At 52.4% G+C, this 141522-nt stretch overlaps 4 protein-coding genes across 6 annotated transcripts; 1 reads left to right on the forward strand and 3 right to left on the reverse strand.

Moving 5' to 3' along the window:
- Window positions 1-3093: 3093 nt before the first annotated feature.
- HSPA12B (heat shock protein family A (Hsp70) member 12B) lies at window positions 3094-34199 on the forward strand. Its single transcript, XM_029083393.2, is given in 17 exon segments — window positions 3094-3287; window positions 6773-6834; window positions 9285-9382; window positions 19208-19332; window positions 23291-23477; window positions 23895-23999; window positions 24150-24266; window positions 25967-26141; window positions 28707-28809; window positions 30201-30273; window positions 30275-30308; window positions 30522-30780; window positions 31456-31559; window positions 32207-32487; window positions 32490-32609; window positions 32611-32662; window positions 32665-34199. Coding segments are annotated over 16 exon segments (2070 nt in total). The 5' UTR covers window positions 3094-3287; window positions 6773-6791; the 3' UTR covers window positions 32859-34199.
- On the reverse strand, window positions 31933-83327 carry C18H20orf27 (chromosome 18 C20orf27 homolog). 3 transcript variants are annotated; one of them, XM_029083391.2, is made up of 6 exons: window positions 83152-83208; window positions 57847-57994; window positions 55647-55789; window positions 50970-51108; window positions 42177-42299; window positions 31933-35649 (listed from the first exon to the last, which is right to left on the reverse strand). In XM_029083391.2, exons 2-6 carry the CDS (start codon window positions 57863-57865, stop codon window positions 35549-35551), a joined length of 525 nt encoding a protein of 174 aa, XP_028939224.1. In that variant the 5' UTR covers window positions 57866-57994; window positions 83152-83208; the 3' UTR covers window positions 31933-35548. The 3 variants fall into 3 exon arrangements, with proteins under 3 accessions (XP_028939224.1, XP_028939223.1, XP_028939225.1); XM_029083390.2 differs by having other exon boundaries at window positions 55647-55792; XM_029083392.1 differs by lacking the exon at window positions 57847-57994 and having other exon boundaries at window positions 33502-35649; window positions 55647-55792; window positions 83152-83327.
- Window positions 83328-100137: 16810 nt separating this feature from the next.
- SPEF1 (sperm flagellar 1) lies at window positions 100138-120998 on the reverse strand. Its single transcript, XM_029083192.2, has 7 exons — window positions 120859-120998; window positions 114916-115027; window positions 109827-109983; window positions 108424-108466; window positions 108121-108190; window positions 102866-102977; window positions 100138-102481 (listed from the first exon to the last, which is right to left on the reverse strand). Exons 1-7 carry the CDS (start codon window positions 120974-120976, stop codon window positions 102374-102376), a joined length of 720 nt encoding a protein of 239 aa, XP_028939025.1. The 5' UTR covers window positions 120977-120998; the 3' UTR covers window positions 100138-102373.
- Window positions 120999-128681: 7683 nt separating this feature from the next.
- CENPB (centromere protein B) lies at window positions 128682-131521 on the reverse strand. Its single transcript, XM_001508678.5, has one exon. It carries the CDS (start codon window positions 131478-131480, stop codon window positions 129813-129815), a length of 1668 nt encoding a protein of 555 aa, XP_001508728.2. The 5' UTR covers window positions 131481-131521; the 3' UTR covers window positions 128682-129812.
- Between the last annotated feature and the right edge of the window lie 10001 nt (window positions 131522-141522).

The raw sequence follows: 141522 nt of genomic DNA on the forward strand, positions 1-141522 counted from the left end.
TGCATCAGCCGCTCAGAGGAAGTGTTAGCATCACCCTTGGCAGGGAGACGGGCCCAGGCGGAGCCACTGGACAGAGTCCCAGCAGACCTAGGATACTGGGAGTGGGGCGGCAGGGGGGTAGGGGGAAGATGGTAGGGTGGGCCCAAGAAGGAGATTGACCCCACTCTGACCTCAGCCACCTGCCAGGGCACTCAGGGAAGCTCCAGTATCACAGGCGAGCCCTCGTCCTGGGGCAAGGCTGTCAGGACAGAGTCCTGGGCCCAGTCCTTTTTTAAATGGTATTTGTTAAGCATTTATTATGTGCCAGACACTGATCCAAACTATTAGGTAGATGCAAGATAATAAGATTGGACACAGTACCTATCCCATATGGGACTAGCAGTCTTATTCCGCATTTTATAGATGAGGTAACTGAGGCACAAAGAAGTTAACTGATTTGTCCAAGGACCCACAGTAGAAAAATGGCAGAGCGTGGCTTAGAACCCAGGTCCTTCTGACTCCTGGGCCAGTGCTCTATCCACTTGGCAACTCTGCTTCTCAATTCTCTCCCTGGGGTTCAGGATAGGGATTTTGCGGGGGCTCCAGATAGGCTCCCAGAATGAAGCTGACGCAGACAGTTTAGCCCCAGCTGCTCCCACCCCAACCCCACAGCAGCTTCTCATAGGAGAAAAAGGACAGTCTCATCAGTTTCCCACTCTGAGTTGCTGGGCAAGCTCTTCTCTCGGATGGAGAGCCCACTCCTCTTAGCCATTTTCCTCAACTCCTTCCAAGTTTTACAAAATACCCAAATCTTCAAGAACCCTTCACAGATTGACTCCAGACTGATTCAGGCCCTCAAACCACTGCATTAACTATTAGACTTTGTGAATTATGGAACTGAGTTTCTGTTATCTGAGTTTTAATGGATCCATTTTGTTTGGGGTCCTTCACTTTTACTTCTGAAGCTATTCCCCTGGGTGCGTCCTGCCTCCCCCATCACACCGGCAGCCCCTACGAGTACAGAGACTGTCTTATCCCCTTGCCACTGTTCCAGTGCCCAGTATAGTGTGTGTGTGTGTGTGTTTCTGTGTATGTCTTGTCTTCCCCATTAGACTGGCAGCCCCTCAAGGGCAGGGACTGTGTCTCTCTCAGTTCTGGGAAAATCCTTCTCCTCCCAGCCTCTGTCACCCAGGCAATTGATCATACAAGAGAGGTTGGGCTTAAGTTGGTGCTCCCCCACGATGGCTCAAAGCTTCTAGGATTCGTGCTGCTTGAGGCTCTGGGGAGATGGAATCAGACTGGGTTCAGTGGCAGGTTATTGAGGTACTCCTGTGTCTGGACAAGAGGAGGACTGCTGACTTGGGGCTCCTTTACCCACATACCTTCCCCCCATGCCAGACCTCTTTAGAGGGACAGAAAGGTCTTTGAGAAGTCATGTAATCCAGCCCCCTGACTCCACCCTGGCCCCAGCCACGGACAGTGACCTCCCCTCCGCCAGAGATGTCAGCTGGCTGGGACCCTGGCCAGTTGGTCCCAGGATACAAAGGTCCAGACCACACAGCGTCACAGGTTGCTGACTCCAGCAGGCCTCTGGGATGAGGCCAGGATGGGTGTTACTGGGGCAGGGCACTACTGGGAAACATCACAAAAACACAGACACAGTGTCTGTCCTCCAATAATTTTCCCTTTAAAATTAGACACACACACACCCCACACACTCACCCTAGACCTATGGACAACCCTATATTCATCTCTACCCAAATATTCAGAATCACACACACTCACACCTGAACCTGCCACTCCCTACACTCACATGAATCCCCCCATACACCCAAACTTCGAACCTATAACTGCCTCTACTCAACTGACATCCAACTCTCCTAGCTACAGTGACAAAAACCCACAAACAAGAATATGACAATCAATTAAACTGAGGGCTTAATGTGTGCAGAGCACTGTTCTAAGTGCTTGGGAGAATACAATATAACAATATAACAGACACGATCCCTGCCCCAACACAAACACACACACAAGTACATATTCTCACACTCAACTCCTACCAGCAGGATCCCACATAGTCTGTCTCTTCCCCTACACACAGACACAAACATACACACACACACATACACTCGCAAATTGGGAAAAGCTTCTATGTGGTCCAGACCTCCCTCCTGATCTCCAAGCCTGTCACCCTGTGGTTGTGGGGGGTGGGGGGAAGAAGGGATTTGCCTCCCTAAATTGTAGAATGGGAAAGTGAAGCACCACACCAGGAAGGAAAACATAGAGTCTGAAAGGGAAATTTGAGGCTATCTATGGTACCACGGAGCGTAGCAGGGAATCCTCCAGGCCAAAAGATGTTGTGGGGGAAGAGCTGTAGGACCGAGCAGGGAGGGGAAGGGTAGGAGGAATAAAAGGAAGAGGAGGGTGGCAGGGCCGGGAGTTGTAGCTGAATGAAGAGTTGAGGGAGGAACAAGGTCGAGGTTGGAGTTAATGGGACAGTGGGACCGGTAGGGTTGGGGGACGGGGTGGGTTGGAAAATGAAAGGGGGTGTGGGTTCAGGATCGGGGCAAAGGGTGGGGCCCCTGGGGGGATCCTGATACTCTCCCATCTACCCCAAGGGCCTCACTCGCTGCCTCCCTCACCCCTCAGCCCTGGGGAAGAGAAGACTGAGGGGTCACTGAGGACCCCGATGCGGTGGGGGGACGGAGAGGGAAGGGGAGAGTGGGTTCCGTTCCCCTCCCCTCCCCCCACCGCACAACCGCACAGGGGTCTTTTCTCTTCCTCGGGGCTGAGAGGCGAGGGAGGTGCTGTGCGAGGCTGGGAGGGGAGGGAGCACCACCCACCAGGCTCCCGCGGCGGCAGGGCCCAGCCCGGGGGTTAGGTTTCACGCTCCGGAGCCCCGACGGGGCCTCCCCGTCCCGACCCGCCCCCATCCTTCATTCCCCCCACCTCCTTCATCCCTCCTCCCGCTCCTCCCCTTCGCTCCCCCTCCGTCCCACATCTGTGTCGGGCTGCAATCTGAACCAGGGGCCGGGCCGGGAACGGGGGAGGGACGAGGGACGAGGGAGGGGTGGGGGGGAGGAAATTACCGAGTAGCCCACGGACTTTATTAAGACCACCGCCCTGGCTGGGACGGCAGCGGGCGAGGAACTCCAGGTCCGGGGGCGCTGGGGGAGGGGAGCGCAGCGCGGGCTAGACTGGGCTGGACTGGGTTGGACTGGACTGGACGGGGCTGGACTTCCTCGAACCCGAAGGTGCCTGGCCGCGGGAAGTGGGCATCGCACCCGACTGGACCGAGCCAGAGTAGAGTGAGTGCTGGGGGGCAGGGGGAGGACGCGGCGGGCGAAAGGGAGGGGGCTCTCATTAATTAATTAATTAATTAATTCATTCATTCATTAATTCGTATTTATCGAGCGCTTACTATGTGCAGAACACTGTACTAAGCACTTGGACTGTACCGGCAACGGATAGAGACAATCCCTGCCCAGTGACGGGCTCAGAGGGATGGGGAGCTTGGAGAAGGGGACTGGGGAGGGGGCCGGGGGACGGATGGACCTCCTTCTCTTCCCTCGGCCGCGGGGGAGGCCGGACACCTGGGTCCTTTCGCCAGCTCCAGCAGGAGAAAGGGGCTTTAGCCGGAAAAGCGAGGAGTCCTAGGTCGGGAGAAAGGCGTTTAGAGCCTCCGGAGAAAGGGGGGCTGGGGAGGGTCTGTTCTGAGGAAAGGGGAGGGGAATGAGGGGAGAGGGAGATCTGAGGAGAGGGCACGGGGAGGTCCGGCAGGACTCTTTTGGCTAACCCCCGCCTCCTCCTCCTCTGCTGGAGGCCAGGAGGTCCCCAGGAGAGGCCCCACTCCTCCCAGGCTCCTGGGGGGGAGAGGATGTTTATGGAGCCGGGCACACCGTGTGAGTCTGTGCGGAAGGACCGAGACGGGAGAAGGCTTGCTCCCTACCCGAATAAACTCACACCACCAATGACAGATCACAAAAACTCCCTTCGCCCTACGAAGGTGTGCCCAAGTCCTGAGACGGAGCCCTCCGGATCAGGCAGGGATAGCCGGGGAAGGCATCCTTGGGGAGGGGATGTTTTCTGAGAGTTTGGTAGGGGAGGGACTCAGAGTGGAAAAGTATTCCAGGCCGGGGGGATGTCAGGGGGCAAGGCACAGACGTATCCGGAAGTGGGATGGACATTAGAACCCGGGAGATTTTCTGGAGATGGGTTTGAGAGCGGGTGGGGAAGAACATTCTTTTTTAGTCTCCGGCTGGGGAAAAAAGTGTGTAGGGTTGTGGACAAACGTTAGTTGTGGGTCAGAGGCTGGGAGGGGATGGGTGGCCCGGGGGGGGGGGGGGGGGGCAGGGGAGCTGGGGTGGGCTCTGTTGACCCACGAAATGGGTATGCAGCAGTGCCCGAGCTTCCAGCGGGCCTGGGTGGTTCCTCGTATAAGTATGTGTGTGTTTGTGTGCGCGCTTATGGGTTTGTGCCTGTGCAAATATGGGTGAGAGACTGCTGATAATAGGAGGGGGTCAGAGTCAATGGGTCGGGTGGTGAGCGCTCACTGCTCTGAAAGGGTGGGTATGGATGGGAGGAGGTGGACGTTTCGATTTGTGTGTGTTCGTGTTCTCAAAGTTAAGTAGGGTGAGGAGTGTGTGTGTGTTTTACATTAGGTAGCGTGGAGTGTGTAACCGTGTGTACTCAGTGTTAGGTAGGGTGGAGACAGTGTGTGCATTGAAGAGATCACAGATGTGTGTGTGTGTGTGTGTGCGCGCGCTTGCATGTGCGAGCTCGCATTAACTGGGTTGTGGGTGTGGAACCCAAACAGAAGCCTGTTTCTATGGTTGTATGAGGAGTTGTTTAGGAGGAAAGGATGGTGTGTGTGTGCTTGTTCTAGATGTTAGGTAAGGTGGGGAGTGTATGTGTTCCTGACATTTAGTAGGGTAGGGTTCGCATTGAAGAGATTGCAGATGGGAGAAGAAGCCGGGTAGGTGCACTTGTGTGTGTGTGTGTGTGTGTGTGTGTGTGTGTGTGTGTGTGTGTGTGTCTGTGTGTGTGTGCACGCACACGCAGGCATGGGTGTGTGAGACTACATGTGTGAGTCCATGCATCTGTGTGCGAGTGCATTATTTATGTTCTGTACTTGTGTCTGTGTGTATTTGTCAGATATGCGTGTGAGCAGACCTGTGGATGCCTGTACAGATGTGTCCCAGGTAGGTGTACCCTGAGTGTGTCTGACTGTGTTGGTTGTGGGTGTGGTGCATAGACAGAAAATTGTTTCTGATTTATAGGTGTATGAGGAGCTGTTTGGGAGGGGTGGTTGACGTGTGTATGTGGGTTTGTGTTTGTTAACAGGATAGCTGGACCGGAAACCAAGGAAACAGGGGAACCAGAGTGTCCCTCCCGAGGACAGCTCTTTCAAACCCTGTCACCATGCAGGACAGCAACTATTGAGTCCCAGAGAGAAAAAAATCTCTCCTGTTTTTCAAAATTCCCCAACTTTCCCTAGGCCCGCAACTCAGGGTCTTATAAATCCCCAAATATCAGGAACTTCAATCAATCAATCAGTGGTATTTATTGAGCACTTACCATCTGCAGAGCTCTGTATTAAGTGCTTGGGAGAGTACAAGAGAATCAGCAGAAACATTCCCTGACCATAACAAGCTTACAGTCCAGAGGGGGAGACAGCCATTAATATGAATAAATAATTCATAATATAAAATTTTAAAATATGTACATAAGTGCTGCGGGGCAAATGTCCAAAAGTCACAGATCCAAGTGCATAGATGATAAAGAGGGAAAAGAGGTCTTAATCAGGGAAGACCCTTCGGAGGAGATGTGACCTTAATAATGCTTCAAAGGCGGAGAGAGTGGTAGTCTGGTGTATATAGAGGGGGAAGGAGTTCCTGACTAGGGGGAAGACATGCGAAAGTGGTCAGCAGCAAGATGGATGAGATCGCTAACTTTTTTTTTTCTTCTTCCACCCTAACCTGAATCCCTCATGCTGCAGCTCATGCCATTTCCCCTGCTGGCTGGGGGGAGATGGAGAATGTCCCCAACCTCTGACAGTACCCTTCCTGTCCAAGGAGACTTGGGTGACCCAGACACTATGCCATTTCTTGTCCAGGAGAGAAAATCCCAGCTCTGTCCCTCTCCTCTCAGAGCTGGGCCATCTTCATTTCCTTGATCCAGGTCTGCCCTCCGACCCCTCACCCAGTTTTTCCCTCTGGAACCATGATTCAATCAGGATTGGTCACTCACAGTGTTCTGACAGCTGGATATTGTTCTCCAACTCCTCTTCCTGCCGCCTGGGCAGATAACGTGGCCATATTAGAGGATGGCTGAGTGATGGTTCTTTAGTTTTGGTTTCTCTATTGTGTGTGTGTGTGTGTGTAGGCATGAATGTGTGGGACTACGTGTGAATCTGTGCATCTGTGTGTGAGTGCACTGCTTATGTTCTGTGTTTGTGTGTACATGTCAGATGTGTTTGTGGGTAAGTCTGTAGCTGCCTGTTCAAATGTGTGCCCAGGTGTGTGTGCCTTAAGTTGAGTGTGTCTGACTGTGTGGGATCCTGTCAGTGTTGAGGTTGTGGGTGCGTCTGTTTCATTGGTAGCTCGAAAGAAAGAAGAAGGAAGAAGGGCAGGAACGCTGGGAGAGACTTGGCAGGGTCCCATCCCTGGGGGTTGGATGTAGTCCCCAGAGTCCCCAGGGGCACCCAGTGAGACCCAGCCTAGGGTTTCACTGCCAGGTGTGTCCCCCAGTCAATAATGCAGTTCTCTCTCTCTCTCTTTATCTCTCTCTCCAGGCTCTAGGGGAATGTGAAGATGTTGACAGTCCCAGAGGCCCAGATGCACAGCCTGCAAATCAGTAAGGACCCATCTCTGTGTGCCCCCGTCCTCTGCTCTTCTCCCCTTTTTCCTACCTTTGCCCCTCTCTCTCTCTCCACATTAACCAGAGGGATTGGATGGGGAACTCTGTGAAAATCTGCAGACATAGTGCGTGTGTGTGTGTGTGTGTGTGTGTGTGTGCGCGCGCATGCATGCTTATGTTTATGGGGGGTGTATTTAAATAGGGGGATGAATGTGAGAGTGTTTCTTTGTGAGTGTGTAAGGGTTACGACTCTGGGGTGTGTGTCTCTGAGTGATTTTGGAGACAGGATTCTGGAGTGGATTTGAGGGGCATGGGTGTGTCTTTTATGTTTTGGGGAAGAGGGGTGAGGGCATGATTCTTGGGTATGTATATTATTGTGAAGGAGTGTTTTTGTGAATGTATCAGTGTAGTAGAGGTGCAGGGGATTGTCCAGGGGCAGGAGCAGGTTTCAGGAACGTCCCATTCTGTGCTGTTCCATCCCCCTCTGGCTCAGTTCGGGTGTAGCTGAGGCAGGAAGCTCTCACAAAGCCTGGCTAGCGAAACCCTTCCTTCCTGACTCCTCTCCCCAGGCTCTGCCCTGCCCCTCTCTCCCGCCCCTACCCCTCTTCCCGCTTCCCTTTCTCCACACCCCCCCGACACCTCAGCCATGTCCACTCACTTCTTGCCCTGGCTCCCTCTCCTGTCCCCACAGAGGCCTCAGAACCTTCCATCTGCTAATCCTCATTGGTCCCCTCCCTGCCCTATCCCTCAGGAGACTAGCTACCCCGGACCAAGCCACTCTCCTTCTTCTCTCCCTGCCCAGGCTCAGTCCCTCCTCCAGTTCAGCCTCCTCCTCAGTCCATCAGTCAATCTGTCTATAGTATTTACTGAGTGTCCACCGGGACCTCATGGTACTCAAAGGTGTGTAAGACAGATACAGTGAAAGGTACAAGTGCGAGGAGAGGTTGCTGGAGAGCTTCAAGGGCTTTAGACCACACAGCTGAACAAACTTCTAGGGAGGATGAATGCCCCAAATCCTTCTGCCTCCCCAGTTCTCCACTGGAGAAGCCCAGTGGCCCAGAGAGGACTAACCACCTGCTCAGAATACACAGCAAGTCAGTGGAGAAGGTGGGCCAAGACTCCAAGTACCCTGCCCTTGGCCTAGGCCAGTTGGTTTCTGGGTGGCTTGGGGGGCGGCGATCAGCTGCCCCCTTGAGAAGCAGTGTTGTCTAGGAGTCAGAGGGCGTGGGCTCTGATCGTGTCTCTGCCATTTGCCTCCTGGGTGACCCTAGATAAATCACTTCACTTTTCTGTGTCTCAGTTTCTTCATCTGTAAAATGAAGATTCAATACTTGTTCTCCCTCCCCATTAACTATGAATTCCCATGGGACAGGGACTGTGTTCAACCTGATTATCTTGAATCCAACCCAGAGCTTAGCACATAGTAAACAATAAATACCATTATTAATTTTCTTATCCACAGCACCTTCCTGGCTCAGCGCATGGAACTTGTCCCCTCCCTAATTCTTCCCCCTTTAGCCCCCTCTCCTTTTCTTCCACTCTCTTCCCCCACTCTTTTTTCTTTCCTTCCTCTTGAGTCCATTAACGTGGGATAGCCCACACCTCACCGGGTCTAGGAGAGGAATGTGAGAGCAGAGCTCCCAATAAGACAGGCATCCTCCTGCCAACACCCACCCCCCAGTCTACAGCCCTCTCCTCATGGCAAGATGGACTGTCAGACTCCTCTGGTCTCTTTTGTGGCTACTTCGAGCCCTTGTCCCTGCCCCTTTCCCAACCATCACCAAAAAACCTCTGAGGCATAGCACACTTTCCTTAAAGCCAGAGACCAGAGGGGCCAATTAGTCTATGCCCTTGCCAGTGGGAGAGACAGCTCAGCAGTCTCCTAGGGAATCCTCTCACATCTCCTCTGTCCAAACATCCAACCTCTCCTATCTTGTTCTCTGGGGACTGGGGCGGGGGGGGGGGGGGGGGGGGGAATCCAGTTCTCCCCTGCAGTAGAGTCTCCCCTGACACTGTCAGCCCCCAGCTCTGTTCTTTACTGTTCCAGACCCTGCTCCATGCCACCTCAGCAGAACCCCCACTTCACTCCCCTCCAGCTGGGCTCCATCTGCCTCTGGGAGGCCAGAGAACCTGATGATGGGGGGGGGGAGGGCGGGGGACAGCCAGCCAGTCCAGGGAGGGTGTGATTGTTAAATCAGACCTTAATTGGAAACATGTGGAGGAGTCAGACACTGGGGGAGGACCAGCAGGTGGGAGAAAGCTTATTAAACTGGGCGCCTGCAAGCTGGAAGGCCAGACCCAGCCACCTCCCAAAACACGCATGCATGCACACACGTGCGCACACACACACTCACACACCACTACCTCTCTCTCCCTTTCTCTCTCCCTCTCTCTACCACTCTGAGATCTCCTTCATCTAAGGTATGTGTGTGTGTGTGTGTTCTTAGGTACCAATGGGAACAGGTCCACCACTCCCACTCCTCCAGGCTCCCCGAGGACCCAGGACAGCTGCAACATCGCTCCGCTCACCCCATCCCAATCTCCTGTGAGTATGGGTGTAAGGGGCAGGCAGGGGGCAGCAGGGGAGGAAATCTAGACCTGGGGCCAGGGCTGCCCAGAGCATACATTAGGTTGAAAGCATTGTCCACCTGGGCTATTCCTGGGTCTTGGCCTTCCCAACACCCAAACTGGTATGGCTAGAACCTGAGGGCTGAGGGGTTGGTGTGGGAGAACCGCCATTGCGATTGCAGGGGTTGGGGCTTGGAGTAGGGCTGGGTATGGGGTGGGGGATCTTGGGGCTTGGTGGGAAGGGCATCGACAGTTCTTGTCACATGGGAGGACTGGAAACCATTGATTAGAGCCATGCTCAGAGGGCAGTTCTGAGAGGACAGAGGAACATTCCCATGGTTAAATACCTCAGGAGTCCACCGAGCAGATAGCTGCTATCTTCTGCCCCTTGGACCCTAAGGTTAGCCTGAAACCTCCTTCAAGATCTGCTCGGATTCTAAAGGTGGCCTGAGACTCCCTCTTTCCCCACCCCCCGTGGATTTGCCCATACATCAGTGGTGCCCCGAGACCTCCCACAAGCAACCCGGACCCCAGGGCAGCCTGAGACCCACTTGAGGCAGTTGGTGGAGGGGGACAGGAGAGACAGTGGAAGAACCCTCAATTCGGCTAGTGAGTCGGGGAGAAGCAGCAAGTCCCTTTCCTCCTGAAGACCCTGCCCACTGTCTATCCCTGTCCTTTCTGCAGTGGGTGGACAGCTGGTTCCTGCAGGGGCCCATGACTGTGTGCTTGGGGTCCAACCCTGCCCACAAGGCCCAGTCTCTGATAAGGCACTTGTGTTGCCCAGATGGGCAATGGGAGCACTAGGGGTGGTGGGGAGGAGTCAGTGGCATCAATCCTGTCTGGTTCCCCCTCCCTTCGCCTCCAGGCAGAATCCTGCTGACAAGCCACTGGACTTGCCTGAACGAGCCCTGCTGCCCTACCAGGCTGAGCCCCGGGACTCAGCCCTACCACCAGCCCCCAGAGTTTTTCTGAAACTATCTCCCCAAGGGAAGGGATCGGTCAATAGATGGGGTGTATCAGGTCATTACTGTGTGCAGAAAGCATTAAGCACTTGGTAGGGTCCAGTAAAGTTCATCTACAATCTTTGCCCTCAAGAAGATTACAGTCTTGTGTGTGGAGAACACTGCTCTGAGAGCTTGAGAGAGTCCAGTAGAGTTAATAGTTACAGAGGGAAGGGATTGAATGAATGAAAGCAGGGCCAATCAATCAACTAGTAGTATTTATTGAGCACTTACAGCATGCAGAACACTGTACTAAGCACTTGGAAGAGTTCAGTATAACAGAGTTGAAAGACACATTCCCTGCCCACAACAAGCTTACAGTCTCAGGGGGGAGACAGACATAATTATGCCTTCTCTCAAAATCCACCCCCTCCACCTGCACATCAACCCTATTCCTTCACACCTTATCAAAACCTTGCCTACTCTCTTCTTCCCTCCCTTACAGCCATTCTTCAACTGTTTGCTCTCCAATGGCTTCTTCCCCACGACTTTCAAACATGTCCATGTTTCCCCTATCCTAAGAAAACCCGCCCTTGACCCACGCCTCCCTTCAGTTATCACCCATCTTCCTCCTACCATTCCTCTCACTAAAGGAGTTGTCTACACCTGCTATCTCCAGTTCCTCTCCTCCAATTCCCTCCTTGACCCCCTCCAATCTGGCTTCTGTCCCCTTCACTCCTCACAAACTGCCCTCTCAAGGCCACCAGTGATCTCCTTGCCAAATCCAATGGCCTCTACTCCATCCTAATCCTCCTTGACTCTCAGCTGTCTTTGACTGTTGACCAACCCCTTCCCCTGGAAACACTATTATACCTTGGCTTCACTAACACTGTCCTCTCCTTGTTCTCTTATCTCTCTGGCTGCTCATTCTCAGTCTCCTTTGCAGGCTCCACCCCCTAAGTGTGGGGGTCCCTCAAGGTTCAGTTCTGGGTCCCCTTCTAGTCTCCCTTGGAGACCTCATTTGCTCCCATGGCTTCAACTACCACTTCTACATAGATGATAACCAAATCTACATTTCCAGCCCTGATAGTCTCTCCCATTCTGCAGTCTTGCATATTGTCCTGACTTTGAGACATCTGTACTTGGATGTCCTTCCACTACCTTAAGCTTAACATGTCCAAAACAGAACTCCCAAAACTCTGTCCTCCTCCTGACTTTCCCCTCACTGTAGATGGCACCACATCCTTCCTTTCTCACAAACCCATAACCTTGGTGTTATCCTTGACTCCTCTCTCATTCAACCCATCACTAAATTTTATCGTCCCCTCCTTCATAACATCGCTAAAATCTGCCCTTTCCTCTCCATCCAAACTGCTACACCTTTATTACAATCACTCTCTCCTGTATTACTGCATCAATCTCCTTGCTGACCTCCCAGCCTCCTGTCTCTCCCCACTCCAGTCCATACTTCACTCTGCTGCCCAGATCATTTTCCTACAAAAATGTTCAGGACATTTCTCCATTACTCAAGAAACTGCAGTGGTTGCCCATCCACCTGTGCATCAAACAAAAACTCCTTACCATTGGCTTTAAAGCATTCAATCACCTTGTCCCTTCCTACCTCACCTCTCTACTCTCCTACTACAACCCAGCCTACACACTTCACTCCTCTAATGTTGACCTTCTCACTGTGCCTCAATAACATCTATCTTGCCGCTGACCTTTTGCCCTCATCCTGCCTTTGGCCTGGAAACCTTCCCTCATCAAATCTGATAAACAATTACTCTCCACCCCCTTCAAAGCCTTACTGAAGGCACATCTCCCCCAAGAGGCTTTCCCTGACTAAGCCCCCCCTTTCATCTTCTTGCACTCCCTTTTGTGTCGCCCTGACTTTCTTCCTTGGTTCATCCCCCCTCCCAGCCCCACAACACTTATGTACATATCTGTAATTTTATTTATTTATATGGTCTCACTCCCCACCTCTAGTCTGTAAGTTTGTTGTGGGCAGAGAATGTGTCTGTTTATTGTTGTATTGTACTCTCCCAAGCACTTAGTACAGTGGTCTGCACACAGAAAATGCTCAATAAATATGATTGAATGAATGAATATATAAATAAATTATGGGTATATGCATAAGGGCTGTGGGATTATGGGGGATGAATCAAGGGTGCACATCCAAGTTCTAGGGTGATGCAGAAGGGAGTGGGAAAAGAGGATATGAGGTTCTAGTCGGTCTCTGAGAGGAGATGTGCCTTCAGTAGGACTTTGAAGCCAGGGAGAGTGATAGTCTTTCTGATGTGACGAGGGAAGGTGTTCCAGGCCAGAGGCAGGATGTAGGAGAAAGGTCGGTGAGGTAGATGAAATTGAAGTATAGTAAGTAGGTTTGTTTTATGTCATTTCTTATGCGCTTACTATGTGTCAAGCGCTGTATAAGTACTGGAGGTAGATAGGTTTCTCATGTTGGGCACAGTCCCTGTCCCACATGGGGCTCAGTCTAAGTAGGAGGGAGTAGGATTTAATCACTAGCATGGCATTAGAGGAACAAAGTGTGTGGTCTGGGTATTAGTAGGAAAGCACCGAGGTAAGGTAGGAAGAACCAAGGTAACTGAGTGCTTTACAGCTAAGGAGTTTCTGTTTGATGTGGAGATGGATGGGCAACCATTGGAGGCTCTTGAGGAGTGCAGAAACGTGGCCTGAACGTTTTTGTAGAAAAATGATCTGGGCAGCAGAGTGAAGTATGGACTGAAGTGGGGAGTCAGTCAATCATATTTATTGAGCGCTTACGGGTGCAGAGCATTGTAGTAAGCACTTTGGAGAGTACAATATAACAAACACATTCCCTGCCCATAATGAGCTTACAGTCTAATATATTAATATAAGTTAATATAAATAAATTACATAAGTACTATGGAGCTGGGGAGGGGATGAACAAAGGGAGGAAGTCAGGGTGATGCAGAAGGGAGTGGGAGAAGAGGGAAGGAGGGTTTAGTTAGGGAAGACTTCTTGGAGGAGATGTGCTTTGAAATCCTAGAACGAGTCGTCTACAATCGATGCCTAGAATTCCTTAACTCCCATTCTCTCCTAGACCCCCTCCAATCTGGCTTCCGTCCCCTGCACTCTACTGAGACTGCTCTCTCTAAGGTCACCCATGACCTCCTTCTTGCCAAATCCAATGGCTCCTACTCCATTCTGATCCTCCTTGACCTCTCTGCTGCCTTTGACACTGTCGACCATCCCCTCCTCCTCCATACCTTATCTCACCTTGGCTTCACGGACTCTGTCCTCTCCTGGTTCTCCTCTTACCTCTCTGGCCGGTCATTCTCGGTCTCCTTCGCTGGAGCCTCCTCCCCCTCCCATCCTTTAACTGTTGGAGTTCCTCAAGGGTCAGTTCTTGGCCCTCTTCTGTTCTCCATTTACACTCACTCCCTCGGTGAACTCATCCGCTCTCACGGCTTTGACTACCATCTCTACGCAGATGACACGCAGATCTACATCTCCGCCCCTGTCCTCTCCCCCTCCCTTCAGGCTCGCATCTCCTCCTGCTTCCGGGACGTCTCCACCTGGATGTCGGCCCGCCACCTAAAACTCAACATGAGCGAGACTGAGCTCCTCATCTTCCCTCCCAAACCCGGTCCTCTCCCAGACTTCTCTATCACCGTGGATGGCATGACCATCCTTCCCGTCCCGCAGGCCCGCAATCTCGGTGTCATCCTTGACTCGTCCCTCTCGTTCACCCCACACATCCTATCCATTACCAAGACCTGCCGGTTTCACCTCTACAATATCGCCAAGATCCGCCCTTTCCTCTCCACCCAAACGGCTACCTTACTATTACGGGCTCTCGTTATATCCCGGCTAGACTACTGTGTCAGCCTTCTCTCTGACCTCCCTTCCTCCTCTCTCGCCCCGCTCTGGTCTATTCTTCACTCCGCTGCCCGGCTCATCTTCCTGCAGAAACGATCTGGGCATGTCACTCCCCTTCTTAAACAACTCCAGTGGTTGCCTATCAACCTCCGCTCCAAACAAAAACTCCTCACTCTAGGCTTCAAGGCTCTCCATCACCTTGCCCCTTCCTACCTCTCCTCCCTTCTCTCTTTCTACCGCCTACCCCGCACGCTCCGCTCCTCTGCCGCCCACCTCCTCACCGTCCCTCGGTCTCGCCTATCCCGCCGTCGACCCCTGGGTCACGTCCTCCCGCGGTCCTGGAACGCCCTCCCTCCTCACCTCCGCCAAACTGATTCCCTTCCCCTCTTCAAAACCCTACTTAAAAATCACCTCCTCCAAGAGGCGTTCCCAGACTGAGCTCCTCTTCCCCCTCTACTCCCTCTGCCATCCCCCCTTTACCTCTCCGCAGCTAAAGCCTCATTTTCCCCTTTTCCCTCTGCTCCTCCACCTCTCCCTTCCCATCCCCACAGCACTGTACTCGTCCGCTCAACTGTATATATTTTCGTTACCCTATTTATTTTGTTAATGAATTGTACATCGCCTTGATTCTATTGAGTTGCCATTGTTTTTACGAGATGTTCTTCCCCTTGACGCTGTTTAGTGCCATTGTTCTTGTCTGTCCGTCTCCCCCGATTAGACCGTAAGCCCGTCAAACGGCAGGGACTGTCTCTATCTGTTGCCGACTTGTTCATCCCAAGCGCTTAGTACAGTGCTCTGCACATAGTAAGCGCTCAATAAATACTATTGAATGAATGAAAAGTGGAGAGAGATGTGTTTTAAATAAAGCTTTGAAGGTGGGGAGAGTAATTGTTGGATAGGAAGCGGGAGGGCATTCCAAGGCAGAGGCAGGACATGGGAGAGAGGTCAGTGGCGAGAAAGAGGATATCTGGGTACATTGAGACAGTTAGCATTAGAGGAGCAAAGTGTGCAGGCTGGGTTGTAGTAGGGGAGTAACGAAGTGAGGTAGGAGGGGACAAGGTGATAAAGTGCTTTAAAACCAATGGTGAGGAGTTTCTGTTTGATGCAGAGGTGGATGGGTAACAACTGGAGGTTCTTGAGAGGGAAACATGGCCTGAATGTTTTTATAGAAAAATGATCTAGCTGGAAGAATGAAGTATGGACTGGAGTGGGGAGAGACAGGAGGCAGGGAGGTCAGCAAGGAGGCTGATATAGTAATCAAGGCAGTTTAGGGTAAGTGATTTTATTAAAGTGTGAATGGAGAGGAAAGGGCTGATTGTAGCAATATTGTGAAGGTCGAACCGACAGGATTTAGTGATGGATTGAACATGGGGGTTGAATGAGAGAGAGGAGTTAAGGATAACATCAAGATTATGATCTTATGAGACAAGAAGGATGGTGGTGCCATCTACAGTGCTGGGAAAGTCAGGGGGAGGACAGGGTTTGGGAGTAACAGGAGACTGGGAGGTCTCCTGTGATTGATACAGTAATCAGGGCAGGGCAGGATAAATGCTTGGATTAACATGATAGCAGTCTGGATGGAGAAGAAAGGGTGGATTTTAGTGATGCTCTGACAGGATTTAGTGACAGATTGAGTATGTGGGTTGATTGAGAGAGATGAGTCTAGGATAACATCAAGGTTACAGGCTCGTGAGACAGGGAGGATAGTGGTGTTGTCTACAATGACAGAAGAGGGTAGGGTTTAGGTGGGAATAATAATAATGGTTTTGTTAAGCACTTAGGATGTGCCAGGCACTGTTCTAAGCGCTGGGGGAGATACAAGATAATCAGGTTGGACACAGCCCCTGAACCACATAGGACCCATAGTCTTAATTCCATTTTACAGATGAGAGAATTGAGGCCCACAGAAATTAAATGACTTGCCCAAGGTCACATAGCAGACAAGTGGTGGAGCCGGGATTAGAACCCATGATATTCTCACTCCCAGGCCCATGATGTATGCACTAGGCCATGCTTCTTCTCTGGGAAGAGGAAAAGTTCTGTTTTGGGCATAATTTAATTTGAATTGTCTGTGGGCTATCCATGAAGAGATGTTCTGAAGGCAGGAGAAAGTGTGAGACTGCAGAGAAGGAGGGAGATCAAGGCTGGAGATGTAGATTTGGGAATCATCCACACTGAGATGGTAGTTGAAGACATGGGAGTGAGTGAATTCTCCAAGGGAGTGGGTGTAGATGGAGACTAGAGGAGGACCCAGAACTGAACCTTGAGGGACCCCCACAATTAGGGAGTAGAAGGCAGAGGAGGAGCCCATGAAAGAAACTGAGAATGAGCGGCCAGAGAGATAGGAGAACCAGGAGAGGAAAGTATCGGGGAAGCCAAGGTTGGATACCATTTCCAAGAGAAGGAGACGGTCAACAATGTCAAAGGCAGCTGAGAGGTCAAAGAGGATTAGGATGGAGTAGAGGTCATTGGATTTGACAAGGGTATTATTTGTGACCTTGAGAGGGCAGTTTTTGTGGAGTGAAAGGGGCAGAAGCCTGATTGGAGGGGGTCAAGGAGAGAATAGGAGGAGAGGAACTGGAGACAGTAGGTGTAGGCACCTCAACTCAAATAATTTGGAGAGAAATGGTAGGAGGTAGATAAGACGATAACTGGAGAGAGCCATGGGGTCAAGGGACTTTTTTAGGTTAGGGGAGACATGGGCATGTTGGAAAGCAGTGGGGAAAAGGCCATTGGAGAGCATAGAGTTGAGGATGGTGGTCAGGAAGGGAATAAGGGAATAATTATAATAATAATGCTTTGATAAGGTGCAAAGGACTAGAGTCAGAGGCACAGGTGGAGGGGGTGGATTTTGAAAGAAGGCAGATGATCTCCTCTTGAGATACGGAAAGATGGGAGAGTTGAAGAAGGGGCAGGACAAGAGAGGAACTGGAGAGGAAATTGGGGGAGATTTTAGGGTATTCATGCCTGATGGTTTCAATTTTTCCCTCCCAAACCCTGTCCTCTCCCTGACTTTCCTGTCACTGTGGTTGCCCAACCACCTCTGCATCAAACAAAAACTCCTTACCATTGGCTTTAAAGCATTCAATCACCTTGTCCCTTCCTACCTCACCTCTCTACTCTCCTACTACAACCTAGCCCATACACTTCACTCCTCTAATGCTGACCTTCTCACTGTGCCTCAATATCATCTATCTTGCCACTGACCTCTTGCCCTCATCCTGCCTTTGGCCTGGAAACCTTCCCTCATCAAATCTGATAGACAGTTACTCTCCACCCCCCTCAAACCCTTACTGAAGGCACATCTTTCCCGTCTCACTAGCCTGCAACCTGGGTGTCATTCTTGACTCTGCTATCCCATTCACCCCCACATATCCAATCCATCACCAAAGCCTGCCAGTCTCACCTTCACAACATCGCTAAGATCCACCCTTTCCTCTCCATCTAAAGCCGCTACCACGTTAGTACAATCACTCATCCTATCCCGACTGGATTACTGCATCAGCCTCCTTTCTGACCTCTCAACCTCCTACCTCTCCCTATTCAGTCGATACTTTACTCCACTGCCTAGATTATCATTCTACAGAAATGCTCAGGGCATGTCACCCCCATCCTCAAAAGTCTCCAGTGGTTGCCTATCAACCTCTGTATCAAGCAAAAACTCCTCATTATTGGCTTTAGAGTTCTCCATCACCTTGCCCCCTCATACCTCACCTCCCTCTCACCTTCTACAGCCCAGCCCTCACACTCTGCTCCTCTGGTGCTAACCTTCTCACTGTGCCTCGTTCTCGCCTGTCCCGATGTTGACCTCTGGCTCACGTCCTACTTCTGGACTAGAATGCCCTCCCTCCTCATATCTGCCAAACTAGCACACTTCCCCCCTTCAAAGCTTTTATGAAAGCTCACCTCCTCCAGGAGGACTTCCCAGACTAAGCCCCCCTTTTCCCTCAGGGCCCCCTCCCCTTTGCGTCACCCCAACTTGCTCCCTTTGCTCTACCCCCTCTCCCTGCCCCACAGCACTTGTGTATATTTGTACATATTTATAATTCTATTTATATTGATGCCTGTTTACTTGTTTTGATGTGTATATATCTATAATTCTAATTATTTATACTGATGCCTGTTTACTTGTTTTGGTGTTCTGTCTCCCCCCTTCTAGACTGTATGCCTGGTGTGGGCAGGGATTGTCTCTCTCTTTATTGTTGAATTGTACTTTCCAAGTGCTTAGCACAGTCTCTGTACACAATAAGTGCTCAATAAATACAATTGAATGAATGAATAAAGTAAATGGCCAGGCTATTAGGGATAAGTGATGAGGAAGGCGGGGGACAGGGAGTTGGAGGAGGGAGCTGAATGCCAGAAACAACTTAGCGAGGGCAGTGGGCACGGGAGTCAATAAGGATGGAGAAATAATTTTGCCAGGCAAAGGCGAGAACAGAGATGAAGCAGGCAAGGATGAGCTTGAGGTGGACATGGTGTGCCTAATATCTGGATTTCCACCAAAGACACTTGGTAGTTCATGCACAGGAGCAAAGGAAAAGGACTGTAGAGCTGATCCAGGACTTTGGGTTGGTGGTACAATATTGATGAAGGTATAGGGGTACAAGTGAGTTGAGTTCAGTAGAGAGAGTGGTGTTGAGGGCATCATTGTGGTCATGGGAAGGTAGTGTGGGTATGGAAACTAAATGGGGCATGATGATTTGAGAAAATTGCGTGGGGTCAAAATATCCATGGTCTCTGTGAGGGAACAGGACAGATTTGCAGGGAGTGGGTGTGTAGGAGAGAAGGCAGCTGAGGAGGTTTTGGTCGGGTAGAGGGATTTCAGAGTTGATAAAGGTAGAGATTGTATAAAATGGTACACAATAGAGTTGGTGGAAATGCTCCCTCCGGGAGGGAGTCTGCCCCTGCAATGGGGAGGGCAGCCAGTCCCAGGGTCAAGGCACTGGCTCCCTGGGGGCCTCGCTTACTTTCAGTCTCCCCCCACACTATATTTTCAGAGAAGCGAGACACGGACCCCTCAGCCATCCCCCTTCTCCGTGGTGGTGGCCATTGACTTCGGCACTACTTCTAGCGGCTATGCCTTCAGCTTCTCCAATGACCCTGAAGCCATCCACATGATGAGGTGAGTGGCAGAGGAGGAGAGGGGAGGGCTGGCATGGGAGGGCATGGAAGGAGGCCCAGGCCGGCAGTGCTGTGCCTTCTCCATTTCTGGTATGAGATGGCTCCCCAGGCTATAGCTATCCTTCCCTTAATAAGAACTGTGGTATTCATTAGGTGCTTACTAGGAGCCAAGCACTGCACTAAGCACTGAGGAAGGTGGGATGCAATCTGCCTCGCATGCCCACCTGCCCAAGGGGGAAGCCCCCAGGGTGGACACCAAAGGGTGGCACCCGTCATTTGGCCCAGCTGGCCGAGCTTGGGGCCCAAATGCCTGAGGTTGCCACTTCAGCCTCACCCATGCCGCCTCATATGGGTCCCCACTGCCACCCTGTGTCCCCTGTTGCCCCTTGGGGCACCCTCTGAAGGCACAGACACTACAGAGGACCCAGAAGAGGGGCCTCAGAGGTGGCTATGGGCTCAAGTTGTGGAGGAGTTGTTGTGAACACCCCCAAAAGAGCAGAAAGATAGATCTGGAAAACCACACCCAAGCTGCTTATTGCATCTCTCTGGACCTTCCCGAGTACTTAGTAAAGCACCTTCCATTCAGTAGGCATTCTATTAGCCCCAGGATTACTACTACTACTGGCCCCTGCTCCCTCCCACCATGCTGGCAGAGACTCTGGGAACAGTAAGTTTATCTTGTAAAAGTGTCACAGAAGCAGTCCTCTGGAGGGGAGGGGCAAATAGACAATACACAGAGTTTCCCTAGCTGCCTTTCCCAAGACCAGCCTCCGGCCTCCCCTTCCCTTTCTCCTGCTGGTTTCTTTGTCAGAAGGAAAGGGCACGCCCAAGGCCGGGGTCACACCCAAGTCAGGACTTCCTCCTGCCTAAAATCCACCCTTTCCTCTCCATCCAAACTGCTACCAAATTAATTTTATCCTGCCTGGATTACTGCTTCAGCCTCCTTGCTGATCTCCCAGCGACCTGTCTCTCTTCACTCTGCTGCCCAAATCATTTTCCTACATAATCACTGAAGACATGTTTCTCCATTCCTTGAGAAACTCCAGTGGTTGCCCATCCGCCTCTGCAGCAAACAAAAATTTATCACCATTGGCTTCAAAGCACTAAATCACCTTGCCCCCTCCTACCCTCACTTGGCTACTCTCCTACTATGACCCAGCCCACAAACTTCACTTGTCTAATGCTAACCTTCTCATTGTGCCTTGATCTCATCTATCTCGCTGCTGACCTCTCACCCACATCCTGCTTCTGGCTTAGAATGCCTTCCCTCCTCAAATCCAACAGACAATTACTTATTGAAGGTATATCCCCTCCAAGAGACCTTCCATGACTAAACCCCCCTTTCCTCTTCTCACACTCCCTTCTGCATCACCTGGACTTGCTCCCATTTCTCATCCCTCTATCACAGCACCTATGTACACCTCTTATTTATTGATTTATATTAACATCTGTCTCCCCCTCTAGACTGAAAGCTCATTGTGGGCAGGGAATGTGAATGTGTCTGTTTATTGTTGTATTGTACTCTCCTAAGGGCTTAGTACAGTGGGGAGCACCTAGTAAGTACTCAATAAATACGTTTGAATGAATGAGAAGTTCAGCCTAGGATTTGGGTAAGTTGTTTCTCTATCTGTCTCCCTCCTCTTGGGTCCAGGGCCCAGCTGACTGATCTATTTTAAGGTCCTCAAGACCCGTGGCACAGAGTCAGAGCACCTGGGTTCTAATCTCTGCTCTGCCACTTCCCTGTATGATCTTGGGTATGTCACTTCACTTCTGTGGCCCTCAGTTTCCTCATCTGTGAAATGGAGATTTAATACCTGTTCTTCCTTCTACTTAGACTGTGAGCCCCGTTTGGGTCAGGGACCCTGCCCAACCCGATTATCTTTTATCTACCCCAGCGCCCAGTACAGTACTTGGCACCTAGTAAGTGCTTAACAAATACCACAATTGTCATTGTTTATCCTCAGTGTCTACAGTACTTTGGGACAATAATCTCATTGGAGAAGCAACTTGGCATAGTGGATAGACCTTGGGCCTTGGAGTCAGAAGGTCATGGTTTCTAGTCCAACATTTGTCTACTCTGTGACCTTGGGCAAGTCACTTTACTTCTCTGGGCCTCTGTTACCTCATCTGTAAAATGAAGATTGAGACTGTGAGCCCCATGTGGGACAGGGACTGTGTCCAACCCGATTTGCCTGTATCCACCCCAGTGCTTAGTACACCGCCTGGCACTTAACAAATACCACAATTATCATCATCATTATTATTATTATTATTATTCCTCAGCCCATTTCCTCAGGGGGTGGTGAGGTTGGAGGGAGCAGAGGTACACAGAAACAGTGAGGCTCAGAGGAGGCATTTGATCACAGCACTCCTGGGATAGACGAGAACCAAAATCTTCTGCCCATCGTAAGAGGGAGAGTCTGTCAGGAAAGACTGTGTGAGCAGGGGTTCCTCAGGAGGTTCTGATGACAGTGACCTTCCTGACAGTCTCACGATTGCCCTCCTAGTTCTCCCTGTCACCCATGTGGGCCTCCTCAACACCCTCAAGATCCTTCCCATCACACTCATTCTTCCTGAGGCTCCCGGCATCTGGAGGGATGTTTTCCAGCACAAGATTATTGTTCACTCCTGGCTTTGGCCAACAATTGGATAGGAGTCTTCTGGAGACAGCTTCCTCCCCACCCCCAAACCAGCCAGCCCCCTGCCAGCCCAGTAACCTGGCTGAGTCTGGTTAACAAGGCTTCTCACAGAGGCTTTTTCCAAATAAAACCCCAAAAAACAGCTCCCTGACCCCTCCTGATCCCTGTCCAGATCCAGGAAGGCTGCAATGGAATTAGTGGCAGTCTGGCTTGTCTGCTGCCTAGTCCTGGATAAGCCTCTCCATCATCCCCACCTCTGCAAGCCTCTAGCCCCACACCCCAGCTCTTCCCCGTCTTTTCCCCTGTAAGCATCAATCTATCATCCTCACTATGTGTTACGGACCCCATGGCTTTCTGTCTCAGAACCTGCATTGAGATAAATCAGAAAGGCCTGAGGATGGAGGAGGAGGACTGTCTCTTGACTTTCTCCGCCTTTAGACGTAGCCCCCACCCCAGTTGTATATCCAGGCTCAGACAGGTTAAATGGTTTGCCTCAGATCACCCAGCACAAGTGCTCAGGTGGGATTAGAACCTAAGACTGCAACCTGGCTCCCTTCTGGCAAGCCACATGTTGTATAGGAAGCAGAAATTGGCCTTACCCACCTCACCCTCCTTCATCCCTGCCCCACCTAGACCCCCACAGCACAGGTTGGGATTGAAAGGGGCTCAGCAGAGTGCCACATCTGGTTCTGACTTTGAGTCATGTCCCTTTTGTCCCCTTTGTGCTTCAGTTTCCCCCAAAGCAAGAAGATGCAGACCATGATAGGTGTGTCTTCTTGGGGTAGGAAGAGAGAGGTGCGGAAGGGGAATAATAGTAATAATTGTGATATTTGTTCATTCAATCACATTTATTCAATCGTATTTATTGAGCACTTACTTTTGGCAGAGCACTGTACTAAGCGCTTTGTTAAGAGCTTACTATGTGTCAGGCACTATACTAAATGCTGGGGTGGATACAAGCAAATCAGGTTAGACACAGTCCCTGTCCCACATGGAGCTCACAGTCTTAATTCCTCTGTGCCTCCCCCAGCTCCTAGTACTTGTGTGTGTGGGTGTGGGGGTGTGTGTGTGTGTGGGTGTGTGTGTTCCCTGTCTGCCCCATCAGACTGGCAGCCCCTCAAGGGCAAAGACTGTCTCCTTCTTCTGTCCCTCCCACAACACCCAGTACTGGCAGCCCCTTGAGAGCCCCTGACCATGTCGCTTCCTCCCTTTATCCATCCCACAGTCTCTAGCCCAAGGATGTGCCCAAAGCAGACAGACGCTCTGCCCAGATTGGTTAGTAACCCACTTTCAGACTGACTTGGCTCCATTCCATTTCAGGAAGTGGGAAGGGGGCGACCCAGGGGTGGCTCACCAGAAGACCCCCACCAGTCTGCTGCTGACACCCGATGGCGCCTTCCACAGCTTTGGCTACACTGCCCGTGACTACTACCATGACCTGGACCCCGATGAAGCCCGGGATTGGCTCTACTTCGAGAAGTTCAAGATGAAGATCCACAGCACCAGTGTGAGAAGCCCAGCTGGGACCAGTCCTGAGACTCTGCCCCTCCCCTTCCTCCCCTCTCCTCATCCCCCGGTCATCTCAGGAGCCTTCATCTCCCTGGGCAAGCTGGGATTCTGGCTAGGGAGAAGAGTTAGAAATTTCAGCATTAAGGCAGAGCTTGGGGGTAGAGTGCTGACCTTGGAGGGAGTGGGGGTGGCATGAGGAGGTATGGGGTCTGGGCTTGAAGGGAGAGAGCAAAGATTGGAGTGAAGAGGCAAGGATAAGCGCAGAAGCCTGCAGGGAGCAGCCTCCAGTCTGACACCTCTTGACCTTTCTCTCCCTCAAAAAGGGAAAGGGGAATGAGACCACTGACTCGTAGGGACTGCCCCTCCTTCACTGTCTGCCAGGATCAGAGTCCCATTCCACTGTCTCCATCTCCAGGACCTGACCATGAAGACAGAGCTGGAAGCAGTCAATGGGAAGAAGATGCCAGCCCTGGAGGTCTTTGCCCATGCCCTCCGCTTCTTCAAGCAGCACGCCGTGCAGGTACTCCCTGACCTCTGGGGTGGGTGGACAGGACCCTAGGAGATTTTGGATCCAAAGAGTCAGGCCTCTCCCATCCCTTCAGGGACACCTGCCTGGGCAGGGGGAGAGTGGAACCCCCATCTGATGGCTTTCTCTGTCACCCCTTCCCAGGAGTTGCGGGACCAGTGCCCTGCTCTGCCCAAGAGGAATGCCATCCGCTGGGTACTCACAGTGCCTGCCATCTGGAAGCAGCCAGCCAAGCAATTCATGCGGGAGGCAGCCTACCTGGTGAGCAGAGCCATGGGGCAGGCGGGTGGAGGCCAGGGAGAGGGTCCCAAAGGGGAGCGGGAAGGGCATTCCAGGCCGGGCCAGGCCTGAGGAGTAATGTGACTCAGAGGCGGGACAGTCGTTGGACGAGGGGACAGTGAGCAGAGGCAGGGTTGGAGCCAGAGCCAAAAGTGACTTCAGATAGGAGTGGAGGGAGGAGAAAGAGTGCATGGGTCAGGGGCAGAGGGGTGGGAAGGAACTTCTTGGTGAGAGTTTCTGGGCAAGGGCTGGGGCTGGAGCTGGGCACGCAGCAGCACCACGGGCTGCACCCACCTCCACTGCACGCTTGTTGCCTATGGGGGAGCAGAGCAGGAAATCCACCAGCACAAGCAGCTCTGCTGACCTGGCCCCATCCCCGCCCTCAGCTGGGCTCAGACAGCAGCACCGAAGGCCTTTTTGCCCACACTGCTTCCCGGGAAGAGCTGGATGGAGCAGAGTGAGCATCCTGGGAATTCAGAACCAGAAATCTGGGCAAGCAAAGCACCAAGCCAGGAGCTGAGAGTTAGGGGCTTTCAGGGCTCCCCACCCATCTGGGCCAAGTCCTGCTACCTAACCTGGGGGCTGTTGACTAGGCAAGGCCTCCAGAGGTCCCCTAGGCCATCCTCCTGCTTTGGGAAGGTCCGTCTTCTACTGACGGCTCTTTGCCCTCCAAGGACAGGGTCTCCAACAGCCTCTGTTAGAGGACCTCCTGAGGGGAGGTCTCACACTTCTCATCAGGAAGTCCTTCTCTCTGTCTAGCATAATTCCCTCCTGATGCTTTTGTTTAAGCCCACTGAAGTGGGGTGGGGGGCAGAAGAGCAGGTGTCCATTGGCCATGGGGAGTTGTGGTTCCCAACCAGCATTGATTTTAGACAGGGCTCTCAGCTGAGCTGGCAGGGGCTGGACCCAGAGGGAAAGCAGAGTTGGGGGTTTGGGGGGAGGAAAAGGGGTTTTGAGAGAAGTGAGGGACAAGGTTGACAAATATGCCAATCCTATGCAAAGTATATGCAGATATGCTTGACCTTGGATTTGCACCCTTTATTCACTCCTTCCTCAGCCCCATAGCACTTATGTGCTTTTCCATTATTTACCTATTTTACTATTTGTCTCCCCCTCTAGACTGTAAGCTCCTCATGGGGAGGAAACGTGTCTACCAACTCAATTATATTGTATTCTCCCAAACGTTTAGTACAGTGCTCTGCATACAGTAAATACTCAATAAATATTATTGATTGATTGAAATAAGAGTAGCATGTCAGGGGGAGAGGGCTCCCTGTGCACTAATCTCCAGGACCGCAACTTAGTTTGGGAAGGGGGTGGAGGAAAGATCACCCTGGGGAGGAGGCAGAGTTGGGAGTGGAGCAAGAGGGGGAGCAGGAGTGAACTGAAGGAAATGGGGATGGAAGGAGGATCTCGGGGAGGGATGGGGGGAGAGAGGAGGTGGGGGAAGAGCACAGGGAGGGGAGAAGAAGAGGCAGGGAGTGCAGCCGGGGGAGGGGCAGGGGTGGAGCAGGAGGAGCAGGAACGGGGTGGGGGGAAAAGCAGGAACTGGAGAGGGGAAAGGAGGGAGGAGGGGGTAGGGAAGAAGGTTGGGGGGGGTGGGGTGGGGGACCCAGGTCTGGAGCGGAGGAAGAAGGGGGAGGACTCTGCCACTCAGTTAACCCTTCCCTTCCCTGGCCCAGGCCGGACTGGTGTCCCCCGAAGCCCCAGATGAGCTGCTCATTGCCCTGGAACCTGAGGCCGCCTCGATCTACTGCAGGAAGCTGCGGTTGCACCAACTGGTCGACCTGACCTGCCGGCCAACCACCAACAGTTGTGTGGGAGAGCGGCGCTCCATTGACTCCAGCTTCAGGCAGGGTAAGAGGCAGGTGGGCAGGTGGGGGACCCCCCATCCCCTTCTCTCTGTCTGGCCCCCTCCCCAACCTTGCCCGCTTATCCATCTCCCTGCCAGCTGGGTCCCTGCTCCTTCTCCATGTCCAGCCCCTCCCTCCCCTCCACCCAACCTAACCTAACCCCGGAGCTCCCCCTTATCCTGCACCAATCTTTTGTTCCCTGCCCCCTCCATCTGCAATCAATTAATGAATCATATTTATTGAGTACTTACTGTGCAGAACACTATATTAGTCGGTCAATCAATCAACCAATAAATCTACCCAATATTACTACTACTAATAATAATAATAAATATGGCGTTTGTTAAGCCATTACTAGGTCCCGGGCACTTTACTAATTGCTGGGGAGGATATAAGCAAACCAAGTTGGACTCTAATCCCTGTTCCACCACTTGTCTGCTATGTGGCCTTGGGCAAGTCACTTAACTTTTCTGTGCCTCAGTTACCAGCGTGGCTCAGCGGAAAGAGCCTGGGCTTCAGAGTCAGAGGTCATGGGTTTGACTCCCGGCTCTGCCATTTGTCAGCTGTGTGACTGTGGGCAAGTCACAACTTCTCTGTGCCTCAGTTACCTCATCTGTAAAATGGGGATTAACTGTAGCCTCATGTAGGACAACCTGATTACCCGTATCTCCCCCAGCGCTTAGCACAGTGTTCTGCACATAGTAAGTGCTTAATAAATGCCAACATTATATTATTATACCTCATCTGTAAAATGGGGATTAAGACTGTGAGCCCCAGTGGGACAGGGACTGTGCCCAACCCAATTTGCTTGTATCCACACCAGTGATTAGTACAGTGCCTGGCACATAGTAAGCACTTAACAAATATCATCATCATTATTATTACACAGTCCCTTTCCCACTTTGGGCTCACAGTCTCATTTTACAGATGAGGTAACTGAGGCCCAGGGAAGTGAAGCGACTTGCCCAAGGTCGCACAGCATAAAAGTGGCAGAGTCAGCATTAGAATTTATGACCTTCTGACTTGCAGGCCCGTGCTGTATCCACTATACCATGCTGCTTCCTCTGGCCAATTCCTATCCTGTCTGCCTTCCCTGCCCCTGCCTGCCTCGTCTATCCATGTCCCCACCATCACTGGCTCTGTCTATTCCCCCCACCCCCCCAGCTCTCAGCCCCCAAGTCATGCTTCAAACAGTCTGTCTGGTTCCTCAATGCCAGGCCCACCTTCCCGGGAGGCTATGTCAGGGACCCCCGAGGCCCCTTCAGTCCTGCCTGAGTTTAGTGCTTGATCTGCAGGCAAACAGAATACAGGCATGCTAGCATGCATAAATGCCACCTTTTTACCCCATGGCCATCTTGTTTATAAACAGCAACGGGTAATAGGAGTCTGAGAGGGAGAGGGTAAAAAAAGGGCCCGGAGGCTGAGTGGCAGGAAGGAGAGGTTGGGGGTCCTGGAAGCTGGGCATCTGGGAATTTTGAGGAGAAGCAGGGAACGGAGGAAGCAGGGGGCAGGAAGCTAGGAGAGGAGGGGGAGGAAAGGGCCTGGAGTTTCGGGGAGGAAGGGGCACCTGAGGAGTGGGGAAGGAACCTCGGAGAGGAGTGGGGAGGAAGGAGGGTTAGGAGGCTGAGGAAGGGACTCTGGAGGCTGGAAGAGGGGCAGGGAGGAAAGAAAGGGGGGCCTGGAATTCTGGGGGAGGGGCCAGGAAGGGGGTCTGGAGGCTGGGGGTTCTCTCACCAGCCAGCAGCTCGACCGACCCCTGCAGAGGCCCTGTTTCCTGAGCGGCCCGAGGCAGCAGCAGAAAGGGGTTTGGAGCCTGCAGCACATGTGCGAGTGATTACCGGGACCCCACACCGCTAGGCTCAGCCCGGCCCTGCTCCGCCCCTGGAACGCCTTGTGGCGCCGCTGGCATAGCCTGGCTCCGGCTGGGTGGAAGGCTTGCTGGGAGATGTGCCAACAAGCAAGCCCATTTCTGCTACCAGGCCAGGGGGACAGGGGTGACAGCTCTTTCTCCAGCAAAGCAGGCCTTCCTCATCAGATTGTGTTCCTCTATAAGCCCCCCTCCTGTCTCTCCAGCCCACAATGTCTCTAGTTGCCCTTTGCCCTCGGTGGTTACCCACTGACCACTTGGCCCCCCACCCAAAAAGTCCCTCTTGGCCTTTCAGCCCAAATGCTGCAGGCTGGTTCTAATCCCACATCTACCACTCGCCTGCTGTGTGACCTTGAGCAAGTCATTTATCTAGGCCTGTTTCCTCATCTGTACAATGGCAATGAAGTCCCTGATCTCCTCTCCCCTTAGACCTTGAGCCTCATGTGGACAGGGACTGTGTCTGATCAGATTGCACTGCATCTACCCCAATGCTTAGCACATCATAAGTACTTCACTTATTCTTATCATAGGAGGAGTTGTGACAGGCCGATAGATTCTTGGAATTCTTCAAGATCTGTTCATCTAGAGAGGGGAGGTGGTCCCTGCTGACCACTGACCCCCAGGTAAGGTTTAGAAAGTTCCAGGACCCACAGCCACTGCCCCCCCCAACCCACACCCCTTCCTTCATCTCACCTCCTGCAGCACGGGAGCAGCTTCGCAGATCACGTCACAGCAGGACCTTTCTGGTGGAGTCGGGAGTTGGAGAGCTGTGGTCAGAAATGCAAGCAGGTAGGAGGCATGGTGGGTTCCAGGCTGGGGCTGGGTGTCTGCCCCCCACCCCTTCAGAATTGGACTGAGGTCCAGGGATGTGTGTGTGTGTGTGTGTGTGTGTGTGTGTGTGTGTGTGTCTCAACAGTGAGTCTGGGGGTTTCTTTGAGGAGACAGGCTTGAGGCTCCCAAGTGGTTGTTGGGGTTAATGACTACAGAAACTCCAAGCAGGGCCAGGAGCCTCTGAGAACAATCTGGGTTTCTCTTTGGGTTCTCTCCCCACTTCTGTCTCCTTGAGTCTCAGTCTCTGTCTTTTGTCTCTTGTGTGCTTGCCTGTAATTTCTTTGAATGTCTGTCTTCCCCACTAGACTGTAAGCGCCTCAAGTGCAGGGTTTTTGTCTACCAACTCTATCATAATGAACTCTTCCAAGTCCTTAATTCAGTGTTCTGAACACAATAAGCTCTCAGTATAAAAATCTGGATTGTGGTGTCTGCCCTTCTCTATGCCTCCTTGTTTCTTGCCCTCTTCGTGTCTCTCTTTAGCTTGTGCTCCTTCTCATCCTGCTGTCTGTCCCAGCTGAGTCCCCTGCAAGGGGCTCCATAGGTCTGTGACTTCTCATTCCCCGGCCTGTCACTTAGACCATGAACAGCTCCGCCTTCCTTCCTTCCTCCCCTCCATGAGCCAGCTTCTCAGCCACTGAGTCCTCGTGGGAACAAGCTGTCCATTGCAGACACAGAGCCGTCTGCTTTCTCACGTCCAGATCTCCCTGCCCTACCAGTGACCAGGTTTACTTTGGCCCCAGTCCCAGCGAGGATGAAGCCCAAAGCCCTGCCCCCTGCTCTCCTCCTATTCCTCTGACAGAAGAGGTGGGGGAAGCAGGAGAGAGAGGGGAGAGATGCTCCCTCCCCCACAGTCCTGGAGACCTGATGGGCTATCTGACCTGTGAGAGGAGAGACAGAGACCCAGAGAGAACCAGAAAAAAGGACGGAGAGGGAGAGAGACTGGGTTAGCCAGGGTGCCTGAATTTGTTTCCTACTTTTCCTTCCCCCACTGGAAGCTTTGTGAGGCTGTATGGAGCCTGCTCTCTGGAGCCCCTGGGTCTATGACCCAATCTGAGGTAGGACTGGTCCATGAGACTGAGTTGAGCTCCTAGTGAGTGTGTGGTGTACATGAGTGTATGTGTGTGTGGATGTGTGGCTGTTTATGGAAGCAGGAATGAGTCTAGGTATAAGTGTCTAGTTTTGTCTGGGATCTTGCAGAAGGCATGTGTGTGCATGTTGTGTATCTGGTATGAGTATATTTGCACGTGTGGACCCGCTTCCCAATATCCCACCCTGTGTTGACTGCCCCCCTGGAAAGATGAATGGGGGTGCAGAATTGGGGAGAAGTTTCAGCCAAAGTGACCCCTTCCCCTCACCCCCGGTCAGGGGACCCGCTACATCGTGGCCGACCTGTGGGGGTGGCACAGTGGACCTGACCGTGCACCAGATTGAGCAGCCACAGGGGGACCCTCAAAGAGCTGTACAAAGCATCAGGTAGAGCCAAAGAGCCCCCTGCTCTCCTCCCGGGAAGTGTGCCCCCTGCCCACAGGGTGCCCCCTGGTTGCCTGCCTCCCACCCATTTTCCCAGGGCTGGTCAGAAGCTGCCCCTGGTGGACCACCGAGTCCTCTCCCCTGGGCTGCACCCCTCACACCCTCTCTCGCCCTACACTGGGGACCGTGTTATAGCACCGCTCCCTCCCACTCCAGGCGGTCCATACGGGGCAGTGGGTGTGGATCTGGCCTTCGAGCAGCTGCTGTGCGGATTTTTGGGGGCGGACTTGCATAGCCACATTCAGGCCAAGCGGCCAGCCAGCTGGGTGGACCTGACATCGCTTCGAAGTCCCGCAAAGCGCACAGCTGGCCCACACCGCACCAACCCCCTCAACATCTCCCTGCCCTTCTCCTTCATTGACTTCTACCGCAAGCACCGTGGCCACAACGTGGAGACAGCCCTGCGCAGGAGCAGGTGATGGGGGTGGGGCAGGTGGGACCTCTGGGGTCTTGCTGGGGGAAGGATGTCTGGGATTTTGCTGGACCCAGGACAGGAAGGGAGAGTGAGGTGAAGGGAGTGGGGTCAGGATGCCTGGGCCTTGCTGGATATGTAATGGGGGGAATGGAGGATGGGGCACCTAGGGCCTTTCTGGATGTTGGGGGGGGTGGGGAGTGGGAGGGCAGGATGCCTGGGGCCTTTCTGGATGCTGGGGGGAGGGGGGCATGGGAGGGCAGCATGCCTGGGCCTTGCTTGATTGAGAGGGACGGGGGGGCACGGAGAATGGGCCCAAAGAAGACAGAGCAGATGAGAGTGTATTGACAGAGTAATGTAGCAGGATGATTGTACCGAGGGCAGGGAGCTGGAAGAGATGATCTCTTTTTAGGGGGAAGCAGCTGGGAAGGAAAAAGGTGGCTCCTTTATGGACAGGGAATTATGTCCTACCAACTCTACTATATTATACTCTTCCAAGTGCTTAGTACAGTACTCTGCACACAGTAAATGCTCATTATGATTGAGGCGGGGGAGGGGGGAACTGAGCTCTCCAGCCAGCAGGGATATGAAGCCAGCATGGGGAGGAAGCTGCCATCACCAATCTCACCGGCCAAGACGGTGCCCCCCACCCCATCCAACTGGGCATCCCTCCCACAGTGTGAACTTTGTGACGTGGTCCTCCCAGGGGATGCTGCGCCTGTCCAGCGAGGCCATGCATGAGCTCTTCCAGCCCACCGTCAGCCAGATCATCCAGCACATCGGTGAGCCCAGCGGGGATGGGATCTGGCACAGGCCAGGCAAGAGGTGGGGCAGGGGCCAAGGTCATGGGGTCATGGCAGATTAAGCTGCAGGATCCTAGAGACCCACCAGATCTGAGGGCTAGGAAAAGAGGATTGATTCCTGTGGCCTAGACCTTGACTGTGGACTGTTCCTGGGCAGGGCTCAAAACTGGGGGCAGGTTTTGGTGGAGTAGGGGTGGGCCTAGAATATAGGGGCAGGGCTAGGACATGGGGGAGTGGCTAGAAATGATGGGACCACAGAATAGTGAAAGCTTAGTCAAGCGACATGGGGTCCACTCCCTGTGACCCTGGATGCTGGAGAGGGGCTTATTCTTCCAGCGAGGGCTCTTTGGCATGTCAGGCCAGGTGCTTTTATGACTCTCAAAGCCCTGGGAATACACTCTCAAGTGGAATGTGTCCTGAACAGTCTTCACTTCCAAATTGGGGATGTGGAACAAGTGGGCCACGCGACACAGGAGCTTCCCCGATGCCTGGTATCTCTCCAGGCCCACTAGCCGCAGAAGGACCCATCCTGGTTCGGCCACCTGAAGGGGGAGGCTGGACCATCATGGCATGGGACCCTTGCCATCAGGCGCTGACCATGTCCCTTTCCCCCCAACCTCCTGCAGACAAGCTGATGCATCGCCCCGAGGTACAAGGTGTCCGGTTCCTGTTCCTGGTCGGAGGTTTTGCCGAGTCAGCTATGCTGCAGAGGGCGGTGCAGGCCGCCTTCGGGGGCCGGGGCTGCCGGGTCATCATCCCGCAGGATGTGGGGCTGACCATCCTCAAGGGGGCTGTGCTGTTTGGGCTAGACCCTGGCGTGGTCCGCGTGCGCCGTTCCCCGCTCACCTACGGCGTTGGTGTCCTCAACAAGTTCGTGCCGGGCCGCCACCCCACGCGACAAGCTGCTGGGTCAAAGAGGGCAAGAGCTGGTGCACTGACGTCTTCGAGAAGTTTGTGTCCATGGACCAGTCCGTGCCCTAGGTGAGGCTGGTCCGGCGTAGCTACTGTCCGGCCCGGCCTGGCCAGAGGGAAGATCGTCATCAATGTCTACTGCTGTGCGGCTGAAGACGTCAGCTACATCACGGACCTGGCGTCCGCAAGTGTGGTGCCATCAGCCTGGAGCTAGCCCCAGAGCAACATGAAGGGACCCCTGGGACTCCCAGCCGCCGTGAGATCCGGGCCTCCATGCAGTTCGGCGACACCGAGATCAAGGTCACAGCCGTGGACGTCAGCACCTCTCGCACCGTCCGGGCTGCCATAGATTTTCTCTCCAACTAGAACCCCGAGCCCTCTCCCTCATGGCGCCGCTGGCCCTGGATCCCCAGAGACCCCTATTAGACCCACAGCCTCCTCCCACTCCTGCCTGGCCCAGAGCTCTCAGGACAGAGAGATGTGGGGGAGATTGACAGACCACCAGTCCCCGGAGCAGGGCAGCCTTGGGGCCTGGGACCCGGCTTCCCCACAGGGGCAAGGAAGGAGCCCTCTGGTTCAGCCCACTCGTAGAATCCCCTAAAATGGGAGCTAGAGGAGCTCAGCAGGTTCCCAGCCTGAACTCGGGGCTGTTGACTTGAACAGGGCCATACTCCCGGCCAGCCCTGGCCATGCCCACCTGCCCCTCAGGAAGGCTTAAAGCTGGGGGTCCCCCACCTCCTTCCACTAAGCAGCCCCAGCATCCCCAAACTTCTGGCTGAGAACCAGTTGTTCGGTGGGCAACCCTAGGGCCAAGGCCAAGGCCAAAAGCACCACGGCTAAGGGGAATGGGATAGAAGCTGTAGGTATGGCTACCCTGGGATAGAGTAAGAGGGAAGGAATGAGAGAGAAGAGCCCTCAAGGGCCAATCTAATTCCCTCCCCCAGGTCAGCCCTGCTCCTCTACCTCCCGTATCTCTATATTTTGGGGAGGAGGGCGAAGAAGGGAGGAATTGAACTCAAATTTTTATTTTTATACTATAAATTGCAGGGGTGGGGAGGAGGCAGAGAGCAGGAGCGAGGACACAGTGGGAGTGCCAGAATATAGCACGGGGGCCCCAGCTCAGAGGGTGGGAGTGAGAGGGTTGGAGGAGCTCAACTAAGCCCCACCTGGCAGAGATAGGGAGCAGGCCAAGAGGTCAATTTGAGTCTCGGAAGAAAGGAGAGGGAAAGTAAACTATGAGTGGACCCAGAAGCCACACATGATGCAGAGGGGGGCCCTCCATCTGCAGTGAGAGGAATTGAGGGCAGAGCCAGAGGAGGAATCATGCAGGTGATTTGGAGAAGGAGGCTAACCTTTGGAGGACAGATTAGGGGTAGCCCTGGCTGGAGGAAGGGGCCTGGATGAGGTGACCCCTGGAGAATTTTGACTCTCATCCACTCCAGGTGCACAGGACTCTGGGACTCCAGATCTGGAAGGCAGATGGACCCGACTTATGACAGGAGTGTGCAACTGGAGTGGAGAGTTGTGCTGCTGTGAGTGAGAAGGACCAAGCTCTGGCTCCCAGTCCCAAGCGGGGGTCAGCAAAAGCGGCCTGGGGTGACACAAGGGGGTGGAAACTGTCCTCAGACTGGTCAGTGTGACGCCCTCCAGGGGAGGCATGAGCTGCCAAACTTCTGCAAGTTATCAATAAAATCTTGTATGCTACAAGGGCGGGGCCAAGGCCCCAGGCGTCCTGGTGCCTCACGAGTGATGGGAACAGGTGGGCGGAGCGGTCCTCCTGGGCATCGGGTGAAGGTCTGGGCTGGGGACCGGTCAATGGGATGCTGAGCCCATGGGTTTTGTGCTGGGTCGTGCCAGTCTAGAATACCAAAGTCCACCACGGCGGGGCCTGGCCAACCCTCATCTAGGGTCCCCTGCTCTAGAACAACAGGGCACCTAGAACCCTAGAATTCAGGGTGGGGAGGCTGGGTGTTTAAAGCTAGAGCTCAGAAGCCCTCCAACCAACCCCTGTGCCTGTCCCTGGCCCCTGCCCCCAAAAGGAACAAAGGGCCTAAGGGCTGGATGTGAGTGGCCCCTACCAACACAACTTTAATTTCCTTTTGGCTTTGCCAAATGTTACTCTAAAAAAAAAAAAAAAAAAAAGAAAAACACAGGACGGCCAATACACAGACCCACATCCAAAAAGAGACAGAGGCACGCAAGTAGCTACCCTAGCCGCCAACCCCCACACCCCACTATCCCCCCAGGCAGTTTGCCATCATCTTGTGGGGGGAGGGCAGGGGGGAGGGGAGGAAGGCTGGATGGCCAGGGCAGGGGACACAGCCAGAGGCCAAAATTGGAAGAGGCAGCAGGGGCAGCTGTAGCAATGCAGTCAGTTGGACCAAAGCCTGGGCCCCCGAGGCCCCATCCCAAGCCACACTATAGCTTTGGACAAGGGGACAGACTGGCATAATGGAAGCAGGGAGCCTAAGGGGGTGAGGGCGCGGGGGGGGGGGGGGGCGGGATTCTTCCCCCGCTACCTCCACCTAGAGCTGCAGAGAGTAGTCTCTGAACAGACAGGCAGATTATACCGAGGCACCAAGAGGCGAACAAAGCTAAGGCCATCTTAAGGCCTGGGAGAATCAGGTGGCCGGTTCAGCCTCCCAAGCCAGAAAGAGGGGACGAGGCATTGGTGTTGGTTTGAGGGGTGGGGAGGGAGAGGGGACAGGGTGGACACCGGGCATCAGTGCTGGGTGGAAAGAGTGGGGAGGACACCATGCCAGCCTCTCCCTGCCTCCATGGCCAAATCTGGGGGTGCCGTGGGCAGCTGTAAGCCAGTGCGGGGATGGGGCTACATGGACACCTATAGGGGAGGAGAGAAGGGGACACCATGTGTTTTAAGGCTGTAAAGATGAAGATGACAGTGCCCCTCCAGCCTGGCCTGGCCCTCGATGTTCTCCCAGGGAAAGTCTGCGTGACTTCCACCCCAGTCCCCCGCCCCCTCGTGTGGGGACACAGGACACCCAAGCAGCTTAGTGGGGTAGGTCAGGGGGACTGCAGCAGGCAGGGTTCAGGGGCTAATCAAAGCCGTGCCAGTCGCTCTGCTCCGAATCGTACTCCAGCTCGGCCCCAACACAGCGCACACCCTCCAGGAGCATCGGAGTGCCGTGGTGACGGTCTGCAACACATAGCCCCGCCACCCGCCCCTACTCAGTCCACAGGGTGCAGGGGGAGCATGCCCCCTCCACTCCCCCCATCCCCAGGAACTCTAGCCAGCCTGGGGGGAGACTTGCCCCCTGACAGATCATTTTTTCAAATTACCTCTTGATTATCCTCTTGCCTGGTGAGGGTGGAGAGCTGGGTATGGGACAATACAATGGTAAGTGTGGTATTTGTTAGGTGCTTACTATGTGCCACGAGCTGGGGCAGATACAATCAGATTAGACACCGTCCCAGTCTCACGGGGGTTCACGGTCTAAGTAAGACGGCCAACAGTGATTGAACCCCCATGTTACAGATGAGGAAACTGAGGCCAGAGAAGTGAAGTGATTTGCCCACAGCCACACAGCAGGCAAGTGGCAAAGCCGGCATCAGAACCCGGGTCATCTTGACTCCCAGGCCCACGCTCTTTCTCCTAAGCTATGCAGAATCTTGAGCCCCATCTGGGGCAGCAGTGGGGGCCAGGAGTAATTGGGGAGAGGGAGGAGGGCCAGAAATAAGGCAGGCTGGGACCGTGGGCAGCCTGTCGGCACCAGCTAAGCCTTGCTAGGTGCCTGGGTGTGTTCCTTCTTCCTCTAGCTCTGTGCACTGTACAGAGCTACCCCACTCCACAGGGGATGGGGGTGAGGGAAGTGGGAGGGGGAGAAAGGGCACCTCCCAAAACAGGACAGGGAGCACACTCCTCAAAATAAATGTTTATTTAGCAGTGACTGCTTATTTAGCCCTCTTTAAGGTCACCAGTGACCTTCTCACCAAATCTGACGGCACCTACTCTATCCTAATCCTCCTTGACCTCTCAGCTGCCTTCGACCCTGTCAGCCACCCCCTTCCCCATGGAAACATTAGCCAACCTTGGCTTCACTGATGCTGTCCTCTCTTGGTTCTCCTATTTCTCTGGCTGCTCCTTCTCAATCGCTTTTGCTGGCTCCTCCTCTGCCTCCCACCCTCTGACAGTGGGAGTCCTTCAAGGCTCAGTTCTGCATCTTCTATTCTTCATCTACATTCATTTGCTCTCAAGCCTTCAACTACTATCGCTATGCAGATGATTCCCAAATCTACCTCTCCAGCCCGGATCTCTCTCCTCCTCTGCAGTCTCGCATTTCTTCCTGCCTTCAGAACATCTCTACCTGGATGTCCCGATGACACCTCAAACTAAATAAATAAATGTTGGTATTTGTTAAGCGCTTACTAGGTGCCGAGCACTGTTCTAAGCGCTGGGGGAGATACAGGGTAATCAGGTTATCCCACGTGGGGCTCACACAGTTTTAATCCCCATTTTACAGATGAGGGAACTGAGGCACAGAGAAGTTAAGTGACTTGCCCACAGTCACACAGCTACCAAGGGGCACAGCCGGGAGTCGAACTCATGACCTCTGACTCCAAAGCCCAGGCTCTTTCCACTGAGCCACGCTGCTTCTCCAAACTAAACATGTCCAAAACAGGGACTGTCTCTCTGTTGCTGAATGGTACTTTCCAAGTGCTTTGTACAGTGCTTTGCACACGGTAAGCGCTCAATAAATACAAGTGAATGAACTCCTTATCTTCCCACCCAAACCCTGTCCTCCTGCTGTCTTTCCCATCACTGTAGACAATACCACTAATCTTTCCATCTAACCTGGGCATTACTCTCGACTCTTCTCTCTTTCAACCCACATATTCAATGTCACCAAATCCTGTCAGTTCTACTTTCACAATATCACTAAAATCTTCCCTTTCCTCTCCATTCAAACTGCCTCTAAACTGATCCACACATTTATCCTATCCCACCTTGACCAATCCCCCTCACTGCTGAACTCCCTGCCTCCTGTCTCTCCCCACTCCAGTCTATACTCTGCTGCCAGGATCATTTTAGTTACCAACGGTTCAGTCCACATTTCCCCACTTCTCAAGAACCTCCAGTGGTTGCCCATCTGCCTCCACATCAAACAGAAACTCCTTACCATCAGCTTTAAAGTACTCATTGCAGATCACCCCCTCCTACCTTATCTCACTGATCTACTACAGACCAGCCTGCACACTTGGCTCCTCTAGCACCAACTTGCTCACTGTGCCTCAATCTTATCTATCTTGCTACCGGCCCCTTTCCCAAGTCCTCCCTCTGTTGGGGGAATTCTTCCCCCTTCATATACGCCACCACCACTCACCCCACCTTCAAAACCCAATTAAGCTCAAGTCCTCCAAGAGGCCTTCCTCGATTAAGCTCTCTTTTGCCCGACTCCCTCTCCCTTCTGTGTCATCTGGGCACTTGGACCTGAACCCTTTGGCTTGCCGTATTCACCCCACTCTCGGCCCCACAGCAGTTCTATATATTTCTATAAGTCATTTATTTATATTGTCTGACACCCCCTTTAAGCTGTAAGCTCAATATGGGCAAAGGAACTCTGTTATATTGTACTCTCCTAGGCACAGAGCTACGCATATAGTAAGCATTCAGTAAATACCACTATCAATTATCAGAGGCTTGGAGGTTCAGACTGAGGATCACCCTTAGCTTGCTTTTCTCCTCTCCCCAGCCTCTAACCCACCTCTTGCTCTGAGTGAGGACATGTCTAAAACTTAGCTCATCTTCCCTCCCAAACGCTGTCCTCTCCCTGACTTCCCTGTCACTGTGGACAACATGACCATCCTTCCCGTCTCACAGGCCCGCAAGCTTGGTGTCATCCTTGACTCTGTTCTCTCATTCACCCCACACATCCAATCCATCACCAACACCTGCCGGTCTCACCTTCACTATATCGCCAAGACCGCCCTTTCCTCTCCATCCGAACTGCTATCGTGCTGGTACAAGCTCTCATAATATCCTGACTGGATTATTGTGTCAGTCTCCTCTCTGATATCCCTTCCTCCTGTCTCTCCCCACTCCAGTCTATTCTTCATTCCGCTGCTTGGATCATCTTCCTTCAGAAACGCTCTGGGCATGTCACTCCCCTCCTCAAAAACCCCCAGTGGTCGCCTATCAACCTTTGCAAGAAACAAAAACTCCTCACTCTTGGCTTCAAAAGCTCTCCATCACTTAGCCCCCTCCTACCTCTCCTCCCTTCTCTCTTTCTACTGCCCACCCCGTGCACTCCGCTCCTCTGCTGCTCACCTCTTCACCTCCTCATGGTCCCCCGTTTGTGCCTGTCCCGCCCTTGACCCCTGGCCCGCGTCCTACCGCTGTCCTGGAATGCCCTCCCTCCTCACATCTGCCAAACTAACTCTCTTCCTCTCTTCAAAACCCTACTGAGAGCTCACCTCCTCCAGGAAGCCTTCCCAGACTGAGCCCCCCTTTTCCTCCACTCTTCCCCCTTCCCCTCCCCTCCGCACTGTGCTTATTTGTATATATTATTTATTACCCTATTTATTTTGTTAATGAGGTGTATATCTCCATGATTCTGTTTATCTTGATGATGTTGTCTTGTTTTGCTTTGCTGTCTGTCTCCCCCATTTAGACTGTGAGCCCGCTACTGGGCAGGGATCTGTTGCCGAATTGTACATTCCAAGCTTAGTACAGTGCTCTGCACATAGTAAGCTCTCAATAAATACTACTGAATGAATGAGTGACCCAGGGGCTCATTCAGCCCCATGGGGTATGCAAACCCAGGCCCATTCTAAAAATGGAGCCCCAACAGAGATAATCACCTCGAAATCCACCAGCTGTCACTCATGCATTGGGAGAACTTCCACCAGCGGCAGAACCAGAAGGGCCACCCTGCAGTGGCATCTGGTTCACCTCCCTCCTCCTTCCCTCCTCCTCCTCCTTCCCTCCCCACCCCACCCCCGTGGGAAAGGGGCTTTTGACATTCCCTAGCAGCTTAGAAATCCATGTGCTGATCTGGCTGCCCAATCCACTAGATTCCACTCCCTGCTCTGCCGCCCAAGACATCTTCCCACCCATACCCCGTCTGCCCCATGTCTTTTTTTCTCATACCACTATCCTCCCTACCTCCAAAGTCCATAACCTTGGCATTGCCTTCGACTCATATGTCGCATTCAACCCACGTAATCAATCTGTCACCAAATTCTGTCGGTTCTACCTTCACAACAACACTAAAATCTGCCCATTCCTCTCCATCCAAACTACCTCATTAATCCAAGCACTTATCCTATCCCGCCTTGACTACTGCATAAAAATAATAAGAATAATAATAAGAATAATGTTGGTATTTGTTAATCGCCTACTATGTGCAAAGCACCGTTCTAAGCGTTGGGGTAGAAACAGGGTAATCAGGTTGTCCCATGTGAGGCTCACAGGCTTCATCCCCATTTTACAGATGAGGTAACTGAGGCACAGAGAAGTTAAGTGACTTGCCCACAGTCACACAAATGACAAGTGGCAGAGCTTGGATTCAAACCCATGACCTCTGACTCCCAAGCCCGGGCTCTTTCCACTGAACCACCTGCTTCTCTGCATCAACCTTCTCATTGACCTCCCCGCCTCTCCCCACTCCAGTTCATACTTTGCTGCCCAGATCACTTTTCTAAAAACAATTCAGTTCACATCTCCCCACTCCTCATAAACCTCCAGTGGTTGACCAACCATCTCCACATCAAACTGGAACTCCTTACCACCCACCAGCTTTAAAGCACTCAATCCCCTCCTATCTTTCCTCTTTGACTTCCTACTACAACCCAGCCCAAACGCTTTTCTCCTCCAATGCCAACCTATCACCATACCTCAATCTCGTCTATCTCACTCCCGACCACTTGCCTACATCCTCCCTTGGGCCTGTAACATCCTCCCGCTCCATAAAAAACAGATCATTATTCTCCGCACCTTCCAAGACTTATTAAAATCGCATCTTCACATCTTAGTCCTTCCCGGACTAAGCCTTCATTTCTCTATTTCCTGTCCCTTCTGCATCAACCTTTAAGCACTTGATACTCACCCCACTCTCAGTCCCACAGCACTTATATACAGATCCTTAACATTTTAATATATGTCTTGCTCTCTAGACAGTAAACTCCTGATGGGCAGAAATCATGTCTACTAACTGCTGTATTTTCCCAAGTACTCAGTACAGTGCTCTGCACACGGTAAGTCCTCAATAAAGATCATTGATTGAATGACTGAGTGCTGGCTGACTGACCCTGAGCAAGTTGCTTCAGCTCTCTGGTTCTCTATTTCCCCAAATGTATAATGGAGAGGTTTCCTTGCTTCTCCAAACTAGCCTCCCACTTACCACATCAGGAGACAGGGATTAGAAAACAGAACACGATGCTGTCCTGCTCCACTCTGATGTCAGGGGATGTATGCTGTGACCTCAGGAGTTCCATCAGCCAACAGTGACACCTGGGGGTCCGGGGTGAGTGGTGGTAGATGGAGAATGCCAAGATAGCGACACATCTCAAATAGAACTGAGGCCCAGGGAGTCATTCCCCTGTGGGGGTGAAGAGGGTGGAAGGGTCCTTCCCCATTAGACTGTGCATCCCCTGTGGGGTAGGGACTGTGTCCAACACAGTTACCTAGGATAGTCCGACACAGTTACCTAGGATCCAGCGTGGCCTAGTGCCAACAGCCTGGCCCTGAGGATCTGGGTTCTAATCCCAGCTCTGTAACTTGCCTGCTGTGTGAGTTCGGGCAAATCTCTTAATTTCGCTGGGCCTCAATTTCCTCTCATCTGTCAAATCATTATCATCAGAGATATTTATAGAGCACTTGCTCTGTGCAGAGCACTGTGCTTGGGAGAGTACGATACTACAGAGCAGGCAGATTCGCTCCCTGCCCTTGAGCTAACAGTCTACAGGGAGAAACCAATATTAAAATAAGTAATTTATGATACAGAATTTATATGGATAGTCATTCCCTGTTCTCCCTCCTACTTAGACTCTGAACCACATGTGGGACTGTCCAACCTGATGATCTTGTATCTTCCCCAGTGCTTAGTATAGTGCTTGGTATATAGTCAGTGCTTAATAAGTACTCTAATTATTATTATATTATTATCCATCCCAGTGCTTAGCACAGTATTTGGCACAGAGTAAGTGCTTGGCCAAATACCACACACACAAAAAAATGTTCCAGTGCACATCCAAAAGGTGCAGGAATCTTTCCTGCCCCTGAGCTTTTGGCTTAATGGAGGAAGAGTAGAGGTCAGGTCAGGTGAACAGAAGGGGAGGGTGGCAGTGTGGGAAAGATGAAAGGAGTTCAGGGATGGAATGGAAGGGAGATACGGAAGACATGGCAGGCCAAAGACCTCGAGACTGCTTTCTGGGGAAACGAGGAAGGGGGGAGCAGGGGATGTGGCCGGGTGCCAGCCTCGCCCAGTTCCTGTTGGGGTTTCTCATCACAGTGTGCATGCTCTTAAGTAGGCCAGGCAATCTCCCATCAGCTAGTCCCACCCTCCCCCTGACCCCAGCTCCCACAGCACAACCCTCCCCCCCTTACCCGTGACCCTGGACCATCCCATCCTCCTCCCCTCCCTTTCTCCAGCCCCTCATTCATCCATGAACCAGATTTGGACTATCCCAGCCTCTTCCCCTCCCCATCTCCAACCCCCCACTCACCCATGACTCGGGCCTGGACGACCACTTTGACGCAGGAACTGTCATGGGTCTCACTGGACAATACCATCTCCTCCTTCAGGACACCCTCCTTGTGGGCGATGTACTCACATTTCACACTGTAGCCTGTGACAGGAAGGGAGTCATGCCTCAGCTCAGGGGGCCTGCCCTTCCTGGAAAACCCCTACCCAGGCCAGGAGTCTGGGGGCCCACCCCAGGCCAGCGTCCTGCAAGGGCAAAACATCACCAATGACCAAACCTCTCTACACATGTTATGGCATGGACTCCAACAAGGCCTGCAAATGGTTTCCGGGTGTGCTCAGCCTGTTAAGTTGTTGAGAAGATCCCCAGCTCCGATGCCAATGGAGAGCAGTCTAAGTCCTCACTGTGGGACTGATTCGTTGGGGACGCTTCGCTTTCTTCCTAAGTGGACCCCAGCAGCCAGTTGGAGAGCTAGGAAGACCCCACTTTAGTCACCCAATTCCTATTCTATAGGTGCATCATTTAGCAGCTGATAAACCTAGAAAAGCTACTTGGAGGAGGGAGGGGGTGGTCCAGAGAGACCCAGGTCAGAAGGATGTGGAGAGGATGGTGATTTGGCTCAGAAAGTCTCTTCTCCTACAGTATGGTCTAGGGACCCCCAGGGGCCAAGGAGGCAGTGGGGGGTTGGGGGGGGGTTTGCACGTGAGCTTCCTGCCACACAGCAGAACATGGCCTCTTCCAAACCCCAGGCTCCAGTTGAGCAAGACATACTTCAGGCCCGACCCTCAGGCACTGGTGGAGCAGGAATGGGCCAGAGCCAGCTCCAGGGGAAGGGCAGGGATGGGAGTAGTAACAGTATTTACTGAGTATACCTGGTGAGTGCGGTGCATTGAACTAAGCATTTGGGAAACTCGAGAGAAGCACAAAGTACTTTCCTTGCTCTCATTCCCTGATGATGTCCTAAAGCAAAAATATTTTCAACAAGCAGAGGAATCAGAAGGAACCCATCCACGGGGACTACCAACCCTGCAGGACGTGAACCCAGGCGAGATGAAGCACAGCCTGGACAAGGGGAACCCATCACACGCCGACAGCAGCCTCCTTTCCTGCAGGACACGCACGATGAACGACCCAATACCAGCTGCCTCAGACTCTGCCAGTGTCCCCCGATGGGGGTAACCTGCACCTAACACGTTGGGCCAGGTGGGCCTACCTCAAATGAGATGGTTCCTATGCTGCAGGTACTAAATTCAAATATAAGAGAAGCAGCATGGCCTAATGGTTAGAGCACAGGCCTGGGAGTCAGAAGATCCCGAGTGATAATCTTGGCTCTGCTACTGTCTGCCATGTGACTGTGGGTTAACTTCTCCCAGCCTCTGTTACCTTGTCTGTAAAATGGGGACTAATGACTGTGAGCTCCATGTGGGACAAGGACTGAGTCCAACCCAATTAGTTTGTATGAGAAGCAGCATGGCTTACTGGAAAGAGCACGGGCTTGGGACTCAGAGGTTTCTAATGCCGGGTCCGCCATTTATCAGCTGTGTGACTTTGGGCAAGTCACTTAACTTCTCTGGGCCTCAATTACCTCATCTGTAAAATGGGGATTAAGACTGTGAGCCCCACGTGGGACAATCTGATTACCTTGCATTTACCCAAGCACTTAGAACAGTGCTTGGGCATCTAGTAAGCACTTAACAAATACCATCATTATTATCTACCCCAGTGCTTAATACAGTGCCTGGCACATAGAAAATGTTTAACAAATACCATAAAAAATAATCAGTACAATACAGCGTCTTCCAACTCGGTATATTGTATTTTTGCAAGCACTTGGTCCATTGTTTTGACATAATAAGCACCCAACAAATACCATTGATTGACTGAAATATTAAAAACCCTCATCCGTCCTCAAGGACTGACGCTAACACCCCTTTGGTGTTTGATGGCTCTCATCGCACTAGGAACCACAAGGGTGAATGGCTCGATTTAGGAAGCCACCTGCTAAGGGGGACAGATTTGTGGTAAGCATTCCAGAGCCAGAGGCGGACAATAAATTAATGGTATTTATTGAGTGCTTCCTGTGTACATAGCACTGTACTAAGCACTTGGGAGAGTACAATATAACAGAGTCGATAGACCCATTCCCTGTCGTGGCCAAGTGGATAGAGCAGGGGCCTGGAAGTCAGAAGGACCTGGGTTCTACTTCCGGTTCCTCCACTATTCTGCTGTTTAAACTTGGGTAAGTCACTTCACTTCTCTGTGCCTCAGTTACCTCATCAGTAAAATGGGGATTAAGACTGTAAGCCTCACGTAGGATTATAGACCATGTCCAACCTGATTAGCTTGTATCTAACCCAGTGCTTAGCACATAGTAACGAAAACAAATATCATTTTAAAGCAAAGAAAATGTTAAGTGACTTGCCCAAGGAGACACAGCAGGCAAGTAGCACAGGCAGGATGGCGACTATCCCTATCCCCTGGCTGTCCCTCCAGTGACCCAGCCCAGACCATCCAACATCCCTGACTCTCCCTTCTCCATCCCTGACTCTCCCTCTAGTGAGCCAGTAGGGACCACTTAACATCTATGACACTCCCCTCTCCATCCTTGACTCTCCCTCCAGTGAACCATTATGGACTACCAAACACTTCTCACTCTCCCCTCTCTATCCCTGACATGAACCACTCATTCATGGATCTGCTCAAAACCTCTCTGGACTTGCTGCACTCTCACGTGTATAAGGTACAGTGCCCCTTACAGAGTAAATGCTCAATAAATACTATTGACAGTGTTCATCTTCCTGGGAACAAGGGTTCTCATGTAACAGCTTCTCATCACTGGGGGAAGCAGTGTATCCTTGTGTTTGTTCTGACACTGCCTCCCTCCAGCTCCTGTGGGTGCCCCTCGTCTGGTGGAGAGGGGGAATTTGCAGAACAAAAATTCCATGTTTGCCCTGTCGGTCCACTGCCTGGTTCTGTAAATTCCAGTCCTATACCCTCTCAGCCAACTTCTCAGACATGCGCTCATTTGAAACCAACCTTATCTTTCTCCATCCCAAGACACAGGAGACCTCCAGATTGGGGTCCAGCTGGTATCAATGGTCTCCATGGAGAAAGTCAATCCCTGACCCTTCTCTGGTTACCCCAGGATGGGACTGTGTTAATAGACTTTGGAAATCCAGTCGATAGCAGCTTGAAACTGATACAAGTGGCTGAAAGCAGGTTCCTTGGCAAAGAAACAAGAAACACTTCCCTGCTTCTTCCCCACAGCCCCCACTGCCCGCCAGCTTCTCCAAACGCAGATTTCCTTCTACCCCTCCACCTGCCCTTCGCTCGAACACCTCTCGCCCTCTCAGGCCGGAGGCAGGCATCCTCAAAGCTGCTGCTCAGGGGTGATAGGCTCAGGATGCCAGCTGGGCTCAGGGACACTGACTAAGCTCGGACCCTTGGGAGTAGCAGAAATTTATTTATTTATTTTTAAAGTGGTATTTGTTAAGTACTTACTATGTGCTAGGCACTGTACAAAGTGCTGGGGTATATACAAGTTAATCAGTTTGGACATATCCCATGTCCCAAATGGGGCTCACAGTTTTAGCCATTTTCAGATGAGGTAACTGAGGCACAGAAAAGTTAACTGACTTGCCCAAGGTCACACAGCAGACAAGTGGAGAAAGCACAATTAGAACCCAGATTGTTTTGATTTCCCAGGCCCGTGCTCTATCCACTAGACCACACTGTTTCTCCAAGACTCCAGGCTCAAAGGCCGTAGGGAGCACTGTGTCAGTGTGCTTGAATTCTGACAGATGAGCTGCGCTCCAGCTGCTTCCCTGTGCTTTATGTGTCAGTGCCCCTGTGGTTGTCCTGTCTCCCCAATCACTCTGACAACCCCTTCAGGGTAGGGACCATGTCTTCTCCTCCTAACTCCTTCCCTCCCCAAACATCCAATACAGTGAGAGAGAGAGAGAGAGAGAGAGAGAGAGAGAGAGAGAGAGAGAGAGAGAGAGAGAGAGAGAGTGTGTGTGTGCATGCGTGTATGCATGCGTATGTGTGTTTCTCCCATCAGACTGGCTGGCAGCCCCTGGAGGGCAGGGACCATGTCTCCTCCTCCCTCTGTCCCTCCCACAGCACTCTGCGCAGGAAAAACTGGAGACCAAATCAGACCACTCAGCTAGAATGTCAGCTATTGCTATTCATTTAAGGTGACAACCATTCCATCCATCTCAGGCCTCACTGTTTTGAATCCTGGACTCTTCGGCAGGAACGGGCCTCGGAGATCACCTAGTTTCATTCCCTGCCTCACAAACAGGGTGGGAGATGACTGGTTCAGCAGCTTGCTGGTCCCCACCCTGACATTCTGGGAAAATCCTGCCTTCAAGTCTAACCACCGGCCACAGGACGGTGAGGCTGGGAGTGGAGAAGACAAAGCCCCAGGGAAGCTGATTGGACCCAGATGTACTGTGTGAAAGCTGGCACATTGGTGACCTTCTCTGAGCCTTAACTGTCCATCCTGTCCAGGAGGGTGGAGGGGAGAAAAAGCCAGGCCCCAGAGAGTGAAGCAGCAGGGGAAGCAGTATGGCTCAGTGGAAAGAGCCTGGACTTGGGAGTCAGATGTCATGGGTTCTAATCCCAGCTCCGCCACCTGTCAGCTGTGTGACTTTGGGCAAGTCACTTCACTTCTCTGTGCCTCAGTTACCTCATCTGTAAAATGGGGATTAAGACTGTGAGCCTCACGTGGGACAACCTGATTACCCTGTATCTACCCCAGCGCTTAGAACAGTGCTCTGCACATAGTAAGCGCTTAATACCAACATTATTATTATTATTATTAATAACCTCAATCCCAACTGTTGCGAGCCTTAACCCCTGCCATGCAGTTCATTCCTCTCCAGGTCAGATGCACCGGCCACAGGACGGTGAGGCTGGGAGTGGAGAAGACAAAGCCCCAGGGAACCTGATTGGACCCAGATGTACTGTGTGAAAGCAGGCACATTGGTGACCTTCTCTGAGCCTTAACTGTCCATCCTGTCCAGGAGGGTGGAGGAGAGAAAAAGCCAGGCCCCAGAGAGTGAGTTGGGGGTGGTGAGGGTGGCTACTGTGGAAGTACAAAGTGCTTAGACAATTGAGCTGAGCAGCTGGAAGGTATAATGATCCCTTGCCCGGGCTGGGGAGACGCAGAGCCCTAGCTGCCATCCAAGCACATTTGGCTACTTTCCCCAGCACCACTCAGCCACAGAAACCTAAAACCCTGACACTAGGCCGGGAGGGGCCGGGGATGAGGAGGAGAAGAAAGCTGGGTCTCACTGGGGCATGAGATAGCACCCAGTTCTTCTGAGAGAGTGAGCCAATGAACCCCATTTGACCACAAGGGAGACTGAGGCTGGAGACTGTGGGGGCCGGAGGCATACAGAGGAGAAGAACCTTTAAAACCCTGGCTGGAAAGGCAACAGTCACGTCCCAGCCTCCTTCTCCTTCACAGCATCTCTGGGAAGGAGGCAGAGGTAGAGGCCATCATCAGCCTTAATCCTCCTCCTCCACAGGGGAAATCCAGGGAGGCTCAGAGAGGTTATCTTACTTGCCCAAGCTCACCCAATGGCCAGCAGTCAATGGCCAGCAGTGGAATCGGAGGAGTCCACTCCCTGAGTGCCAGGACCCTCCCTAGCTCAGCCCGGGCAGCACAGTTCAGTGGAAAGAGCCCAGGTCTGAGGATCTGGAGGGCAAGGTCCAGTTCCAGCTCCGCCCTGGCTTCCAGCAACTAACTTAACCTCTCTGGGCCTCAGTTTCCTCATTTGTAAATCGGGAAGAAAAATCCCGACTTCTCCCTTCTTCTCAGAGATGTGGTGAAGGCGAAATGAGATATGATGTGTTTGCTCCTTGGGAAAATAAAAGTGCTGTAAACTAATTCAAAGTATTGTTAACGACCCTACCCTCCCTCCAAATCCACCTCCTTCTACTCCTTCCTAATAATTCATGCCAAATCTGCTAAGAGCTTTCAATGTACCAGACACTATAGTAAGCATGGGGTAGACACAATATAAGCAGATCAGACACAGTCTCTCTCCCCATGAGGTTCACAGTGTAAGGAGGAGGGAAATAGGCACTGAACCCCCCCTTTTGCAGATGAGGAAACTGAGGCATAGAAGAGTTAAGTGACTTCCCCAAGTTCACACGGTAGGCAAGAGGTAGAGCCAGGATTAGAACCCAAGCCCCTGACTTCCAGGCCCCTGCTCTTTCCACTATTCCACACTGCTTCTCTCTGCCAGAGGCACAAGGAGATAAAGCAAGACCCTGGATGGGAAAGGACTCTGTTCTAGGAGAAAGTGGGAGTTCCTCATTTTCCCAGTCTGGGGATTCTGAAAACTTGTAGCCCTGCCCTGGCTGATCTAGAGGTGGTCTGGGGATGCTGGAGGGAAGCCCAGGCAGAGGCCAAGTTGCCGTGGTCACTGGAGCCATGGGGGAAGTGGTTGCTCCCAGGCCAGACCCTCAGGTCTTCCCCAAAGGGTTCCCCCCACCAACTCACTATCTACCCCACCCTCTTCCCCGCTCCCTGTCAGGGTGGGAAGGGGCCACACAGGGAGGGACCAAGCACCTCTACAGAGAAGGTAGAGCACCTACCAATGCCATTAGGATCGCAAACTAATAATAATAATAATAATTGTGGTATTTGTTAGGCACTTACTATGTGCTAAGCACAGTACAGTACTAAGCACTGAAGTAGATACAAGGTAATCAGGTTGGATACAGTCCATGTTCCACATTCATTCATTCAATTGCATTTATTGAGCACTTAATGTGCGCAATGCACTGTACTAAGCACTTGGGAGAGTACAATATAACAGACATGTTCTGCCCACAACGAGCTTACAGGGGAGACGGACATTAATATAAATAGATACATAAATAAATTACAGATATATACATATGTGCTGTGTGGATGGGAGGGAGGATGAATGAAGGAGCAGGTAAGAGTGGGAGAAGAGGAGCAGAGGGCTTAGTCAGGGAAGGCTTCTTGGAGGAGATGTGCCTTCAATAAGGCTTTGAAGTGGGGGAGAACAGTTATCTGTCTGATATGAGCAGGGAGGGTATTCCAGGCCAGAGACAGGATGTGGGCGAGAGGTCTGCAGCGAGATGGACGAGATCGAGGTACGAGTGAGAAGGTTAGTGAGAGGACCCAAGTGTGCAGGCTGGGTTGTAGAAGGAGAGTAGTGAGGTGAGGTAGGAGGGGACAAGGTGATTAAATGCTTTAAAGCCTATGGTGAGGAATTTCTGTTTGATGCGGAAGTGGATGGGCAACCACTGGAGTTTCTTGAGGAGTGGGGAAACATGGCCTGAACATTTGTGAAGGAAAATGATTCGGGCAGCAGAATGGAGTATGGACTGGAGTGGGAAGAGACAGAAGGCAGGGAGGTCAGCAAGGAGGCTGATACAATAATCAAGGTGGGATAGGATAAGTCCTTGCATTAACGTGGTAGCAATTTGGACAAAGCAGAAGGGGCGGATTTTAGCGATGTCGTGAAGGTTGAACTGACAGGATTTAGTGATGGCTTGAATATGTGGATGGAACAAGAGAGAGAAGTCAAGGACAGTGCCAAGGTTACAGGCTTGTGAGATAGGAAGGATGATGGTGCCTTAAACAATGATGGGAAAGTGAGCAGGAGAACAGGGTTTGGGTGGGAAGATAAGAAGTGAGATAAGAAGATAACATGTTATAATGTTAATCTCCATTTTAGAGATGAGGTAACTGAGGCACAAAGAAGTTAAGTGACTTACCCAAGGCCACCCACAGCAGACAAGTGGCGGAGCTGGGATTAGAACCCAGGTCCTCTGACTTCCAGGCCCATGCTCTTTCCACTATGCCATGTTAGAGCCCAGAGTGCTCTCTTCCCCTCTTCAAAGCCCTACTGAGAGCTCACCCCCTCCAGGAGGCCTTCCCAGACTGAGCCCTCCCTTTCCCTCTACCCCTCCTCCCCTCCCCATTCCCCCTACTCCCTCCCTCTGCTGTACCCCCTTCCCCTCCCCACAGCACTTGTGAATATTTGTATAAATTATTTATTACTCTATTTTCTTAATGATGTGTATATATCTATGATTCTATTCATCTCTTTTGATGGTATTGACGCCTGATTACTTGTTTTGTTTTGCTATCTCCCCCTTTTAGACTGAGAGCCCGTTGTTGGGCAGGGATTGTCTTTATCTGTTGCCAAATTGTACATTCCAAGCATTTAATACAGTGCTCTGCACACAGTAAGCGCTCAATAAATACAATTAAATGAATGAATGTGCCAACACTGTGTCTCCATGTGTATGCTGTTCATGTGTGCCTTCTTTTGTGCACACAGCATGAGTGTCCTCAACCTGTGTGTGACCCTACATGCGCAAGTGTATGCTACCTTACTCATCTATGAGGGTGGCTGGCTGGAAATGCGTGGGAGATGATGCTGCGGGCTGTGGGGTGGGCAGGAACTGCTGCCCTGATCTCTCCAACCTGGGGGCCCCATGGGGAGGGTGGTAACAAACGACCTTTCCCCAACCTTGAACTTTGCATCCCCACCAAGTCAGTCTCCAGCAGTAAGGGAAACATTACTACTGGTGTCTGGAATGGGGTTGACAGAGGGCCGGGCATGGACGGGAACACTTGCTATGGGCCGTTGGCACAGCAGCTTGGCAGGTGCCAGCTCCCCAAGGGCGGGAGTGAACCCAAAGAGGCCCAGCCAGTCAAGAATGAGGAGCTGGTGTGGGCGGTGTCTGGTAATCAACACCCATAGCAGGGCCCAAGCAGCCCTGGGTGTTGAGATGGGCAAGGGAAGAGGGATGACTCACCTTCAGAACCTGGAGTGATGCTGAGTACCTTGAGGTTGAGGTTGGGGACAGGCACAGCGCAGACATTCTGGCCCAGCCATGGCCCGGCAGGCAGGGTGAACGTGATTTCATACTTGTGCATGATTTTCAGGAAGCCAACCTGTCCCAGTGGGAAGTGGGGGGGGGGGATGGACAGACAGATAGAGCATGGCAGGTCAGTGCCAGGGTCCACTGGTTTGGCCAGGGTGGCCAGGGCGAGTGTGGACAGGAGACCTCTGGGAAAGGGGGAGAAAGTTGGAGAAAGGGGAGGTAGCTCCTAACAATGGCGAAATAGAGGGCATGAGGACACCCAGGATCATGAGATCCACTCCACAGGGACCAAGCCCCCACAGCTAAAGCATCTCAACCCCAATCTTTGCCCACCCCAGGATCTGCTACTTTTCTCATTCTACATCCACATTCTCTCGAACGCCCACAGCTTCAGCTCCCCACTCCCAAATCTCTTCAGCCCTGACTTCCCATCTGACAATCCTGCAATTTCCTCTTGCCTCAGGGACATTTCCATTTGGATTTCCCGCCAGCACCTCAAGTTCAGGCTGAAACAGAATTCATCATCTTTTTCCCTAAGCCCTCTTCTCCCCTTGACGTTTTCCCATTTCAGTCAACACCACTACCACCCTTCCTGGCCCAGAAGTCCTTGACGTCACTTCCTCTGCAAACAGTAAATGCTAAGCAAATAAGATTGACTGACATTTTGGCCTCATCCCTATCATCCAACTCTCACATTCTGTCTACTGCCAAATTCTGAATTCCTCCCAAGAGACACCCCTGACTAGGGAAGTGGAAACAGAATGTCCAATCTGGAAGAGAGACACCCATGGTCCTCAGCGTCCTGGGGACACACACAGCAACCCCTCCACTTCCTCCCTAAGGAGGCACCTTGGGCCCCCACAGCCCCCCAAGGTAGGCTGCAGGTAGTTAGCCAGAACCAAGGCCTGGGCTGGACTGGTTACACTGCAGCAGCAAGAGAGACTCAGTTTAGCCCTCGGGAAAAACTTCCTAGCTGTGTGAAGTGGTGAGGGAAAGGGGTGGGCAAGAAAGGGACCAGCCCTCCACCAAAGCAGGGGGGTGGAACTGATGACCTCTCTTGAAGTGGGGTCCTAGACCTACAGATTTCACTCAGATCCTTTTCATCTGGAATTTGGGTACCGACCAAGGGTGTATATTGGCAGAGTGGAGTTTTCTGGCCATGGAGGAGCACAAGGGTGCTAGGAGGTGGAGGGTATGAAGGGGGTCAGGGATACCAGGACCAGGAGAAGACATAGGCCAGTAGAGCCCAAGGCTTGGGGTCCCTTCCTTAGCTCTGCTTTGGCTACACACACACACACACACACACACACACACACACAGAGGAACAGGCTGGGTGGTGGGGGGAGTCTCCACCCACAGTCTGGGCCCTGGGGCCTGTCTGACCATGAGTTTTCTTCCTCCCTGGATTTCCCAGGGACTGGAAGAAGTGATCTGTAAGTGTTTGGTGCCTCAGGGAGAAGAAAGTCATTAGAGGTGAGAATCTCCACCTCCCAAAGAGCGGTGCGGGGAGGAGCTGGACTGCGAATAAGAACCTTGTTCTATGAGAGAAAGAGAGACAGGCAGAGAGACAGACAGGCAGAGAGACAGACAGGCAGGGGCAGGGCCTTGAACTTTAAGTCAGGACTCTCCCAGCTCTAACCCTTTATCCCCTGTGGCTCCTGTCTGGCCCCTTTGGACTCACAGCTATGGGACATCCCCTCCAGGAAGCCTTCCCTCATTCACTCCACCCACTCTCCAGCTCACAGGCAGGCACCAGTCTCTCATTCCCTTCTCTTCACACACTCTAGGCCTGTCCTAGGCTCCTGTCCACTCAGACCCAGAGTACCCTGACAGTGGAGACCAGGTCTAACACAGATCTGGACTCCCCATAACACAGGGGTCCAGTCACTGCCTGGATCTCCACAAAATGCATGGGGCCTGGCGAACTCTCCTGTGCCCTCACCTCCCCTCCCCAGCCTTCTGTAAGTGTCCGATGAGGCAGGTTAATGGAGAGAGCATGGGTTTGGTAGTCGGAGGTTGTGGGTTCTAAACCCAGCTCTGCCATTTGTCAGTTGTGTGACTTTGGGGCAAGTCACTTAACTTCTCTGTGCCTCAATTACCTCATCTGTAAAATGGGGATTAAGACTGTGAGCCCCACATTGGACAACCTGATTACCTTGTACCCACCCCAGCACTTAGAAGAGTGCTTGGCACAGAGAAAACGCTTAACAAATACCATCATTATTATTATTATTATTATTATCATTGCTGAGCTTGGCCTAGTGGAAAGAGCACAGGACTGGGAGTCACAGGACCTGGATTTTTCGTGTTTTTGTCCGTCTGTCTCCCCTGATTAGACTGTAAGCCCATCACTAGGCAGGGATTGTCTCTATCTGTTGCCGAATTGTACATTCCAAGCGCTTAGTACAGTGCTCTGCACATAGTGAGTGCTCAATAAATACTATTGAATGAATGAATGAATGAATGATTCTAAGCCCAGCTCTACCACTTGCCTGCTGGGTGACCCCGGGTGAGTCACTTAACTTCACTGACACTGTCCTCTTCTAAAATCTCCTCCTATTTCTCTGGCCACTCATTCTCAGTCTCTTTTGTGGGTTCCTCCTCTGCCTCCCAACCCCTAACTGTGAGAGTCCCTCAAGGTTCAATTCTGAGTCCCCTTTTATCCTTCATCAAAACCCACTCCCTTGAAGAATTCACTAGCTTACAAGGCTTCAACTTCCATTTCTATGTGGATGATTCCCAAATCTACAACTTCAGCCCTGATATCTCTCCTTCTCTAAAGTCTTGCATTTCTCGCAACAGGACATCTCTACTGTGATGTCCCGCCAACGCCTCAACCTAAACATGTCCAAAACAGAACTCCTCATCTTCCCACCCAAATCCTGTCCTCCCCTTGACTTTTCTGTCATTGTAAACAGCAGCACCAGCCTCCCTGTTTCACACACTCGTAATTTGGCATTAACCTCAACTCATCTCTCTCATTCAACACATACATTCAGTCTGTCACCAAATCCTTTTTCATTCATTCAATAGTATTTATTGAGCGCTTACTATGTGCAGAGCACTGTACTAAGCGCTTGGAATAAACAAGTCGGCAACTGATAGAGACAGTCCCTGCCGTTTAACGGGCTTACAGTCTAATCGGGGGAGACAGACAGACAAGAACAATGGCAATAAATAGAGTCAAGGGGAAGAACATCTCGTAAAAACAATGGCAACTCAATAGAATCAAGGCGATGTACATTTCATTAACAAAATAAACAGGGTAATGAAAATATATACAGTTGAGCAGACAAGTACAGTGCTGAGGTGATGGGAAGGGAGAGGGGGAGGAGCAGAGGGAAATGGGGGGAAAAGAGGGTTAAGCTGCGGAGAGGTGAAGGGGGGGGTGGTAGAGGGAGAAGGGGAGCTCAGTCTGGGAAGGCCTCTTGGAGGAGGTGAGTTTTAAGTAGAGTTTTGAAGAGGGGAAGAGAATCAGTTTGGCGGAGGTGAGGAGGGAGGACATTCCAGGACCGCGGCAAGAACGGGGGATGGTGAGGAGGGGGGCGGCAGAGGAGCAGAGCATGCAGGGCGGGCAGTAGAAAGAGAGAAGGGAGGAGAGGTAGGAAGGGGCAAGGTGATGGAGAGCCTTGAAGCCTAGAGTGAGGAGTTTTTGTTTGGAGTGGAGGTTGATAGGCAACCACTGGAGTTGTTTAAAAAGGGGAGTGACATGCCCAGATCGTTTCTGCAGGAAGATGAGCCGGGCAGCAGAGTGAAGAATAGACTGGAGCGGGGCGAGAGAGGAGGAAGGGAGGTCAGAGAGAAGGCTGACACAGTAGTCTAGCCGGGATATAACCAGAGCCTGTAGCAGTAAGGTAGCCATTTGGGTGGAGAGGAAAGGGCAGATCTTGGCGATATTGTAAAGGTGAAACCAGCAGGTCTTGGTAACGGATCGGATGTGTGGGGTGAACGAGAGAGACGAGTCAAGGATGACACCGAGATTGCGGGCCCGAGAGACAGGAAGGATGGTCGTGCCATCCACGGTGATAGGGAAGTCTGGGAGAGGACCGGGTTTGGGAGGGAAGATGAGGAGCTCAGTCTTGCTCATGTTGAGTTTTAGGTGGCGGGCCGACATCCAGGTGGAGACGTCCCGGAGGCAGGAGGAGATGGGAGCCTGAAGGGAGGGGAAGAGGACAGGGGCGGAGATGTAGATCTGTGTGTCATCTGCGTAGAGATGGTAGTCAAAGCCGTGAGAGCGAATGAGTTCACCAAGGGAGTGAGTGTAAATGGAGATCCTGATGGTTCTACCTTCACATTGCTAAAATTTACCCTTTCCTTTGCATCCAAACCGCTGCTATGTTAATCCAAGCACTTGATTACTGCATCCGTCTCCTTGCTGACCTCCTGTCTCCTGTTTCTCCCTGCTCTAGTCTACGCTTTACTCTGCTGCCCAAATCACTTTTTAACAAAACCATTCAGTCCATGTTTCCCCACTCCTCAAGAACCTCCAACGATTGTCCATCCACCTCTACATCAAACAGAAAGGTCGAGGGCTGAGATGCTGGACTATTCTATCTTTGATCTGGGATTGGAGGGAGGAGAGGAGGAAGAGGAGGAGAAAGTTCTCACCTTGACCAGGAAGTTGCCATCTTTTTCCTGAGTGACCATGACTACTGAGTCATGCAGCTTCTCGTCGAAGTGGACATGGCCCTGTGAGGTCTCAACACTGGGGCCCGAAGCAAAACGGACGCCCCCAACCTTCGCTCTGGCGCCTGCTGGGGTTGAGGCCCGAGGGGGCCAGAAAGAGGAGAAAGAGGAGAATTGTAACCGCTAATAACAAAAGCTATTATTATTATTATTGTGGTGTTTTTCAGCACTTATTAGGTGCCAAGCACTGTACTAAGCATTAGGATAGATACAGGATAATCAGGGCAGACACAGTCCCTGGCTCACATGGGGCTCAAAAGGCAGAAAATTGGTACAATTTACAGATGAGGAAACTGAGGCACTGTGAAGTGGCTTGTCCACGGTCTCCCAGCAGGAAAGTGGTGGAGCTGGAATTAGAACCCAGGTCCTCTGACTCCCAGTCCTATGTTCTATTAGGCCACACCGTTTTCTGATTGTGACTTCCCCTCCCAAACTCCCCTACTGACCCCTGGCAGGAGGAGGGACAAAGGATCCAGGCCACCTCTGGGCCCAGTGAACAAAAATGAAGGCCCAGAAAAGTGCAGCACTAGCCCACAGTCCCCAGCACAATCAGCATCTAGATTCCCTCAATGGAGCGGCAAAGCCGCAACCTCTCTCTCTGTGGCCTTTCTCTCTCTCTCTCTCTTTGCCCTCCCGGCCCTTTGCAGCTGGCTGGGATCGGACAGGGTAGACAGGGGCCTGAAGGGTGCCTCATACCAGGGCTTTCTCCCCTCCGGCCCAAGAAAAGAGACATCCCTTTCTCCAGAAAGGTGGACTGAGCCGGAGGAGCATCCAAGAAGGCATTCCTGGGATCATAGGGTCAGGTAGCCTGGTTCAGAGGGGTTGTGGCTGGGTGGCATAAAGCAGGTCTTGGAATTCTTCCTCTCCATCCCCTCCAAAGCATCATGGGGCAGCAAGAGCTCTCCTGAGGCCATCCCACTGGCCAGAGGTGTGACCGGTGACTCTCCTTCCTCAGAAACATCGGGCAGCCTTCAGCCCTGGCCACTGCAGGAAACCATGTAAGAACCATGTTCCAGAGGGAGATGGAGGAATTGGTTTTCTGACTCAAGAGGGCCAGCTGCAGAAAAGGAGGCTTCGGCACCTCAGACTGGGAACTCCAAGTGGGGTGGGGGCTGCATCCAGCCTAATTAATCTCTATCAATCCCAGTGGTTAACATTGCACTGGGCATGGTGTGAGTGCTTAGCAAATATCACAATCAATATTCCTGATAACGTCTGTCTTATCAAGCCCCTGGGAGCACAGTTTCCATCTCCAATCTGGTCTAGCAGCTGGCTGGGGCCACGTCCTGCAGACCCCAAGGACCCCAGTAGGGGTGAACCATACTTTGAACACTACTTAGTGCTCTATTCTTTCAGAAGAAATAAAATTTCCAGCTATCTGGGCCAGTGAAGTCCAGATGTCCTCCTAGGACAGCCGATGTTTTAGAATTAGTGGCAGACCCAGGGGCCCTGCTCCGAGACCTGACCACCCCAGACCCCCAGGCCCACTGGATGACAGTTTGGCTCAACTCCCCTCTCCAGCCAGTCTCAGTCTCTTGTGACCAGCCATTGTGGGGAAATGGGAGAAGGTGGGGCCGGGGGAAGGGTGAATCAGCAAGAGGAGCTGAGGAGCTTGAGAAACAGAGTGGCCCAGTATAGTGCTCTGTCCACAGTACAGCACTCTGCACTAACAGATGCCCAGTACAGTGCTCTGTATATAGCAGGTACCCAATATAGTGCTCTGTACAGAATAGGTACCCAGTACAATGTTCTATACACTATAGGCATCCAGGACAGGGTTCTACACACAACAGGTACCCATTACAGAGCACTCATGACACTGCTCTGTACTCAGCAGGTGCTCATTCATGCTGATGAGGCTGGTGTCTGATCCAAATCCCTCTTGCTGCCACTCCAGGAGACGGAAACATGGGGTTCCCATCCTTGCGGTGACAACTCTTCCCAACTAGGAAGGTTTCTCCCACCAGGACAGACACCGCTCCCCCTGGCCCAGGCCCTCAGAGAGGCAGGCCAGTTAGACAGGGCCAGGTAGACCGGGCCGAAGAGACAGGGCCAGCAGACCTGGCCAGGCTGGGCTGACCGGGCCGGATAGACCGGGCCGGGCAGATAGGTTGACACTCACCCTTGTTAGCCGCAGCCATGGATGCCACTGCTGATGCTGCTGTGCGCTCTGCTGGTGAAATGTTGTGAGCACTCTCAGTACCAGGCCATGCTCTGAGGAGACCCTCCCAGCGACCCACAGAGAGCCCTACACAGACCCGCAGAAGCACCTGTGAAGAAGCCAGAAGAAGAAAGGGGGATTATAGTTCAGACTGATTCACAAGGTTGGGGAGATGGGGAAAGTATGGGGGACGATTGAAGGCCAGGGAGACGTGGGGGGTGGCAAGGATGGGGGACAGGGAGGATGGAGAGGAAGAAATATGGAGTGGAAGGAACACAATTCTGGGAACCTAAAGAGTTAGGCTCTAGCCCAGTTCCATCCTGGTCCACTGGATGTTCTTAGACAAATCTCTTAACCTCCCTGAGCCTTGTTTTCCTTTTCTGAAAAATGGGGACTAGACAATTCAACTCCCTTCCTTACAGAGATGTTGTAAAGACAAAGCATCTTGGCCTGGGAGCACAGGTTCTAATCCCAGCTCTGCCACTTGCGCAAGTCACTACACTTCTCTGAACCTCAGTTTCCTCATCTGTAAATCGAAGATAAAATATCAGTTCTCCCATTCCCTTAGACTGTGAGCCTCATGTGATTACCCAAGTGCTTGGCACATAGTAAGGACTTAGAAAATTCCATTACTCTTATTACTATTTCAATTAAGTGTTATTAATAAAAGGCGATCTTGCCAGGCCAATCAGTCAGAGAGGAGCAGAGAGGATTCTCCCACTGTAAGTAAGAGGACACCGAGGCCCAGAGAACCCAAGGCTACACAACTGGTCAGCGGGAGAGCCGGGACAAGAACTCGGGACCCCTGGCCCCCAGCCCCACCCTCCCTCTCCTGGCACCTAAGGCACCACCCAAGACCCCATTTTAAAGCCCTGCCTTCTCCTCATGCTTTCACTCCTTCCTAAAGTTTCAGCTGGGGGCTCGAGAAACCACAAGCAGGATTTGAACTCGACAGCCACCATGGCAGGGTGAGCACAGGCAACTGCAAACACTCAGGAAGGGAAACCCTCCGACTGGAGGGGCCCTCCGGAAGCCATCTGCCCCAATCTCAAACCAACAGGAGAGCTGAGAGTGATTTACAAGATGTCCTGAACCAACCCAGTGTCCCTTCCAGCTCCCCATCATCTATCCAAGTTCCCCCACTGGGAAAGGGTTCTGAGCAGTGCCTGAGAACCAGCAACAGCCCTTCCAGTCCCTCTCCCGCTGCACTGATCACAAAGACCAAAAAAATGGGGATGAGAAAACTGATCTCTCTTCCTCACAGACACAGCATAGCCCTGTAAAAAGAGCAGAGGCCTGGGACAAAGAGGACCTGGGTTCTCATCCCAGCTCCAACACTTGTCTGCTGTGTGAGCTTGGACAAGTCACTTCTCTTCTCTGTGCCTCAGTTACCTCATCTGTAAAATGGGGATTACGATCGCGAGCCCCACAAGGTGTTTGACCAGATTAGCATGTGTCTATCCCAGTGCTCAGTACAGTACAGCACTTAAAACCCATAAAAGTTGCTGTGGGGTTCGTTGCTGGGAAGATGATCCAGCCCATGTCAGAGACCTTGTGCTTCCCCCAGGGCTTGGTTCCTCCAGAGAGCAGTCACAGCCATGCTCGGGTACAGTGACCGGTTCCGGTAGCATGGGTGACTCCCGGGGCGGGCCACTCAGTCTGTCACCAGTCCAGTCCTGTTCCAGGCCCATTCAGGGAGACAGCTTTGTTCCCGCCCCACCCCTCCAGCCTAAGCTTGCCCAATATTGTTTTCAAGACCAGCTGTCCAGTATCGCAGCCCTCACAGAGCTTTTGGGACCATTTTATACAAGGGATATTTACACATGCTGTCTCCCCATTAGATTGGCAAAGCCCCAAGGCCATGGACTGAATCTCCTTCTGTCCCTTCCTCAGCACCTACTACAGTGTGTTTGTGTATGTGTTCTGTTTTCGCAGATTGGCAGCCCCTTGAGGGCAGATTCTATGTCTCCTCTTCTCTCTGTCCCTCCGCCAGGACCCATGACAGTGTGCATGTGGACTGTGAGTGTGTGTGCGTATGCACGTATAGATGTTAGTCCCCTCTTTCCTTTATCCCTCCCCACAGGGTCTATCCAGTGCCCTCAGAGGTGTCCACCTGAATCAGTCCCTTCCCAGAGTCTGCCTCTGAATGAAGGCACCAGGAAGAGGCAGCCAGGCAGGGATATCTGGGGTCTGCACCAGCTCCTGTGCCAGCTTGGCTGCCCCTCCACCCCAAGCCATCATCCCAGCCCATCCAAACCTTCCTCCGCCCCCCAGGGCTGAGGGTCCTGGTGAGGGTATAAGCGCAGGCTGCCCCCCTCGGAAAGGGAGGCAGAACGGACTCGCAGACCAGCTCCATCCAGTATAGTGGATGAGCATAGCCCAGGCAGGTGGACATGGAGGGCACAGGTGGTCTGGGTAGGGCCAGCAGATTGCGGGCCTGATGGATCCAGGAAGAGAACGTGGCTTTGGGCTCACTCTCAGGCAGGACTGGGACGATGGAGGGGGCAGGTCAAAACCAGGCATCCCAAACACTGACTCTTGCTGTCTTCCCCAAGAGAAGAGCCCTGACCATCCCGCCCGCGGATCCACCTGCAGAGTGCTGGCAAAAGAAATGCTAGCTGTCTCCTCCTCCTTCTCCCCCACAGCATTTGGGGTCCCCTCCCAAATCATAGACAAAAGTCATCGGGTCTTACGAAGGTCTCCCGCAACACCCACTAAGACAGCTGCACAAACTGCAAAGCACACAAACTCCATACACATACACAACAGTCACCCAACAGCACAGAAAAAACACACCGACATACATCAGACCCCCACTCTCTCCACTTTCAAAGTATTATTAAGGTCACATCTACTTCAAAAAGCCTTCCTTGATTAAGCCCTCTTTTCCCCAGCTCACTGTCCCTTCTGCTTCATCTATGCGATTGGATCTGTGACTTTTGGACATTTGATATTCACCCCACCCCCAATACCACAGCACTTACGTGTATACCTTTAGATTTTATATTACAAATTATTTATTTATATTAATGTCTGTCTCCCCCACTAGACTGTAAGCTTGTTATGGGCAGGGAACATGTTTGCTAATTCTGTTGTATTGTACTCTCCCAAGTGCTTAGTGCTGTGCACATAGTAAGGGCTCAATAAACACCACTGAGTGACTGATTGACCAAGACAAACACACACAAACAAGCCCAGAGGCAAGCAGAAGGTCACACACAAACACACAGACACACACACACACACAATATATGTTCCACGAATGAGCCAATCTTTCTGACAAGTGAGAGAGACGAAGAAACAAACCACCCTCTACCTCTCAACCAAAACAGGAAGCCAGAGGCTGGGGGTGAGAGGGGATTTCCCCGAACCCAGCCCCAGCACACTTCTCACAAACCTCCAATGTTGCTCATCCATCTCCACATCAAATAAATTCCTCACCATCAACTTTAAGGCAATCAGTTCTCTCCCCCTACTTAGCCACTCTCCACTTTCACTGTACCCCAGTCCATACATTTCACTCCTCTGAAGTCAATCTACTCACTTGCCGACCTCTTGCTCACATCCTCCCTCCTCCTTCACCTCTGGCAGACCACCGTGCTTCCCACTTTCAAAGCCCTTCTGAAGTACATTTCCAAAAGGCTTGCCCCAATTGATCTTTCATCATCCCACTCTAAACACCCCCGACTCTTAAAATTGCTACTTCAGCACTTTCATATCACAAAAGAATTTGGGCATGCATACACTTAGTCATCATTCCCTCTGCTCAACTCCCCCTTTACACAGCACTTATGTTCATTATCCTTCTCCTCTGCTGCTTCCCTTCTAGGTTGAAAGCTCACTGTGGGCAGGGAACATGTCTAGCAATTCTATCATGTTGTCCTCTCCCAAGTGCTTAGTACAGTGCTCTGCACACAGTAACATTCAAATATCGTTGATTGATTGATTGTAATTCATTTTAACTTCTGTCTCCCCACTTGATGGTATACTCTTTAATCATGTCCATTAATGCTATTGTACACTTCCAAGTGCTCAGTACAGCTCTGTACCGAATAGGTGCTCAGTAAGTACCACTGATTGATGATGACAGTCCTTCTTCATCTGGTGAGAAGCTGCTGGTGAGAAGCTGCTGGTGAGAAGCAGCGTGGCTCAGTGGAAAGAGCATGGGCTTTGGAGTCAGAGGTCATGGGTTCAAATCCCAGCTCGGCCACTTGTCAGCTGTGTGACTTTGGGCAAGTCACTTAACTTCTCGGGGGCCTCAGTTACCTCATCTGTAAAATGGGGATTAAGACTGTGAGCCCCATGTGGGACAACCTGATTCCCCCTGTGTCTACCCCAGCGCTTAGAACAGTGCTCGGCACATAGTAAGCGCTTAACAAATACCAACATTATGCTTCAAGACTCTTGCGAGCAGTCCCACTGGGCCCACTGGGGAAGCTGAACCGGTGGCAAGCAGCAAGAGGGAACAGATTTCCCTGGGCCTTGGACTCCAACAACTAGCATTCTCCACCCCAGGCACGACCAGCTATGCATTCCCTGGTTCCATACTCTATGGAGGCAAGGAATGCCAGGACCAACCTCCACGGAACGTGCAAAAGACGGCTAGTCAGGAAATCCGGGTTCCAATCCTGACTCTGCCACTTCCTTGCTGTGTAGCCTTAGGCAAGTCACAACCTCTCTGGGTCTGTTTCTTCATCTGTCAAATGGGGGGTAGAGGGTAAAACATCTATTTTTCCTCCATCGACTGTGAGCCCCATGTGGAACAGGCACTGTGACTGAGCTGATTTCCCTGTCTCTACACCAGTGTTGAGGAAAGTGCTTGGCACATAGTAAGCACTTAATAAATACTCCACTGAGCTCTGGAGTATAGGAGTGGTCCATTTGGGTGAGGGGTGGGGCATCCTAAGGGAAGTGCAAGTGTTGTGATGGTTTTAGGGTCCCAGAGCAAGGTCACGTTCCAGGATGGAGGCCAAGGGTCACTGTGGGGCCAGGGAGAAGAAGGAAGAGAGGGAGGGGTTGCTCAGGATCTCACTACTGGGGGACTCTGTGATGGGTGGGGGGGGTCCCTTAAGGCCAGGAAGCTCTGCCTTGCTCCCGTGCACCACAGTTCTCTTACTGTTGACAGGAAGAGGAGCAGTCTCTCACCACACAGCCCCTGGGCCAGCGGGAGAGAGAAGCCGACCCAGCCAACCCCACAGAGGGGGAGCCTAGAGAGGCTAGGGGGTGGCCATGGGGAGTCCGGAGCAGAAGAAGAATCACGTTCAAATGTCCAGGCTGGCTCCAATCCTGAGGGAGCTGTGGAAAGATTAAGGAGACCTGGATTCCAATTAAACAGGGTATTTATTGAATGCTTACTGTGTGCAGAGCATTATACTAAGCACCTGGGATAGTACAATACAATAGAGGTGGTAAACAAGACCCCTGCCCTCAAGGAACTGACAGTCTAGGCCCGTAGGCTCATATTAAAATAAATTACAGCTAGGGGACGCAGCAGTGCTGTGGGTGGGGTGTCACAGTGTTTAGGGGTGTGCAGACTCAAATACCTAGATGATGCAGAAGGAGGGTTTAGTTAGGGAAGGCTTCTTGGAGATGTGATTTGAGTAGGGCTCTGAATATGGGGAGAGAGGAGGTCTGTCAGATATAAAGGGGGAGGAAGTTCCAGGCCAGAGGGAGGATGTGAGCAAGGGGGTCAATGGCAAGGCAGATGAGCTCAAATAAATGACTAGGTGGGCATAGAGGAGTTAGGTGTGTGGGCTGGCTTGTAGTAGGGAATCAGAGGGGGTGAGCAACCAATAGAAATTCTTAGAAAAATGATCTGGGCAGCAGAGTGAAGTAAGAACCAGAGTGGGGAAAGGCAGGGAGGTCATCAAGGTGGCAAATGAGTGCTTGGATCAGCATAGTAGCAATCTGGATGGAGAGGAATGGGCAGATTCTAGAGATGAAGTGAAGGAAGAACTGACAGGTTTTAATCCCAGCTCAGCCTCGACTAGCCTGCTGGGTAACTGTGGGCATGCAGTTTGGCCTCAGGTCCTGCCTTCCACCTGGCTGAAGAAGCCAATCAATCAATCAATTGTATTTATTGAGGACTTACTATGTGCACCCCACTGTACTAAGCACTTGGGAGAGTATGATATGACAATATAACAGAGTTAGTAGACACACTCCCTGACCACAACGAGTTTACAGTTTACAGGAGGAGACAAACATTAATATAAATAAATTACAGAAAGATATGCAAGTGCTGGGGGACTGAGGGACAGGTGAAAAAAAGGGAACAAATCAAGTGCAAGGGTAACTCAGAAGGGAGTGAGTGAAGAGGAAATGAGGGCTTAGTCAGCTTGGAGAAGATGGGCTTTCAATATGGTTTTGAAGGTGGGGAGAGTAGTCTGTCAGATATGAAGCAGTGTTGGAGAAGCAGCATGGTCTAGTGGATAAAGGACAGGCCTGGGAGTCAGCAGAACTTGGGTTCTAATCTCAGCTCCACCACTTATCTGCTCCATGACCTTGGGCAAGTTGCTAAACTTCCTTATGTCTCAGTTACCTCATCTATAAAATGAGGATTGAGACTGTGAATCCCATGAGGGACATCGATTTTGTCCAAATTAATTAGCTTGTATCTACCCAGCACTTAGAACAGTGCCTGCCACATAGTAAGCACTTAACAAATACCATTTAAGAAAATATATGAAGAGGGAGGGCGTTCCAGACCAGAGGCAGGATGTGGGAGAGAGGTCGGTGGCGACATAGGCGAGATAGAGGTAGAGTAGGTTGGATTAGAGAAGCAATGCGTGTGGGCTGGGTTATAATAAGAGAGCAGCAAGGAAAGGTAGGAGGAGGCAAGGTGATTGAGTGCTTTAAAGCCGACAGTAAGGAGTTTGCTTGACACAGAGGTGGATGGGCAACCACTGCAGGTTCTTGAGTAGGGAAAAACAGGCTGAATGTTTTTATAGAAAAATAATTCGGGCAGCAGACTGAAGTATGGACTGGAGTGGAGAGGGACCGGAAGCAGGGAGGTCAAGCAAGGAGGCTAATACAGTAATCAGTGCAGGACAGGATAAATACTTGGAATAACGTGGAAGCAGTTTGGACAGAGAGGAAAGGGGGGATTTTAGCGATGTTGTGAAGGTTGAATGACAGGATTTAGTGATAGATGGAATATGTGGGTTGAATGAGAGAGATGAGTCAAGTGTAATACCAAAGTTACGGGCTGGTGAGACAGGAAGGATGGTGGTGCTTTCAACAGTGATGGGAAAATCAACGGGAAGACAGGGTTTGGGTGGGAATAAATGAATTAACTGTGGTATTTGTTAAGTGCTCACTATGCGACAAGCACCATTCTAAGCACTGGGGTAAATATAAGGTAATCAGTTTGGATTACCCCATCCCATATGGAGCTCACAGTCTTAATCCCCATTTTACAGATGAGGTAACTGAGGCACAGAGACGTTAAGTGACTTGCTTAAGGTCACACAGCAGACCAGTGGCAGGGCCAGGATTAGAACACATGTATTCTGACTCCCAAGCCCGTACTCTTTCCACTAGGCTACACTACCGTTTTGAGATATCGGTGGGACATAAAAGTAGAGATGTCTTGATGGCAGAGGAAATGCAAGACTGCAGAGAGGGAGAGAGATCAGAGCTGGAGACGGAGAGTTGGGAAGCATCCACATATAGGTGGTAGTTGAAGTCATGGGAGCAAATGAGTTCTCCAAGGGAGAAGATGTAGATGGAGAATATAGTAGGGGACCCAGATGATATCTTGGGATAAGCAAGATCAGAGAAAAGTCCAAAGGCCACAGGTCCTTCCTGCCGATTGACACCCGAAAGGGTGGAGGAGACATGCTCAGAGCTAAGGGAATCAAAATATCTCATCTGAGCAGGAACTGGGCTAACTTTGGGCTTCCTGCTCCAGTACTAAAATTAGCCGTCTCCCAGTCCCTTAGGGCTTACTGGATGGAGGATCTAAGTTGGCTTTCCTATCCTTTGCCCCTCAGAGGGAACACAAGGAAATAATAATGTGGTCTTTATTAAGCACTTACTATATACCAAATACCATACAAAATCCAGGGGAAGATCAAAAATAATCAGGCCAGGCACAATCCCTGTACCACTCATGATAAGGGGTCATATACTCCTCATTTTTCACATAAGGATACTGAGGCACAAAGAAGTGAAGTGACTTGCCCAAGGTAACCCAACAGAGCTGAGATTAGAACCCAGGTCCTCTAACTCCCAGGCCCTATGCCACACTGCTTCTCCTCCCCATTGAATTTTCCCCTCATTCCTCACATTTGACCTAGAACATTTATTTCCCAGCCTCTCCTGGACCCGGCTCAGGATCAGAGCAGTGGCCCCCGCACTGTTGGCCTCACTCTCCTCCCCCGACCACTAGAAACAGACTTGCTGTCTGCTCCCCCTGGGAAGCCGGCAAAAGTCATGTGGTCACAGCCAAGCTATTCTGAGATCCAGCTTGAGCCAGTCAAGCCCCCACCACAGTGGGAGCGAGAGAGACAGTCCCCAGGGCAAGGCCTCCCAGAGAACTGGGCTCAGGGGATGGGGGACAGGAAGCTAGGGTGATGGCTGGGGACTTGACTGGCGGGTTGCCCAAATCAGCCCATAGGCCAGGCTGGCTTCCCAACCCATTGAGAGACCAGCCAAGTGACCAACTAGAGGCAAGGGGCCATATCTGGGAATGGTTTGGAAGCTGAGCTTGGCCTTTCGTGCTCCTTTTCCGTTGCTGACATTTTCATCTTCTTCCTCGTGGTCTTGTCATCAAGGCCTTCCCCCATTCCCGTGCTATTCTTAGAAATCAAACCCCTGAAGGGCCAAACCCTGTCCAATTCCCACTCATGAACTTTTTCTCAGTGCTTTGCATGTAATAGATATCTAATAAATGCTACTATTACAACTACTACTTACTATAGTAGCTAAAATCCAGCTGTTGCCCAGTCTCCAGTGCCCGCCCTGTGAAGAATGGTGAGGGGAGATGAGAACAAAAGCCTCTCCCCACCTTGGGGCAAACAAGGACCAGTATCCACCTCCTGATATTCTCTGGTGGGCCCAAGGGAGACGGAGGCAGGTAGGTTGGCAGGAAAGCCATGCAGAAGGCCGTGGCCCACAGTTCACATGCTGGGCTCTGGGGCTCGAGGGATGTTCTCAGTGCACTCTTCAGCCCTGATTTCCTCGGCTTGGCTTCGGGAGAGAAAAATGGTGGGCAGGAGTGGCTCCTGGTTACTTTTGCATCAATACAGAGCCAGGAATTAGAAGAGCTGAGAAGAGCAGGATGTGTCAGAGGGAAAAAGGATATCTTGGGAAAGAGAAGGAGTGGGAAGGGAGACAGAAAGAAAAGGGGATGGAGATGGGCTTCAAGTCTTCCACAAAAAGCAGCATGGTCTAGTGGAAAGAGCCTAAGTGTGGGAGTCAAGAGACCGGGGTTCTGATCTCAGCTCCACCACGTGTTCCTACTGGGAGACTGGGTATGTCATTTGACTTTTCTAGACCTCGATTTTTTCATTTATATAGAGGGGATTCAATACCTGTTCTCCCTACCTCTTAGACTGTGAGCCCATGTGAGCCCTCTGCTCCTCCTTCCTTCCCCATCGCCCCCACTCCCTCCCTCTGCTCTACCTCCTTCTTCGCCCCACGGCACTGGTGCATAGTTGTATATATTTATTATTCTATTTATTTTTATTAATGATGAGCATATATCTATAATTCTATTTATCTATTTTGACGTTATTGATGCCTGTCTGCTTGTTTCGTATTGTTGCCTGTCTCTCCTTCTAGACTGTGAGCCCATTGTTGAGTAGGGATTGTCTCTATCTGTTGCCGAATTGTACTTTCCAAGTGCCTAGTACAGTGCTCTGCACACAGTAAGCACTCAATAAATACAACTGAATGAATGAATGTGGAAGAGGGATTGGGTCTGATGAGATTATCTTGTGTCTACCCCAGCTCTTAGGACAGGGCTTGGCACATAATAACTATTACCATAATTATAATTACTGAGAGGAAGATGGGAGAAGACAATCAGCAGCAAATGTGCACATGCACATTCATGCTCTTCAGACTGGATTTAACGCGGGGCTCAGTTTTCCCCATCACAGATATGGGGGTGATTCTGAGCTTCGGGAATGGACCTACACATGAGCCCCTACCAGCCACCCGGAGCCCATTCGACAACTGGTTTGGGTCTTGCCTTTGGGTGGCTTCCCTCCTTCAGATGGGGAAACCGAGAGTATTGAATCAAATGCTGAAGTTAGGTGTTCTGGCTCCCTGCCCACCCACTCCTCAGCATCCCTCTCAGCCCTTGCCTCTTTCCGGGCCCCTCAGCCAGTCCCCGACATCCTGCTGTGGGATCTAGCCTTCAGCTGGGATCCCCCCGGCCTTCAGCTCCAGCTGCAGACTCCCTCGTCACTAGCTCTCAGCCATGCTGCCACCTAGGAGAGGAGGAAAGACCAAGGTAGGAGTGAGGAAGAGGAGGAGGAAGAAGAGACCTTGACTGAAGACACCACCACTTCCACCCAAAGCTGTGCTCCCCAGATCAGTTGCCTCTAGACAACCCAGTTTCGGACCCTAGCTCACTGGACCCTGGGTCCCGAACTCATTCCAATGAGGCCCAGTCGGTCCAGACTCCAGATGTCCTAAAATGTATCAGTTCCTACAAATCCCCAATCTGTTCCCACACAGGGTGCAGTGGGGTCAGGGGGCTGGCAGGGATAAGTGGGGTGAAGAGGGAGGGTCACGCAGCAGCTTGGTCTGCAGGCAGGGGAAGACAGGGAGGCCACTAAAGGGGAGAGGCCTGGGTTTGACCAGCCAGACCTCTCAGTCCCCATGAACCCAGCCCCAGAAATCCCGGGATGGGGTGGGAGGAAGGGCTGGGGGAGCAGGGAAAGAGGGGCCATCAGGGCAAAGAAGGCAAGAACTAATCATCAATAATCACATCAGTTGTATGAATGGATGAGGCCTGTGGGGATGGAGGTGGTGGTCTCAGGGGTACTTGAGGCAGTCAGTTCCACAGAGCCTACAGGCAGGGACCAAGATGGGGCCCTCCAGCCCTACGGCACAGCCGATTAAAAGCCCAGAAGATTTCTCTTGGCTGAAACCGTAATAGAGAGGTGGGCAGCAGTCCATCCTGGCCCGGCGGCACCCCACACTGGAATTTTCCCTTGCCAGAAAACCCATAAACACCCAGTGGATCTCTCTCCTTTCTCAAAAGGCTCCCTCGGGGCCAGGGGCCGGGGCTGGTCCCTTCCTACCTGCAGGTCTGCTGGGTAACTTGGGCTCAAGGAGATGTGACTCACACAAGGTCACTTAGCAAGGTGAGAGAGATTTCCCCAATTCCCAAACCCCAGACCAGAAAAGGCCTCCGCCTCATGGAAGCCTGTCAATATTAACTCCACCTGGTGTCGGTCACACTTATCACCCCAGGCCTCCTGGGCACTTGGGAACATCTCTATACTTTACACACTTCAGTCTGGCTGCCTGTTGTATCCTCAGAAATCCTGTGTCTCTGCACTTTTTAGTTTGCTCTACCCTTCAGACTGTCAATCCCTTGAGGGCAGGAACCATACTCTTCCCTCCTCAGCCTCTCTTCACATTGCCTTGTTAAAGGCTCAGTCCTTACTGGACTGACTGAATGAGCTCCATCACATTGCCCTGCCCAGTGGAATAGAGTAGAGTCTGGCAGAGCGGAGCCAGGTACCAGCGCCCAGCCTGGCATGTCAGCCTAGCTGCTGCCTGCCTATTAGTCAAAATTAAAACTGTGGCATCGGCTAAGTGCTTTCTATGAGCACTGTGGCAAACACGATACAAGCAGATCAGACACGGTCCCTGTCCCACCTGGGGCTAACAGTCTACGGGAGAGGGAGAACAGGTATTGAATCTCCATTTTACAGATGAAGAAACCAAGGCACAGAAAAGTCATGTGACTTGCCCAAGGTCCCACACAGCAGGCAAGTGGCAGAGGCACGATTAGAAGCAGGTGTCCAGACTCCCAGGCCCGTGCTCTTTCCACTTAGTCACACCACTGTTTCTCTCTGACCAGCTCCTTGGAAGAGGCCTGCCCCTGGGCTCACCTGACACTTCAGGAGAGCCTGTCCTTCCCTGCTCCCAAAACTCAAGCAGGAAGAACCCAGGGGTCTAGGGAGGCAGAGAAGTCCCAAGTAGGTAGAAGAAAGAGGCCAAGGACATGGGAAAAGTCAAAGGAGGTCATCTGGTCCAGCCCCCTGACTCTGGGGACCGGGGGTCCCACCAGCCAAAGTGAACAGGAGCTTGCATGGCCTGTGCCTCCAACAGAAGACTAAGAAGAGATAGAATTTCCTCTTTAACATCATTTCAAGCAATTACGCTGATGAAGAATTCTTTCGAAACAAGCATTCCCAGCTGCAAGCAACAAGACTAGGAGATCTCTTCACATATGTGCACAAAGGGATGAGATTATGCTGCTACCCAATAGCAGAAAATCCGTGCGGGGCACTGAGGGATAGATAGAGAGAGGAGGAGACATGATCCCTGCCCTCGAGGGAATGCCAGTCTGATAGAGAAAATAGGACAAACACACAGTGCTGGGGGAGAGACAATGAGAGGAGGAGGCCTCTCTATTCTCTGATAGAGAAAACAGGGCCCAGTGATCTTGAGCAATCTCCCCCAAAGTCACCCAACAGCAACAGGCAGACAACCCAGAGATCCAATGTCCTATAACCCCATGTGACTCGGCAGCCGATATGCAAGAAAACCCTTTCTAGGTCTGTCAAAAAGCCCAGAAAAGAAACACTTCTGACAATGCATGATCCCACCGTTCCTTGAGGGCAGCGATCACGACTACCTAGTCTAATCTATTGAACTCTTCCAAATGTTCCAATACCATCCCTTGATTGATTAATGGAATTTGCTTCTTGCCTGCTCAGAGCTACCCTTCCTGTTGGCTGTATTGCTGGGTCAAATCCTCCGTCACTACCCTGGCCCCTCTCGGAAAGGAGCAGAACCAGGTGTCAGAGTCCAAAAGAAGCATGTGGCTTAGTGGATAGAGCATGGGCCTGGGAAGCGGAATGTCGTGGGTTCTAATTCTGACTCCGCTACTTGTCTGCTGTGTGACCTTGGGCAAGTCACGGAGAAGCAGCGTGGCTCAGTGGAAAGAGCATGGGCTTTGGAGTCAGGGCTCATGAGTTCGAATCCCAGCTCTGCCACTTGTCGGCTGTGTGACTGTGGGCAAGTCACTTAACTTCTCTGTGCCTCAGTTCCCTCATCTGTAAAATGGGGATTAAGACTGTGAGCCCCACGTGGGACAACCTGATTCCCCTATGTCTACCCCAGCGCTTAGAACAGTGCTCGGCACATAGTAAGCGCTTAACAAATACCAACATTATTATTATTATTACGTCACTTCTCTGGGCCTCAGTTACCCCCATCTGTAAAATGGAGATTGAGACAGTGAGGCCCAGATGGGACAGGGATTGGGTCCAACCCAATTTGTTTGTATTCACCCAGCGCTTAATACAGTGCCTGGCACATAGTAAGCTCTTAACAAATACCATCATTATTTATTACAGAGACTGTGGTTGGCTCCCTGTAAATCGGGGGATGGGAGTTTTCCATGACGGCCTGGGGAGATGGCGAGCCATACAGGCTGAGGGCCGAGACACCCGCTGTCATTCCTCACCCACCAGCAGATTTTGCCAGCCGGGCAGCTCACTATGGGCTCTCACATTCTTTTCCAGCCACCTGGCCACATCGGCCAGAGTCTGTTGTCCAGGTTCCAGCTTGTGGCTAGGTGAACAAAAGAGAACCATCAGGCCTGGGTAGCTAGGCGTTTACCTTACTGGAGCCAGAGTGCTGGCCCAGATGACCTCTCAGGGTCATCCCCATTGTTTCTGGCACAGGACCCCATCTTGGAGGTCATGCCACAGCTGGACTTTCCTGTTGGAGTCTGAGTAGGAGAGGTCAGAAATGCAAGCAGAAAGAAGACCCCAAGTGGCCTGTCATGCTTTTTTCTCTTCATCCTCAACACCTCTAAACTGTAAGCTCACTGTGGGCAGAGAATGTGTCTGTCATATTGTATTCTCCCAAGAGCTTAGTACAGTGCACACAGTAAGTGCTCAATAAATACAATTGACTGACTGACCTCTGAGGGTTTGGGTATGGGCAACCTGGCCCTCATTTTACAGAGAAGGAAAAATGGGGCCCAGGGAAGCCAGGTGACATGCCCAAGATCACACAATGACACTGGGAGGTAGGGAGTGGTGGGGGAGGGAAAGAAGAGGAAAGAGCCAGAACGCGGTGGTCCCAGGAAGGGCAGGATGGAGGTGGAGACAGACCCCATCCCTGAGGGCATGGTCTGATTGGGAGGAGGGGGCTTCCCTTCCACCCCCATCTCCAGCACACCAGACTCATTCATTCATTCAATAGTATTTATTGAGCGCTTACTATGTGCAGAACACTGTACTACGCGCTTGGAATGTACAAATCAGCAACAGATAGAGACAGTCCCTGCCCTTTGATGGGCTTAAAGTCTAACCATGGGAGACAGGCAGACAGAACAATGGCAACAAATGGAGTCAAGGGGAAGAACATCTCATAAAAACAATGGAAAATAAATAGAATCAGGGTGATGTACATCTCATTAAACAAAATAAATAGGGTGATGAAGATATATACAGTTGAGCGGACTAGTACAGTGCTGAGGGGGTGGGAAGGGTGAGGGGGAGGAGCAGAGGGAAAAGGGGGAGAAGAGGATTTAGCTGCGGAGAGGGGAAGGGGGGGTAGAGGGAGCAGAGGGAAAAAGGGGGGAGCTCAGTCTGGGAAGGCCTCTTGGAGGAGGTGAGCTTTAAGTAGGGATTTGAAGAGGGGAAGAGAATTAGTTTGGCGGAGGTGAGGAGGGAGGACATTCCAGGACCGCGGGAGTATGTGGCCCAGGGGTCAACGGCGGGATAGGCGAGACCGAGGGACGGCGAGGAGGTGGGCGGCAGAGGAGCGGAGCGTGCGGGGTGGGCAGTAGAAAGAGAGAAGGGAGGAGAGGTAGGAAGGGGCAAGGTGATGGAGAGCCTTGAAGCCTAGAATGAGGAGTTTGTGTTTTGAGCGGAGGTTGATAGGCAACCACTGGAGGTTTTTAAGAAGGGGAGTGACATGCCCAGAACGTTTCTGCAGGAAGATGAGCCGGGCAGCGGAGAGAAGAAGAGACTGGAGCGGGGCGAAAGAGAAGGAAGGGAGATCAGAGAGAAGGCTGACAGAGTAGTCTAGCCGGGATATTACGAGAGCCTGTAGAAGTAAGGTAGCCGTTTGGGTGGAGTGGAAAGGGCAGATCTTGGCGATATTGTAAAGGTGAGACCGGCAGGTCTTGGTAACGGATCGGATGTGTGGGGTGAACGAGAGAGACGAGTCAAAGATGACACTGAGGTTGCGGGCCTGAGAGATGGGAAGGATGGTCGTACCATCCAAGGTGATAGGGAAGTCTGGAAGAGGACTGGGCTTGGGAGGGAAGATGAGGAGCTCGGTTCTGCTCATGTTGAGTTTTAGGTGGCGGGCAGACATCCAGGTGGAGACGTCCTGGAGGCAGGAGGAGATGCGAGCCTGAAGGGAGGGGGACTCCCACACAGCAGGGACGAGTAGGGGCTTGGCTGGTTCTAAACAGTGCTCTCTAAATCCACAAGTCTTTGTCTTGTGGTCGACCAGGTCTCCCCAGGAGAAGTGAAAGGAACATCATAGTGGGGGGAATTCAGCCCCAGAAAACACCAGCCACATCAGCTCCAAGACTCACTCCAAGTCATGCCATCTCAACACCACAAAGGGATGGGGTAGGAGGAGAAATATGCGTTCTGCTTTCCCGTCTGCTGGGAGAGACCATCCTCCCAGAAACCAACTCTGGGAGGGGGCTGAGTGAAGGAACTCAAAAGCAAGGCCCCCAGGGAGAGGCCCCCAGGGAGGACAGGCATGAGTCATGGACTAGGAAATTAGGACTTGGCAGGCTCTGTCCCTGGCCTCTGGGCTCCAGGGACCAGAGCATCCTCTAACTGGGGAGGAGAGGCGAGGATGGCGGAACTGATAGAGAGATATGGGCAGAGGGGGCAAGTAGGTCTTCTAGATCCCAGATAGTCAAGGAGAGAAGTGAGTTGCCCCTGGCAACAACCCAGGACTGGCAACAGCCCCCCAAGGCTTGATCCTGGCCACAGAGCCTGGAAGGCGGGAGGATTCTATCTGGATGGCCCTGCTCCCCGAGGCCAGGACCCGAAAATCCTGCCCAGCCTTGCCCTGAGGGGACCCAGGACTGGACCTGTGGTGGGGCAGAGATGAGGATGAAGGAGATCCATCCAGCCCAGGATCAGGACCGAGCCAAGCAGGGGTTCCTTGTTCCTAGCCTGGTGGCCTTACCCCCTGCCCCACTCCTGGGTATTCCAGCAGATGGGCAGAGGTGAGGCAGCCCAACAGGGAGGAGAGTGGGGAAGAGTCCTTAAGAGCTTCTTAGGCACTAGGGTGCATAGTGGACAGTCCCTATTCCCAGGCCCTTCTCAACTCTCTCCTCCCACCCACTCTGCATAGGGCAATTTCAGGAGTCAAGCCAGCTCCCCACTGTAGCACACTGGGAAGAAAAGAAAAGAAGTGAGAAGCCCAGCTGCCGCTGGAGTGAGCAGTAGGAAAGTGGGGGAGGGAGGAGGGCAAGCTGCAGGACAGTAATGGGACACGACTGCAGCCCATTAAGATGCCCTCATCACCTCCTTGACCCTGGGGGGCTTCTTTGCTCCCCTCCCTGTCCCGCCCAGGGCCCCAGCAGCACCCCATCCCACCCAAGGGGGCCCAACTCCCCCTCCCCTCCTGGCCTGGGAGACAAGGGGGGCCAGCTCCCCTCCCCATCCTGCCCAGAGGATCCCCACCCCTCCCCTCCCTGCCCAGGAGATTCAGTTCCCTTGGGAAAAGGACAGAACACCAGAAGCATGCAAGTCCAGGCTCAGGATTCCCTCAGGACGAAGTCTCCCACCCTCTTCTCTCCCACTCAATCAGTGGTAGTTATCAAGTGCTTGTTGCGTGCTGAGAGGCAGCATGGCTTCGTGGCAAGAGCACAGGCTTGGGAGTCAGAGGACATGGGTTCTAATTCTGTCTCTGCCACTTGTCTGCTGTGTGACCCTGGGCAAGTCACAACTTCTCTATGCCTCTGTTACCTCATTTGTAAAATGGGGATTAAGCCTGTGAGCCCCATGTGGGACAGGGACTGTGTCCAACCCGATCACCTTGTATCTACCCCAGTGCTTGGCACATAGTGAGCTCTTAACAAAATACCATCTCTTAACAAAATCCAATGGCTCCTACTCCATTCTAATCCTAATAACAAAATACCAGCTAATAACAAAATACCAGCTCTTAACAAAATCCAATGGCTCCTACTCCATTCTAATCCTCCTTGACCTCTCTGCTGCCTTTGACGCTGTCGACCATCCCCTCCTCCGCCATACCTTATCTCACCTTGGCTTCACGGACTCCGTCCTCTCCTGGTTCTCCTCTTACCTCTCAGGCCGGTCATTCTCGGTCTCCTTCGCTGGCGACTCCTCCCTGTCCCATCCTTTAACTGTTGGAGTTCCTCAAGGGTCAGTTCTTGGCCCTCTTCTATTCTCCATTTACACTCACTCCCTCGGTGAACTCATTCGCTCTCACGGCTTTGACTACCATCTCTACGCAGATGACACACAGATCTACATCTCCGCCCCTGTCCTTTCCCCCTCCCTTCGGGCTCGCATCTCCTCCTGCCTCCGGGACGTCTCCACCTGGATGTCGGCCCGCCACCTAAAACTCAACATGAGCAAGACTGAGCTCCTCATCTTCCCTCCCAAACCCGGTCCTCTCCCAGACTTCTCTATCACCGTGGATGGCACGACCATCCTTCCCGTCTCTCAGGCCCGCAATCTCGGTGTCATCCTTGACTCGTCTCTCTCGTTCACCCCACACATCCTATCCGTTACCAAGACCTGCCGGTTTCACCTTTACAATATCGCCAAGATCCGCCCTTTCCTCTCCACCCAAACGGCTACCTTACTGCTACGGGCTCTCGTTATATCCCGGCTAGACTACTGTGTCAGCCTTCTCTCTGACCTCCCTTCTTCCTCTCTCGCCCCGCTCCAGTCTATTCTTCACTCCGCTGCCCGGCTCATCTTCCCGCAGAAACGATCTGGGCATGTCACTCCCCTTCTTAAACAACTCCAGTGGTTGCCTATCAACCTCCGCTCCAAACAAAAACTCCTCACTCTAGGCTTCAAGGCTCTCCATCACCTTGCCCCTTCCTACCTCTCCTCCCTTCTCTCTTTCTACCACCCACCCCGCACGCTCCGCTCCTCTGCCGCCCACCTCCTCGCCGTCCCTCGGTCTCGCCTATCCCGCCGTCAACCCCTGGGCCACGTCCTCCCGCGGTCCTGGAATGCCCTCCCTCCTCACCTCCGCCAAACTGATTCTCTTCCCCTCTTCAAAACCCTACTTAAAACTCACCACCTCCAAGAGGCCTTCCCAGACTGAGCTCCTCTTCTCCCTCTACTCCCTCTGCCAGCCCCCCTTTACCTCTCCGCAGCTAAACCCTCTTTTTCCCCCTTTCCCCCTGCTCCTCCACCTCTCCCTTCCCATCCCCACAGCACTGTACTCGTCTGCTCAACTGTATATATTTCCATTACCCTATTTATTTTGTTAATGAATTGTACATCGCCTTGATTCTATTCAGTTGCCATTGTTTTTACGAGATGTTCTTCCCCTTGACTCTATTTATTGCCATTGTTTTTGTCTGTCCGTCTCCCCCGATTAGACTGTAAGCCCATCAAACGGCAGGGACTGTCTCTATCTGTTGCCGACTTGTTCATCCCAAGCGCTTAGTACAGTGCTCTGCACATAGTAAGCGCTCAATAAATACTATTGAATGAATGAATGAATACCATAATTAAATACCATAACTGCTGAGTGCCGTGCTGAGTGCTTAGGTGTTGACTTGGGCAGGGTCCCAGAGATGCTAGCCATGCTGGGGTTCCTCCACCAGAAATGGACAGTGAAAGAGACTTGGGTTAGGCACTAGGAAGAACTTCACACCTTGCCAAAGGAACTCCAACCCCGGAGGAGGGGATCGAGGGAAAGCCGGGAACAAGTGGGGAGAGACACCCACCTACCCTGGGTGCCCTGAGCTCCCACCCAGCATAAGGAAAAGACTGGGCGGGGACACCTGGGGTTCTTGCCAGTGGATTGGGGAGTTATTCAACAGTCCCCGACCCTACTCGCCAACCCTAGTGGTTCTTGGCAATCACAGCCACTGGTGATCATCAGGGGCCTTCCAGGGACCCACCCGGCACACTTGCTGGGGACTTCTTCTCCTCCCTCATCGACACCCATGCCAGTCACCCCCGCCAATTGTTCCGGACCTTTAACTCTCTCCTTAGGCCCCCTGTTCCTCCCCCTCCCCCATCCCTCACCCCCAATGATCTGGCCACCTATTTCATCACAAAAATCAACACAATCAGGTCTGAGCTCCCCGAAGTCACCCCTCCGCCTCTCCCCTCCCGTCCACCAACCCTCTCCCCTACTTTTCCATCCTTCCCTGCAGTATCCTCAGAGGAGATCTCCTTCCTCCTCGCAAGTGCCACCCCCTCCACCTGCGCCTCGGACCCCATTCCCTCTCACCTTATTAAAGCCATCGCCCCGCCCTCCTCCCTTCCTTAACTTCTATTTTTCCAATCTCCAGTGGCTCCTTCCCTTCCACCTTCAAACATGCCCATGTCTCCCCCATCCTAAAAAAACCCGCTCTTGACCCCAATTCCCCCTCCAGTTATCGCCCTCTCTCCCTACTACCCTTCCTTTCCAAAATCCTAGAACGAGTCGTCTACAATGGCTGCTTAGAATTCCTTAACTCCCATTCTCTCCTGGACCCCCTCCAATCTGGCTTCCGTCCCCTCCGCTCTACCGAGACTGCTCTCTCTAAGGTCACCCATGACCTCCTTCTTGCCAAATCCAATGGCTCCTACTCCATTCTGATCCTCCTTGACCTCTCTGCTGCCTTTGACACTGTCGACCATCCCCTCCTCCTCCATACCTTATCTCACCTTGGCTTCACGGACTCCGTCCTCTCCTGGTTCTCCTCTTATCTCTCTGGCCGGTCATTCTCGGTCTCCCTCGCTGGCGCCTCCTCCCCCTCCCATCCTTTAACTGTTGGAGTTCCTCAGGGTCAGTTCTTGGCCCTCTTCTATTCTCCATTTACACTCACTCCCTCGGTGAACTCATTCGCTCTCACGGCTTTGACTACCATCTCTACGCAGATGACACGCAGATCTACATCTCCGCCCCTGTCCTCTTCCCCTCCCTTCAGGCTCGCATCTCCTCCTGCCTCCGGGACGTCTCCACCTGGATGTCGGCCCGCCACCTAAAACTCAACATGAGCAAGACTGAGCTCCTCATCTTCCCTCCCAAACCCGGTCCTCTCCCAGACTTCCCTATCACCGTGGATGGCACGACCAACCTTCCCGTCTCTCGGGCCCGCAATCTCGGTGTCAACTTTGACTCATCTCTCTCGTTCACCCCACACATCCGATCCGTTACCAAGACCTGCCGACCTGCCGGTTTCACCTTTACAATATCGCCAAGATCCGCCCTTTCCTCTCCACCCAAACGGCTACCTTACTGCTACAGGCTCTCGTTATATCCCGGCTAGACTACTGTGTCGGCCTTCTCTCTGATCTCCCTTCCTCCTCTCTCGCCCCACTCCAGTCTCTTCTTCATTCCACTGCCCGGCTCATCTTCCTGCAGAAACGATCTGGGCCTGTCACTCCCCTTCTTAAACAACTCCAGTGGCTGCCTATCAACCTCCGCTCCAAACAAAAACTCCTCACTCTAGGCTTCAAGGCTCCCCATCACCTTGCCCCTTCCTACCTCTCCTCCCTTCTCTCTTTCTACCGCCCACCCCGCACGCTCCGCTCCTCCGCCGCCCACCTCCTCACCGTCCCTCGGTCTCGCCTATCCCGCCGTCGACCCCTGGGCCACGTCCTCCCGCAGTCCTGGATGCCCTTCCTCCTCACCTCCGCCAAACTGGTTCTCTTCCCCTCTTCAAAACCCTACTTAAAACTCACCTCCTCCAAGAGGTCTTCCCAGACTGAGCTCCTCTTCTCCCTCTACTCCCTCTACCACCCCCCCTTCACCTCTCCGCAGCTTAACCCTCTTTTCCCCCCATTTCCCTCTGCTCCTCCCCCTCTCCCTTCCCATCCCCTCAGCACTGTACTCGTCTGCTCAACTGTATATATTTTCATTACCCTATTTATTTTGTTAATGACATGTACATCGCCTCGATTCTATTTAGTTGCCATTGTTTTTACGAGATGTTCTTCCCCTTGACTCTATTTATTGCCATTGTTCTTGTCTGTCTGTCTCCGCCGATTTGACCGTAAGCCCGTCAAACGGCAGGGACCGTCTCTATCTGTTGCCAACTTGTTCATTCCAAGCGCTTAGTACAGTGTTCTGCACATAGTAAGCGCTCAATAAATACTACTGAATGAATGAATGAATGAATGAACTAAATAAAGGAGCAGGAAGAATGCATAGCTGCCATTCCTGCTAGCCTCCCCAGCCACCACCCAGCTCGCATGGCAGAACACGGGGGGCAGGAACCAGAGGCTAGGAAGCAAGCATGGTTCAGGCCTGAGGGACAGCTCCAGCCTCACTGTGCAACCCCAAAATAGCTACTCACCCTCTCTGGTCCCATTTCTCTGAAGGGCACAAGACCTACTGGCAAGGACCAAATTAAGTCCACCCAGCCCTTGATCAGGCATGGTCTGAACTGGTCTCCCAGCACTCTGGCACCTTTAAGCCTTAAGGCCAGTGGATCCTCATCTCTGCCATCCTTCCCATGGCTCCAGCTGGAGGGAGCCCTGGCTGCATGCAGCCACCTGGGCTCCTCGGCACCAGGGCCCCAGCGGGCCCAGGGAGTTTCAGGCCCTTGTGCCCGGGAAGCTGTTTTCTCTCCACCTGCCCCCACCACCCTCAGCCTCCTTCATAAGGCAGAATTCATGCCTCGCTTGAGGCCTGGCCCATTGGGACCCAAGAGGTGGTGGATGAGTTGGAAGAGCAGGCGTCACGGGCATAGTCTGTCTGAGGCTCTGAGAGTCTGGCCCAGGACTACTGACGGCCAGCCAGGAACACATAGAGCAGGCTCACTCATTTGCCGAGAGATGCGGTCCATTTCGCCAGCTCAGGCCACCAGCAGTACTGGGGCCAGACGCCCAGTCTGGAGGGTGACCAGGGCCTGTGTCCAAGATGCAGCATGTGTCGGTGGGCACCTGGGGTCAAACGGGCCACCCCAGCCAGCCTGAAGCCAGAAGACCAAGGCCAGAGGAAGCCAGAGGCTGCCCCAGCTGCCTGCTCTCCAGGGGCCCGTGCTCTCCACTGAGCCATCCCCTTCAGCTGTGCCCAGGGAAACCCAGGGCCAAGCCCAAAGGGGCACAGGCATTCTGGTCCCAGTGACAACACATACCAGGATACCTCATGAAGCAGGAGAGGAAACTGGAGAGGGGGACCCAGGACCAAACTTGGGTTCTGCCTGTCCAAAGAGTAACAGCCTGAAGAACTTCTCAGCTCCTCTAACTCTCTCCAGGCCTCCTAAAGAAGCAAACAAACCCAAACCTCAGGACTTAGCCCTGGAAGGAACTTCCAGTGGGCATTCCATCCTGTCTCCAAACAGGACAATAACAATAACGAGAATAACAGTTGTATTTGTAAAGGCCGGCATATGCCAAGCACTGTACTAGGCACTGGAGTATATACAAGACAGTCCGGTCAGATTCGGTCCCTGCCTCTTGTGGAGCTCACAGTCTAATACCTGAGCCTTCTGATCCAGAGGGAGAGTTGGGAAGGCGAGGGTGGTGGGAAGGAAAAGTGGGAAGAGAGTCCACAGCTCACCCTGGGCATCTGCCCCAACATTTTTTTCTCCACCCCAATTTGGGAATTCTTCCCCATGTCTACCCCAATTCTGTGCCGCTACAGCATTTCTGACAGGCGATGAGGAACAAGCTGCCTTTGCAACCTATTTTGACCCATGCATGGGACAGACTTGCTGTTTACAGAGGCTGAGGTTCCAGTCCCTGGGGTCCTGCTGGGAAATAAAACGAAGACACTGCCTGGCCTGGGAGCTCAGCCTCCCTGCTCCGACCCCCAGCTTTTTTGAACTCTCTAGGACCAAGGGGCTGGAGATCCCACCCGGGGGGCCACCTCTTGGCCTGGCGGCCCCTTCTGCCTGTCACCTGTTCTCAGGCTCAGCTGAAAAGGGAGTGTCAAATGACAACCTTCTTCTTGTGAGGGTAGGATGGCAGGCCCTGGGAAGGGGAGCAACCTTGGGTGGTCCAGAGAGGTTAAGTGACTTCTGCAAGGTCACACAGCAGACTGGAGGAAGCTGGGGAGGTCGTGGGGGACCCAGGTCTCCTTTGGCTACGGCCTCCCTCTAATCAAAAGCAAGGAGGAGCACACACACACATATACAGCTGCAGAAACCCTTTCGATCAAAAGGCATTTATTTCCAAGAAGAAAGAGGAGGAGGGGGCCAGCCAGGCTGAGCCCAGGCCCAATTGCTCACTTCTGCTGAGCACCTGCTCCCCCTCAGCCTCCTCCGGGGCCTAATCCCCTTCCAGGGCTTCGGTTTCCATCCCCTCGGAGCTGAATGCAGATAGTTCAGGGGGCGGGGGGCAAGGGGGCAGGGTCGGGCGGGGGGGGGGGGGGGGGGAAGGAAATATCCCTCCCTAAAAGTAGATCCTTCTGACCTTCTGACCTACACTTCACCCCCTCCTCGACTCTCCCAGTCCCCAAAGCAGGCTTGGGGCGAACCAGGCTTCGTTCGATGCCGGTCCGAGGACTGGTCTGCAGAGGGGTGAACTGCAAGGGAGGGGGAGGAAGAGAAGGGGGGCACCAGTACGGGGGGTAGCCCCTAACCCAGATCTGCCTCGCTGAGAAGCTGCATGGCTCAGTGACAAGAGCCTGGGCTTGGGAGTCGGAGGACATGGGTTCGAATCCCAGCTCCGCCACTTGCCAGCCGTGAGACTTTGGGCAAGTCACTTCACTTCTCTGGGCCTCAGTTCCCTCCTCTGGAAAATGGGGAGTAAAGCTGTGAGCCCCACGTGGGACCAGCTGTTCACCTTGTATCCCCCCCAGCGCTTAGAACAGTGCTTTGCATATAGTAAGCGCTTAACAAATACCACCATTATTATTATTCTCTTTTTCCCAGCCCAGCCGGAGGGTCCCAGACAGGACGCACCACCCAAATGTCCACAGATGGGGACGGATGCGTTGGCCGGGGTTGCCGGGGAGAGGGAAAGGTTTACCAGGGGTCCCTTCCAGCCCTGCTCCCCCACAGCCCCCCGACCCCGCAACCGGTGACCCGCGGGGAGCTTCAGCGGACTGACAGATCGACCCTGGCATCGTCCCCATCGACTGCCGAACAAATTTCCGCAGAATGACTGGGGGGGGGGGGGCGAAAGTGGGGGGCAACGGAGCCTGCTCCAACTTTTGCTGCTTTCTGCCCCTGGGACTCCCCGTTTACGGCCTTCTCCCCGCTCAGATCCCCATCTGCTGAAGCTTCTCCCACCTCTGACCCCCTTCTTCTGAAGCCTCCCAACGCTGTCGTCCCCCCTGCCCCGGGGGGCTGCGGTGGGCGCCGTCTCCCATAATGATAATAATAATAATATTAAATAATCACCTGTCCCGGGAAACGAGGGGAGCAAGAAGAGGAGGAGTCCGGGGTCCCGAGGCAGGAGAGAAAGAGGGGCAGCGGGAAAGGGACGCTGGAAAAAAGGGGCCAAGAGAACGGTGCAGGGTGAAGATAGGAGACCTCACCTCCTCCAAGAGGCCTTCCCAGGCTGAGCTCCCCCCGTTCTCTCTGCTCCCCCTCCACCCAGCACTGTGCTCATTTGTATATATTATTTGTTGCCCTATTTATTTTGTTAATGAGGTGTCCATCCCCTTGATTCTATTTATCGCGATCACGCTGTCCTGTCTTTGTTTCGTTCGGTTTTGCTCTGCCCCGATTAGACCGGGAGCCCGTCATCGGGCAGGGATGGTCTCTATCCAAGGGCTTAATACAGCGCTCTGCACATAGGGAACAGGGAATGAATGGGAGGCAGGCCCGGGGCGGGAGGAAAGCACAAAAGGGGCGGCGGCGGCGGCGGCGGCGAAGCAGAGCAGGGAGGGCAGTGCGAGCGAAGAGGGGCAGGGGAGGGACGAGGAGAAAGTGGGGAGGAGTCGGGGCGCGGGTCTGGAAGGCCGGGCGGGTCGCTTCCTCACCTGTGCGCGGCTCGGCTGGGTTCGGCTGGGCTCGGTTCGGTTCGGCTGGGCTCGATTCGGATCGGCTAGGTTCGGTTCGGTTCGGTTCGGTTCGCCTCGGCTCGGCTGGACTCCGCGCTCCAGGACCGGAGCTCCTCCGCCCTCGGGGTCCGCCCTCGGGGTCCGCACGCGGCAGCGCCCCCCGGCCCCGCCCCCCGGCCTTTCCGCCCCTCTCATTGGCCTCTTGGCGGGGGCGGTGACAAATCCTGGCCCACTCATTCGCCGCCTTCAGAGGGGGCGGAGCCAAGCCCGCGCTCTGAGCCAATGAACAGGCCCCTGGGGCGGGGAGAGGCTCAGCCTCCCGCGAGGGGCGCCGGGGCGAGGGGCGGGGGGCGAGGGGCGGGGGGCGACCGGCGCCCGCAGCGCCCCGAGCCCCGGGAATGTGGAAGGGAGAGGCTCCCGCACACACGTGTGGAAGACCGTCTCGATGCCCGTGACGGGGTGTGTGTCTCAGGATGTGCCGGAGTCATAGATGCTCGCGTTGATCTCTCTGCTGAGCGGGCGCTGCATTTTGGAAATGCTTTTCTTATCACCGCTCTGCGTTTCTGAGCCTCTTTCCAGGCTGGCTCTGCGCTGGAGCCATTTCGGAGGGAGGGAGGCTGAGGACTGAACTTCCGGGGATCGTTTACAACGTCAAACTTCCTCTTCTGTGACGGGCGGAGGCAAGAAAATGGGGGCAGTGACAACACTTTCGAGATCCGGGCCTCCCCGAGGAATTCCGTAATAACAATAATAATAATAATAATGTTGGTATTTGTTAAGCGCTTACTATGTGCAGAACACTGTTCTAAGCGCTGAGGGGGATACAGGGTGATCAGGTGGTCCCACATGAGGTTCACAGTCTTAAACCCCATTTGCCAGATGAGGGAACTGAGGCCAAGTGAAGTGACTGGCCCACAGTCACACAGCTAAGGGGCAGAGTCGGGATTCGAACACACGACCTCTGACTCCCAAACCGGGGCTGTTTCCACTGAGCCATGCTGCGTCTCTATGATGATGGTATTTGTTAAGCGCTTACTATGTGCTGAGCACTGTTCTAAGCACTGGGGGAGATACAAGGTCATCAGGTTGTCCCATGTGGGGCTGACATTTTCTTTAATCTCCATTTTTCCAGGTGAGGGAACTGAGGCCCAGAGAGGTGAAGTGACTTGCCCGTGGTCACACAGCAGACAAGTGGTGGAGCCGGGATTAGAACCCACGACCTCTGACTCCCAAGCCCGGGCTCTTTCCACTGAGCCATGCTGCTCTATCTGCACCTTTACCCAGCCCACTATAAAGCACTAAACCCCGGGGGCTCTTCTCTGGCACCTTCCCCAACCACATACACAGGAGATCATCTGGTCAACCCCCTCCCCACCCTCCCACCCCTGCCTCCAAGCAGAACTGCCCCCTAATTTAGCCCTTCCAGGATGGGGTCAATTGACCTTCAGCTAGATTGGCATGTGGGGGGCTGCTACAGCCGACTCTGCCAACTGGGAGGACAGTCCTGGACTCCGGGACCCCCTTCAGCTAGCCCCTCCCTCTAGACTATGAGCTCGCTGTGGGCAGGAACTGTCTCGCCGTATTAAGGTTGGTATTTGTTAAGTGCTTACTATGTGCAGAGCACTGTTCTAAGTGGTGGCTTAGATACAGGGTGATCAGGTTGTCCCCCGTGAGGCTCACAGTCTTCATCCCTATTTTGCAGATGGGGTCACTGAGGCCCAGAGAAGTGAAGTCTTGTTTTGTCCGTCTCTCTCCCCCAATTAGACTGTAAGCCCATAGGGATTGTCTCTATCTGTTGCTGTATTGTATGTTCCAAGTGCTTAGTACAGTACTCTCCACCTCCTCACCGTCCCTCGGTCTCGCCTATCCCGCCGTCGACCCCTGGGCCACGTCCTTCCGCGGTCCTGGAATGCCCTCCCTCCTCACCTCCGCCAAACTGATTCTCTTCCCCTCTTCAAAACCCTACTTAAAACTCACCTCCTCCAAGAGGCCTTCCCAGACTGAGCTCCCCTTCTCCCTCTACTCCCTCTACCACCCCCCCTTCACCTCTCCGCAGCTTAACCCTCCTTTCCCCCCACTTCCCTCTGCTCCTCCCCCTCTCCCTTCCCATCCCCTCGGCACTGTACTTGTCTACTCAACTGTATATATTTTCATTACCCTATTTATTTTGTTAATGAAATGTACATCGCCTTGATTCTATTTAGTTGCCATTGTTTTTACGAGATGTTCTTCCCCTTGACTCTATTTATTGCCATTGTTCTTGTCTGTCTGCCTCCCCCGATTAGACCGTAAGCCCGTCAAACGGCAGGGACCGTCTCTATCTGTTGCCGACTTGTTCATTCCAAGCGCTTAGTACAGTGCTCTGCACATAGTAAGTGCTCAATAAATACTATTGAATGAATGAATAGTAAGCACTCAATAAATATGAATGAATGAATGAATGAATGAATGAATGAATGAATGAATGAATGAATGAATGAATGAAGTGACTTGCCCACAGTCACACAGCTGACAAGAGGGAGAGCCAGGTTTGGAACCCATGACCTCTGACTTCCCAGCCCAGGCTCTTTCCACTGAGCCACACTGCTTCTCTACAGAGTTCATATCCAAGAACTGATACAAGGTAAGCAGGTTGCCCCACGCAGGGCTCACAGTCTTAATCCCCATTTTACAGACGAGGGAACTGAGGCCCGGAGAAGTTAAATGGCTTGCCCAAGATCTTACGGCTGACAAGTGGCAGAGTGGGGATTAGAACCCACCACCTCTGGCTCCCAAGCCCGGGCTCTTGCCACTAAGCCACTCTGCTCTATTGTACTTTCCCAAGCGCTTAGTACAGTGCTCGGCACACAGCAAGCAGGCCGTAAGCCCCATGTGGGCAGGGATTGTCTCTATTGGTGAGTTGTGCTTTCCAAGCGCTTAGTACAGTGCTCTGCACACAGTAAGCGCTCAATAAATACAATTGAATGAAAGAAAGAGAGAAAGAGAGAAAGGAAGGAAGGAAGGAAGAAAAAGAAAGAGAGAAAGGAAGGAAGGAAGAAAAAGAAAGAAAGAAAGAGAGAAAGGAAGGAAGGAAGAAGAAAGAAAGAAAGAAAGAAAGAAAGAAAGAAAGAAAGAAAGAAAGAAAGAAAGAAAGAAAGAAAGAAAGAAAGAAAGAAAGAAAGAAAGAAAGAAAGAAAGAAAGAAAGAAAGAAAGAAAAGAAAGCGGCCCACGACGCATCCCTGCATCGCCCCCTCGTGGCGGCAATGAGGAGCGCGCCCTCCTGCTTAATAATAACAATAACGTTGGTATTTGTTAAGCGCTTACTATGTGCAGAGCAAGCGCGCCCTCCTGCTTAATGATAATAATAATGTTGGTATTTGTTAAGCGCTTACTATGTGCAGAGCACTGTTCTAAACGCTGGGGTAAATATAGGGTAATCAGGTTGCCCCACATGAGGCTCACAATCTTCATCCCCATTTAACAGAGGAGGTCACTGAGGCACAGAGAAGTGAAGTGACTTGCCCACAGTCACCCAGCTGACAAGTGGCAGAGCGGGGATTCGAACCCATGACCCCTGACTCCCAAGCCCAGCCACTTTCTACTGAGCCACGCTGCTTCCCTGCTTGCTGCCCGGGCTCCGCAGGCTTCGTCTCCTCCATCCCTCTCCCCGACCTAGAGCTGGAGATCGGTTGTTTCTCTGACTTTCCCCTCATCATGTGTCCTCCCACCCACCCACCCACCCACGATGCACCACTTGCACAAGAACCTCAGGCCTAGTGACTGGTGGTTATCTCCCAGGGGATCGACACTGGAGGACAGCTGGATTAAATGCACCACATTCTCCCTGGGGAACACACTGCAGGTGTCCCTCCCAAGGATCCTCGGGGGGGGGGGGGGGGGGGGGGGGGGGCGGGTCATCTGGTCCAGCATGCTGCCTCCAGGGGAAGGACACCTAACCCATTTGGGACAGCCCGTCAATGGGCAGGGATTATCTTTATCTGTGGCCAAATTGTACGTTCCGAGTGCTTAGTACAGTGCTCTGCACGTAGTAAGCGCTCAATAAATACTTTTGAATGAATGAACCTAACAGATAACAGATAACCTAACCCACCCTCAGCGTGGCTCAGTGGAAAAGAGCCTGGGCCTCGGAGTCAGAGGTCATGAGTTCAATTCCCAGCTCTGCCACTTGTCAGCTGTGTGACTGTGGGCAAGTCACTTAACTTCTCTGTGCCTCAGTTACCTCATCTGTAAAATGGGGATTAACTGTGAGCCCCACGTGGGACAACCTGATTCCCCTATGTCTACCCCAGCGCTTAGAACAGTGCTCTGCACATAGTAAGTGCTTAACAAATACCAACATTATTAGTCTCCTGGTCCACAATGGACATCCACCCCCTCCATTCCCTCTGCTCCTCCTCCCCTCCCCATTTCCCCCCTCCCACCCTCTGCTCTTCCCCCTTCCCCTCCCCTCAGCACTGTGTGTATTTGTATATATTATGTATTACCCTATTTATCTTGTTAATGATGCATATATCTCTCTGTGATTCTCTTTATCTTGACGAAATCTGTGCTAGACTGCTTGTTTTGTTTTGTTGTTTTGCTTTGCTGTCTGTCTCCCCCGTTTAGACTGTGAGCCTGTTATTGGGCCAGGATTGTCCCTATCTGTTGCCGAATTGTACACTTCAAGCGCTTAGTACAGTGCTCCTAGTAAGCGCTCAATAAATACTATTGAATGAATGGATCCCACCCCACCTCCCCCTTGATGATCAGGAATCTCTTCCTTATCTATTTTTGGGAGGTAATTGTTAAGCACTATGATCCAGGTACTGTTCTAGATACAAGCTAAAGAGGTTGGACGCAGCGCTTGTCCCACATAGGGGTGGCAGTCTTAATAGCCATTTTACAGATGAGGTAACTGTGCATAGAGAAGTTAGTGTCTTGCCCAAGGTCACAGAGCAAACAAGTGGTGGAGCTGGGATTAGAACCCACATCCTTTCTGTTTCCCAGGTCTATGCTGTATTCACTAGGCCATGCTGCTTCTGCTTCCTTATGTCTATTTTAACCAATGCCACTTGCAAACTTCTAGTTTGGTCCCTGGGAAACCCCTGAGGCAGCACCCTCTTGTCAAAACCCTTTGCAGTCTTGAATCTGGTTTTTAAATTACCCCTTGACTCATTCTGTCTAACAGCAACAGCTGCCAAAGGCAGTTCTTGGTGTGGGGACTCGGGATCCTCACGTCCTCCTGCAACACCATGGCATCCACTCATACCCCACCCCCTCCCCCAGATCCCTCCCCACCCCCCTGTAGACTGTAAACACATCAATCAATACCTCTTGTACTAAGTGCTTGGGAGAGGACAAAACAGTTGGTAGACACATTCCCTTCCCACAGCCAGTTTACGGTCTAGAGAGGGAGAGAGAGATTAATATAAATAAGTTACAGATATGCCCATAAATGGTTTGGGGCTTGAGCGAGGGGTGAATAAAGGGAGAAAATTAGGGTGATCCTAAGGGAGTGGGAGAAGAGGAAATGAGGGCTTACTCGGGGAAGGCCTCTGGGAGGAAATGTGCTTTCAAGAAGGTGGGGAGAGTAATTGTTAGATATGAGGAGGGAGGGCATTCAAGGCCAGAGACAGGACATGGGCAAGAGGTAAGTGGTAAGATAGATGAGATTGAGGTACGAGGGCATTAAAGAAGTGAAGTGCGTGGTCTGGGTTGTAGTAGGAGAGCAGCCAGGTAATTGCTTTAAAGACTATCATCTTCAAAGGAGTTTCTGTTTGGAAGTTCTTGAGGAGTGAGAAAAGGTGGACTGAAAGTGTTTGTAGAAAAATAACTGGAGTGGGGAGAAACAGGAGGCAGGGAGGTCAGCAAGGAGGCTGATGCAGTAATCAAGGCAGGATAGGATAAATGCTTGGATTAATGTGCTAGCAGTTTGCGTGGTGTGGAAAGGGTGGATTTTAGCAATTCTGTGACAGTTGAACCAACAGGATCTAGTTATAGATGGACTATGTGGGTTGACTGAGGGAGATGAGTCAAGGGTAACGCCAAGGTTACGGGCAGACAGGAAGGATGAAGGTGCTGTCTACAGTGATGAGAAAATCAGGAGGAGGACAAGGTTTGAAAGAGTTCTGTTTTAATTCAATTCAATTGAGTTTATTAATCGCTTACTGTGTGCAGAGCACTTTACTAAGTGCTTAGGATACCATAATAAACTGTGACATTCTCTGCCCACAATGAACTCACAGTCTAGAAGGGGAAAAATAGACATGAATACATATAAATATAATTACAGATATATACATAAGTGCTGTGAGTCTGGCTGGGGGGAAGAGCAAAGGGAGCAAGTCCAGGGTGATGCACAAGGGAGTGGGAGATGGGGAAGAATGGGGCTTGGACTGGGAAGGCCTCTTGGAGGAGATGTGCCTTCAATAAGGCTTTGAAGTCGTGGGAAGAGTCATTGTCTGGCGGATTTGAGGATGGAAGGAGTTCCAGGCCAGAGGTAGGACGTGGTCCAGGAGTCGGTGGCAAGGCAGGCGAGATCGAGCCACAGTGAGAAGGTCAGCACTAGAGGAGAAAAGCATGCGAGCTGGATTGCAGGAGAGAGGCAAGGTGAGGAAGGAGCGGGCAAGGTGATGGAGTACTTTAAAGCCAATGGTGGGGACTTTTTGTCTGATACAGAGATGGATGGGCAACCACTGGAAATTTTTGAAGAAGGGGGTGACATGTCCTGAACGTCTCTGTAGAAAGATGATCTGGGCAGCAGAGTGAAGTATGGACTTGGAGTGGGGAGAGACAGGAGGTTGGGAGGTCAGCAAGGATGCTGATGCCATAATCTAGGCAGGATAGGATGAGTGGTGTTATTAATAAGGTAGCAGTTTAGATGGAGAGAAAAGTGCAGATTTTAGCGATATTGTGAAGGAGGGACCGACAGGATTTGGTGACAGGTTGAATGTGTTTTAGACATGTTAAATTTGGTGTGACAACGGGACATCCAATTAGAGATTCCTTGAAGTCAGGAGAGGAGCAGGGACGATTTTTTAGGGAGATCACTCCTTATAGTTTCAATCTTCTCAATAAAGTAGGGGGCCAGGTCATGAGGGGCAAGAGACAGAAGAGGTAGTAGAGGGACGGGGGTTTGAAGACAGAGTTAAAAATCTGGAACAGCTGGTGAGAGCAGTGGGCTTGGGTGTCAGCAAGAATGGAGGATTAATTTTGCCAGACAGAGGAGAGGGCGGAGTTAAATCACAGAAGGAAGAACTTGAAATGAACGCCATGGGCAGGGAACTTGTGTACTTAGTACAGTGCTCTGCATGGAGTAAGTGCTCAATAAATCCAATTGATTGATCGATTGGTTGCTTCCTCCCTAGACCCTCCATTCATTCATTCACTCATTCAATTGTATTTATTGAGCACTTACTGTGTGCAGAGCACTGTATTATGCGCTTGGGAAAGTACAATACGCAAAGATAAACAGTGACATTCCCTGCCCACACCCGTGACCCCACCCAGATACAGGCTTTGAGTTCTGACTCCCCTGAGAGTCAGAACAAACCCAACTTTAAGAAACCAATCAACTCCTAAAAAATACCCAAGTGAACAAAGGACAGAGGCATTTCAACAATTCACACAAGGACAGACACAAAACTAATCAGATTGGAGCCCTATCTTCTGTGGGGCTCATAGTCTTAATCCCCATTTTACAGATGAGGTAACCGAGGCACAGAGAAGTTAAATGGCTTGCCCAAGGTCACAAAGCTGAGAAGTGGCGGAGCGGGGATTAGAAGCCATGTCCTCTGATGCCCAAGCTCATGCTCTTTCCACTAAGCCACACTGCTTAGTAAGCACTTAAATACCATAATAACAATAATAATGATAACTGATTAAAAAATGCTTTCCTCTTCCTGCTTCCCATCCCCAGATCTGTGCCTCCCTTTCTCCCTGCTGTCCATCCTCTTGCTTCCCAGAGGAGGGATATTCAAATCTAGGGGCCAGCTCCTGAGAAGTGCACACGTCCCACACTTTGTCCTGTGCCTGGAATTCCGAGACCGATCAGCCCATTTTGACCCAAGGACAGCTCTCTGGGTGCTCCAGAATCCCCCTTTCCTCAGCCTGGTTTCTACGCTCAGAGCTGGGTCCAATGTTGACTCCCAAATCTTGCCAGGCCCGGGTCCCCTGGGGGTCAACACTAAGTGCTGAAAACACCCCTTCCACCTTCAGATCTTGTCTCCTCCTCTCCTCAGTCAGACAAGAAAATGTCCTGAGTCCTGCCCCTATGATGACAGAACTGGGACTATTCTTAGTCTGTTCCACGTGCCCACTGCGTGCAGGGTGCTGCAAGGAGGGACAGAGTGAGGAGGAGATGAGGCCCCTGCCCTAAGGGACTGCCAGTCTGATGCGGGGGACAGGAGACACACACACACAGATACACAACACACACACTGTACTGGGAGCTGGGGGAGGGACAAAGGGAGAAGGAAACACGATCCCTGCCCTCCAGGCTGTAAACTCCTCTTGAGCAGAGAACATGTCTACCAACTCTATTACATTGTACTCTCCCAAGCACTTAACACAGGGCTCTGAACACAGTAAGTGCTCAGCAAGTAACTTTGATTGATTGACTGATGAACCCTGCCCTCCAGAAGCTTACAGTTTTGTAGGGGAGATAGACATTAAAATTACAGATAGGCGAAGCAACAGACCATGAGGATGTGTACTTAAGTGCTTTGGGGTGGGGTGCATACCTAAATGCTAAAGGGGTTTGGAACCAAGTGCATAGGCGATGCAGAAGGGAGAGACAATAGGGTGAGGAGGTAAGAGGTTAATCAGGGAAGGCTTCTTGGAGGAGATGAATTTTTAATAGGACTTGAAAGAATTAAGAGGCATCTGGAAGTCACCCATGAACAGGGCTGGAGTTTGCTGGGAGCCAGCTGCGGTGAGAAGGCATGAAGCTCCTCAGAGCTCTCAACCAGGCCCATGAGATCACCTTGCTAAAGAACCACAGGCTCACGACCCTTGGCTTTGGCCCAGAACCAAGTGTCAGTTTGCGATAGGGCAGGGCGGCGGGTTTCCCATCAGGCCTGCCAGCAGCGTCCTCTTCAAGTATGAAGGACATGGACAGAGATATTTATACACCTCTCCCTGTGTTTACTCCCACTGATGGCACTGTAGCCATGGCACCAAGAGGTGAATGGGGGGAGGGAGGGTGGTGAGTCCCCCCTTTAGGGGGTCTCAAGGGCAGCGGCCTGTGGATTGCTCCTACCAGGGAAGAGGCACCGTGTCCCTCTCTCCAACCCCACCCTGCCCAAATTGGGCCCAGGAGTGCTTAACCCGTAGGAATACCCTGCCACAGAGCCACAGTGGGGACCCCCGCCACCAATCCCTCCAGCAATACTACTCCTTCATGGCTGAGAGCCCAGATTACTTTCCTTTCAAACCCCCTGCCCCAATTAACTCTGCTCTGGGTCATGGCCTCTCCAAAGACGTGGGAGTGGGGATCGTGTTTCTAGATTGTGTTCAGGAATCCAGCTCACAGACCAAAGACTTGTTGACTTTTACTAGACTCCCCACCGGTCCGGGGACTCTCTGAGGGCTAGGACTGTGTCTGCCCTGTCTCCCCACCAGATTGGGAGCTTCCAGAGGGCAAGATCCATGTCTGTCCCATCTCCCCACCCAGCCAGGAACTTTCTCAGGGCAGGGACTGTGTCCATCCCTTCTCCCCCACCAGACTGGGGGCTCCCTCAAAGGAAGGACCATGTTTGCCCCATCTCTCCATTGGACCAGGGTCCCTGAGGGCAGAAACTGTGTCTGTCCCTTCTCCCCCACTGGGCCAGGGGCTCCCTGAGTGCAAGAACTTTGCTGCCCCATCTCCCCACCAGCTCAGGGACTCCCTGAGGATGGGGAGGAGAGGGAAGGGGAGAAGGAAGGGGAGGTGGGGACTCCCTGAGAGAAGGAATTATGTCCCTCCTGCCTCTCCACCAGACTACGGGTTCCCTTGTCTCCCTTCTTTCTCCCCACCACACTGGGGGAATGTAAACTAACCACAGTGACATTATGGGCTTGATGGTTCCCACCTCTAGTTCCCTAGCCCTGTGACCCTCCTCCATAGGGAAAGCCCCAGACTGCATTTCTCATATTTTGAGGGATCAGTGTCTTCCCTCTCCCTTCAGCCTCTCCTGCTTGAGAGGGGAGGGTGGCAGGAAGGGAAGGAGGAGGGGAGGAGCTGAAGACCTAAGCTGAGACAACATCAAGCCTGTAGTTTTTGGCTGTCTCTGTGGGGCGTAGCCCTCCTACATACAGGAAACCTCACCGTAGAGCTGTAGTGTCAACCTGAGTCGCTAGTACAGCCACCCAATTATTAATGATATTTATTGAGCTCTTATTACATGCAGGTCATTCCACTAAGCACTTGGAAGAGTATGATACACAGAGTTGGCACATAATTTCACTGCCCACAAAGAGCTTTCAGGCTAGAGGGGGAGACAGGCATTCATATAAATAAATAATTTATAATATGTAATTTAAAGATATGTACATGACTGCTGTGGGGATGGGGGTGGGACAGATAGCAAATGCCCAAAGGTCCCAGATCCAAGGGCATAGATGACGCAGAAGGGAGATAAAGCCAGGGAAAAGAGGGCTTAGTTGGGGAAGGCCTCTCGGAGGAGATGATTCATTCATTCAATAGTATTTATTGAGCACTTACTATGTGCAGAGCACTGTATTAAATGCTTGGAATATACAATTTGGCAACAGATGATGATGGTATTTGCTAAGCACTTACTATATGCCGAGCACTGTTCTAAGCTCTGGGATAGATGCAAGATTATCAGATTGTCCCACATGGTGCACACAGTCTTAATCCCCATTTTACAGGTGAGGTAACTGAGGCAGAGAAGTTAAGCGACGTGCCCCAAGTCACACCGCTGACAAGCGATGGAGCTGGGATTAGAACCCACGACCTCTGACTCCCAAGCCTGTGCTCTTTCCACTGAGCCACGTTGCTTCTTGTGTGATCTTAATAATGCTTTGAAAGTGGTGAAAGTTGTGGTCTGGCATATGTGGAGGGGGAAGGAGTTCTAGGCCATTGGGAGGATGTGGGAAAAGAGTCAGCAGTGAGATAGATGAGATCAGGGCCCAGGAAGTAAGCTGGCACTAGAGGAGCAGAGTGTATGGGCTGGGACGTAGTAGAAGATCCGTGAAGTAAAGTAGAAGGGGGCAAGGTGATTGAGTGCTTTAAAGACAAAGGTAAGGAGTTCCTGTTTGGTACCGAGGTGGATAGGCAATCAATCTTATTTACTTAGTGCTTACTATGTGCACGACATATTAGGCACCTGGGAGAATACAACATAATAATATACCTGAGAAGCAGCGTGGCTTAGTGGCAAACGCACAGGCTTGGGAGTCAGAGGTGGGTTCTGATCCCACCTCTGCCACTTGTCAGCTGTGTGACTTTGGGCAAGTCACTTTGGGCAAGTCACTTAACTTCTCTGTGCTTGAGTTACCTCAACTGTAAAATGGGGATTAAGCCTGTGACCCCCACGTGGGACAACCTGACTCCCTTGTATCCACCCCAGCACTTAGAACAGTGCTTGGCTCACAGTAAGTGCATAACTCTGGACATGTCACTCCCCTTAAAAACCTGCAGTGGTTGCCTATCAACTTTCGCATGAAACAAAAACTTCTCACTCTAAGGCTACAAGGCTCTCCATCACCTTGCCCCCTCCGACCTCTCCTCCCTTCTCTCTTTCTACTGCCCACCCCGTAGGCTCCACTCCTCTGCCACCCACCTCCTTACCATCCCCCGTTCTTGCCTATCCCGCCGTCGACCCCTGGGCCACATCCTCCTGCGGTCCTGGAATGCCCTCCCTCCTCACCTCCACCAAACTAATTCTCTTCCCCTCTTCAAAGCCCTACTGAGAGCTCACCTCCTCCAAGAGGCCTTCCCAGACTGAGCTTCCCCTTTTCCACTGCTCCCTCTGCTGCCTCTCTACCCCCCCATCACCTCCCCTCAGCTAAGCTCCCCTTTTCCCCCTCTTTCTCTCTGCTCCTCCCCCTCTCCCTTCCCCTCCCCTCAGCACTGTGCTCATCCGCTCATTTGTATATATTTTTATTACCCTATTTATTTTGTTAATGAGATGTACATCACCTTGATTCTATTTATTGCTATTGTTTTAATGAGGTGTACATCCCCTTGATTCTATTTATTGCTATTGTTTTTGTCTGTCTGTCTCCCCTGATTAGACTGTAAGCCCATCAATGGGCAGGGACTATCTCTATCTGTTGCCGATTTGTACATTCCAAGCGCTTAGTAATGTGCTCTGCACATAGTAAGCGCTCAATAAATACTATTGAATGAATGAATGAACAAATACCATCATCATCATCATATAACAAACTCATTCCCTGCCCACAGTGTGCTTACTGTCCAGAGAGGGAGAAAGACATTAATATAAAGAAATAAATCTCAAAATCCACCCCTCCACCTGTGCATCCAATCCCATCCCTATCAAAAAACTTGCCTCGTCCCTTCTTCCCTCCCTTCTTCAACTGTTTGCTCTCCAGTGGCTTCCTCTCCACAATTTTCAAACATGCTTTCGATGCCCCTATCTTAAAAAAAACCCTCCTTTGACCCCACAGCTCCCTCCAGCTATCTCCCCATCTCACTCCTTCCATTCCTCTCCAAACTCCTTGAGTGAGTTGTCTACCCCCGCTGTCTCAAATTCCTCTCCTCCAATTCTCTACTTGACCCCTTCCAATCTGGCTTCTGCCCCCTTCACTCCACAGAAACAGCCCCCTCAAAGGTCACAAATTATCTCCTTCTTGCCAAATCCAATAGCCTCTATTCTATTTTAATTCTTCTCGACCTCTCAACTGCCTTCAACACTACTGACCACCCCCTTCTCCTGGAAACATTGTCCAACTTCACTGACACCGTCCTCTCATGGTTCTCCTCCCATCTCTCTGGCTGCTCATTCTCAGTCTCTTTTGCAACCTCCTCCTCTGCCTTCTACCCCCAACTGTAGGAGTCCCTCAAGGCTCAGTTCTGGGTCTCCTTCTATTCTATCTACACTCAATCCCTTGGAAAACTCATTTGCTCACATGGCTTTAACTACCACCCCTATGTGTATGATCCCCAAATCTATATCTCCAGCCCTCTCTGCAATCTCACAGTTCCTCCTGCCTTCAAGACATCTCTACTTAGATATCCTGCCGTCACCTCCAACTCAACATTTCCAAAACAGACGTCCTTATCTTCCCACCCAAACCCTGTCCTAGCCCTGATTTTTCCCGTCACTGTAGACAGCACCACCATCCTTACTGCCTCACAAGCCCGTCACCTTGGCATTATCCTTGACTCCTCTCTTTCATACAACCCATATATTCAATCTATCACTAAATCCTGTCAGTTAAATCTTCACAATATAGATAGAATCCACCCTTTTCTCTCCATCCTATCTGCTACTATATTAGTCCAAGCACTTAATCTAGCCTGCCTGGATTACTCCATCAGCCTCCTTGCTGACCTCTCTGCCTCCTGTCTCTCCCTACTTCAGTCCATACTTCACTCTGCTGCCTGGATCATTTTTCTACAAAAGTTCCCCCACTCTTCAAGAACCTCCAGTGGTTGCCCATTCACCTCCTAACAATAATAATAATAATAATAATGGCATTTGTTAAGCACTTACTATGTGCCAGGCACTTTACTAAGTGCTGGGGTGGATATAAGTAAATCAGACTGGACACAGTCCCTGTCCCACGTGTCCCACTGTCCCACAGTCCCTGTCCCACAATCTCAGTCTTCATTTTACAGATGAGGAAACTGAGGCCCAGATAAGTGAAGTGATGACAAGTTCAAGTTGAAGGGAGCCCAAGCAGAGCAAACACATGAGGAGCTGGGATTAGAACCCATGACCTTCTGACTCCCAGGCCCGTGTTCTATCCACTGCACCATGCTGTTTCTCATGCTGCTTCCTGTTCAAACAGAAACCTCTTACCATTGACTTTAAAGCGTTCAATCACTTTGTCCCCTCGCTTCTCTCCTACTACCACCCATCCTGCCCCCGTCGCTTCTCTAATGCCAACCTACTCAGTGTACCTCGATCTCTTCTATCTTGCCACTGCCCTTTTGCCCACGTCCTGCCTCTGGCCTGGAATGCCCTCCCTTTCTATATCCGACAATAACTCTCCCAATCATCAAAGGCTTATTGAAGGTGCATCTCCTCCAAGAAGCCTTCCCTGGCTAAGCCCTCATCACCTCTTTTCCCACTCCCTTCTGCATCACCCTGACTTGCTCCCTTTATTCACCATCCACCCAACCCCAGCCCCATAGCACCTAGGTACTTATTTGTAATTTATTTATATTAACGTCTGTCTCCCCCTCTAGACCGTAAGGTCACTGTGGGCAGGGAATGTTTGTTATATGGTGGTGCTATACTCGCCCAAGTGCTTAGTACTGTGCCCTGAACACAGTAGGAACTTAATAAATGTGACTGATTGATGGATTGGTTGAACTCAAGTCTTCTGACTCCCAGGCCCACGATCTTTCCACCAGACCACAAGAACCAGGTCTCCCTGAGACCTCGTCCTGGGGATGACTTGGCTCATTAAGCCAGCTGGAAGCTGTACATTGGAGGACAGCAGGGCAGAGCTGGAGGTCAGGTGGAGGCAGAGGGATGGTTTGCACCAGGTGGGACCAGGTCTGATCAGGTTTAGCTCTTGCTGATTGGCCATGACCTCACAGATCCTGAGGATTCTGCAGGGAAGGTGAGGTGGAATGGGCCAGAGGCTTCTCCCTGCCAGACAGATGGACCATCATGAACCAGGAGGATTAGAGCCAGGTCAGGAGGTGAGCTCCTCTGAGGGACAGATTTAAGACCTCCAGGAAAGAAAAGGGGAGAGTGGCAAGGAAGAGGAATCTTTGTGACCAGACCAGCCCCTGTCCCAGGACTGGTGGGAGATGCCGGAGGGAGCCCGAGTCCCAACACACCTTGGCCAGACCAAGAGACACGCGGTTGGTCTTCCAGATTGGATGGGGCCTGAGAACGTATGAGAACCACACCACCAGTACCACAAGTCCCAGGAGCAGCAGCCCCAGTCGCTCCAGATAGGTGATGCCTGCCTGCTGCAAGCAGGGCAACTCAGGGGCAGGGAAACCAGACAGAGGCTGCCTACGAACACCTACTGGCTGAGCTGCGTTTGTCCTGCCTATCCTGGGACACCTTCTAGGCATGGGGCAAAGGCAGCCATGGGCTGGCTCCTCTATGGTCAAATTACTCCCTGAACCTCGCTCTCCTCTCTCTGTTGACCCCTCACTCCCACGTTTCCTCCCCCGGGACTCCCTCCCCCTTCACATTTAGCAGACCATTGCTCTCCCCATCTTCTATGCCTGATTATAATCCCACCTCCTCCAGAAAGCCTTCCCTGACTAAACTCTGTACCCCATTCTCCCTCTCTTCCACATCAACTATGCACTTTGGTCTGTAACCCCTATGCACTTGGATACTCACCCATTCACAACCCCGTAGAGGCACGGGCCAATAGACAGAGCACAAGCCTAGGAGTCAGAAGGACCTGGGTTCCAATCCTATTTCCACCACTTGTCCCCTGTGTGACCCTGGGCAAGTCAATTAATTTCTCTATGTCTCAGTTCCCTCATCTGTAAAATGGGGATTAAGACTGAGGCCCGTTTGGGACAAGGATTGTGTCTGACATGATTTGCTTGTATCCACCCCAGTGCTTAGTACAGTGTCTGACACCTAGTAAGTTCTTAATATCACAATTATTATTATAGCACTTATGTACATATCCTTATAGGCTCGAGTGTAGGTATCTTGTCTACCCACTTTCTACCAAGTGCTTACTTCACTGCTCTGCCCACAGTAAGTGCTCAAGACAGACATTTACTCTCCGACCGTTCAAAGCCTTATTGCAGGCCCATCTCCAAGAGGACTTCCCTGACTAAACCCCTCTTTCTGCTTCTCCCACTCCCTTCTGCGTCACCTTGACTTGCTCCCTTAGTTCTTCCTCTCTCCCAGCCCCACAGCACTTATGTCCATATCTGTAATTAATTGTTTATTAATTCATGTCACGCTGTAAGCTCACTGTGGGCAGGGAATGTGTTTGTTTGTTGTTGTATTGAAATAATAATAATAATAATAATGTTGGTATTTGTTAAGCATTTACTATGTGCAGAGCACTGTTCTAAGCGCTGGGGTAGATACAGAGAAGCAGCGTGGCTCAGTGGTAAGAGCACGGGCTTTGGAGTCAGAGGTCATGGGTTTGAATCCCTGCTCGGCCACTTGTCAGCTGTGTGACTTTGGGCAAGTCACTTAACTTCTCGGTGCCTCAGTTACCTCATCTGTAAAATGGGGATTAAGACTGTGAGCCCCAAGTGGGACAACCTGATTCCCCTGTGTCTACCCCAGCGCTTAGAACAGTGCTCGGCACATAGTAAGTGCTTAACAAAGACCAACATTATTATTATTATTATTACAGGGTAATCAGGTTGGCCCACATGAGGCTCACAGTCTTAATTCCCATTTTACAGATGAGGGAACTGAGGCACAGAGAAGTGAAGTGACTTGCCCACAATCACACAGCTGACAAGTGGCAGAGCCGGGATTCAAACCCATGACCTCTGACTCCCAAGCCCGGGCTCTTTCCACTGAGCCACACTGCTTCTCTCTCCCAAGTGCTTAGTGTAGTGCTCTGCACAGCGTAAGCGCTCAGTAAATACGACTGAATGAATGAATATTCAATAATATGTACTCTCCCAAGCACTTGGTACAGTGCTTTGCATGCAATTAGTGCTCAATAAATACGATTCAATGAATAAATATGACTAATGGCTGTCTCCTAGTCATGTGGCAGGCATTGTCTGTTAGCCTATACTGTCACTGCCCTAGCAGCCGGGGACCCCGAGGCTTCTCTCTTCCTGTGACACTGAAGTCACAGCCTTTCCGGAGACAAGAAACAAATCAAGCAGAGGAAGTGGTTAAACACGAGGTTTTATTGATGGCTTTATTACTGCCCTAGGCAGGGAGGGATGGTGATTATTTTGTTGATGGCTCCCTGGTCTGGAGAACTGTTCCCCCATTGCTTTGTCATTCTTTGCTGCCCTCTGGCCCCTGTCTCCAGCAGGGCTCACAGCATGACAGCACATTTAGTTTAACCTCTGACCTCCGGCAAGGCAGGCAAAGGAGCAGTTTCTCCCTGCCCCTGTTCAGAGTCTTAAGGAGCTACTCTCTGGGGTCCACAAGCCCTGGGCAGGGTGGGGTGGAGAGTAAAGAGAATCCTCTTTTCTAGGTGAGGGCCCCCACCTTCTGCCACTTACATCTGTTTCCCATCACATCCCTCTGCTCCTGCCCATGCCCAGGACCAGGAGAGAGCTGTGAGGACCCAGGGCCAGGGGAAAACTATGTGGACCAGGGGTCAGGGGACAGCTGTGTGGACCCAGGGCCAGGGAAGAGCTGGGTGGATCTAGGGTCAGGGGAGAGCTGGGTGGGCCCTGGGCCAGGGGAGAACTATGTGGATCAGCTCTTGAGCTGTGTGGGCCCAGGACCACTGGAGAGCTGTGTAGATTCTGGGTCAGGGGAGAGCTCTGTGCGTCTATGGCCAGGGAAGAGCTATGTGGATCTACAGCCGGGAAAGAGCTGGGTGGGTCCTGGGCCAGGGGATGGCTCCCTTGGCCCAGGGTCAGGGGAGAGCTGTGTGGACCCCAAGGCAAGGGAGAGCTGTATGGACCCAGGACCACTGGAGAGATGAATGGACTCTGGGCCAGGGGAGAGCTGTGAGGGTCTATGGGCAGAGGAGAGCAGTGTGGATCCTGGGCCAGGGGACAGCTGTGTTTGTTCACGGACAGGGAAGAGCTATGTCAGTCCACAGTCAAGCGAGATCTATGTGGGCCCAGGGCCAGAGGAGAGCTGGGTGGGCCAGGGCCAGGGGAGGGCTGTGTGGCCACAGGGCCAAGGGAGCGCTGTTTGACCAAGGCGTGTGACTGGAACCAGTGCTAGACAGCTCTAGGCTCAGGCCAGGTTCTGGCTGGGGAAGGGAGTGGTAGATGCCCCTGGTGAAGACTGCACAGAATGCAGACACTGGGAAATGTTTTGGAAAATGCTGTTTTATAGGGGGAGCAATCCTGCAGATTTTCAGGCCTGGGACAGTCCAGGAGAAGTGTGGGTTGGGGGGGGCGGGAGCAGGGAGTCAGCCACCGTGCACTTGTGATAAGCCCGGCTGTCGCAGCCGCCAAAAAGGCCTCACCCCTCCCACTGGTCTAGGGTCCTGCTCTGGTGGCTCTGGCTGGCCCAGCAGCAGTGGAAGGAAAAGCTGGCCAATCTGGAGGCAATAACTGCCCTGGACGGGGCTTGGGCGGGCTCGGTCCTGTAGGGGTTAGGGGGTCCAGGAGCTTGGCTGGGCTCAGTTCTGCGGGGGTCATAGGGTCTGAATGCTTGGGCAGGCTTGGTCTGGCAGGAGTCAGAGAGCCTGGGAGCTCGGGTGGGCTTAGTCCAGCAGGGGTCAGGAGGTCTGGGTGCTTGGGGAGGCTCGGTCTTGGCAGGGGTCCGGGGTCCAGGCTCTCGGGCGGGCTTGTTCCCTCAGGGGTCCGGGCTCTTGGCTGGGCTTGGTCCGGCGGAGGTCAGAGGGTCCAGGAGCTCAGATGGGCTAGGTCCAGCAAGGACAGGGGGTTCGGGCGCTCAGGCAGGCTAAGTCCAGCAGGGGTCAAGGTGCCTGGGAGCTTGGGTGGGCTCGGTTCAGTGGGGTCAGGAGGTCCGGGCCCATTGGCAGGCTCGATCCCGCAGGGGTCATGGAGTCCAGGCACTCAGGTGCCCTCGGTCCAGTGGATTCAGGGGGTCTGGGCACTCTGGCAGACTCAGTCCAGCATAGGTCAGGGGATCTGGGCCCTCGGGCAGACCTGGTCCTGCAGGGGTCAGGCGGGCCAGGAGCTTGGGCGGGTTCGGTCCAACAGGAGTCAGGGGGCCTGGGTGCTCAGATGGGCTCAGTTGTGCAAGGGTCAGGGGTCCGGGCCCTCGGCAGGCTTGGTCCCACAGAGGCAGAGGGTTCAGGCACTCAGGCGGGCTCGGTCCGGCAGCGGTTGGGGGCGCTCAGGTGGGCTTGGTCTGGCAGGAGTCAGAGGATCTGGGCGCTTGGGCGGGCTGGGTCCCGAAGAGGGCAGAGGCTCCTGGCACCCCAGGACGCTGCGGGGGTGGGGCGGGGGCTGGCCCTGAGTCAACATGGCCGGCTCTCGGCCCGCTGGAGGCGCCGGGTCAGGTCTTGGATGCGGACATTCTTCAGCTCTAGCAGGTGCTCCAGCCGCCGCACCTTCATCTGTAGGACCTGCATCCGCCAGGAAGATGGGGGCAGCCAGGGGTGGGGTGGAATGCCGGGGCCCGGTGGTGGGGGGTGGGGCCGGGGTGGTGAGGGGGTGGCTAGCAAGATATGGGGAGGGAGGAGGGAGAGGGTGAGAGGTCTCCTTGCCCAATTTTGTACTCTACTGTTTCGGGGCTGGGCTTGTGGGTGGGGGGGTGGCTGTGGCCAGTGGCTAGATGGCTGGGGATGTGGTGGGGTGGTGGGGGGGGAGGGGGCGGTGATGGAGGACCACTGTGTGGGATTGGGTGCTGTTCCGTTTATCCCTCTGAGAGGAGAGGAGGAGGGTGGAGCCCAGGGTGTCGGGCAGACAGGAGGGAGGGAGCTGCTGTGTGTGGGCCCCGGGACTCTCACCTGCACCATCTCCTGGCAGGCCAGCAGAGCCTCGTCCTTCTCGGCCATCTGGAGGATGAAGCTGGAGTCTCCCTGCAGGGCCTGGCTGTACCCTGGCAGGATCCCGCCTTCCCTGGGGATAAAAGGGGAAAGCCATCACAAGCCTCTCACCTCATCTCCTCGCCTCTGCCCCTATCCTTCTACAGGTTCCCCTGGGCTGTGTGCAATTTCATTCAGTAGTATTTATTCAGCGTTTACTAGGTGCAGAGCACTGGACTAAGCACTTGGAATGTACAATTCGGCAACAGATAAGAGACCATTCCTGCCCAATGATGGGCTCACGGCCTAATCGGGGGGGGGGCGGGGGGGACGGACACGACAGACAGCAGAGCGAAATAGAACCAAACAAAAACAAGACAACATGATCACGATAAGTAGAATCTAGGGGATGTACACCTCATTAACAAAATAAATAGGGTAATAAATAATATATACAAATGAGCTCAGTGCTGAGGGGAGGGGAAGGGGGGAGGAGGAGAAGCAGAGGGAAAGGGGGCTCAGTTGAGGGGAAGGGAAGGGGGGTAAGCAGAGGGTGGAGGGGGAGCAGAGGGAAAGGGAGACCTCAGTCTGGGAAGGCCTCCTGGAGGAGGTGAGCTCTCAGTAGGGCTTTGAAGAGGGGAAGAGAGTTTGGCGGCCATGAGGTGGGAAGGCATTCCAGGACAGTGGTAGGACGTGGGCCAGAGTTCGACAGTGGGATAGGCGCTAACAGAGGATAGTGAGGAGGTGAGCGGCAGAGGAATGGAGCATATGGGGTGGGCAGTAGAGAGAAGGGAGGTGCGGTAGTAGGGGGCAAGGTGATGGAGAGCTCTGAAGCCCAGAGTGAGGAGTTTTTGTTTCGTGCGGAGGTTGATAGGCCACCACTGGAGGTTTTTAACGAGGGGAGTGACAGACCATTTGGGCCCACTGGTCACCCTCCTTCCTTCAGGGGACAGCCTGCTTCTTGGACGTCGAATATACAATTCCACATGCTGAGTCTTGCACTCTGCACACAGTAGTTCCAACAAACGGAGAGTAGGCACAGGGTCCTCTGCATAAACTGTGTGCCCAGTACAACGGCCTGCATGTAACAGGTGTCCAGTACAGTGCTTTTGCACACAGTAGGCACCCAGTACAGTGTTCTGCACACAGCAGCGTGGCCTAGTGGGTAGAGAATAGGCCTAGGAGTCAGAAGGACCTGGGTTTTAATCCCAGCTCCTCCACTTGGCCTGCTGTGTGATCTTGGGCAAAGCACTTAATTGCTCTGCGCCTCAGTTACCTCATCTGTTAAATGAGGATTAAGACGATGAGCTCCAAGTTGGATGGGGACTGCGTCCAACCCAATTTACTTGTATCCACCCTGTGCTTGATACTTTGCCAGGCACAAAGTAAGCACTCAATAAATACCGCTATTATTATGATCATTTAATAGGTTTCCATTTCCGTGCTCTGCACACATCAGGCACCCAGTACAATGTTCTGCCTATAGTAAGTTCCCAGTACAATCCTCTGCATACATTAAGTACCCAGTGCAACATTCTGCACACGGCATACACTCGGTACAGCGCTATGCACAGTTGGTATCCCAAATAGGGTTTTGCACATAGCAAGTGCCCAGTAGACTCAATCAATTGTATTGATTGAGCACTTACTATGTGCAGAGCACTGTACTAAGCACTTGGGAATTGTTAGACACATTCCAGTCCCACAACAAGTATACAGTCTAGAGGGGGAGACAGATATGATTATAAATAAAGTAAATGAAGGATAAGTACCTTAGCGTTATGGCGCTGAGGGAGGGGTGAATAAAGGGTGCAAATTCAAGTGCAAGTGCATCACAGAAGGGAGTGGGAGAAGAGGAAATGAGGGCTTAGTCAGGAAAGACCCCTTGGAAGAGATGTGGTTTTAATTAGGCTTTGAGGTGGGGAACTTCTGTCGGGTAAGAAGAGGAAGGGAGTACGAAGCCAGAGGCAGGACGGGGACGAGGGGTCGGTGGCGAGATAGATGAAATCGAGGTACAGTGAGTAGGTTGATGTTAGAGGAGCGGGGTTTGCGGGTTGGGTTAGAGTAGGAAATGAGGGAGGTAGAGTAGGAGGGGACAAGGTAAAGCCAATGGTAAGGAGTTTCTGTTGGATTGGAGGTGGGTGGGCAGCCACTCACAGTTCTTGAGGAGTAGGGAAACATGGACAGAATGGTTTTATAGAAAAATAAACCAGTCAGCAAAGTGAAATATGGACTGGAGTGGGTAGAGGCAAGAAGCCAGGAAGCTGACAAGCATGGCCTTGTAGATAGAGCATGGTTCTGGGAGTCAGAAGGACCTGGGTTCTAATCCCAGTTTTGCCACTTGTTTGATATGTGACCTTGGGCAAGTCACTTTACTTCTCTATGCTTCAGTTACCTCATCTGTAAATTGGGGATTAAAATTGTGAGCCCTATGTGGGACATGGATTGTGTCCAATCTGATTATCTTGTATCTACACCAGGGCTTAGTACAGCACCTGGCATATAGTAAGTGCTTAACAAATGCTGTTAAAAAGAAAAGGGTTGGTCAGTAGGCTGATGCAGTAACCAAGGAAGATTAAAAGCTAAGTGCTTGGATCAGCTTGTTAGCTGTTTGGATAAAGAGGAAAGGGCAGCTTTTAGTGAGGTTGTGAAACTAGGACCTACTAGATTTGGTGACAGGTTGAATATGTGGGCTGGATGAGCGAGATGAGTCGAGAATAATGCCAAGGTTAAAATAGGGAGGATGGTAGTGCTGTCTACAGTGATGGGAAAATCAGCGGTGGGGAGAGTTGGGGGGACAGGGCTTGGGGTGGGAAGATAAGGGGTTGTGTTTTAGACATGATAAGTTTGAAGTGAAGGTGGAACCTCCAAGTAGAGATGTCGTTGAAGGCAGGAGGAAATGTGAGACTGAAGAGAGGGAGAGATCAGGGCTGGAGATGCAGATTTGGGAATCATCTGCCTAGAAATGGTAGTTGAAGCCTTAGGAGAGAATTTCTCCAAGGGAGTGGGTGTTCAGTAGGGGTCCAGTATAGCATTCTGCACACGGAGCGTGCCCCCTCTTCAACCTTCCCATCATTCATTCAAATAAATATTATGTGGCAAGCACTGTACTAATAGCTGGGGTAGATACAAGATAATCTCATCAGACTCAGTCCCTCTTCCACATTCATTCATTCAATCGTATTTATTGAGTGCTTACTATGTGCAGAGCACTGTACTAAGCCCTTGGAATGCACGAGTCGGCAACAGATAGAGAGATCCCTGCGCAATGATGGGCGGGCTCACATCCTTCCCAGCACTATATCCAGAGGAGATCTCCTGCTTCCTCTCAAATGCCACCCTCTAGGCATGCGCATGGGACCCCATTCCTTCGCACCTCATAAAAACTCTCACCCCTTCCTTCCTCAACTACCATCTTCAACCATTCACTCTCCAATGACTTCTTCCCCATAGCCTTCAATCATGCCCATGTCTCACCCATCCTAAAAAAAAACCTCACTTGACCCCACAGCCCCCTTCAGTTGCTGCCCCAACTCCCTTCTACCTTTCCTCTCCAAACTACTGGAGTGAGTCATCTGCTCTCGCTGCCTTCTATTCCTCTCCTCCAACACACCCCCTCCAATCTGGCTTCTGCCCCTGAAACTGCCCTCTCAAAGGTCACCAATGATCCTCTTCTTGCCAAATCCAATGGCTCCTTGGACCTCTCAGCTGCCTTTGACACTGTGCACCATCCCCTTCTCCTCTATACATTATCCAACATTGACCTCAATGACTCCGTCCTCTCCTGGTTCATGTCTCTGGCCGTTCATTCTCAGTCTCCTTCGGGGGCTCCTCCTCCCCCTCCCATCCCCTAACTGTAGAGTTCTCTCAAGGTTCAGTTCTTGGTCCCCTTCTATTCTTCATCTACACTCACTCCCTTGGAGAACTTATTCACTCCCATGGCTTCAACTACCAGCTCTATGCAGATGACACCTAAATCTCATCTCCTCCCTTGTTCTCTCTCCCTCCTTCTGGGCTCACATCTCCTCCTGCCTTCAGGACATCTCTACTTGGATGTCCTCCCGCCACCTCAAACTCCACATGTCCAAGACTGAGCTCCTTATCTTCCCTACCAAACCCTGTCCTCAGCCAAACTGTCCTGTCACTGTAGACGGCACAACCATCCTTCCCATCTCACAAGCCCATGACCTTGGTGTCATCCTTGACTCCACTCTCTCATTCAGTCCGTCACCAAATCTTGTCAGTCTCACCTTCACAACATCACCAAGATCCACCCTTTCCTCTCCATCCAAACCTCTACCACTGTAGTACAATCACTCATCCTATCCCAACTGGAATATTGCATCAGCCTCCTTTTGGATCTCCCAACCTCCTGCTTCTCCCCACTTCAGTCCATACTTCACCCCGCTAACCAGATTATCTCTCTACAGAAACATTCAGGGCATGTCACCCTCCTCCTCAAAAATCTCCAGTGGTTACCTATCCACCCCCGAATCAAACAAAAACTCCTCGTTAAAGGCTTTAAAGCTCTCCATCACCTTTCCCCCTCCTACCTCACTTCCCTTCTCTCCTTCTACATCCCAGCCTGCACACTCTGCTCCTCTGGTGCTAACCTTCTCACTGTGCCCTGACTCGCCGCCGACCCCTGGCCCATGTTCTACCTTTGGCCTGGAACTCCCTCCCTCCTCAAATTTGCCAGATAATCACTCTTCCCCGCTTCAAAGCCCTACTGAAGGCACACCTCCTCCAACAGGCCTTCCCAGCCTAAGCCCCACTTTTTCTCAGCTCCCATTCCCTTCCACATCACCACAACTCGCTCCCTTTGTTCTTCCCCCACAGCACTTATGTAAATATGTATATATCTATAATTCCATTTATTTATATTGATGACTGTTTACTTGTACTGATGTCTGTCTCCCCTCTGCCTCCTGCCCCGCAGACTATGAGCCTTTTGTGGACAGGGTTTGTCTCTCTTTATTGCTGTTTTGTACTTTCAAAGTGCTTAGTACAGTACACTGCACACAGTAAGTGCTCAATAAATATGAATGAATGAATGAATGAATGAATGAATGAATGAACAGTAAGCATCCAATAAATTGATGATGGTGATGACGATAATGATGTTGATAATGATAATGACGAATAACGATCAGGAGATGGAGGAGAAGGAAGAAGGTTGGGGTGGGGGGAGATGTGGAGGAGGAAGAGGAGGAATCATCTCTACATCCTAGCCTTACCTCTGCTCAGCTCCCAAAAGGTCTGGTATACCAGGTCCGGACCTAGCATCCTTGGGCTTCTGAGAGAAACCTACGACAGAACACCAAGACCACACTTCCCCGAAACACACAGCCCTGGGCTCCCAAACCCGACCACCACAGAGTCCCCAAAGCCAATCGCCAATCCCCTCCTACTTCCGGTTCAGCCCCTGGCCCGGGGGTGGGGGACTGGGAGGGTCCGGGGGAGGAGGAGGTAGTAGTCGAAGATGCTGAGAAGTGGGGAAAGGGGTCGGGCAGGGACGCAGAACAGCCCCTCAGCCTCACCCACGTCCAGGTAGTTGTTGTTGTCAGGCACTAGCTGGAGGTCCTGTAGGAAAGAAAAAAATCACCAGTCCAGGTATGGGTGCTCCATCTCTACTAAGGAGCCTTTCCCGCGAGGGGAAGGCCCTCCCCGCTCTGCTCGCCTTTCTCCAATCGACAGCAGCTTAAAGTCCACCCTTCCCTTCTTGCTTCTGCTCTCCTGCCAGTCTTGCACTGGGCTCTCCTCATTCTGTGTCACTGCATGGGCCATTTCTCCCCTGCCCCTCTCTTCTCTAGCATATCAATCACTAGTATTTATTGAGCAAATATTCTGTGCAAAGCACTGAACTAAGCACTTGGGTAAATTACAGTAGATAGGGTAGACATGATCCCTGCCCTCAAGGAGCTTATAGTCAGGGAGATGCTAAATTAATTCTGGGTAAGAGTAAACAGTAGTGTGAAGATATGGACGCAAGTGGCATAGCGTGAGGGTTGAGGGCTTAGGGGTCACTCGAGTGCAGAAGAGGCAGGTTTTTGGTAGGGTGCGGGGGGAGATGAGAAAAAAACTAGGGAAGACCTCCCCCCATCTTCTAAAGCCATACCTCTCCAAAGTCCAACTCCCCTAGGGAGCATTCCAAGATGGACTCTGATGTTCCACCCCTTTTATTCCAGAAATTCTCAACAACCTGCATTGAGCTATGCAACTGCTGATAGTCTGCTTCAGTCATTTGCATTCTGACTTACCTTTTAGTTTTGATGGTTCTGTAACTTTTGTTTTAATGGAATTCAGTAAGCACTCACTATGTGCCAGGCACTGTACATGCTAATCAGGTTGGACACAGTCTACATAGGGCTCACAGTCTTAATCTCCATTTTACAGATGAGGTAACTGAGGCACAGAGAAGTGACTTACCCCGGGTCACACAACAGACAAGTGGCATAGCAGGGATTAGAACCCAGGTCCTCTGACCGCCCCCCCACCAGGCCCTTGCTCATTCCATTAGGCAATGGTGCTTTTCAACTTGTGTTCAGTAGCTTTATTTTAGTATCTGGGTCTGTCCCTTCTCTCCCAACAGATTGCTAGCCCATGCAGGGCAGGGACCGGGTCTTCCCCCAACTCCCACCAGTTAGGTGGAGGGAGGTGGAAGGGAAGGGTGTGTGTGTATGTGTGTCTCCTCCCCATCTCCTGCCATCAGCCACTGGAGGACAGAGACTGGGTCTTCTCCTCCATCTGCCACTCCCCTCAGTGTGCCCGGTCCAAGAGTCTAAACCTAGGCATGCTCAGCCAGTATAATAGTCCCCTGCCTCTCTAAACCTGCCCTTGCCCTACCCCCCAGGCCGTTCCCCACACTGGGAGTGACCTCCCCTCTCCTGTTCAAAGCACGTCAGTCATAGGGGTCCTCCGGCGTTCCCAAGCAAGGGCTGACCTGAGAGGGGCCAGTCGCTGGCTTCTTCCGCTTCTGCTTCTCCTCAAGCCGCTGGCGCAGTGGAATCAACACCAGTTCCACTACACCGGGCGTACACTGGGCAATCTTCTGGATCACATCCTTGGGCACGGAGAAGTTCAGCTTGCTCAGCACCTTCCTGTAAACAGAGGAGATGGCCTGAAGGAAGCCCCAAAGGGCCTCCCTGGACCTAGGAGGGGAAGGCAGGGAGGAGAGGGAATAGGAGAGGAATGAGACCCTGGGAATCAGGAGTAGTCTGGTCCCTGGGACGATCAAGATGTTATAGTATTAGTGGAAGAAGTGATGGTATTGATTAAGCACTGTATTAAGCGCTGAGAAAAAAAATTATCAGGTGAAAATTGGACACAATCCTTGGCCCTCAAGGGGTTCATGATCTAAGAAAGATTAAAATTAAGGGGGACAGGACAAGATAGGTGCAATGAATTAGCGATGATGAGTGGGGGGGAGAGGAGATAGTAGTGATAATAATAGTAATAATGGCATTTGTTAAGCACTCACTATGTGCCAAGCACTCTTCTAAGCACCGGGGTAGATACAAGGTAATTGGGTTGTCTCACGTGGGGCTCACAGTCTTTATCCCCATTTTCCAGATGGAGTAACTGAGGCACAGAGAAGTTAAGTGGTTTGCCCAAGGTCACACAGCAGACAAGTGACAGAGAGGGGATTAGAACCCACGTCCTCTGACTCCCAAGCCCGTGCTCTTGCCGCTAGCACTTAAGTGCTTGCTATATGTCAAGCACTGTACTAAGAGCTGGGGAAGATACAAGATTATTGGGTTGGATATGGTCCCTGTCCCACATGGGGCTCATAGTCTAAGTAGGAGGGAGAACAAGTACTGAAATCCATTTTACAGATGAGGTAACTGAAGTACAGAGAATTTAAGTGACTTGGCCGAGGACACACAGAAGACAAGAGGCAGAGTGGGATTAGAACCCAGATCCTCTGACTCCCAGGTCCGTGTTCTTTCCACTAGACCAAGCTGCTTCCCGACTAGCAGTAGGAGCATTAGTTGTAGTAATAGTATTTATTAAGTATTTACTGTGTGCAGAGCTCTTTCCTAAATTCTGAGAAGGAATACGCGGAGGTAATTAGATATGATCCCCATCCCTTGGGGGGCTCACCAACGGAAAATAAAAAAAGGGGGAGAGGAGACTGTCAACAGATACGTAGGGAGAGATGAAACTAAAACAAAAGCCCTAAGCCAACAAAGACAAAAAACCACAGATCAGGAGGGTGCTTTGGCTAAAGCAGCTGGATTTCAGGGTCCTCGCGGCTCAGAGCCCTAGAGGTCGTGGCGGGGGCAGGGAGGGCATGTGACAGTGTGTGGCAGAGGGTGGCTATCCTTGATTTTACACAGGTGGAAATGACAGGAAAGAGTCTTGGGGACCTGCGCTCGCCGAAGAAGGGTTGGAATGTGTAGCCTATGCACCCCTCGGACACCTGGGTGCTGGCTGTTGCCAACACCAAAAAAAGTCACTACGTCAGTTACGGGCTATTTGTTTTGTTGTCTGTCTCTTCCGTTTAGACCATGAGTCCGTTGTCAGGCAGGGATTGTCTCTATCTGTGGCTGAATTGTACATTCCAAGCACTTCGTACAGTGCTCTGCACATAGTAAGCGCTCAATAAATACAAATGAATGAATGAATGGGCCTAGCCCTCATCAGTGTCCACTCACCACCTCCTGAGTGAGGATACGGCACCGCAGAGTCATCGGTACATGGCATGGCACAGTGGGTAGAACACAAGCCTGGGAATCAGAAGGTCACGAGTTCTACTCTCAGCTCCACTACTGGTCTGCTGTGTGACCCTGGGCAAGTCACTTCACTTCTCTGTTCCTCAGTTGCCTCATCTGTAAAAGGGGGATTAAAACTGTGAGCCCCGTTTGGGACAGGGACCGTGTCCAACTCGATTTGCTCGCAATAATGATAATAATGTTGGTATTTGTTAAGCATTTACTATGTGCAGAGCACTGTTCTAAGCGCTGGGGTAGATACAGAGTAATCAGGTTGTCCCACATGAGGCTCACAGTCTTAATCCCCATTTTACAGATGAGGGAACTGAGGCACAGAGAAGTTAAGTGGCTTGCCCACAGTCACACAGCTGACAAGTGGCAGAGCCGGGATTCAAACCCATGACCTCTGACTCCCAAGCCCGGGCTCTTTCCCCTGAGCCACGCTGCTTCTACGTACCCACCCCATCGCTTAGTACAGACCCGGACACATAGTAAGTGCTTAACAAATACCATCATCATCATCAAATACCATCAGCTGCAGGAGGGATAGGACAGCTTGCCCTTCTGAAGGCATCGCCTGACATTTTGTCATCATCCTTTGAGCAAGCATCCTTGGAGAAGCAGCGGGGCTCAGTGGAAAGAGCCCAGGCTGGGGAATCAGAGGTCACGGGTTCTAATCCCAGGTCCACCACTTGTCAGCTGTGTGACTTTGGGCAAGTCACTTCACTTCCCTGTGCCTCAGTTCCCTCATCTAGAAAATGGGGATGAAGACTGCGAGCCCCACATGGGGCCACCTGATCACCTTGTGTGTCTCCACCCCCAGTGCTTAGAACAGTGCTTGGCACATAGTAAGTGCTTAACAGATACCATGATCATCATCAAAGCCTGCGTTTTTCTAATCTCTGGAAATCTCAGTATCTGGCAACAGGAGACCCTTGAGCTGGCTGAGGGAGTCCCAGCCCCCTCTGGGCTTCGTGTGGTGGTCAAACCCCTCTGAGGGATCTGCACAACTGTTTTGGCCCAGGGGCCTGCTGATCCTTGGGCACATTGTCAAGGGACACTGTACATTCCACATCAAACGAAAATTCCCCTCCATCAGCTTGAAGGCACTCAGTCAGTTCTCCCCCTCCCACCTCACCTTGCTCATCTCCCACTACAACCCAGCACCCACACTTTGCTCCTCTGACATCAACCTGTACTTCAGTCTCGTCTGTTTTGCCATCGACCCCTTAGTCCCATCCTCCCTGCACTTGGCTGTGAACCCCCTTATGCACTTTGATAAGTGCACTTTGATATTTGGCAAGTCACTTAACTTCTCTGGGCCTCAGTTCCCTCATCTGTAAAATGGGGATTAAGACTGTGAGCCCCACGTGGGACAACCTGATTCCCCTATGTCTACCCCAGCGCTTAGAACAGTGCTCGGCACATAGTAAGCGCTTAACAAATACCAACATTATTATTATTATTGATACTCACCCCTCTTCCACAGCATTGGTATTTATTTTCCTTATACTCTGCCCCTTCCCCTATTTTGATTTATTTTATGTCTCTCTCCCTGTGCAGAGGGTTCTCTCTAAAGTCCTTTTGTTAACCTTCCCGTCCTCAGGCTTGTGCTCCAGGGCAGAGAGGTGAGCCCCACGCATAGAACCATTGCTGGTCCGGACACCCCAGGCGGCTTCTAACACGGAGTTCCCCCACTGTTCCTTCCCCTCCCTGGCTCCAAACCACGGTGTGGGGAGGGAGATAGATTCAAGCCAACTTGTTACCTCTAAGGCATTGGGACTGAGCCTAGCTTCCTGTGTTTCCCCAACACCTTGATGTTTGGGGGGGGTGGGGTCCCAGGCCACAGTGCTCTAAAACAGCAAATCGGGCCTCGAGGCGGAGATCAATGGACTGTTGGAGGAGGGACTAAGAATGATGAATGGAGGCCAATGGAGAACAAGGGGATGCCACCTTCGTGCTCAACCACCAACAAGAAACCCTGGACCCCGGCGGACAGCACGGGGACTAATGAGGCTTCGCTCCCGTGGGAGCATCTTCAGGAGGACCAAGGGGAGCTGCTTGTGTCAGCCAGGGGTGGCCTGATGCAAAGTAAAAGATGTGTTAAATCCCGCCCATGTTAGCGGCTGGCTCTCAGTATGTAGACCGCTCAGGCTGGGGACTGTCCAATCTGCAGAACGCTCTGTGCCTGGCCCAGCGGTCATATGCTGAGCCCTCCCGGGAGGGAGCAGAATTAAAGGTGCCTGACTGGGAACAATTTGTGGTCTTTGTGTTCTCTACACTACACCTCACCGGGAGGTCATCCTTATTCAGGAGGGGGAGAAAGATATTAAAATTAATTACTGAAGGAGGAATGAGAGAATATGGGAATATACCCCAGCGCTTAGTACAATGATTGGTATATAATAAGCACTTAATAAATTCCATTATTATTAGCTGAAGCTAAGGAAGGCAATGGGCTCTCCAAGGGAGTGGGTGTCGACAAAGAATAGACGGGGACCCAGAACTGAGGCTTGAGGGACCCCCCACGGTTAAAGAGAGGGAGGCAGAGGACTGATCATTTTTACTGGTTGAATCCCCTTAGAAATTATTTAAAATGTATCTGCAAGGCAGTGTTAGCCCATGAGGATCATGCAGCGTGAGAAACCTGGGCCAGTTGCTTGACCTCTATGGGCCTCGGTTTCCTCATCTATAAAATGAGGATAATAATAATATGCGGAAGAAACGAGGTCAAGGATTCATTCATTCATTCAATAGTATTTATTGAGCGCTTACTATGTGCAGAGCACTGTACTAAGCGCTTGGAATGTAAAAATCGGCAGCAGATAGAGACAGTCCCTGCCCATTGATGGGCTTACAGTCCAATCGGGGGAGACAGACAGACAAAACCAATAGCAATAAATAGAATCAAGGGGATGTACATCTCATTAACAAAATAAATAGGGTAATAAAAAATATATACAAATGAGCAGACGAGCACAGTGCTGAAGGGAGGGGGAGGGGGAGGGGCAGAGGGAAAGGAGGGGAAAGGGGGGCTTAGCTGAGGGGAGGTAAAGCGAGGGGTAGAGGGGCAGCAGAGGGAGCAGAGGGAAAAGGGGAAGCTCAGTCTGGGAAGGCCTCTTGGAGGAGGTGAGCTCTAAGTAGGGCTTTGAAGGGGGGAAAGGATGGATGTGAAATCACTTCAGAGAAATAAGAGTGCCAGGCACATTCAAGGGCCACGAGTAGCTGTTGATCCTTGGTCAGCATGTTTACCACCAGCTGGCCCCGGGGCCCCATTCCCAACCCCTGTCTCTCCAGACCCTCTGGGTCAAACCTCACCTGTTCAGATGCCCCCAGTTGTTGAGCTTTTGTTGCAGGGAATTGGCTGGCACATAGTTGTGCATCTCCACCAGTCTGGGGAAGTAGAACTTGACCATTTCAGCAACAAGAACTGAGAAGGGAAAGCCAGGGGCAGAGATAGGGTGGGCAAAGGAAGGGAAGGAGATAGGAGAGAGTGAGACCACCAGAAGTCATATCTGAGGAGGGGGTGGATCTTTCAAGTGTTACCTGATTTAACCCATCTATCTCCCACCAGAAATTATGTGGGCTAACTGCTCCTCCTCCCCAAAACACACACAAAATTGATTTTTAAAACCATTCAATCATTCTTAAGTTTCATTTCCTTGAGTCAATTTATGAATCCATCCCAATTCTGCTGGGTTGAGTTCAGGGCATTTAGTGAATCGATTGATCAATCAATTCTATTTATTGAGTGCTTCCTGTGTGCGAAGCACTGTTTTAAGTGCTTGGGAGACCACATAACAGAGATGGTAGACATTTGCCCTGCCCATAATGAACTTACAGCCTAGAGGGGAAGACAGACACTAATATAAGTAAATATATTACAGATATGTACATACATTCACTAGTGCTGAGGAAGTGGTAAATAAAGAGTGCAAATCCAAGTGCCAGGGTGACAGAAGAGGGTGGGAGAGAGGAAATGAGGGAAGGCCTCTTGGAGGGGATGTGCTTTCAATAAGGACTTGAAGGTGGAGAGAGGGTTCATCTGTCTGATATGAAGAGGGAGGGCATTCCAAGTCAGAGGTAAGACATGGGTGAGAGGTTGGCAGCGAGACAGATGAGATAAAGATACATTGGCATTAGAGGAGCCAGTTGTGCAGGCCGAGTCGTAAGTAGGAGAACAACAAGGTGAAGGAGGAGGGGGCAAAGTGATTGAATGCTTTAAAGGCTATAGTAAGGAGTTTCTCTTTGATGCAGAGGATAGGCAATCCTGGTTCATCCTGTCCCATCTTCCTCCGTTGCCTCTTTCCAACCTCTCATTTTCTTTCTGCTCCCTTTCCCCAGCAAAGACTCCTTTTTCTCCATCATCATCATCATCGGTATCACCAGCATTGATTAAACACTTATTGTATTCACAGTTCTGTACTGGGTACTTACTGTGAGTAGAGCACTCAATTGGGCACCTTCTGGGTGCAGATATTGAACTGAGCACCACACTACGCAGAGTGCAGCACTGGACACCAACTGAGTGTGCACAGCACTATAATGGGCACCTACTGTGAGTGCAGCACACTGTACAGGGGACCTACTGTATGCAGAGTACTGTACTGGACACCTCCTGGGTGTGCACAGTTCTGTACTGGGCATCTACTGTGTGTTCAAAGTGCTGTGCCGGGCACCTACTGTGTGTTCAGAGCCCTGTGCTGGGCACCTACTGGGTGTGCAGAATGCTGTACTGGGCACCTACTGTGTGTTCAGAATATTGTACCGGGCTCTTGGGGAACATAAAACTGAAGTAAGCAATATGTGTCCCTGCCCTTTAAAAGCCTAGGCCTTCTTGGGATTCACCCTGCTCCTTGTCAAAGAACTGGAACACAGCAAGATCATCGGGCAGTGAGGGCCAGGGAAGCAGGGCATGGGAAGAGCGGAGGGAATTGGGTCCCGGTGCCCTGATGAAGCACGTGGGCAGTGTGGAAACCAGGCTGGGGGAAAGGGACTACCAGCCAAATGGTCATCCAAACCATTCCCCTCCATAAATCACCAGGGAGAGGGAGGGGGAGATGAGGGGAATTCTCCTGGTCCTGGGCACTGCCTTCTCTGCCCCTACGATCAGACTCAGAGGAGCCTTTCAACCTGAGTAGGGAAGCAGCATGGCCTAGAGAAACCCTGTGCCCTAATGGAAAGACGTTGGGTCTGGGAATCTAAAGATCTGGGCTCTAGTTCTGGCTCCACTACTTGTCTGCTGTTTGACCTTGGCCAAGTGACTTCTCTGTGCTTCAGTTACCTCATCTGAAAAATGGGGGTTATGACTGTGAGCCCACGTGGGACGTGGACTGTGTCCAACCTAATTATCTTGTACCTATCCAGGTGCTTAGTACGGTGCCTGGCACATAGTAATTGCTTAACAAATACCATTAATAAAAACTAAAAACATTGAGTAAGATCACTGATCACTGAGATCATCAGTGCTCAAAACATCTGGTTAGCTACAGTTTCTGAGGTGAATGCCAAACCTGCAAGATCTTCGGTTTGGGGGAGACCTCCCCCAGACTCAGGGGTCAGTGGAGGTGGGAAGTCATCTATATCTCCAATCCTGATCTCTTTCCCTCTCTGCAGTCTCGCATTTCCTCTTGCCTGCAAGACATCTCTTCTGGGATGTCCTCCCATCTGTCCAAAACACAACTCCTTATCTTCCATCCCAAACCCTGTCTTCCCCCTCAATTTCCCATCACTGTAGCCAGCACCACCATCCTTCCTGTCTCACAGGCCTGTGACCTTGGCATTATCCTTGACTCCTCTCTCTCATTCAACCCACGTATTCAATCTATCACTGAATCCTGTCAGTCCCACCTTCACAACATCGCTAAAATCTGTCCCTTCCTCTCTATGCAAACTACTATCACATTAATTCAATCGCTCATCCTACCCCACCTGGATTACTCTATCAGCTTCCCTGCTGACCTTCCAGTCTCCTGTCTCTCCCCACTCCAGTCCATCCTTCACTCTGCTGCCTGGATCATTTTTCTTCAAAAAAAACGTTCAGGTCATTTCTCCCACCCGACCTCCGCATCAAACAAAAACTCCACCATGGACTTTAATGCACTCAACCACCTAGCCCTCTCCTTCCTCATCTCACTACTCTCCTTCTACAACCCAGACCACACATTTGGCTCCGCCAAGGTTAACCTTCTCAATGTACCTCAATCTCATCAAACTCTCAGCTGACCCCTGGCCCACGTCACGTCTCGGGCCTGGAACACCCTCCCTCCTCAAATTAGACAGACAAGTGTTCTCCCCCCCGTTCAGAGCCTTACTGAAAGCACATCTCCTCCAAGAGGTCTTCCCTAAGGCCTCTAATCCTCTCCTTCACACCCTTCGGCGTTGCCCTGACTTGCTCCCTTTCTTCTTCCCCCTTCACGGCACTTATGTATATATCTGTAATTTATTTATTTATATTAATGTCTATCTCCCCCCACAGCCCAAGACTGTAAGCTTGGGACTGTGGGCAGGGAATGTGCTTATTCATTATTATACTGTACTCTCCAAAGCACTTAGTACAGTGCTCTACACTCAGTAAGTGCTCAAAAAATATGATTAAATAAATGGATGGGGAGTGGGGAGGGGGTTGTCTTTGGGGAGGTTTTCGGGGAGGTTTGTCTAGAGGGCGCTGCTTAGAACTTGCTTTGATTTCCCTGCCACCCTCAGGATACATGAGTTCCAGTCGAAACCTCCTGACTTGGGTCCAGTTGGGGCATTCAGTTTGGTCCCAGGTCCTCACAGGTAGGCAAGGTAATTTCGGGGTCCCATTCATTCATTCAGTTCATTCAATCATATTTATTCAGGGCTTACCGTGTGCAGAGCACTGTACTAAGAGCTCAGGAAAGAACAACAATAAACAATGACATTCCCTGCCCACAACAAGCTCACAGTCTAGAGGTGGGGAGACAGATATCAATTCAAATAAATAAAATTACAGATGTATACATAAATGCTGTGGGGCTGGGAAGGGTGGTGGAGGAGCAAAGGGAGCAAGTCAAGGGGACACAGAAGGGAGTGGGAGATGAGGAAAAGTGGAGCTTAGTCTGGGAAGGCCTCTTGGAGGAGATGGGCCTTCAGTGAGGCTTTGAAGGATGGAGGGTGTTCCACGCCAGTGGCAGGACGTGGGCCAGGAGTCGGCAGACAGGTGAGATCAAGGCACAGTGAGAAGGTTAGCATTAGAGGAGTGAAGTGTGCGGGCTGGGTTGTAGAATGAGAGAAGCGGGGTGAGGTAGGAGGGGCCAAGGTGAAAGAGCGGTTTAAAACCAATGGTGAGGAGTTTTTGTTTGATGCGAAGGTGGATGGGCAGCCCCTGGAGATTTTTGAGGAAAAGGATCGTCTCTGTAGAAAAATGAGCCAGGCAGCAGGGTGAAATAAGGACTGGAGTAGGGGGACAAGGGAGGTTGGGAGGTCAGCAAGCAGGCTGATGCAGTAATCGAGGTAGAATAAGAGAGTAATTGTATTAATGCAGCAGTAGTTTAGATGGGGAGGAAAGGGCGGATTTTAGCGACGTTGTGAAGGTGGAATTGACTGGATTTGGTGACAGTTTGAATATATGAGTTGAATGAGAGAGACAGGAGTCAAGGATAACGCCAAGGTTAGGGGCTTGTGAGATGGGAAGGATGGTGGTGCCGTCTGCAGTGATAGCAAAGTCAGGGAGAGGACAGGTGGGAAGATAAGGAGCTCTGTTTTAGACATGTTAAGTTTGAGGTGACGGGAGGACATCCATGTAGTGATGTCTTGAAGGCAGGAAGAGATGTGAGCCTAGAGAGAGAGAAAGAGAGAGAGAAATCAGGGGAGGAGATGTAGATTTGGGTAACATCTGCATAGAGATGGTAGTTGAAGCCGCGGGAGTGAATGAGTTCTCCAAGGGAGTGAGTGTAGATGGAGAATAGAAGGGACCCAGAACTGAACCTCGAGGGACCCTCACAGTTAGGGAGTAGGGGGCAGAGGAGGAGCCCGCGAAGGAGACTTAGAAGGAACGGCCAGAGGGATAAGAGGAAAACCAGGAGGGGACAGGGTCAGTGAGGCCAAGGTTGGATAACGTGTGAAGGAGAAGAGGGAGGTCCACAGCAGTGAAGGCAACTGAGAGATTGAGGAGGATGAGGATGGAGTACAGGCCATTGGAACTGGCAAGGAGATCACTGGTGATCCTGGAGGGGGTGGTTTCTGTGGAGCACTTCTGTATATTTGTATATATTATTTATTACTCAATTTTATAATGATTTGTATATATCTATGATTCTACCTATTTTGACGGTATTGATGTTTGACTACTTGCTTTGCTTTGCCGTCTGACTCCCCCTTTTTGACTGTGAGCCCGTCGTTGGGCAGGGACGGTCTCTATCTTTAGCTGAACTGTACATTCCAAGTGCTTAGTACAGTGCTCCGCCAACAGTAAGCGCTCAATAAATACGATTGAACGAATGAATGGAGTGAAGGGGACGGAAGCCGACTGGAGGGGATCCAGGGAAGGTCCGTGTGGCTAGGCCTGGGGGGTCGAGGAAGGCAGCAGCGGAGCTCAGTGGGAAGACCCCGGGCTGGGGAGTCAGAGGTCATGGGTTTGAATCCCGGCTCTGTCCCCTGTCAGCTGGGTGACTGTGGGCAAGTCACTTGACTTTTCTGGGCTTCGGCTCCCTCATCCGTAAAACGGGGATGAAGACTGGGAGCCACACGTGGGACAACCTGATGTCCCTGTATCTACCCCAGCACTTAGAACGGTGCTCTGCACACATAGTAAACGCTTAACAAATACCAACATTATTATAATTCATTCATAAATTCAACAGTATTTCCTGAGAAGCAGCATGGCTCGGTGGAAAGGGCTTGGGAGTCGGAGGTCGTGGGTTCTAATCCCGGCTCCGCCCCTTGTCAGCTGTGTGACTTTGGGCAAGTCAGTTCACTTCTCCGGGCCTCAGTGACCTCATCTGGAAAATAGGGGTGAAGACTGTGAGCCCCAGGAGGGCCAACCTCGTCACCTTGCATCCCCCCAGCCAGCATATATAGGGGGCGCTTCCTATGTGCGGAGCACTGTTCTAAGCGCTTGGAATGGCCAGTTCGGCATCAGACAGAGACAATCCCCGCCCAACGGCTATTAAGGCCCGGCCGCTGCCTGACGACCGAGCCTGGGGGCTGCAGGGAAGGGGGCGACCGAAGTGCGGGGGGGCGGGCCCGGGTCCGGCTCTCGCTGCCGCCCCGCCGCTGGGCGCGGGCAGACCCACCCACCTCCGTCGCTGAAGTCCCGAGAGAGGTTCCTTTTGGGCCGGGACAAGGGGATCCGATCCAACCAGACACACAGCCGCTGCAGCGCCTCGTCGTCCGCCATCTCGTCGGCCGCAACCATGGCAACGGGCGGCCGCCGCGGGGGCCCCTGGCAGTTGGAGTTGCCGAGGAGGAGGCGACGCGCGGGAAAGGGCGGGCCTCGGGACCGACCCCCGCCCACCAGTCCGGCCTCGGCCCGCCGCGGCCCCAAGCCTTGGGGCGGCCCTGCCGGGGGCCGGGGCTCCCGACGGGGCACCGCAGCCCCCCCAGCCCCGGCCCCAAGGCCTCGGGAAGGCCCAGCTGCCCTCCGTGCAGGGAGCCCTCCCAGGGAGCCCTCCCAGCCGCCAGTCACTCGTGGCCCCCGACGGGGCAACTGCGGCCGGGCGGCCCCCGGGAGCTGGGCTTCAACGGGCCGGGGGCCCTGGGAGGTCGAGGGCGTGGGGGGAGACCCCGGAAGGGGCTAGGATACCGAGTAAGATACACACATCAGGACAGATCAATAACAGAATGAACGTTGGTATTTGTTAAGCCCTGACTCTGGGCAGAGCACCGTTCAAAGGGGGGTGGGGGGGAGATACGGGGTCGTCCCACCTGAGACTCACAGCCGTCACCCCCATTTTCCAGATGAGGGAACCGAGGCACCGAGAAGGGACGTGACTTGCCCACGGTCACCCAGCTGACAGGTGGCGGGGCCGGGATTCGAACCCGTGAGCTCGGACTCCCGAGCCCGGGCTCTTGCCACTGAGCCACGCCGCTTCTCGATAAACGAGATTACAGATGTATACATAGAGGCCGTGGGGCTGGCGGGCGGGGGTAAAGGGAGCAAGTCGAGGTGACGCAGGAGGGAGTGGGAGATGAGGGAAGGTGGAGCTTAGTCTGGGAAGGCCTCTTGGAGGAGATGGGCCTTCAGTGAGGCGCTGAAGGGGGCAGGGTCACTGCGAATTGGAGGACGGAGGGGGTGTCCAGGGCCAGTGGCTGGACGTGGGCCAGGGGTCGGCAGCCCGACAGGTGAGATCGAGGCACAGTGAGAAGGTTGGCTTCTCCCTGTCTCACAAGCCCCTAAACTTGCTATACCACTCTACTCGCCTCTCAGGATAATAATAAATAAGTAATAATAATGGCATTGGTTAAGCGCTGACTATGTGCTGACTCTTTCCACCGCTTCTCTTAATAATAATTGTAATGATCATAATGATGGTATGTGTTAAGTGCTTACTATGTGCAAAGGACTGTTCCAAGCGCTGGGCGGGGGGCGGCAGGGGGATACAAGGTCATCAAGCTGTCCCACGTGGGGCTCACAGTCTTAATGCCCATTTGACAGATGAGGGAACTGAAGCACGGAGAAGTGAAGTGGCTTGCCCAAAACCACACAGCTGACAAGCGGCGGAGCCGGGATTAGAACCCACAACCTCTGACTCCCAAGCCCAGGCTCCTTCCACTGAGCCACGCTGCGCCCCTTCTCGATCTACTCACATATTCAATCTGTCACTGAATCCCGTCATTCCTACCATCACGACATCGCTAAAATCCACCCTTTCTGATCTATCTACTACAAGCAGATCGTACTCCTGCCCTGAGTACTGCATCAACCTCCTTGATGATCTCTTTGCCGCCTCCCTCTCCCGCGACTCCAGCTCTTACTTCACTCTGCTGTCCTGATTATTTTCCTAAAAAAAGGAAAGACCATGTTTCCCCACTCCTCAAAGACCTCCCTTGGTTGTCCATCCACCTCTGCATCAAACAGAAACTCCTCACCTTCAACTTTAAAGCACTCAACTAGCTCGCACCCTCCTACCATACTTCACTGATTTCCTACTACAACCAAGACCGCCCGCTTCTCTCCTCTAACACCAACTAAGTCACTGTGACTTGATCTCATCTATCTCTCCGATGACCCCTTGCCCTTGTCCTCCCCCTGGCCGGGAACTCCCTCCCGCTTCATATCTGACAGCCCACCGCTCTCCCCACCTTCAAAATCCTCTCTCCTCCAAGAGGCCATCTCCATCTAAGCCCACATTTTCCCTACTCTCCCTTCTGCATCTCTCTTGCACTTGGATTTGTACCCTGTAAGTACTTTTTTATGGTATTTATTAAGCGTGTGTGCCAGGGACTATACTAAGTGCTGGGGTATATATAAGCCAATCGAGCTGAACATAGTCCCTGTCCCATTCGAGGCTCACAGTGTCATTTTACACCTGGAGGTAACTGAGGCACAGTGACTTGCCCAAGGTCACACAGCAGACCAGCGGCGGGGACAGGATTATGCCCATATCATTTATCTTAACGTCTACCTCCTGTTGGGGACTGTAAGCTCCTTGTGGGCAGGGAACATCCTACCAACTTTGCTGTACTGTACTCTTTCAAGCACTTACACAGTGTTCTACCCACAGTAAGTGCTCGATAAATAGCACTGATTGATTGGGTATGGCATGGGAGACACTGGGCACCTTCTGCCTGCTTCTTCTGAGCACAGAGCCAGAGGGAATAAGGCATCACCTGCAACAGGAAAGACCCTGGGAAGAATTTGCTGGCTCCAAGTTTGGGAGTCGATGATAGGACCAGAGTTTGTGGTGTCCAGCTTGGAGGCGACGGCATGGTCAAGATCATCTTTTGGACTCTACTCCTCTGGGGCTTATCATCAGACACGTCCATGGCCTCTCAGTCTTTTCTCCATTTCTTTTCTGCCAAGCCCTCCATTAAAATCAGTTATTTATTTGTATTACAGCGGCTGTGGTGGGAGGGTATGTTATCATTATTATTATATGTGTTAAGCGCTTATTTTGTGCCAAGCCCTGTACTGAGCATCTGGGTTGATACAAGTCAGTCAGGTTGGACACAGTCCATGTCCCACATAGGGCTCACAGTCTTAAACCCCATTTTATAGAAGAGGTGACTGTGGCCCAGAGAACTGAAGGGATTTGCCCAAGGTCACGCAGCAGACAAGTGGTGGAGGCAGGATTAGAACCCAGATCCTCTGACTCCAGGTCCGTGATCTATCTATTAGGCCATGTGGCTTCTCGCTCAGAGACTGAGTGCCACTTCCCACTTGTGCTTTGCAATTGTGAATAAAGTCTTGTGCTTCATCACATCAATCACCTAGACCCCAAATCTCCGGGCTGGGGAGGGATTTGGAGAAGTCTCCCTTCTCCCTTCCGCACTTGGGTCTCTCACCTTTGGCCAATTAATATTCATCCCACTCAACCCCACAACACTTATGTACATATCTTTAAATTACATAAATTATATAAATTATTTAGATTAATGACTGTCACCCTCTCTCAACTGCAAGCTCACTGTGGACAGGGACGGTGACTGCCAACTCCGTTGTACTGTACTCTCTCAAGAGCTGAGGACAGAGTTCTGCACATAGTAAGCACTCAACAATAACTGACGATGATGACAAGGTCACCCAGTCCTATCCCCTGGCCCTGGAACCCCCACCCTTCCCCAGTTGTTGCTTCTAATTGAATCCTGGGAGAATTCAACTGTCGTGATTGTCACCATATCCTGGTGGTTCTACCTTCACGGAATCTCTAGAATCTGCCCTTTCCTCTCCATCCAAAGTGCCACCACACTGATCCAAGCACTGATCATATCCCGCCATGACTACTGCATCAGTCTCATCATGGACCTCCTGGCCTCCTGTCTCTCTCCGCTCCAGTCCTTACTTCACTCTTCTGCCTGGATCATCTTACCCCCAACTCCTCAAGAAACATCAAATGAGAAGCTCCTTACTGGCTTTAAGACACTCGATCAGTTTACCCTGTCCCACTTTATCTCGCTGATCTCTGCCAACCCAGCCCACGCACTTCACTCTATTGCCAACGTACTGCACCTCAGTCTTGTCTGCCTCACCACTGACCCCTTGCTCACATCCTTTTGCCAGCCCAGCCCTCACCCAACAAATCGCCACTTTCCCCACCTTCAAAGCCCTCCTTACATCACATCTCCTCCAAGGAGCCTTCCCTGACTACTAAGCCCTTGGTTCCTTCATTCACCCTCAATCAATCCAGTGAGCACTTGGGACAGTACGATAAAATTGAGTATTTAGACACATTCCCTTACCCCAGGGATCTTACAGTCTAGAGACTGACATTAAAATAAATTATTTTTATTTCATTTTGAAATAGACCTATGTCCTTGGATCTATACCCCTTAAGCACTTACTATTCACCCCACCTTCAACCTTACGTATGTAGCCTCACACGCTCCCATTTCCCTTATATAACTCATTCTATGTGTCACAGCACTATCTGCCCCCCTCCCCTGGCCCCTGCCATCCTCAAGGACTTGACACCCTCCCTGGGAGGTCGGAGAGCTAGGGGATGAAGATCTCCAAGGCACAGAGGGACTGGGTGGCTTTCCTAATGACACCCAGCCAGTACAGGGCAGAGATGAAAAACACGGTCAGGAAACTAGAGAGAAAAACCACTGAATTTGCAACTCTAATTGCTACTCAACCCACATGATTAATTTAATGCCCAGATGCACTAGAAATACACTCCCGCCACCCCCGCACACACACATGTGCGCGTACACATTTCCTTTCTCCTTAATGATGACCTCTGTGCCTGCCACCTTCAAAACCCTGTGGTTAGGCTTTCTCCTTGACTCGTGACACCCGCCAAAATCCTAGGAACCCAAGAGTCCTCTCCTGTTTGGCCCTTCTTCCATCACTGTTACAGACCGGGTTATTGTCAGGGACAAACCCATGAGATTTTAGGGTCGAGGGCACTGGCAAGGCCCACTGGAAAGAGCTTGGGGCCTGGGAGTCTCGGGTCAAGGGTTCTAATCCCGGCGCCACTGCTTGCCTGCCGTGTGACCTTGGGAAAGTCATAAAATTCCTAAAATCTACTCTTTCCTTTCCACCCAAACTGCTACTACACGGAACCGAGCACTCATCCCACCTTACCTATGGCAACAGCCACCTCATGGTCCACCCTGTCTCCTGTCTCTCCCCTCTCCAGTCCTTACTCTGTTTTCCAGATCATTTCTCCTACATAGAGTTCAGTCCGTATCTTCCCACTCCACAAGAATCTCCAGTGGGTTGCCCATCCACCACCACATCAAATAGAAACTCCTTCCCATCGGCTTTAGAGCATTCAGTCAGTTCGCCCCCTCCTATTTTACCTCACCGATTTCCTACATCTCGGCACGTTCACTTTGCTCCTCTAATTCCCAAACTATTCACTGTACCTCCGTCTCATCTGTGTTGCTGCCATCCCCTTGCCTAAATCCTCCCTTTGGCCTGGAACTCCTTCCCCCTTCATATAAAGCAAACCATCACTCTCTCCACCTTCAAAGCTTTCTTAAAAATCACATCTCCTCCAAGATGCCTTTCCCAACTAATCCCTCATTTCCCTCAACTTTCTCTCCCTTCTGAGTTGCCTATGCCCGTCAATGGGCAGGGATTGTCTCTATCTGTTGCCGAATTGTACATTCCAAGCGCTTAGTACAGTGCTCTGCATAGTAAGTGCGCAATAAATACTATTGAATGAATGACTATGCACTTGGATTTATACCCTTTAAGTACTTGATATTCACCCCTTCCAGCATTTATGTACATATCGATAATTTAACGTTTAGACTGTAGACCCTCTAGACTATAAGCTCCCGATGGGCAGGAAACGAGCCTACCAACTCGGTTGTATTGTACGCTCCTAAAGCGCAGAGCTTCGCTTGATAAATACCATTCATTGACTGAATGATTTCTCTAGACCTGTTTCCTCAACCATAAAATGGGAATGCAATACCGGTTCTCCCTCCTTCCTAGACTGTGAGTCCCATGTGGGTCAGGGACTGTGTCCTACCTGATTATCTTCTATCTATCCCTCTGCTTAGTACAGTACTTGTAAGGCATGTAAGTGCCAACAGATACCTTAACCGTTTCCATTATTATTACCAGCAACCTGTGAGCAGCCAAGCCAGCCCTTTGCTACAAAAAGCTGAGTTGGGGAGAAGGTCCATCAAAGCCCCAGATGCCACAATGCAGTGCCACAGAAGTGCCCACCTCCTGACAGTCTGATAGGACACTCTCTCTCTCTACTGGGTACTGGGGGGAGGGCCAGAGAGACTTTTCTCTTTTTCTCCCCCCCACCACTACTGCAGTCCCAAAGGAGCGGTCCCTGACCATTCCCCGAGCTGTCCCGGATTTGGGTCCACTCTCCCACTTCTCTGGGCTGGGTTGGGACTGAACTAGGCTAGGACTCTTCCTTGTTCTCTCTCCCAGGCACCATCTCAGCTTGGGACACTTCTGTTTGCAGATTCTACATTTCCCTGTCTCCACCTCTCCACCTCAGGAGTTCGGAGCTTGGCAGCTGGCAAAAAGAAACTGGAGAATCCCCTTATTCGTACCCACGGTCCCTCCCTTGAGGGCGGATACGGTAACCTGAGTTCAGGAACATCCCCTGCAGGAACGCAGACGGAGGCCTGGAAAGACCATCGAGCTGAACCTAGAGACCCCTCCCACCAAACACATCCAGAATAAACTCCACTACTCCTTCAGCAGCCACCAGTCCCCTTAAAAAGTCTTGACCACGTCTCTTGATTGGAAGGAGGGAAGCTGATGCTGCCAAATGGGAGATGGCCAGTTTATGTGATGGGTGCGCAGTGGGCAGAGGAGACACCAGAGTCTCATCTCACTGATTTCTCACTACCACCCAGCCTGTAATCTCTGCTCTTCTAACATCAACATACTCACTCTACCTTGATCTTGCCTCTCTCACCACCGATCCCTTTCCCATGTCCTCCCTCTGGCCTGGAACTCCCTCCCCCTTCCCATCTGACAGACCACCTAAAATCACATCTCCTCCAAGAAGCCATTCCTAACTAACTTTCCTTTCTGAGTCAACTATGCTCTTGGATCTGCATCCAAGCACTTGATAGTCACTCCATCCTCGGCCCCACAGCACTCACAGACATAGCGGTAATTTACGTATCCCTAAGTGAGCGTTAAACCATTAGGCTGTTACACTCTTGTCCTGTCATTTTGGGATGGGGTTCCCTCATCTGAAAAATCTGGATTAGATTCTACTCCCTCCTCTTTGGATTGTGAGCCCCATGAGGGACAGCAACTAGGTCCGCCTGACTGTCCTGGATCTACCCCAGCACTCAGTAGAGTGCTTGTCACACTCAGCATTTAACAAATTCATTTGCTATTACTACTTTAATGTCTGTCTCTTCCTCTAGACTGTAAGCTCCTAGAGGGCAGGAATCATGTCTCCCAACTCTGTTGTGCTGTACTTGCGTACTCAACCAAACACTCTGGGAGAGCACTTGGGAGAGTGCTGTGCGCTCTGCACACGGTAAGTGCTCAATCCATACTACTGTCTGACTGTATATGGGGGACGGCCCTGGGACCAGGGGGCCGAAGGGAGCCCCTGCCACGGACCACACTGGCTGGCCCACGTGGGTCAGGAGAGAAAGGTTCCCGGTGAGCGGCGGCTAAGAGATCAGCCACGGAAGATCCACCTGTGGATCACTGAGACTGGCAGAGAAATGTGCCCACCCTCCAGAGACGGCTCGAACCCCTCCCACTCCAACCTTCACCCTCCTGACCGACATGACGGTTAAATCAACCCTCCTCCTCGCTGGCCCGTCACAAACGCTGGCTTCCTCACTCTCACGACCCCCGCGCCAGCCCGGCGCCAGCCTCCCCACTCGCCCCCACCCCGAAGCCGGCGCCCAGCCCAGCTCGGCAGATATAGAGACAGCCACCCTGACCGCCTGCGGAAGGCAGAGTCCCCAGAACACAGGGCTCGGGTGGGGGGGATGAAAGATGTCATCGCTTTGAGTATCAGAATATCTGCTCCCGGCCAACGAAGGAAGAGAGGTTTATTGAGCTCAGAGCAAGAAAAGGCGGGTCCCGCTCCACCTTCTCGCTGTCCACCCCCAACCTCATCCACCTTCAGCCCCCTCCGCCCATGCCAGAGTGCTGGGCGAGGGGCAGGCACTGTACTGCAGGGCCCGGAAGGCAGCTGAGTGGGGAACTGAGATTCACCGTCAACGTCGGGGCCCCGGGACGGTAGCCCTACGTGGGCCTGGAAGAGAAAAGCCTGAGCCTAAGAAATCGGGCGGCGCATGTGGAAGAATCAAAAGCCCAGCCAGAAGCCCCAGGGAGTGTGCGTTCTGGCTCGCGGCTCCCCTGGCCAGCATGGGCGGAGGTTCAGGGGAGGCGGAAGAGGCGGGCCAGGGGACTGAAGATTGGGAGGCCCCTTGAATCCGGGACGGCTGGCATCCCTAAGTGGTTTGAGGTCCCGGGCCGTGCCCTCTTCCCCTCCCGCTGTCCTGCTAAGCACGGGCAGAGCCAGGGATACCCGGAAGCGGGGCAGGGGCCCCCCTTTCACTGCCCTCCGCCCCCTCTGCCCTGCCAAGCACAGGCAGAACCGGGGAGTACCCGAGGGCGGGGCCGGAGCCCTCGGGGTAGAATAGGGGGTTCAGAATGTCAATTTGCGCAGTCATGATTGCAGGGTGGGGACAGAGAAACGAGGCAGTCGGCGGTCCCTTCGGTCAGGGGACCCGATCCCTCCAGCCCCCTCCGTCTTCATAGGTAGTATAGATCCGGTTGGCCCTGGGCCTTGGGCGACGGCGGGGCCGACAACCGCTAGAGAGAGATTACGAAGACAGGGGTCGGGGGGAGGGGGAGGGGGAGAGTCTCAGACCCACCGAAATCTGGGGAGATACTGAGTATCCCCCCCCACGAGGACTACTGAACATGGAGCGGCAGGGAGGGAGCCCCCGGCGCTTCAGCACACGGACGTCCCCCTCCCCGCCACCCTCCGACGTCCCGTCCCCTCCCGCCCCCTCCCGCCCTCTCGGGGCCCTGGCGCAGTCCCAGCAAGCCCGGCCACCTTGGGGAGCATCTGCGTCCGCTCCCCCCGCACCGCCCTTCCTTTCTCTCCCCCCTCCCTGGCCCCCCATCAGTTCTGGTGGCTGAAGCCGCGGGCCCCAGTCAGTCGGGCGTGGCTGCGCCGGGTCACGTGCACGAGGTCGTGCTCCAGGTGCAGGATGTGGCTCTGCACTCGCTCGTCGATGGGGAAGGAGGTGAGGTAGCGCTTGACCATAGCGAAGTAGGCCATGGCCTCACCAAAACTGGGCACCGGGACCTCTTCGTCGTCGTCGTCGTCGTCCTCATCGTCGTCGTCCTCCTCCTCGTCGTCGTCGTCCTCGTCGTCGTCCTCGTCCTCGTCGTCATCCTCCTCCTCCTCCTCCTCGCTCTCCGACTCGGAATCCTCCCGGCCCTCCAGGAGGCAGGTGGCCGGCCCCCGGTCCTCGCCGGCCACGTATCCACAGAAGTTCCCCGCCACCTCCCCCGCGACCACCTGGGGCCAGTCCTCCGACTCCAACCCGGACGAGCTCTCCTCTTCGTCCTCCTCGTCCTCGTCCTCGTCCTCCTCGTCGTCGTCCTCCTCGTCCTCGTCCTCGTCGTCCTCCTCCTCGCTCTTGATGGCGGCTGCCTCGGGGGCCCCCCCGAACCCGGCCTCCCGGAAGCAGGAGGCGATGTCGGCGGCGTCCACGGCCTGCCACGCGGCCCCCACGAAGCGCAGGGCCTCCGTCAGCCCCAGCTGGAGCCGGGCCCGGTCCTGCCCCTCTAGGGCGGCCATGGCCTTGAGGAGCAGGGCCTGGCGGTAGTGACCCTTGACCTGCTGGACGACGCCGCGCTCCAGGGGCTGCAGGTGGCCGGGGCAGCCGGCCGGCGGGAAGAAGGCCACCTGGATGTGCCTCAGGGCCGAGGTGTCCAGCGGCGGGGCGGGCGGCTTGTTGACCAGCAGCAGGATCTTGCGCGACTCCGAGGCCATGCGCGCGTCCAGGGCCTTCAGGTACTTGGCCAGGGCCTGGGTGGTGACCCCGCCCTTGGGGTTGGCCGTGTAATCGCACGGCAGGCCGGTCCGGATGTTGCGGGACTTGGACGACTTCCCGATGACCAGGGGCGGCAGCTTCTCGCTGCCGTCGGCGTTGGCGCAGAGGAGCACGCTGAGCCGCTCGGTCCCCGGCCGCCCCCCGGGCCGGGCCTCCCCGTGCGGGGCGGGGGCCTGGTCCGGCAGGAAGTTGTACCAGAGCCCCGTCTCGGTGGCGTTGAAGACGTCCTGGGAGGCGTAGCCCTCGGCCAGGGTGGGCAGCGGCTCCTCCCGCCAGCGCCGCCCACCCTCGGGGGCCCGGCTCCAGGCCTTGACGGCCCCCAGGCGCGACACCACGCCGTTGCGCCGGCGGAAGCGGTCCAGCCAGCCGTTGGAGGCCGTGAAGTCGTCCATGCCCAGCTCCTCGGCGATCCGCAGCGCCTTCTCCTTCAGGATGATGCCGTTGACCGGCAGGCCGGCGGCCCGGATCTGCTGGAACCAGGCCATCAGCAGGCCCTCCAGCTTGTCGTAGGGGGACAGCTTGTTGGTCTTCCGGCAAGTGGAGGCCACCCCGTATTTCCGCTCCGAGGCCAGGATGGCCCGCTTGTTCTTCAGGATGGTGCTCAGCGTCGACGGGGGGATGTTGAACCTCCGGGCGATCTCCCCCTTGCGCAGGTCGGGGTTCTTCTCCACCTCGCGGATGATGCGGGATTTCTCCCAGAACGTCAGCTGCCTCCTCTTCGGGCCCATGGTGGCCGGCCGGCCGGCCGGGGCCGCTGCTCCTCCTCCTTCCCTCCCTCCCTCCCTCCCCTTCCCCCCTCCCTCCCTCCCCTCCCTCCCTCCTCCTCCCCCCTCCCCCCCCTCCCTCGTCCTCCCCCCTCCCCCCCGCGCCCCCACCCCCGGCTGCCCGCCCCGGGGCTCCCGGAGACAAAAGGCGGCGGGGGCGGGGGCGGGGGCCGCGGCCGGAGGCGGGGAGGGGGGGACGGGCGGCTCGGAGCCGGGGCGGGGGGGGACGGGCGGCCTTGCTCCTCGGGCGGCTCGGCCGTCAGTCACCTCCCTGCGCCCCCCCTCCCCCCGCCCCGCCCCGCCCCCCGCCAGCCCCTCTCTCCCCGCGCGAGCGAGCGCGCGCGCGAGCGAGCGAGGCGGCCGGAAGTGCCGCGAGGGGCGGGGCGCGAGCCCTCCGGAGGGATCCCCAACTCCCGCGCGAGCTGGAGAGGGAGGCTCCTGCCCGGCGCCGCCTCCGCCTCTTCCCCCGAGGCCTCCGCTGAGCTCACCTCCTCCGGGAGGCCTTCCCGGACCGAGCTCCCCCTTTCCCTCTGCTCCGGCCCCGCGGCACTGTCCTCCTGTGTCGGTCTTTTTGTTACCCTGTTTAGTTTCCTGCTGAGGTGTCCGTCCCCTTGATTCTCTGCAAGTCGTCTCGGCTTTGCCCCCGCTGAGACTGTAAGCCCGGCAAGGGGCCGGATCGTCCACTCCGAGCGCTTAGTCCAGTGCTCTGCACCTAGTAAGCGCTCCCTAAATACTATTGAATGAATGAATGAATGAACGAACGAACGAATGAATGAATCCCGCTCCCGCGCGGTGGGGCGGGGCTGCTGCGGCGCCCGTCGGCGGCCGCCGGGGGTCGCTGTCGCCCGCCGGGCCTCCCGCCTCAGAGCCGCCATGAGCGTCGTCCCTCAGGGGCCGCGGAGGCCTCGGCCAGAAGAAGGACAAGAACGTTGGCGGGTGTTAATCATATACCGTTGGTATTTGTTCAGCGCTTACTATGTGCAGAGCACTGTTCTAAGCGCTGGGGTCAGCTGTGTGCCCGGGGGCAAGTCACTTCACTTCTCTGGGCCTCAGCACCTCATCTGGAAAATGGGGATGAAGACTGGGAGCCTCCCGTGGGACCCCCCGATGACCCCGTAGCTCCCCCAGCGCTTAGAACAAGTGCTCTGCGCCGAGTGAGCGCTTAACAGATACCAACGTTATTATTATTAGAGGGTCAGCGGGTGGTCCCACGGGAGGCTCCCGCACTTGGTCCCCGTTTTGCAGATGAGGGAACTGAGGCACAGAAGTGAAGCGCTGACTAGGTGCCGAGCCCCGTCCTAAGCGCTGGGGGACATAATTAATTAGGGTATTTCTTAAGCGCTGACTAGGGGCAGAGCACTGCTCCAAGCGCTGGGGGAGATAGAGGATAATCGGATTGGCCCACGTGGGGCTCACAGTTTCTAATCCCCGTTTTTGCAGATGAGGTCACTGAGGCCCAGAGGAATGAAGTGGCTCGCCCAAAGTCACACGGCCGGCAAGTGGCGAAGCAGGGATTAGAACCCACGACCTCTGACTCCCAAGGCCGGGCTCTTTCCGCTAAGCCACGCTGCTTCTCAGAGTTATGGTATTTGTTAAGCGCTCAAGAAGTGTCAAGCACAGTTCTAAGCGCTGGGGGGGATGCAAGGTAATCGGGTTGTTCCATGTGGGGCTCACAGTCTTCATCCCCATTTTACAGATGAGGTCACCAAGGTCCAGAGAAGTGAAGTGACTCGTCCAAGGTCACACAACAGACAAGTGGCAGAGCCGGGATTAGAACCCGTGACCTGGCTCCCAGGCCCATGCTCTATCCGCTACACCATGGAATCGGGTTGTCCCACGTGGCACTCATCCCCATTTTACAGATGAGGGAACTGAGGCCCCAAGAAGTGAAGTGACTGGCCTAAGGTCACACAGCAGACAGGTGGCGGAGCCGGAATTAGAACCCACGTCCTCTGACTCCCAAGCCCGGGTGCTTTCGCCTCTAAACCACGCTGCTTCTCAACTAGTCGTCATCTCTCCCCCCAATTAGACCGTGAGCCAGGGATGGTCTCTGTCCGTTGCCGTATTGTCCATTCCAAGCGCTTAGTCCAGTGCTCTGCACAGAGTAAGCGCTCAATAAATACGATTGAATGAATGAGTCACCGCCCTATTGCTTCCACGCTACCATGCACCAAGGGCGCATCACATCAAGGGTGTCATCGCATCGACAAAGTCCCTGCCCCCACCACGGGCCTCAGCCTCAGCAAGGAGAGTGGACAAAATTAAGCAAATTCATTAGTTTAAAATTAAGAGGGGTGCAAACATTCGGGATCTCTTGACTCCCTGCCATCGACTGTTGGCGTCAGTGTGGCCCTCCGTCAGAAGCGGACTGGACAGTCCAGTGAAACCGCCCTGACCTCCCTAATGCCTGCCCGGGACCTTCATCTTCCACCTTCACGCTTCTCCCTCTACAGCCAAAGTGCCCTTTTCCACTTAATCAATTAATCAATCGCACTTATTGTGTGTGCTGCATGCGATAAATCACTCCATGGTGTCTACTGAGCGCTTACTCTCTGCAGAGCACCGTATTAAGTACCTGGGAGAATACAATACAATAGAGAAGCAGCATGGCCTAGCAGAAAGAGCGCGGTCCTGGAGGTCGGATCCAGGCTCCGCTGTTTGCCTGCTGTGTGAAGCTGGGCAGGTCCCTTCACTTTGCTCCTCTGCAAAATGGCAACCTATTTAGATGGTCTCTTTCTCTATCCCAGCACTTAGTACAGGCTTTGGCACATAGTGCTTAATAGATACTCTTATTATTCATTCAATCACATTTACTGAGCTCTTACTGTGTGCAGAGCACTGTACTAAGCACTTGGAAAGTACAATTCGGCAACAGAGACAATCCCTACCCAGCAACGGGCTCACAGTCTAGAAGAGGGGAGAGAGACAACAAAACAAAACAAAACAAGCAAACCAACAGGCATCGATAGCGTCAATATAAATAGAATTATAGATAGATACACATCACTAATAAAATAATATGTACAAATATACACAAGTGCTGTGGTGCCGGGAAGGGGGTGGAGCAGAGGGAGGGAGTCGGGATGATGGGGAGGGGAGGAGGAGCAGAGGAAAAGGGGGGCTCATGCTGGGAAGGCCTCCCGGAGGAGGTGAGCTCTCAGTAGGGCTTTGGAGGGGGAAAAGAGGTAATTTGGTGGATGTGAGGAGGGAGGGCATTCCAGGCCAGAGGTAGGACGTGGGCCAGGGGTCGACGGGACAGGTGAGAATGAGGCACAGTGAGAAGGTTAGCACCAGAGGAGCGGAGTGTGCTGGCTGGGCTGTAGAAGGAGAGAAGGGAGGTGAGGTAGGAGGGGACAAGGTGATGGAGAACTTTGAAGCCAATAGTGAGGAGTTTTTGCTTGGTATGGAGGTTGATAGGCAATCACTGGAGGTTTTTGAGGAGGGGGTGATATGCCCAAAGCATTTCGGTAGAAAGATAATCCGGGCAGCAAAGTGAAGTATAGACTGAAGCAGGGAGAGACGGGAGATTGGGAGATGAGAAAGGAGGCCAATGCAGTAATCCAGTCGGGATATGATGAGAGATTGTACCAACAAGGTAGCAGTTTGGATGGAGAGGAAAGGGTGGATCTTGGCGATATTGTGAAGGTAAAACCGGCAGGTTTTGGTGACGGATTGGATGTGTGGAGTGAATGAGAGAGCAGAGACAAGGATGACACCACGGTTGCGGGCCTGTGAAACGGGAAGGATGTTAGTGCCGTCCACAGTGGTGGGAAAGTCAGGGAAAGGACAGTGTTCAGGAGGGAAGATAAATTGCTCAGTCTTGGACATGTTGAGTTCTAGGTGGCGGGCGGTAATCCAGGTGGAGATGTCCTAAAAGCAGGATACGAGATACGGGATAATTATTACCAATATTATTATTATTACTAATAATTTTAGAGAGTAGGTAGACCTCTTTCCTGTCCACAAGGAACTTACACTTCCCTAAAGCTATTATTACGTAAAGACCTCCCCCGTTCCTTTCCCCCATCCCATCCTTTCCCTCCTTTCAAATGCCAAGACCCCACTTGCCCCTGATAGCTTATTCAAACTAAGACTCCAGGCACAGCCGCTGCCCTATGGCCTTTATGTAAATCTTGGTAAATTACATGTACAGGGAATGTTTCTGTTATTTGTACTCTTGGATATCTTTTCATGTTTCTTTGCCTCTGTCCTACGCGCTTCGTGTTTATTTACCTGACGGTCCCGTGTCTGACATCAGGTTGACAGCTTCGGGACCGGGTCCACTTATCTAACCTTCCCTGAGTGGCCACGTGAGAGTGTCTACCTATTGTTCCCCTGAATTAAAGGCATGTATTTGTAGCCTACGGGCCGATGGAGACTTTGTGCAGGTGCTACTGAGTGGTGACTTGTGGTTCTGTCCAGGTCCTCATCCCCACTCTCCCATTCCACCCCTCCCCGCGCTAAGGAACGGATACCCCGCCGTCAGCTTGGGAGGGCCGGAGGTAAATGGACACCTTTCACTTTGCGGGGTTCTGGCGAGTTCCCTATCCAGGAGGCGGGGGGGTTGGACCAGGTGACCTGTTCAGGTTCGGCCCTGGTCTTGGATTCTCTTGGCCTGAAGCCCGCCGATCTGCAGGCAGCAGGGCGGGGAGGTGACGCTTGGGGGAAGGCGGTTGGCCGGTTGCCGAATTCTAAGTAGGGCCGTCCGCCCTCCGTGCAAGGGAGAGCAGTGGGATCTTGGGGAAAGCAGCCCCGTCTCAGCCATTTCAGGCTTCCAAAGCTCCCCTGGGCCGGCCAGTCCAGCGAGGGAGATGGAATCAATTGACCCTTTCTGCCGTCAGGTCTTCCCCATCCCCGCCTCATTCATTCATTTAGTCATTATTTATTGAACGCTTTCTGTGTGCAGAAGACTGTACTAAGCGCTTGGGAAAGAACCATTCAACAATAAGAAGACATAGTACCTGCCCAAAATGAGCTTGCAGTCCAAAGGGGGAGGCTGACATCAATGCAAATAAATAAATTACAGATATGTACCTAAATACAGTGGGGCTGGGAGGGGGGAAGAACAAAGGGAGCAAGTTGGAGCAAGGCAGAAGGGAGTGGAAGAAGAGGAAAGGGGGGCTGAGTCTGGGAAGGCCTCTCGGAGGAGCCGTGCCTTCAATAAGGCTTTGAAGAGGGAGAGAGAGTAATTGTCTGTGGGATTTGAGGGCGACCAGGCCAGAGGCAGGACGTGGGCCGGGGTCGACGAGACAGGCCAGACTGAGGCAGAGTGAGAAGCTTAGCATTAGAGGAACGAAGTGTGCGGGCTGGGTTGCAGAAGGAGAATAGAGAGGTGAGGTGGGAAGAGACAAGAGGGGTGGAGTGCTTTAAAACCAATGGTGAGGAGTTTTTGTTTGGTGAGTCAGTGAGTGGGCAGCTATTCACTGCAGCAGCCGCTGGAGGTGACCTGTGACATGAGGACACGTGACGTGTCCTGAACGTTTTTGTAGAAAAATGATATGGGCAGCAGAGGGAAGTAGGGTGGATTGGGGAGAGACCTGAGGCTGGTCAGCAAAGAAGGTTGGTGCAGTAATCCAGGGAGGATAGGATGGGTGATTGGATTAACGTGATAGCAGTTGGGAAGGTGTTTCCAGTGGATCTGAAAGCTGGACAGAAAAAAAAACAGGATCGAAATAGCATCGATTCCTTTGAAATGTGGTGTTGGAGAAGGCTTTTGTGAATACCACAGACGGCCCGAAAATCAAACAAATGGATTTTAGAGCAAATTAAACCAAAGTTCTACCCACCTCCCCTCCCCGCAGCCCTTGTGCATATATGTACATATTTATTATTCTATTTATTTTATTAATGATGTGTATATATCTATAATTGCATTTATTTATATTGATGCTATTGATGCCTGTTTGCTTGTTTTAAAGTCTGTCTCGCCCCTTCTAGACAGTGAGTCCATTGTCGGGCAGGGATTCCCATTGTTGGGCAGGGATGGTCTTTATCTGTTGCCAAATTGTACATTCCAAGCGCTTAGTTCAGTGCTCTGCACACAGTAAGCGCTCAATAAATATGACTGAATGAATAATTGTCTCTATTTGTTGCTGAATTGTTCTTTCCAAGTGCTTAGTACAGTGCTCTGCACATAATAAGCGCTCAATAAATATGTTGAATGAATGAATGCATGAAGGAAGGATTTCTATGGGGACCAATCCATCAATCCTTGCATGTCGAGAAGCAAGGACCTGGGAGTCAGAAGGACCTGTGTTCTAATCCCAGCTCCGCCACTTCTCAGCTGTATGACCTTGCTCCAGTCACTTCACTTCTCTGTGCTTCAGTTACCTCAGCTGTAAAACGGGGTTTAGGACTGTGAGTCCCCTGTGGGACCTGAATTGTATCCAACCTGAGTACCTTGTGTCTACCCCAGCCCTTAGAACAGTGTCTGGCTTATAGTAAGCACTTAACAAGTACCATAAAAAGATGTATTGAGTGCTTACTGTAGACTCTAGATGTTAAGCTCATCCCTGCTCATTGTGGACAGGGAATGTGTCTGTTTAGTGTTATATTGTACTCTCCCAGGTGCCTAGTACAGAGCCCTGCACACAGTAAGTGCTCAATAAATATGATTGAATTGAATTACTACTTGGGAGAGTATGTTCCCTGCCCATAAGGAACTTCTAATCTAGAAGGGGAGGCAGACATTAAAACAATTTGTAGATATGTACATAAATCCTGTGGGGCTGAGGGTGTGGTGAATAAAGGATACACCTGAATGTAAGGGTTACCCAGAGGGAAAAGGGAGTAGGGGAAATGAAGGCTTAGTAGGAGAGGCCTCATAAAGGAGATGCTATTTTAATAAGGTTTTTAAGGTGGGGAGAGTGGTGATCTCCCTAAAATCTACCTTTCCCCTTCTTCCACTCTCCCGTGTTTCCCAGCAGTTTCTCAAGAAGAGAGCTCCTGCTTTCTCTCAAAATCGACTCCTTCCACCTGCCCATCTGACCCCATTCCTTTGCATCTTTTCAAAACTCTTGCCCCCTCCCTCCTCCCCTCCCCATCAGTCATCTTCAATCATTCCTGGTTCTCCTCTTATCTCTCTGGCCGGACATTCTCGGTCTCCTTCGCACGTTCCTCCTCCCCCTCCCATCCTCTAACTGTTGGGAGTTCCTCAAGGGTCAGTTCTTGGCCCTCTTCTGTTCTCCATTTACACTCACTCCCTTGGTGAACTCATTCACTCTCACGGCTTCGACTACTATCTCTACGCAGATGACACACAGATCTACATCTCTGCCCCTGTCCTCTCCCCCTCCCTTCAGGCTCGCATCTCCTCCTGCCTCCAGGACGTCTCCACCTGGATGTCTGCCCGCTAACTAAAACTCAACATGACCAAAACTGAGCTCCTCATCTTTCCTCACAAGCCCAGTCCTCTCCCAGACTTCCCTATCACCGTGGATGATACGACCCTCCTTCCCATCTCTCAGGCCCGCAACCTCGGTGTCAGCGTGGCTCAGAGGAAAGAGCACGGGCTTTGGAGTCACGGGTTTGGATCCCGTCTCTGCCACTTGTCAGCTGTGTGACTGTGGGCAAGTCACTTAACTTCTCTGTGCCTCAGTTACCTTATCTGTAAAATGGGGATTAAGACTGTGAGCCCCACGTGGGACAACCTGATTCCCCTGTGTCTACCCCAGCGCTTAGAACAGTGCTCTGCACATAGTAAGCGCTTAACAAATACCAACATTATTATTATCTTTGACTCGGTTCTCTCATTCACCCCACACATCCGATCCATTACCAAGACCTGCCAGTCTCACCTTTATAATATCGCCAAGATCCGCCCTTTCGTCGCCACCCAAACGGCTACCTTACTGCTACGGGCTCTTGTAATATCCCGGCTAGACTACTGTGTCAGCTTTCTCTCTGATCTCCCTTCCTCCTCTCTCGCCCCACTCCAGTCTATTCTTCACTCCGCTGCCCAGCTCATTTTCCTGCAGAAACGCTCTGGGCATGTCACTCCCCTTCCTAAAAACCTCCAGTGGTTGCCTATCAACCTCTGCACAAAACAAAAACTTCTCACTCTAAGCTTCAAGGCTCTCCATCACCTTCCCCTTCCTACCTCTCCTCCCTTCTCTCTTTCTACTGCCCACCCCGCACGCTCTGCTCCTCTGCCGCCCACCTCCTCACCATCCCTCGGTCTCGCCTATCCCGCTGTCGACCCCTGGGCCACGTCCTCCCGCGGTCCTGGAATGCCCTCCCTCCTCACCTCCGACAATCTAATTCTCTTCCCCTCTTCAAATCCCTACTTAAAGCTCACCTCCTCCGAGAGGCCTTCCCCGACTGAGCTTCCCCCTTTTCCCTCTGCTCCCTCTACCCGCCCCTTCACCTCTCTGCAGCTAAACCCTCTTCTCCCCCCTTTCCCTCTGCTCCTCCCCCTCTCCCGTCCCATCCCCTCAGCACCGTACTCGTGCGCTCAACTGTATATATCTTCATCACCCCATTTATTTTGTTTAATGAGATGTACATCACCCTAATTCTATTTATTTGCCATTGTTTTAATGAGATGTTCTTCCCCTTGACTCTATTTATTGCCATTGTTCTTGTCTGCCTGTCTCCCCCGATTAGACTGAAAGCCCATCAAAGCTGACTCTATCTGTTGCTGATTTGTACATTCCAAGCGCTTAGTACAGTGCTCTGCACATAGTAAGCGCTCAATAAATACTATTGAATGAATGCATGAATGAATTCGCTCTTCAGTGGCTTCTTCCCCACTGCTCACCATGACTCCCCTATTTTAAAAAAAACCCTCCCTTGCCCCTCGGCCCTCTCAGGTTATTGCCCCAATCTTCCTCCTACCAATCCACTCCAAACTCCTTGAGAGAGTTGTCTATACCCACTATGCCCCCCTCCAATTCCCTCCTTGACCCCACTCAATCTGGCATTCCTCTTATTCACTCCAAAGAGACTACCCTCTCAGAGATCACCAACCATCTCCTTTCGCCAGATCCAACAGCCTGTATTCCATCCTTATCCTCCTCAACCTCTCATCTGCCTTTCATACTGCTTACCATCCCCTCCTCCAGGAAACATTGCCAACCTTGGCTTCACCAAAATTCTCCTCTTCTGGTTCTCCTTCCGGCCGCTCATTCTCAGTTTCCATTGTGGGCTCCTCCTCTGCCTCCCACTCCCTAACTTTGGGTGTCTCTCAAGGTTCAGTTCTGGGTCCCCTTCTATTCTCTATCTACACCCACTCCCTTGGAGGACTCATTCGCTCACGTGGCTTCAGCTCCCACCTCTAAGCGGTTGATTCCCAAATCTACATCTCCAGTCCAGACGCCTCTCCCTTTCTGCAGTCTTGCATTTCCTACTGCCTTTACCTCTCCTCCCTTCTCTCTTTCTACTGCCCACCCCGCACACTCTGCTCCTCACCACTCTCCTCCTCTGCTCCTCACCACATCTCTACTTTGGATGTCCCACCATTGCCTCAAATTCAACATGTCTAAAACAGAATTCCTTATCTTCTCACCAAACCCTGTCCTCCCCCTGACTTTCCCATCACCGTAGGCGGCACCACCATCCTTCCTGTCTCACAACCTTGGCATGATCCTTGACTCTTCTCTCTCATTCAACCAACTTATTCAATCCATCGCTAAATCCCATTGGCTCAATCTTCACAACATGACTAAAATCCACCATTTCCTCTCCCTGCAAACTACTACCATGTAAATCCAAGCACTTATCCTATCCTACCTTAATTACTGTATCAGCCTCCTTGCTGCCCTCCCTGCCTCACTCTAGGCTTCAAGGCTCTCCATCACCTTGCCCCTTCCTACCTCTCCTCCCTTCTCTCTTTCTACCGCCCACCCCGCACGCTCCGCTCCTCTGCCGCCCACCTCCTCACTGTCCCTCGGTCTCGCCTATCCCGCCGTCGACCCCTGGGTCACGTCCTCCCTCGGTCCTGGAACGCCCTCCCTCCTCACCTCCGCCAAACTGATTCTCTTTCCCTCTAAAAAACCTTACTTAAAAA

The sequence above is a fragment of the Ornithorhynchus anatinus genome, chromosome 18 (genome assembly GCF_004115215.2).
Source record: "Ornithorhynchus anatinus isolate Pmale09 chromosome 18, mOrnAna1.pri.v4, whole genome shotgun sequence".
Taxonomy (NCBI): Eukaryota; Metazoa; Chordata; class Mammalia; order Monotremata; family Ornithorhynchidae; genus Ornithorhynchus; species Ornithorhynchus anatinus.

Bases quoted from the DNA above. Each gene is read 5' to 3' on its own strand.
- C18H20orf27 (XM_029083390.2), bottom strand. The intron at 51,109-55,646 runs GTGAGAACTTTC...CCACTGGGACAG, and splicing joins ATGGCAACTTCCTGGTCAAG to GTTGGCTTCCTGAAAATCAT. The intron at 42,300-50,969 runs GTGAGTCATCCC...TTCCTGTCACAG, and splicing joins CATCACTCCAGGTTCTGAAG to GCTACAGTGTGAAATGTGAG.
- CENPB (XM_001508678.5), bottom strand. From the start codon at position 131,480: ATGGGCCCGAAGAGGAGGCAGCTGACGTTCTGGGAGAAATCCCGCATC.
- SPEF1 (XM_029083192.2), bottom strand. From the start codon at position 120,976: ATGGTTGCGGCCGACGAGATGGCGGACGACGAGGCGCTGCAGCGGCTG. The intron at 108,191-108,423 runs GTGAGGCTGAGG...GTTCTGTCGTAG, and splicing joins CAACAACTACCTGGACGTGG to GTTTCTCTCAGAAGCCCAAG. The intron at 102,482-102,865 runs GTGAGAGTCCCG...TGGCGGATGCAG, and splicing joins CCTGCCAGGAGATGGTGCAG to GTCCTACAGATGAAGGTGCG.